The following is a 128,182-nucleotide window of genomic DNA, read 5'->3' on the forward strand; positions in this document are numbered from 1 at the left end:
AGACTATTATATTTAATTAGACAGGCTTGCCAGTTGGGTAGAATATTTCTATATAGAATTGGACACCACTATTTAATGATATCAAGTGATTATTTGCTGGATCTGAGTCCACTGAAGGCTCCCTCCAAACACACCCCCAAAAGACTTTTATTTATTTGTTTATAATAAATAGTTAGTAATATCTGATTTGTTCAGGTAGAGAATATCAGACTGCATTGTACTAGAATAACTGCAAAATGATTGCATGCTGCTTGTGTTCTTTCCTGTGTATTTAATGGGTGTACTTGGGAAAGAGTAACTGTGTATCTTGCAGGTGTGGACTAATAGGTGTTGGGACATAACTAGATGACATGGCATGATCACGCAAACAGCAACCATGCAAATTTACATTTGTGCTCATTTGTCTTGTGTACAGAAAAGGAAAAAGCAGAGAGCAGATTTGCACCATGAAGTCGGTGTGCATTGACTTGTGCTTTTCACGATTTTGTACACACACACACACACACTCTGTATGTGAAGCATGAAGTCTGAGAGTCGAGAGAGCGTGGGAGAAATGAACATGAGGTGAATTGATGAATGAGAGAGAGAGAGTGTGTGTGTATGCGCGTGCTTAAATCCGGTTCACGTTTTCTCCTGCGCCTGGAGGGCGGGATCGGACGCATTCAGGCTGTTAATACTGCTAACTCAGAATCAGAGTTTAACGGAGACTTGATGCTGATCCCAGCTCAAAAAAATGCCACTTTAACCGGAACGCATTCACAGAGTCTGGGCTGGAGTCTGTTTTCAACGCTGGCTGCTCTCCAGAGATCCTGATCTGAGACGCCTGAGAGAGAGACAGGTGCGTTAGTACACACTCATTAACTCCACTTGCTTTAACACACCTGCCCCATACGGTAGCCTATATAGGAGACATGACTAGGTGTGATTAGTAGAAGACTAGTTTTAGTAAATATTACGCGCACATAGTGAGGTGGCATGGAGTGCGCGAGGACAGGGTGTGGATGTCATTCAGGAGTTGCAGTGAGTTGTCTTGGATAAGTTTATCCAGGTCCTGACGACAACTTCAAAGGTTGTGAAGAGGTACTTATAACTAGATTTCGTAAGTGGAATAAAACAGTTTACTTAAGGTTGTTTACTTAAGTTTGCCTCAACAACTATTTAGGCAGTTGTACTGCGCATGCGTGCTGACATTTGGCAAGTTCCCCTTTACCTGTGGTAAAGCCACCTGTGGCGTTTAAACCTTTCACTCGACTGGTCTCTCTAACATTGTTGAGGAAATGATCTCTGATTACTTCTGTCAGATCTGTTGTGTTAATTGAATTCCTTCTTATTAAAATATTTTATTAGGTCATTTAAGCATTTAAAACTTGTCTTTGCTGAACTTTGTACAGACTGTGTAAGTGCTCCTGTCTGTTTTGATGATGGTGTTGGATTATCATGGACATTTTGAAAGCCAGTATCTGATCACAAACTGAATTTATTAGGCTCATGTCCCTTTCAGGATTAGGGACTTGATCAAATTAAGAGAAAAGTATTTTTGAGCATTTGTTTAGACAGGCTGACAGCATTTAACCACTGAGTTTATTAACCTGACTCTTTACCCTACACGATCTTTTCAGGAAGTCTGCAAAACAAAGTTACAAAAGTAGCCTAAAAGATTTTCTTAAAGTTTAGGCATCAAAAAGTGGCCAAAAAATTACATGTTGGCCAAAACCCATTTCTTGATCAATATTTTAAAATAATTTTTTTTATTGAATTGAATAGATTCAATAAATAAATAAATAAATAAATAAATAAATAAATAAATTGAATAGAATGTCCCATATAAATGGAAAAAAAATGAGAATTTACCAATAAAGATCTTTCATCTTCTACTCATCATCAATCATTTACCAAAACTTAAAGTTTTACAGAACTACCACTTATCTACTGAATTGTGCCATACAAATATTGGTAAGCAGATAAGATTAATTTGTCTACATAGTGTTTATGAACTTTTAAACTGTTTTGAACAAGGAGTAATGTCTGTTCAAAATGTCATATTCAGTGTGTATATAAAACCTTAAATATACTTTTCACATTCACATCATTACACTGGCTGCAGTCCGTCTCTTCATTTGTCTTCCAGGTATACTCTGTCTTCTTTATTTTATTTTATTTTATTTTATTTTATTTTATTTTATTTTATTTTATTTTATTTTATTTTATTTTATTTTATTTTATTTTATTTGTTTATTTTACTTTGGCTTTCTTTCTTTTACCAGAATCCAATACCTCTGATATCCCTGCATTCTCTGCATGACAGCAATCAATTTAGATGTTTGTCCTGTCATGTTTTATTGGTTAAGATAGAGGTAAGGAATTGCACATAAGTGTCTGAATGTGTCCTATATTCAGCATATACTTGCTTGTATATTTACATGAATACACTCCCTTCAATTAACCTTACTATAGCCTTCATTCCACTTGAGTCTGTAGACTGTGGTTTGGGGATTGAAGAATTATTAAAGTTGACTGGTGATGTTGTTTATGTTCCTGATGCAGTGTTTGCTGGGAAGTTATGGAGGAGGAAGCTCTCTTGGATTTGGGTCATTTGACTGAAGCGGAACAAACCATCATTTTAAATGTTTTGTTGCGAGATAATGAATTGCGCAACCAAGATGAGAGCCGGATCAGGTGTGTTAGTGAGTCAAAATATTATGATATTTTGTAAAACTTGGAGAGTAAAGGGGAAGTAATGCTGTTTATGGTGTATGTAGTTTATCATGCCTCCATGTAATCTTTGTGTGTGTGTGTGTGTGTTTGTGTGTGTGTGCTCAGCAAACTCAAACAAGTGGAGTCAGACCCTGCTCGCCTTCAATTCCTCACAGGCACGTGGTTCAATGAGCAACGAGTTAAACGCTATCGGAGTAGAGGGAGCGACGTTGTCCAAAACTCTATACGCCGCAAAAGGAGGGACACAGGTCATTTAATCGACTCGCTGCCCATTTAAATCAGAGAATGTCTCAAAATATACTCTCGCTGTATGCTAAATTTAAGTCATGCATAAAGTTTACAGTGGTTTTCATTGTGCAGATTTGCCTGTGATGTCAGTGTTTGAAGAACAGAAAGAACAAAATTCATCACAGAGGCAGGAAGAGACCACAAAAGTGAACATGGCAGACCTGGAAGATGGAGAAATAATAGAAAAAGAAACAAAATTAGAGGAGGAGAAAAGAGAGAGGTTATTGAAAGTCTATTTCAATTTCAAAATCACATGAATTAATGTCATCTCAAATATCCCAGGATCTTGTGTTAATGTAAATAAATCTTCCTCAGTCCCAACCTTAATGTGGCCCCCGAACCACGACCAAGGACCAAACGGAGTGCAAAGGTTAGTTTTGCAGCTTGTGTGTGTGAACACTCTTAATGCCTTATACCTGATACTAACATTCGACTAGTAACAACTAAAAGATAAATATTGACTTGAACACTCTGTAGACACCAGAAGATCTTCAGCGGCCTTTACAAAGCCATTACCTCAACCACACAGAACACATTTTGTGCAAATTTGAACCAGAACTGTGCACAAGGCTTGCCATTCGACTTCATTGCCTGTCTTCACCAAATCTCTTGTGGCTCTGTGTTATTAAAGAATAATCGATCCTTAAAAAACTATTTACAATAAACATATTTGTATATAATTGACATTTTGCTATTGTTCTCTTTAGAATGAAAAGAGAGAAGATCTTTCAGATGTTGTGTCAAGAGATATTACTGAAAGTAAGTTCCTTTCAACCGAATGACTCAACAGGAACCAGCGAACTTTATCCTTTATCTATTTTTCTGTCCATCCTGCTGTTTCAGGAAGTGTTGCAGATTCAGAGGCTTTAGAGGACAGTTCACTGCAGAACACAACCTCGTCACTACAGGTACATGCACAGCATTATGCAGTATTGTGTAATATACAGCATATTACAGATAGTAAGCACTACGATTTCTACTACCAGCTTGTTTTAGTCTTGTATTTTGGTCTTTTTGTCTATAGGCTGATTCTGATGGTGATATTGATTCTGGGAGCACCGAACTGGACTACACCACATTCGGCTCAGTCAACAACTTGTACTCTAATAATACGGTATAAGGCCAACACTCATTCACACAGCTACACATTGTACTGCAGAAATCAAGCCATTTACTCCTATTTCAGGCTTCCCAGTGCTCTAACTGAGACTTTGACTGAAAATCTTCCCCTCTTCGATCCTACATCCTTAAGCAAAGCAAAAAACAACTCGGGTCTGCAATGTTTTGTTACGATGATTATGATGTACAACGAATACAAAAGGTCTAAACCGACGTAATCTACTTAAAGTACATTGTAATGGAAAAATAATGAAAGCATGTTGAATAACTTTTTCTCAGCCTCAATGTGAAATTACTAACACCTCCCATTTTAACAGGGGTGTGTATACTTTATGTATACATTCTATAAAATAGTTCTATAAATAAACAGGACGAGGCATAGTGAGTTGTTTCTTTAAAAGAAGCCTTATTCAGGAAACCGACTTGTTACTCCAGGAACCTTTATTATGTATTTATTTGCACCTTCACCTTGACTTAATCAGAAGATGTTCAGAGAGTACAGACAGCTGGGGACGAGCTGCCTAGTAAAGTCAGAAAAGTATAAACATCTAGCATAAATATTTCAAGACAAGCAAAAAATAAAAGTGTGAAACATATGCACAGATAGCGCTAGAATCATAAAAAAGAGTGACCAAAAATGCTCTCAGACGATAAAGAAATAAAAAGAGCAGGCAACCATATAGCGAGTGCTTCCTATTAAGGTCAAAATGTTTTAAATAAATCAATGCATTAAATTTTAATGTGGTAGTATGTAATCTAAGCCTATGGAATAAACTCTTCACTTTTACAATCATTTCCAAAATAATGATAGAAAATAAAAATTTATTTTATGTTCTGGTGCCTCACAGTTCCAGTGTTTAATCCTGATTTCAGCTTATTGTCTGCATGGAGTTCTGCATGTGCTCCCTGTATTCATAGGCATTTCCACCAGGTACTCTGGTTTCCCCATCATACAAAAACTGGCCCCAAGCGTGAGAGGCAGAAAGTTTTTAAACTAATGTTAATTAGTTTGTAGTTGTACTGTAACAAAGAGGACTAGTCAATGGGTAAAAATATTTAATTTAAAGAACACAGGCCAGAGCGGGTACACATAATATCAGATGCAAAACGGAACAAAGTGATCTAAATCAGGAAAACCAGAAATGTAAGGCAGGTGTCGTATTCAGAAGTAAATCAGAATAACAATAGTGCAGCACTTCCTCAGTGGAAAACTAGCAAGTTCATGTGTCTTTCTTATGATGCAGGCACGAATCGAGCAGAGGAGGAGTACAAAATTCATGACATTGCGCCCTCTGGTGGCTTTTTGGGAGGTTTTCCATGTCTGATATGATGTATACTGTACCTTCTATACGCCGACCAGGCATAACATTATGACCACCTGCCTAGTGTTGTGTTGGTCCCCCCTTTTGCTGCCAAAACAGCCCTGACCCATCATGCACTGTGTATTCTGACACCTTTCTATCAGAACCAGCATTAACAACTTCATCGTCTGTTGGATTGGATCACACGGGCCAGCCTTCACTTCCCACTTTCATCATTGAGCCTTGGCTGCCCATGACCCTGTCGCAGATTCACCACTGTTCCTTCCTTGGACCACTTTTGATAGATACTGACCACTGCAGACCGGGAACACCCCACAAGAGCTGCAGCTGCTCTAGCCATCACAATTTGGCCATTCCTTCCTTGGACCACTTTTGATAGATACTGACCACTGCAGACCGGGAACACCCCACAAGAGCTGCAGCTGCTCTAGCCATCACAATTTGGCCCAATTCCTGTTTCTAACACATCACCTTTGAGGACAAAATGTTCACTTGCTGCCTAATATATCCCACCCACTAACAGGTGCCATGATGAGGAGATAATCAGTGTTATTCACGTCACCTGTCACTGTTCATAATGTTATGGCTGATCAGTGTCTATGCTATGATCTGTGACTGGCAGTACTACTTGGCAACATATCTACCTGAACAAATATTTAAACAAGCATAAATTTGTCAGCAGTGTCATAATCATTCTCTTATTAGCTATTAGCTAATGTTTGTATGTATGTGTTTGTCTCCCATAGATGAGTGGCAGCATGATGAGTCTTTACAGTGTTGGGGATTTTGGAAGTGTTACTGTGACTGGCCAGATCCAGTTCTCTCTTCACTATGACTCTAAGAAAGAGGAGCTTCATGTGCGAGTGTGTCGCTGTCAGGATCTGGCTCCGGCACGTAACAACCGTTCAGACCCGTAAGTTTTGGGATATTTAACCATTAATATCTAGGGGGATATAAGTATCAATATTCATATTTTACATTTTTTCTGCAGGTATGTGAAATTGTACCTTCTTCCAGATAACACATCTCACAGTAAAAGGAAAACTTCAGTAAAGAGGAAAAGTCTAAATCCTGTATACAATGAAACACTTAAGGTAAGAATCTGTTTCTTTTATAGTTGCATAGTAAAGTATAGCTGTAAAGTATAACGCTAAAGTATTATCTAGATCAGAGCTACACTTATTGGCTGTATTATCATGTAAACCTACCACATAGGTCACTTTGTAGGTATACAGTACAATTACATGAACATTTCCAATCCCTTAACACGAATAAATTTAAATGACATTTATATAATAAGTAACTCTTGTTAAATAAATATTAACATATATGCAGCCTTGTGATGAAAGGGTTTATGAACTTTCGTGAACCTCAAGGCTCGGTCACCCTTAATGAGCTTCATGCTCCCAGTAGGGCCACCCTTGGTGAACAGATCTGAAAGGAGAGGTCAGATAAATGGTGAACCTACTAACCAAGAATGAAAAGTATGTGAAATTGTACCCTGCCCTTATTATGTTTTCTGGGACCCAACCCTGATGCCAGGCCTGGGGGTGGTGTCCATGGCCATGTAATGGGGAGAAACAGCCTCCTGGTTATGAAGCTGAGTGGTGAATTGTTACTAGGCTTCCAACTCTTCCAAGTTATTAGACTTAGACTCTGCAAGTCATGGATTTGTCAGTAATGAACATTTTGTTTCTCATAACTGTACTTGTCAGTGATCAATCTTCAGTCTTGTATGATCACACTACTCAGCTTTCCAGGTAAAGTCTATTTCAGGGTTCTGGACAAGAGGCTGGACTGGATGATGGTTGAACTAAAGATTCAGGAGGAATAATGCGAATTCCACCCAGGCCATAGAACAGTGGACTTTTGCACAGCTTTGTTTGGAGCATGCTAATCCAGTCAACATGTGTTTTGTGGATTTGGAGAAAGCCTGTGATTGGGTGACTTAACATTTGTTGTAGGAGGCAAAGCAGGATTACAAGGTCTTGGTGTGGCTACTGTGCAATCTGTTCTCTGTACGAATTCACTGTAAGTGGAAACCGTAAGAGAAGTAGACAGCTTCTCTTGTGAGTTGAGCGCAACCAATTGAGGTGGTTTATCTTACAAACATGCTGCCAGATGGCTTCTGGTAGAGCTGTATCCTACACATCCTATTGGATAACAACATTCGAGGAAGATCTAGGACCCACTAGAGAGATAAGGTTAAGAAATTGTTTTGGGATTGTCAGGGGATACGCTAGATCTGAGGCGAATGAATGAATGAAAAAATAATACACAAAATATTCCAAAAAACATTACAAAATGTAAAATTCATTGTAACCCAATGTTAGAAGGCACCACTCAGCTTCACTTACACATTTTCCCTTTTCACAAATTTTACTTTCAATGGCCATTATGAATTTATGGAATGAACATTAATAGGTTAATTATGTAGAACAATATTCATTAATACAATTATTAATTGCTATGTTTGTTACTTACGGTGTATTTATGTTGATAATCAACTTGTGTCATAAATAAAAGTTATTTAAAGAAACTTACTTGTATATATTTTAGATTTTAACTGGAGTCTTCTTTCATTTGTATTCAGTAAATAACATGAGGAATGAGTGGAACAATATAATTACAATTTTTTTTTTATATATATATATATATTAATAATTTTCTGCAAAATTTGTGAACACAAACTTCTACAACTCATCTTTAACTCTATTTTGATATAAAAGATGCACATTAATGTGAACTACTCTAATCTTTATCCCAGTATAAAGTGCGTAAATCAGACCTGCTGGCTCGCGTCCTCAGTGTGTCAGTGTGGCATATGGAGCGTGTGAGGAGGAACCTGTTCTTAGGGGAAGTGGAAGTGCAGCTCAGCCAATCTGACTGGAGCCAGAGTAAACCAACCTGGTACCCTCTTCAACCCAGGGTGAGTGAAATACAGCCTGATAGCAAAAACAGACACATGCAGAGCTATTTCATTACACCGTGTCGTGTACAAATGATTTATCTGGCTGTGCTGCAATGATTTTATCACTTTCTCTCTCAGGTACAAATGAATCCTGAAGCTGTCATCATCAGGGGAACTATATTACTAACACTTAAATTCATACCTCCTGGCTCTGAAGGTCACTGAACACACAAACACAGTAATAGAAATGTACACAATAATAATAAATCATATATTCTGCAGGTATTTACGCATATGTATATGTGATAACTTCAAATTTTGGCTACAGAAGGAGGATTCCCACTCACTGGTGAGCTTCATATTTGGCTAAAGGAGATTGTTGGACTCCTTCCTCCAAAACGTGGCACTCCAAGTATCTTAGTAAAAAGGTAAATTTACACACATTCACAAACATTTGAAGAAAAATCAATAATTATGTTAGTAAAAGTATTAATCGGATATGGTAGGAATAAATTAGTGTGTATGGTGTGTTGCAGTGTGATTTTGCCGGATGAGAGTGGTGTTAGCGGTCAGCAGACACGGGTAGTCCGTGGCTCAGTCAGTCCTGTGTTCAACCACACTATGGTGTATGATGGTTTGCAGTCTGCTGACCTCACACAGGCCTGTGCTGAAATTACTGTGTGGAACTCTTCCAAGTGTCTCGGAGGTGTGAGACTCAGCACAGGCTCAGGTACGCTGTGTATACAGACTATATAGATTTGACCTCTCTTGTACATCAGACATTTATAAAATACAAATGTATTTTGTGTGTGTTATTTAGGTGTGAGTTATGGTCAGATGGTTCACTGGATGGACTCTACTGAAGAAGAAATCAGTGTGTGGAATACAGTAATCCAGAATTCCAACAACTGGGTGGACGTCACTCTGCCAATCAGAACCAACCTACAGATGAGCTGAGACACACACATGTCCAGCAATTTCCTTTGATTTTTCACAGTGACATTATGGAAGTAACTTAAATTATATAATATTATATGTTGGTCTGTGCCTTCGTGGTTCTCGTATGGAAAAAAATGTATTTTGCTATTAATAAGCTGAAAAACAGCAATATGTAAATTTTCAGAATGTTTAAGAACTCTGGACTTCAAGGCTGACTGCTCAGAAAATAATACTGGTTAGGATTTGGAATTCTTAACTATATTAAACCTCCTTGCATAAGGTCTCTGGTCCCAGGGTTTGTGGTGTGATGACTTGTATCATATGCATGTCGAAATATAAGTTCAAAAACGATGTGCCAAATTAGCTTTTTCAAAAAAAAGCATTGACTCACATATCTACTATTTGTTAAACTCCTACATTTGTTAAATGTTTTTTTTTGTTGTTGTTTAATGTTAATTGCTTGTAAATATTTTTTTGCCAATTGTAATATTAGTGAAATTATTGTGTATATCTTAATGCCATCTATCCATAAATCCCATTTATCCATGGAAGCCCCTGGTGTGAAAGGTGTAGCTTCAGGTTATCAAGGTTGCCCTGTCTCAGGATTTCTGAGCATACACCGATCAGGCATAACATTATGAACAGTGACAGGTGAAGTGAATAACACTGATTATCTCCTCATCATGGCATCTGTTAATGGGTGGGATATATTAGGAAGCAAGTGAACATTTTGTCCTTAAAGTTGATGTGTTAGAAGCAGGAAAAATGGAAAAAGTGGTCAAAGGAAGGAACAGTGGTGAACCGGTGACAGGGTCATGGGTGGCAAAGGCTCATTGATGCACGTAGGGAGTGAAGGCTGGCCCGTGTGATCCGATCCAACAGACGAGCTACTGTTCCTCAAATTGCTGTATGTATATATATATATATATATATATATATATATATATATATATAAAATAATAAAAAACATTTAAGCAGCCTGATGGTACTATGGTATGACAAGGGAATAATATCGTCTTGCTTCTATTGCCAACTGCACTGGCATGTTTGATATTTCCAAAGTCAGAGTATAAAACTAATTTGTTAAAAACAGATAAGGATTAAAAAGACTGGATTGTTTTGTGCTAATCAATCTGCTAATCAAATAAATATAAAAGTGATCATGTGTAATGATTCAGTGTGTGTCCATGGCTGTGTGTGTACCATAAGGTTGATTAGGTGAATTTTTTGGATTTTCAGCTACCACTTAGATTATTTTTATTGATTATCTTTTATTCAAAGTAATTCATAGTGATATAAAAGGGTGTTGTAAACTCCATACTTTTATCTGTATTTCTATGTGGCTTAAAAATTAAATTAAAGCAAAAATGCATATTAATACTCTATTTTAGACACAGAATGGAAAGTACTACTCAAAGTAACTACAGAAATACAGATTAAAGTAGTGTGTCATCTCATACAGTGTTTAGCTTCATGTTTCGCTTCTCATCTTTAGGTTTCATCCAATATTAAGTTACACAACGTGTTTTGGATCCAGTTTCTCTGTGCTTGTCACATTTGGATGTCAGTTCAATATTTTATTCATTTTATGCAACAACAGCAGTATCAGTTTTAACCCTGACCCAAGTGAAACCCGAGTTAACGGCTGAATACTAAATGCCTCCGTGTTTGCTTCACAGTGCACCATGTAAGGGCTGAGATACTACACCAAAACCCTGCATGAAGTGCACTTGCATAGGAAGTAAGCAGCTATTTAAAAATGCACCCCAGCGCGAGCGGAACTGATGTGCGGCAGCTGACTGCGATCATGTGAGCGCGAGATACTCCATGTCATGTGACCTATTGGAGCTACCGCTACGTGTTTTGATTGGCGCGTGCCGCCACCTTGATAAGCGAGAGCTGTTTATAACGCAGGGAAGATTTTACGCAACCCTGTGCAGTTTTTTGCGCTGCCTTAGGTGTTTTATTAAATCATTTGTGTTTTATTAACACGGCGCTTCACCATGTGGACCTTTCTAGCTGTCGCCTTGGTGGTAGCCTGTGCCTCAGGTAAGATTACATTTTACAGAATACGGAATAAAGCACAGCGTCTCGTGCTGAGCTAGGAAGATAATCAACCTCAGATTGATATGAAGCGGATGCTCCAAAGCCAGTAGGGGAGAGCGGGGAAACACTTTTTGTATTTTCTCAGTGACCTTTTTTAGTAGAAAGCCAAAATTTTTAATATATTACACTTAAATCTGTCAGATACTCACCCACATTGTTGTACCTCCGTATGTGTGATTTAATATATGAACAATGTAAACTTTAACAAATTAAACCGTCCCCTGTTAGCGGGTCAGTTGTAACAGTCCACAGGGACATTCATTAAAATGTAATTAAAAAATACATTATATAACATCATACTGCAATTTCTTTATTTTATTTGTGAACAGACAGGGTTAAATTGGTTAAACTGATAAAGACAAAGAGTAATAAAATAAGAGGTTGAAGGGTGAGGTTGTAGGGTCTCAGGTGAGAAGTCGATACGGGAAGGTGTCTCTTGGGCAGTTCCAGCAGGTGCGGGCAGCACAGGTAGCAATGGTTGAGCAACAGCAGATGGAGACAGGATCTGCAGGAGGTGTAGGCAGGGCAGATGGAGCTGCAGTAGATGGAAGAGGATGGTCTGTCACCAAAGATGGTGCAAAGTCAACATCTTGGAAGACCTCCCAATTTAAATGGCCGAATGTCAGTGCACCTAAAACCTGACTGCACATTTCCTGGTGTTGCTGCCAAAGGGAGGGCCAACCTAACAATATCAGGAATGCCATACATTGACACTGTCAGCCCCGAGTGGCTCTTCATCCATGAGTCACAGAAGGAGTTCACAGCTTGTTTAGAGGACCATAAACAGTACGATCCAGTGGCTGTAGTTTGTGTGAGCAGTGAGGTGGAAAGGAAAGCAAGACAATTCCATTGTCTCTACAGAAATTTATTCGTCAGAGACAAATGGGATGTGTGGTTGTCCAGTATAAGCAGGACTTTAGCATCCACTGAGGACTTAATGTGGTGTTGGAAATGCTTCGGAAACACGATAAAGTCTTCTTCCAGCATCCACCCAGATGCATTGGCTGTTCCAATGCTACCAGGTGGGCCATCACAGATAAAATGTTCTTTGAAATGGACACGAGGGAATACAAAGTGAGGTGGGATCATATTCCCCAGTGCATTGACTGCACAAGCAAGGGTCACAAGTGTCCCTCTTTCTGCTGATGTGGATGACCCAAACTGTCTACCGCCACACCTGGCACCAATATTTTCTGGGTTTTGGACAGTTGTAACCCCTGTTTCATCCATGTTCCACACATCTTTTGCATGAAATTTGTTGCAACAGCAAGCTGGGATGGTTTGTCCCTACTCTGACAGCCATAAAACTTGCTATGCTAGCTAGACACAACAGCTTTAACACTTGCTAGCTATGCCTATTAGAAGCTAAGAAAACACTGATTTAAATTATATGAATGGATAACGCTTCACAAAAACAGTTTAGACAGTATGAGATTTATGAGCATTAAAAAAAAAAACACTTACCTTGAATTTTGCTTTTTCTAGAAGGAATGGTCACACATGGCTGATTTCACTGAGCATGTGCAGTATGAGTATTGTCACTCTAGCTCATTCCTGATTGGAGAAATAAGCCTTGTTACAGCTGCCCCATGTTGCAACCGTCCCTGCTCTCCCCTACTTTGTTAGAACTGTTTAGACAGTCTCTTTGGTATGTCTGTTTGTGTGTTACACTTTTTTGTTTTAAGCCTGACACTTGGCATTACAATATAATCTATGCTTACCAACCTGCACTCTTTCAATGATGATGATTTGCCATCAGTTACAGTTCTGACCAATCAGAGTTGAGAATGCATAAAGACAGCAAATGCTCCTGCTGTATTCTTGCGTTAAAATGAGACTCATGACCACTTTGATGTCCATACTTGTACTAACATTTTTTCCTTTATGTCTACAGCTTCACCTCTTGCAGGGAGGACGGTTCCTGATTTTGGACAAATGTACCATATAAAAGGTAGTCTCACAACTTTTTGCCCTTTATCCTTGCAATGGCTGTTAAGACTGGGACTCATGTCACTCTTTTTAAAGGTGTGATCTCATTACCCTATGCTGAAATCAAGGAACCATTTGAAGGCTGGTATGATCTACAGGGGAAGAGAAGTAGAATTGACTATTACCAAGGTGAGTTTAGTTTCACAGAAATGTTTTCCGGTCCCTTGTCTCTCATTGTGCCGACCTGATGTGTAAAGGGTAGTGCCAGTCATGCTATGAGAAGGAAATGCAAGAAGGAACTTTGTAGATTTGTTTTTTGGCATCCTTTAGTTCCTTAAAATCTCAGGGAAACCTGCCATTGTCAAAGTATAATGTAATTCGGTACAGATGTTTAATCTGAATATTAAAATGAATAACATTTTTTGGATTTGTGTGTCCATATTGTGACCACTCAAGCTGTTGCACCTACCACTTATCTCTACACAGGTTGTTTTTATATGTAGGCATAATTGTCTTACTTATGCTTTATGGTGACTCATTGGCAGGACAAGTATCCACTTTTCAGCTCGGAGCAGCAGGAGATCAAGGTGTCAGCTACAAAGTTACACCGGTGACAACTGAGACTGAATTTAATGTCATGAAATGCTTCCAAGTCAATGGCACTAAGAAGGATCCAGTTCTGCCTCAGGCTGCACTGCCTGACCTACAGGGCTTTCAGGTGTCCACTTTATTTTAAGAAACTAACTGTAACCAAAAGTTTTGTTTCTGCCTTCAAATTATACATCATAAAAATCTTTCCAGTAACCTATCATTTAATGCTTTGTGCTTTTATATTATTTCACCCTTGACTTGTCTGTCTTTGTGTACAGTTTGAACAAATGGAATACTTTGCGGGCCTGTGGTGTGAGGTGTGGAAGAATGTCACTGTTGTTGGGCACAAAAAAAACACTTATCGTCTGTGGGTAGCCCGACCAGAGGGTGAGGCATCACTGGCCAAACCTTACCATTATGAAATGATGGGCTACAACACGCTTCTGGGTTCCCACTATGACAAATACCTCATAGACTACACTGACTTCAGCCGTGAAACTGATCCTAAAGACTTCAATCTGCCAGACGGTAAATTACCCATTCTTATACTCGCACTTGCTGGCACAGGCATTTATAATTGTGTACCCCTCTTAATGTAAATGAAGATATCTAATTGATATTTTCTTATTAGGTATGAGCTGTGGACCTTTTCCTGGTCCAGGAGTGGAGCACAGAATACTAGCCAATCCAATTCAAGACCTGATTCATACTTCTCCTGTGGGCCATGTCCATCGCTTATTTGGGCACTTTAAGGAAAAATATGAGCGTGAATATGAAGATGAGGTGGAACATGAAAAGCGAGAACACAACTTTGTACATAATGTTCGGTGAGGAAATAATGTCATATTTCCTCACTTCATATTTCAAAGTTGTAAAGGATTTTTTTTGGATGCCTCTGCCCATTGTTTTGAGTTCTCTCAAATGTATTCCTCTGTTCATTTGAGATTTGCAGAATTTATATGGAATAATTGTAACCTGCAGATGAAGTGATTTTAGAGTTGGGAATTGCTCCAATCAGGGTCAAATGTCTGAAAGGACAAGACTTATTTGCTGTCAGTCTTAACTTGTTAATGTTTGACATTAGGCTTGTGCTGCATGATTTTGATCAACTCTGTGATTATAATGTCTGCTGATGTTTAATCATATCACATGCCAATCCTTAGAGCTGTGCAGTACAATATTGGCGTACACAAGATTGTCACTCGGTTACACCAAGAGAGCAGTCTTTTTCTCCCTGATAAAATGGAATGAGCCAATTGATTTATGAAATAGAAACTGCAGTTTGTGTGAAATAATCATTATATTGAAAAATGTCCTATTTATCACTTTCTGTAGTAATGATTAGTAAACAGAAAAGAATCACCTATAAATGCTTAGTTTTTGCCAACAGTTCCTGACTGCACAGCTGGCAATTCTTTATCTTATTCTTCTTGATCTATTAGAAGTGCTTATTTTCTTGTCCTTTTCCATGACTATTCTGGACAATTAAACTGTTGTATTTATTTCAGTTTATTTAAAATGGTAACACGGTCAGCAAAAGCTCAGTATAAAAGGTAATGAGCCCTATTAGACACTAATATTTTGCACACAATTTTGCTTTTGCAGGTATATTCACTCCATGAACAGAGCCGGACTGTCCTATTCCCTCTCAGTGAATCACCTGGCTGATCGCACAGAGCAAGAACTAGTAATGATGAGAGGTGGGAAACAAAGGAAGACCCCTAACAAAGCTCAACCCTTCCCCACTGAACTTCGCTCTCTTAATCTGCCTGATTCCTTGGACTGGAGGCTATATGGTAGGTTCTGTTCATGGGATTGATCAGGGATTGATCTCACTGATGAGTGCTTTGAGTTCTTACCCTCTGCATTATGTAATAGGTGCTGTGACCCCTGTAAAGGATCAAGCTGTGTGTGGGTCCTGCTGGAGTTTTGCAGCAACAGGGGCACTAGAAGGCGCACTGTTTCTGAAGGTAAATGCATGCAGTGTGTTGGTTCTTTCTTTTTTGCAGTTTGTCCTCAGGGGACGCTGTGGTTGCGAAAGCTGGGTACTTTTAGACAACGGTCATCCTGCCCAAGTGAAATATTTCACATTTGTTGCTCTTCCCTGCAGAGTTTATCAAAAAACAAAACTTCCAAATCCTGAAGAGTGCACTGAATTCTTGAGTTCTTTGTCTTTCTTTCTTTTATCAGACAGGGGAGCGTGTGGTGTTGTCTCAGCAGATGCTAGTGGACTGTACATGGGGCTTTGGGAACAATGGCTGTGATGGAGGAGAGGAGTGGAGAGCATTTGAATGGATCATGAAACATGGTGGCATCTCAACTGCAGAGAGTTATGGTGGATACACTGGAATGGTGTGTATTAATTACACCAAGTGGCATTTTAATACATTCCAGACATGGCTCAGATGTATATGTTATGCCCCTCTGTTAGCTGAAGTTTGCAATTCACCCTCCACTGGATAAAAAAAAAAAAATGTAGAACATCCTATTTTTTCTGTTCAGATGAAATGATATTTACTTAAGGTGTTAAATCCCAAATTTTGGCACCACCCATTAGAATTTATATAGGAAAACAATGTGTAAGCTCCAAGTATAACATTTTGCATAGTCTGTTTTATCACTTTAACAACGTCTAGAGTTTTCATAAATATTTGTGCCCATCTGTACACATCACATTTCAGATTTTCTCTCTTTTTTGCTCTTATAATAAGTGCCACACACTCAAAGGTTTTCCACTATATAGTGGAGTGTGTCTGTGGGGATTTGTGTTCATTCAGCCATAAGGGCATTAGTGAGATCAGGCACTGATGTTTGGTGAGGAGGTCTGGGGTGCAGTCAGTGTTCAGTGAGGTTGAGGTCAGGGCTCTGTGCTGGACACTCGAGTTCTTCGATTCCAGTCTTGACAGTGTCTTCATGGACCTTCCCCAGGGCACATACTCCTGCATGTTTGGTCCCTTGAGTTCCAAAGAATGGAAGTTGTAAAGCTACAGCATGCAAAGACATCCTGTACAATTGTGCTTGTGCTGGTATCAGTGCATAATAACTAGTGTATATATGATGCATGAGATTAGTATATTAATTTATACCATATTTATGAATAGTCCACAGGATGGTGTGACTAGTTTGTAAAGTGGTAGTGCATGAGGGCAAGGTTTTTCAGGGAGATGGTTGTTTAAGATCCAGTTGAAAAGGGAGGATGTAGAAGCGTAGTAGTTTACATTTAAGACCAATTTCTGTGGGATTACTGTTTTGTACACATTTGTAAATTTAGATTTCTAATGAGCAAGGCAGAGACGCCAGGGAAAAACTCACAAATAAAATGAGGCAAGAACGTAGGAAAGAAACCGACTCTAGTCAAAAGGGAATTCGTCGTCTTGGTCATACACGATATTGAGGTTATAAGTTCCAAAACACTTACTCTGACAAAATACCAAAATGTGTAATGCACTATTGTAAAATCTTACATGTGAATACTTGCCCCACTATTGTTCTGCTGTTTTTATGGTCTTTTATGGATGTGACCTCGCTGCCGATTTGTTTCAGAATGGCCTGTGTCACTATAATACATCCTCTCTAACTGCCCATGTGAAAAGCTACACTAATGTCACCAGTGGAGATTTGGAGGCTCTGAAGGCCGCGCTGTATAAATATGGTCCTACTGCAGTCAGCATCGATGCTTCTCACCGCTCTTTTAGCTTCTACAGTAATGGCGTGTATTATGAACCAGAATGCAGTAAGTTATTCTTTTACACAGTTTTAATATGTACTGTATTGACACTGTGAGATGTATGGTATTGGTAATGACCATGTCAGGTATGTGTAATAGCAGATTTTACAGCCTACTCTTGGAACTGGTTTTGGACTAAATGGTTCTTATTTCTATATGTTGTAGTGATTTATTTATTAATCCCCTTATCTTTTGTGATGTAGAGAATGGGCCAGATGACTTGGACCATGCTGTTCTGGCTGTAGGTTATGGGGTACTGGATGGACAGCCTTACTGGTTGGTGAAGAACTCCTGGTCCACTTACTGGGGAAACGATGGTTATGTGCTTATGTCCATGAAGGATAACAACTGTGGCGTGGCAACAGGGGCCACATACGTTACGCTGTCCTAATGAACATTATTAAAGAAAAATTCTCAGATTGGTTATACAAATGTGTTTTCATGTTGAGCTGAAACATCTCTATTTTTTTTAGCTTAAAAAAACTCCCTTTGCTCTTCTCAAAACTGCAGCCAATATTTCATTGTGCATTCTGACCACATGGTGTCACTCAAGTTAAACATGTTTTATTAGAGTGCGCGCACACACATCTGCCAGATTTTTTTTTAACTGCTGTCTTTAAATCAGTTGCACTGAAATTACAATTGCATTTTCACATGGAACAGTTAACAGGTGCACCACGGTGTCATGTTTTGTCATGCAGTGCTCATGGCTTACTCTGGAAACGATTCACTTTTAATCCTTAAGCTGTACCAATGTTCCCTGATGGGTTTTTTTTTTTTTTTTTTTTTTTAAATAAAGTAAATGTTTTTAATCGGTGGACTAATGGTGGCTTATTGGATAAGGCTAAATATCTTTTATGCTTTTTGTATACATATCTATTGGCCAGTGGATATATTTCATTGTCCCAGTCCAGATGGCTGACTTCTGTGATTGCCCAAGCTCCAAGCAACAATGTATGCAAGTGGTAGACTTTAAAACTCAATCTGTGAAATTATTTGGTGGTATTGGCTCAGGGGTAAAAGTCCTGGTATACTTCACAAGGTTGTAGGTTTAAATCACAGCACCTCTATGCTCCTCCCACTTTTGGGCCCTTGAGCAAGGCATCTCCAAGGTGCTGTATCACGGCAGCCACTTACCTTGATCCCAGCTACTAACAAGCTGAACAATGCAAAGAAAATTATTTTCTGTATGCTATGTTTTTTAGTGAATGACAGAATAAAATGGAAACCCTGAGCATAAAGTGACTGACTAAGGTGATAAGCTAACAAAAGATGCAAAAAAAAAATGCTTCAGAGCACCTTGACTGTATCATAAGAATGAACATCGTTCTTCCATAACATGTTTCCTCAGCTGGCATTTGTCGATGGGAAATGCTGTATAAGTCCCAAATCTCCACTTAGGTGTTGAACAAGGTGCAGATGTGCTGACTGTAGCAAATAATCTTCATACTTATTAAGCCAATCGGTTAACTTGTGTGCCTTGAAAATGGGGATAGACTCATCCTGGAAGAGACCACTCTTAACTTAGGATAGAAATGTTGCATTATAGGATAAAGGTGAACAGAAAACAAGTGGACATGTGAACCCAACCATCCTACCAAAACACATTAAAAACCACCGTTTTTTATTTTTTTCCCCTTTAATTTGTCACCGGTCTGTGTATTACAATATTACAAACAATATGAAAACAAGCTCTTCACAAACAATACAACAGCAACTGAATATGTTTTCTGATTGTCTTATATGGGGGAAACATATAAAAGTATATTTGTGTGATATACATTTATACAAAGTATAAAAGTGAAAGGTACTGTGTGTTCTTTTTGCATAGACATCAGATAAAACAGTGTGGTTTCTACAGAGAACCGCTGTTCAACGATCTGTTGTGACACTTGGGTTAAAACCTCTGATGACACAGCTGCTTTCTCAGCATGAAGCATGAAAATTACATCCCAAACAGACCTTGACCAAAGATGAGGCTATTAAAAATATTTAACGGTACAAATATTTGTCACAGTGTTACAGATGTAGTTGCATTTTCTGATCTGACTCGAAAGTTAGAGAGAATGAAGAAATTAAATGCTTATTGTCTGTGTCTGAGCGTGCTTGTGTTTGTACATGCAGGCCCATGCTGGTCTATGGAGACTTATTTGTAAGGCTCTGGAGTTCCTGGGCGTCTGTGGTGTTTTGAGACTGGATACTGTCTACAGGGAGATTTCTGTCATTATGCTCTGGAGAATTAAATCTGCACAAAGAGAAGGATAAAGTTACTAAGGCACATTTATACTGCATATATTTAGGTTACTGCATATTTATATCAACCTCTCAGCATCTTGGATATCTTGAATGGTATCAGGTAGTGGTTTATTGGCTGTCTCTGGCAGGCCCAATGCGAGAGCTGCACCCAGCAGAGGAGAGAAGCCAAATATCACAGTGGATACAGCTGAGTTTGTCTCTCCAAGCAGGTTTATCATCGGTGCTAAAACTCCACCAATTCTTGCAAACATGGAGGCCACACCAATTCCTGTCTGTCTGTGAGGAGAGAAAGTCTAGTCTTAATATAAATGTGCATAAGAGTAATTTAAAGCACATGATGGATGCATTATCCATTAAAATCAGACAACAATTTCACAGAATGATAAAGTTGCCAATGATAAAATCTAGTTCTGATGACAGTTCAATCACAAGTCATTAATAAGTCATCTGTGTCCCTTGGTACACACTTTGATCAGTGAAATTATTTCACACACATGCACTGAATGTAATACTGAATAGTTATTGTTGTTTCCTATAAATCTGTTATAAGTAAATACCTTAGCACTGTTGGAAAGAGCTCAGCTGCATAAACATAGATGACAGCAAAAGAGGCTGTGATCCCAAATTTTCCAGTCATCGCCACAGCAGTTCTTATATTAGGACTGTCTGGGAGGATAACAAGAAAAACAAGGTCAAAGAAAAAAAAGCAAACAAACTACAGATGGTCATGATGGTGGAGTGATATTAAGAAAGGAACTGAACATGAGACCAGGAGAATGAGAGAGACAGACTGAAAGAGTGAAGAAATGCTCAAAGAGCGATTGACAAGAATGAAGATGCTGATCACCTTCTGGTACAATAAGCATGAGGAGGCAGGCGACGCCCCCGATGGCAAGGAACACACTCTGTGAGAGCCGGCGGCTGTAGGGGAGGAAGAGCAAAACCAATGACCTCGCAGGGATCTCCACCAATCCAAACAGAAACTGAGTGAGGTAAAGGTTTGAGCCCAGATCTGATACACCCAGAGACAGACCATAATACACTAAGACGGTAACAAACCTACAAAAGGAAAAAGTGAACATAAGATAAAATTAATGCAAGCTATATTTGGAACAAAGCAAATTTAAATTGTTTGCTACATTTTGGGCAAGAATCGAAAATCTGCACCAAGTCACTGGAAATGGGATAGGATCCCCAGAACTGAACCAGAACCATTGTTCCTTACCAGATGTAGAACAGGATGAACGATCGCTTCCTCATCTCTGGAGTACGGACTAGATCTACAACAGAGTGCTGATTCTTCCCCTGCATCCACTCACACTTGTCTAACTGCAAATACATCACCATGGAAGATGTATAGTATTACACGTCTTTTTAATATCCTTGATACAATAGTTAAAGTGAATGTTTAACCATGATTGTATGCCATAACTAGACATCATAAAATCATAAACAGGCTTTTTTTATGTGGTTTCTGACACTGTATGTCAAACAGTAATCTGTATAAAAAAAATATAGTCAAGGGATGTTGCTCCAGAGCTAAAACAGTAGTAGCTATCTTAAAGCATTTCCAAATTTCCAGAATATCAGTATTTATAGGCTGTCTTATTCTGGATATTTAAATATACTATTTAAAAACTACTATTTAAATATAATATTTGTAAAAAAAAAAATAAAATAATAATAATAATAATAAAAATAATAATAAAATAAAATGTATAGTCTAACTGCAAATATCAGGCTAATATTTACAAGAAACTGATAAAAATAGTAAGATTGTTAACGGAGGATTCCTACCACTTTAGCAAAAATAAAAGACTTTGCTTTATCGAGGCCCCTTTGAGAATCACTACTTTAAATATCCCACCAGTAACCAGCTAGTAAACAACCATGGCAAATCAAGCATATATTCTGTTTGCATAATTTGTTTTTGCATCTCACATTACACCTAAATGCGGACCTCTGGGAGACTCTCCCAGGGCTCAGGTGATGCCAGAGTTGCCTTGGCAATCAGCTAGATTCAGTCTGTCACTTACAGGGTACAATGGCAGCCTGGTTGGCTAGCTGCCTCGAGGGGTTAAGGCCTGTTGTCATAGAGATGTTAAGGGAGCTATTGAGCCATTGGAGTGTTTTTTTATTTTATTTTTATGAGTGCCAAACCTTTATAACCGAAAAAGACAGCAAAATAAAGAATGTGTGTGAGAGATAGTCTGTCGTACCTGTACTGTAGTAGGCAAAGGACGACCATTCATTGTAGCTGCTTTGCGTAGAAGAACTAGAGCTTCCTCTTTTCTGTTATTTACCAACAGCCAACGAGCTGAATTAGGAAGAACCCTGAAGGATAAAAGAGACGGGGTGAGAGAATGGGTGAAAGAGACAAAGGGAGATTTAAGGCACACAAATAAAGACGGAGTGATATACACAAGGGAAAGCAAATGGGAGAATTGAGTACTTCTATTCATGATGTAGCCAACAGGCTAGCCTGACTTCTCAGCCACATTAACTCCTATTAAAGCCACGTTTTGTGGACCACTTGTTGAAAAATCAGAGCATCATCATAGTTTTTGAAAAGCTACCAGTGTTCGAATCATCTACAGTCTCTGGCACAGCTAGCATACTGAATAGCTCAACCTAACCAAGTTTACAAGAGTTCCTGAAAGCACTTCAGAGAAAAAAAAAATGACGGCATAAACACACAGTCATACATCGTGGAACATTTTAGCTAACAAACTATTAAAGACCAAGCTACTACAAACATGTAGCATCAGTGGTAAAATTGTAAAGCTAGCATTAGATCTATAGAGCTGTTAGCCTGCTACTTAAATGATAGCAAAATAGGTCTCTAATAATCAGTAATCAGTATATATGTGTGTGCATGTGTATGAGTGTATGTATTCTCTCACCAGATGTAGAAAATAAAGAGGAAACCTGGTGCTGAGATGGCGAGCTGTAAATTCCTCCAGCTTCGAATAAAATAAGCCACACCAGCCAGCAGCATATAACCGAGCCCAAAGAAATAATCTGTTATGATTCCAGCCAGCATGCGTCTCTTTGTACACGTCCATTCTGTACCTATAGAGCGGTTGGAGTTTGTTGTCAGAAATAAGATTTTTATTTATAAGAATTTTACACCTTACTCACTAGCCATATCTAGCAAATTCAAACATATGGGGATATTAAAGAATGAATCAAATGGAATTATGATATAGTATAGTATAGTTACTCACCCAACACAAAAGCATTAATGATGATGCCTGAGATGGAGGTTCCTATGATGAAGCGAAGACTCACATATACCAGATAGTTTGGAGCAAAGGCAGCAGCTACCCCAAACGCTGTCTGGATGGCAAGAGACAAGAGCAGGGCAAACCTCCTTCCAAACCTGGAGCATGAAGAAGGAACATGCAGCTGTGAGGAACATGTTTCTAATATCCAATCCAGGTATCCAGAAGATTCCTGCACTGTTATACTCATCTACATGTCTTCAGAACTACAAGCCTGCATCAATTTATGAAGGTTTCTAGCACTAGCTGAGAAAAGCTGCTAGCATAGGGAGTGGATTGCAACTTCAAGCTCATATCTGAATTTACACCAGAATACAGTGTGTACAGTATGGTGTGCTCAGTGATGTATTACATTACTGTTAAACATTAGCATAAACGTGTCTTTAATAGAACAGTGTTTGGGGTGTCAAATAAATGGTCCTCCAAGTAATTAATTTATGACTATTGTACATGTGTCTATGTGTCTTTAGAAATCTTATAATGCATATTGTTTGAATAAATTGTTGCTGAAACAAATAAGAATTACTGCATGAATGTGTGTTTGTGTGTGTGTGTGTGTGTGTGTGTGAGTGAGAGAGAGAGAGAGAGAGAGAGAGAGAGAGAGAGAGAGAGAGAGAGAGAGAGAGAGAGAGAGAGAGATTTTACAGGTTTAATCTTGACTAGTTTAAGCCTGTTGGCGGATTGACTGATGTCTAATTGTTTCATATTTCTGAGCCCTGCCTAGCCGATGTTTATCTGCCACATTGGTTATAATAGAATCCGTACATTTTCATCTGTCTGTCAGCTTGCTAACACTTATTAAATTGTGTGAAATTATTTGAAAAGTATGTATGTAATTAAAAATGAATAGAGAATTTGGACTGAGCCTTGATTTCCATGCAGGCTTTGTTCAAACACAGATGTACTTGAGTGTGAGTCTACACTGCAGAACAAATTCAACTTCAAATGTATATAAAATGGGATTCACTCGTACCTGTCAGCCATTGATCCAAACACAATAGCTCCCACAAGCAATCCCAGCATATACAGGGAAGAACCAAGACTGTTTAGAGTCGCTCTGTCACAGACAAGATCCCACTACAGACACACACACACACACACATAAGGGAAAGAAATTACACCCTCCTTTTTTTTTTAAAAAAAAATTTAAAAATTTTTTTAAAATTTTTTTTTATCAAGGTTAATTGACAAATTGGGTGGTCCTCAACAACTTCTATAACCAAATAACCTCAGAAAATCTATACTCTATAATTTCCATTAAAGCAGAAATTAGCTTCTGTTCTATTCAAATCTAGAATTTGATTCAATTTTATTTACATAGCATTTCTAACAATGGTCATTACCATAAAGCTGCTTTATCATGGCTTAGGCCAATCTAACCCATACACAAGTTAAAATTGCCAATGTCAAATGGTATGTCCCGCAAATAAGCACAAATTTATTAATCTAATTTTGTGTTTAGTAAACCTAGCTGTCTGGTAATACCCAATGCAGCTATTTTAATGAAATTATGAGCACTGACAGGTGAAGTGAATAACACTGATTATCTTGTGGGGTGTTCCCGGTCTGCAGTGGTCAGTTTCTATCAAACATGGTCCAAGGAAGGAACAGTGGTGGGGAGCGAAGGCTGGCCCGTGTGGTTCGATTTAACAGACGAGCTACTGTTGCTCAAATTGCTGAAGAAGTTAATGCTGGTTCTGATAGAAAGGTGTCCGAATACACAGTACATAACAGGACAGGGCTGTTAAGGCAGCAAAAGGGGGACCAACACAATATTGGACAGGTGGTCATAAAGTTATTCCTGGTCGGTGTATATTTGTGCCCTGGGGTATTTTGATGTGGTGTAATCTGCCACCTTGGAAAAAGGAAGATTTACACTGCTGTCAAAACCCTAAACTTTTGTCAAAAACCATTTCAATGACACGTACTTTAACACAGATATTTCTCATTAATTTAGGCTTTTCTTTTTATCCTCAATAAATAGACAATAAAGAACAGTTAGTCCATATTTTATAAGATGATGACTCTAATCATCCTGTAATTACATGTCTACTACTTTAAACCAGTAAGACTGGTCATTCAGAGGCATTCTCAATATATCTGAATTTACGACTTCTTCTCTATGGTGTGTGTTGTTTTACCTCAGTGACAGTGCTACTGTGGATTAATTCTCGGCTGTAAACCCATCCGTGTGGACAGAGATCCTCAGTCCGGTTGTGTGAGGATGAGACGCTGCTGCATGAGTCGCTGTAGTTTACAGACACGTTAAAGTACCAGTGTTGAGTATCCGAGCTGCGGCAGTGATGTGGAGGAGTGAAGCCTGTGAAGACGCTCGCTATCATATGAAAGGCAAGGAAGATTTGTGGAAGACAAATCAGTACATACAGAATCTTCTGATATCTCCCAAAGCCGTCGACCTCCGCCAAGACCTGATCGAAATTCATTTCACCGATTTACAGTAACTCGGTTTAAAGCCAGAGCCCTGAGAGGTGAGAGTTTCTCAAGTGCAAACTCCAAAGCTGCATAAAACCGACCAAAGTCGTCATAACGCTCCAAACAAATAAAGAAAATAGATCATTATGCGAGTCCCGACAAATAATATACGACCACCTTAGGCTATTTAACTATTAAAAAAAAACAAAAGGCTATACATAACACATCATCACACTCTCACACTTAAACAAAAAATATGTGGAAAGGTGAGGGGAATAAGCCTCGGGTGTTATCAGCACTTAACTGTTCAGTTAGAAGAAAAAGAGATAGATAGAAAGAAAGAGAGGGGGAGGGAGCAAAGTGAAGGAAGGAGAGAGAGAGAGAGAGAGAGAGAGAGAGAGAGAGAGAGAGAGAGAGAGAGAGGAGGGATCAAGAGAAGGCGTAGGGAGCACGAAAGAAGAAAAAAGGAGATAGTGAAGAGAGAAGTAGAGGGATAGTAAGTGAGTGAGAGAAGGAGTGAAGTGAATGAAGGAGGAAAGAAAAGAGGGATGGGAGTGAAAGAAGGAAAAAGTAAGAGAAGAAAGAAATAAGTGAGAGAGGGAGTAAAGTGAATGATGAAGACAGGAGAGAGTGATAAAAATGAGCTAATATGTAAGAGTATGTCTTAAAGGGTATTCCCACATACTGTCTTCCAGGTTTGGTGTTCTCAAACTCTTTACAGCCAAATCAACACTTTTCATTCGAGATGAACAAGACTCAGTGATTACTGAAATAATAAACTGAATAATATTCCATAGAACATTTTATTCAGAGACTTCTTTATTCACAGAAAACATTCAACTTTTCAAAACATTATTCACATAGTTGGCAGGTTGATACAGCATGTAAAATATGTATTGAACACATCACTGTTTTTCTCAGTAAATATATATTTCTGTATTTACTGAGAAAAATAGTCAATATAGAAATTTTAAAGCACCTTTAGGAAAATATTTACTGAGAAAGATGGTGATGTGTGCAGTACTTATTTTACCCACTGTATATTTTGAACACATCTTGGCACTCTCTGTGCTGATTACATGATATCTTTTTTTATATGACCTTATCGTATGACCACAATATCCTTTGTTTAAATCCAAGGAATTATTTGTTTTTGATCGAATGAACAATGTGTCGGGCACAGACACTCCGTCATCAGCCCACCCGTAGAGATATCTGCCACCACCTCTGATGTCCATCGTTAATGCCTTTCGTTGCCCATGGACAATGCTTTTTGTTGTTAGCTCACCTGAAGTGACTTCTGCAACGATCTCTGTTAAGAAGAAGAACTGTGGGCATGAAGCCTTTATTATTGCCACACATACATTACAACACAGAGGAATTCTTTTCTTTGCATATCCCAGCAGAATGATGGGGTCAGACTGCAGGGGCAGCTATGATAAAGCACCCCTGGAGCAGAGAAAGGCATTGCTCAGTTGCCCAACAGTGGTGCTTGGGGGTGCTGGGGCTTGAACCCTGATCCTCCAATGCAACGACCCAGAACCTTAACCACTTGAGCCACCACTGCCCCGTTGACACTTTTGATGCCCATTGTTGATCTCCTTTTGTTACTCAGGGATATTGCACATACAGTAGATAATTACAAAGAACATGCCTTTGGTTTGTATAAATACTCCCTGTCTGTCTCTATAAACTCTGACGGACATTGCTACTTAAAACCCCAACTCTGTGTGGTTCTTTTGACACTGCCTTTCCCAGTATATTGGCTTGGAGTGGCCGACAGCACAAACCAAACGTCTTCTCAAAACGTGACTCCAAAAGAAAATTCTATCACAGGTTAATAATTATAAGATCTCAATAATAAAATGTTATCATGGACACAACAACACACTGTTTCATGCTACTTTGTAGTTATTGTGTTTTTATTAAGGAACAAACTTGACTAGGCATGGAAAAATATCACACAACCTTTGTTTTATTCTTCATTATACCACACAGTTACTCTTAGAGTAATCTAACAAGCAAGGGCTCATGCTTTGCTACTCTTTAATTGTGGCTTCACTATAGCTACATCTCTGTTTATCCTGGTCAGGGTCACAGTGATTCTGGTGCCTATCCAAGGAACACTGGAAGCGAACTGGGAGTACTCACCGAGGGTGGGATGCCAGTTCGGCCCAGGGTACAACACACACACACACACATATACACACACTTGTTCAGAGCTATGACAAATTTACTATTGTCCATCCTTCTACTGGTGTGTTTTTGCACAGTGGGTGGAAACCAGAAAACCTGGAAGAAACCCATGAGGACACTGGGAAAGAACACTGCAAAACAACTTCTGAATTTAACTAAACATCCACTCATTAGAGCTACTGCCTGAAAATAAATGTGACATTACTTTGACCTGACTTTTTGTAAAGTGTCTTTATTATTAACATCTTTATTAATTTAGGAGAATGAAATTGGTTTACATCCGATCTATAAACTATGTTCTCAAGGCTCAGGCTCCAGTCCTGAAGGAGGCGTTTGAGTTATTATTTCATTCATTATGTCTGAATCAAGTCTGCCAGGTCTTAATCATGTCTTTATTGTACAGCATGTCCAAAAACATGAAGTGAATCTGGACTAATTACTGAAGATAATTTGTAGATCATTTGCACTCCATTTACTGAACAAAAAAAAAGACTTTTCCAGTCTGTAAAATAGAAAAAATAAAAAAACATTTGAATGAAAGTAGATCATGGAAATAAATCTCTAACTCTGAATTATAATTATATAATCTGTGTGTGTGTGTGTGTGTATTACCATATTTATTTACAATACACTTTTACTTGCAAGTAGGGGAAAACAATGTACGTGGTCATTATATTAAGTAGAACAAAAATAAAACGTTTAAAAATGTTTATTGTAAATAAATAAATAAATAAATAAATAAATAAAATAAAATAAAATAAAATACTGCCTCGTTTCACTTGTTATTTGAACCGAAAGCGAAGTTTGGCGTCATTTCCGGCTTTGTTCAAGATGGAGGCGAGTGGACTGAAGTTAAATTTCTGGGAGAATGGACCAAAACCTGGAGAATTTTATTCATTTCCAGGTGCTGGTAAAAGCACGGTTCCAGGATGTGGACCCATACGACACACACTGTAAGCTCTAAAATGTCTATTTTGTGTTTTTCTACGTTTAATAACACACATTGTTCTTAGCTAGCAAGCAAGCTAGCTGTGTATTAGTTTCAGTTTAGCTAACAGTGCTGTATCATCATGGAGGAAAGCGCTTGGGGAGCTAACTAGCTAATTGCTAAGTACTGCGTTATTAAGAAAGGCGGAAAAACAAACCAAAAATATATGGATCTTTTTACATAGACTTGGTCTGTAGACATGAAACAGTCTACATTTGCTGTTAGGTATTATTAATACATTTATTTTCAATAATAAATCATGGTAATGTCGCTTAGCTAGTTGTAATAGCTTGTCATGTAGCTTAGCTAATAGAACTAGACATTTGACGTATCTTTAAAAAAAAGTAAGACTAAAAACCTTAATGAGTTAAATATAAAAAGTTTTTATATACCTTTCCCCCGCCAAAATACTGTATTCTTTACACTAAGCTGTATTTTTTTTTAAATTATATTTTAATACTAATAATATTGATATTCAGGAATGTGACAAGCATTTATTTTGTATTAAATATTTACTTATTATTTTCCAGTAATCCCATGGTGACAGGGACATCCGTGCTTGGGGTGAAGTTTACAGGTGGTGTCATCATTGCCGCAGACATGCTGGGCTCTTATGGCTCACTGGCCCGTTTCCGCAACATCTCCCGTCTCATGAAAGTCAATGACAACACCATCCTCGGAGCTTCAGGGGACTACGCAGACTACCAGTACCTTAAACAAGTCATTGAACAGATGGTGTAAGTCTTCACTTGAAGTTAGATCTGTACGGTCTAAATCCCCTGGGAAAGTCTGTTTAGACACTGGATTATATTTAAACTCTTTTGATGACAACTTTCTCTACACTGGTAACGTACAGCCAGGACGTGCAAAGATATTTAAGTTGATTAGTACAGAACAATTCTAAGCATATTGTTTAGAATTGTTCTGTACTAATCAACTTAAATATTAAATATGTTTGAGGTCAGTCGGCCGGATCACTGCATTTTGTTTATGCTGTTTTTTTTGTTTTTGAGAAGAAAGAATGAAACTGTTGAACCAGTGGCAGGACAAAATGGCACAACATGCTTTAAGTGAAAGCACTTTCTTTTCTGTGTAGGATTGATGAGGAACTCCTTGGAGATGGTCACAGCTATAGTCCCAAAGCCATCCACTCCTGGCTAACTCGTGTCATGTACAACCGCCGCAGTAGAATGAACCCACTCTGGAACACAGTCATTATTGGAGGATTTTACAATGGAGAAAGGTGAGTTTACAAATAAAAAGTGACATGACTACAGTAGATTTCACATTCCCCGTTAAAGCAAACAGCATTACAGTGCTGTAGCTTGGAGTTATACTAACTATAATTGTACTACAGTAAAATTAGTAATTAGTACAACGATCAGCCATAACATTATGAACAGTGAAAGGTGCCGTGAATAACACTGATGATCTCCTCATCATGGCACCTGTTAGTGGGTGGGATATATTAGGCAGCAAGTGAACATTTTGTCCTCAAAGTCGATGTGTTAGAAGCAGGAAAAATGGGCAAGCGTAAGGATTTGAGTGAGTTTGACAAGGTCCAGGTTGCAGGAAAAGGGTCATGGGCGGCCAAGGCTAATTGATGCATGTGGGGAGCGAAGGCTGGTCCGTGAGGTTCGATCCAACAGACGAGCTACTTTTGCTCAGATTGCTGAAGAAGTTAATGCTGGTTCTAATTGAAAGGTGTCAGAATACACTGTTTTGGCAGCAAAAGGGAGACCACCACATTATTAGGCAGGTAGTCATAATGTTATGCCTGATCAGTGTATATTTTAGTATTTTAATTTCTTTTTTTTCCTTTTATTAAATTTAAATTCTTTTAATTTAAATTCTAATTTCAACCTCATATATACACTCACCACCGACAGATTTCCACGTATTTTCTTGTTCCCAGAAAAGAGCAGACATCATGTTTACTCAAAACACTTGTGTTATAAGCCTAAAAGCGGTTGATGGAGCTAGTCAAACTATCCACTCCTGTTTTCCTCAATACAAAGGATGTGTGTGTACACATTTGTCAATGGCAATCACACATGCATTACAGATGTAGTGGGTAGAGTTTAGTTTGAAAATGCAGTGGAGTTTTTATTTATAGTGAGCTACGGCTTTTATCTCGGTGTGGATGTCTAGATCCTGTAGCTTTACTGAAGCATTGGGATTGAGTGAGCGATTGCACATACTCTTCGTGAAGGAATTTTGATTTTGAAACTTTCTAAAGATTTCTAGAATCTTAAGCTACTTCCTAATTAACAAATAATTGATGGATAATTTTCTTCTCTTTGTATTTTGTAGCTTCCTGGGCTATGTAGACAAGCTCGGTGTTGCATATGAAGCTCCAGCAGTAGCCACAGGATTTGGTGCATACTTGGCTCAGGTGAGAATTCATCTATCAGCTTATTATTGAGGACCTTTTTACCCGCTGCATGTTAAACAGCTTTTGTTTTAGAAATCATATGAGTAGCCTCTTAAATCTTACTGTGTATGCCCGTTTCTTTTCAGCCCTTGATGAGAGAGGTACTTGAGAACAAAGTAGAAATTTCCAAGGACGAGGCACGGGCACTGATAGATCGATGTCTCAAAGTGCTGTACTACCGCGATGCTCGTTCTTACAACAGGGTGAGAAGCGTTCCTGATCTTCATTTAATAAATATACAAGAAACATTTTATCTAGTTGCATTAAATCTGTTTCTCTGGTTTTAGCATGAGATCGCCATCGTGACTGAAGAAGGAGTTGAGATTCTCGGACCACTGTCATCAGAAACAAACTGGGACATTGCCCATATGGTCAGGTGGGTCACATGATGTACATTTCTGTAAGAATGTCTTAATGTTTTTCTGGAAGCCTGAAAAACACAAGGCTAATTTGCTAATTAACATGTTTTAGTAGTATATCTACAATAGAGACATTTGTGTTTCAATGTGCTAATATTATAGCATTATTCATGAAACAGCTTCGATATAGTTGGTGCCAGTTCAGAAGTGACTGGTGACCTTTTAAACAACTTGAAGCCCAATTTTTTTTTAAAAAAGAGAGATTTTTCCTGATAAAATAAGTAATTACTTATTTAGTACTATACTATAGTAATTAATACTATTTTCTTCTTCTTGCAGTGGCTTTGAATGAAGTGAATCATTCAAATGCTCATCATTTTGCTCATCTGGATTTCTTTCATCAGTGGATTATTTGTACCACAAGCGAACTGTAATATCAAGACTACACTTAGTATGTTTTACACTTGTATTTGTTACCCAGAAATAAAAACCTAAAAAGTGATCGTGTGCCTGTGTATGTGTTTAACCTTCTGTTCAAGTTTGTATTTATCTTCTGCGTGTGTACATATATGAATTATTTAAATATTGGTTATAAAATGCAATATGACAAGATAAAACCATCTATTGGTCCAGAACACTGTACTGTCATATACAGCTAAGCAAACAAACCACATACACTGATCAGACATAACATTATGACCACCTGTCTAATATTCTGTTTTTGCTGCCAAAACAGCCCTGACTTATCAAGGCACTGGACTCCACTAGATCCCTGAAGGTGTGCTGTGGTATCTGGCACCAAGATGTTAGCAGCTGTTCCTTTAAGTCCTGGAAGTTGAGGATACTTGCAGGTCTTAAAGGAAACTTTTGACAGATACTGACCACTGCAGACCGGGAACACTCCACAAGAGCTGCAGTTTTGGAGATGCTCTGATCCAGTGGTCTAGCCATCACTATTTGGTCCTTGTCAAACTCGCTCAAATCCATATGCTTGCCCATTTTTTCTGTTTCTAACACATCAACTTTGAGGACAAAATGTTCACTTGTTGTCTAATATATCCCACCCACTAACAGGTGCCATGATGAGGAGATAATCAGTGTTATTCACTTCACCCGTCACTGCTCATAATGTTATGCCTGATCGGTGTATGTTCTACAATGCTCAGCTGTTTGTTCTATACCACTGTATTGCAGATGTACCCAATCCATTGAAAAGCTGCCATTAAGAGTATCAAGAAATTTAAAAAGACTCACCAATATAAACAAACATTAACAATGCATTTATTGATTACAAAATAAAATGTCCCTTTTAGAAAAAGTCTAGGAAAAAAAATGTTTTAGTGATAAAATGAGGTTTATGTAATATCAAAGGACAGCCCTTTAATTATGCATAAGCAGCCCTAAATACAGTAGATAATCTTTAACACTTGTACACAGGGAGATTGGTTTTGCTCATTTGCAATGTGCACGCTTCACAGCAGTAATAGTACTCACAAAGAAAAATGTGAACAGTAACACTTTGGCTGGACTATAAAACAGTCCAGCAGTCAAAGCAGACACAATTGTATTCATCTGTACATGGCTACAATAGGAATTTCTACAATGAGAGACACACTTTAAAGGTGAACTTAGGGAAATGATTGAAACAAGTACTGCTAGCAACGTTAGTATCACTAACTTACATTTATCACTGCAGCATGTGTTCCAGTGTTTATGCAGCAGTGTGTGAGGAGACCCTTGCAGCCAACTTTGGGAAATTATTATAAATGGCAGAAATAATGGAAAAATCTCAGACAGAGGACAAACACATGACAAACTCTTAACTCAAAAATTGTTCATCATCATCATCATCAGTGACTGACAGAAACTGAGAGAACGAGGCTAAGATAGTGTATGTAAAATGAAAAGAACAGTCAAGAAACACTAAGACATGATCAATAAGCTACTAAGCCGAAGGTTTTTTTTTTCTTAATCAAAATCAAATGATCAGTCAGAGAACATGGCATTGAAAAAAGTTCGATATTAAAAACAATCTGAAGCACTAACATTTTGTCAGTTTTTAAGATGTTATCACTTTGTCATTTCTGCATCTTCAAATCAATGGAAAGAGTCTGGATCACCATCTTTCTCAAAGATTTTCTTCAGAGCTCGGGACATGGATGGTGAAGACCAGTTCGGAGAAGCAACAGATGACATGTTGCCTTTGTCTTCAGCCTCTGACTCGTTAGATTCTTGTTCTTGAGTTGTGCTCATCATGAGAGCTTCAGTCAGATTCTGCACCATCTCAGGAAATCCTCCGGGGGCTAACTCTAAATTAGAGTTCAACACTGGCTCGAAAGAACGTTGAAGAAATTCTGGCTTTTCTGCTAGGACATCCAGCATTTCAAGGAGCCAGGCTGACAACAAAAGGGCTAGGTCAGCAGGCACAGCACCGATGAGGTCTTGTGGAGCTTCAGTCACATGCTGGCTCCATCGAGCTTGCAGGAACTCTCGTAGCACAAGACCAACACAGGCCTCTAGAGGCTGCACACGACAGGAGCATGCCAGAGGGATGATGCCTGGTAAAGTGTTTGCACGGCTGAGCAATGCTAGGAAACTTTGAGTTAGGTGACCCCGATACTGGTCCATAACCAGCATCCCCTTTCTTCTAGAGTTTGTCTTCACATGCCGACGCCACACTTTGTTAAACCATAGCTTGAGTCTTTCATCATCAGAAAAGCCCTCCGGCTTGGCCTCCAAAATGATGTCTGGCAAGGTCGGTGCATCTGGGCTTAGAGGATCTCCTCTAAGAAACACCATGGTAGGTAAGATCGTGCCGTCAGCTAGGGAGGCGAGTAAAACATCTATTAGCGGATCCTTGTCACCAACCAATTTAAAGGCGGACATCATGGAAGACGAATCGGCTGAGGCAGGGTCAAGCTGCTCCATGTCTACAAAAATAGAAAGCTCATCCATAGCAGCAATGGCTGATAGACCCAAGCTGTACGAGGTGACCTGGTTATTTATAAAAGAGGTAAAATTTTGCAGACGTTCCTGAACTTTATGGGGTAGCAGTCGGCGGGATGTGGCCATTGACTGCAGAGATAAATCATGGTTTATCAGGAAGTCCACAGCCCAGCCATAAGAGATGCCTGGCCCACCATCAGCACTCATGAACTCTGCAGCTTTGGAAAAAAGACTAGCTTCATCGACAGGAAGCTGCTGCTCACGCTGACACAATACCCACTCAGCTAACCGATCACTTGCTCGAGGAATTAACCCTTCTCTGCTCTTCGGCGGCCCAAGCTGAAGCTGACGCTTAAGTAACAAGGACTGGACTTCATCTGGCTGAATATCGAACTGGCTGGCTGCCTGAGGAATGCCAAAGCACATGGCGTAGAGTACAATCTTGAGCTGTGTGACAGTAAGAGATCCTCCGGGTTTAGCCCCGGCTTGAATGGGGGCTTGACTGGAAAGTGCTATTTTCTGTAGTGTTAAATCCTTTGGCTGCGTCCCACAATTGGCATCAGGCACAGTGCTTTCAACCACAGGCTGTACTTCAGAGGGAATAGACGGGGTGTGTGCAGAGCTATCCGGGGGGTTTATGCACCGCTTGGGAAAGGGCACTGGATTAGTGGCTTGTGGAAGGGAATTTTGATCCACTTGAATTTCTTGCTTCTGTAATGCAAACCCACTGTTGAGCTCCTGGTCCTTCCGAATCAGATCACTTGGTATAAAAACAAATCTACAAAAAAAAAAAATCATCATAAGGTTAACAAGAGGCAAAAATCACAGCTCAGACCCTTTAAAATTTACCATGTGACTGATTTCATGTAAAAAGAAAAATTTGGTTAAAAATACATTTCAAAATTAGAATTCTTCTCATTGTAACAGTCATTTTTTGACATTTCACTGAAAATGTTTCTTTAAAAAATCTGATTATTGAGAACTATGCTTCAATGTTGGATCTATTAAAGAAATAATCGATATGCATCTATGAAGATTTTTTATTCTCGGCTGTCAAGCGGTTTTTATTTAATTAATTTTATTTTATTATTTAATTTCACTAATGCTGTTTCTATTGCATCATATTGCTCCATTGACTACAGAATAAAAAAAGACAAAATCACATTACCTTTTATAGCCACTGGAAAATCCCTCTGGAAAAAAAAGGAGAACAACAAAAATTACTGATTTGCCGTCATTTACATGCAAAGATTTATCAACTTGAACGATGCAATCTGAAATCTTAACTGGAGGTAAAGAATACCTGATCAAAATTTCATTCATATTTGCTTCTCCATCTACTCCAGTCTGATTTAGATGTATTCATTTATATTTTTTTTGTTCAATTAAACACACCTACTGGTTGCATTCCTGTTTCCTATTAATTAAAATCTTATCTGAAATATCTAGACCATAAGCCTCACCACTGAATTTGCACTGGCTGAAGGCGTGGCTTGGATTCTTAGCCAGATGCATGGCCATCATGTCTCCAATCTCAGTGGAAAAATCACAGGTACTGCAGCATAGTTTACCCAACCTGCCAGAAAACCATAATCAATAGATCGTCAACCACCACTGCTAAAGTACTACCATTCAACAGCAGAGATGAAAAAAATACTCAGGTCACTTACTTTGGACAGGGTTTGTACAAATTCAGGTATTTAGTGGAAGTTTTGCGAGGAACATGATAACTGCAAACAGAAACATTACAGATTAGTAAAACATCTGCAGCAACGACTAATGATACTTTTATGATATACACCGATCAGGCATAACATTATGAGCAGTGACGTGAATAACACTTATCATTATCTCTTCATCATGGCACCTGTTAGTGGGTGGGATATATTAGTCAGCAAGTCAACATTTTGTCCTCAAAGTTGATGTTAGAAGCAGGAAAAATGGACAAGCGTAAGGATTTGAGCGAGTTTGACAAGGACCAAATTGTGATGGCTAGACGACTGGATCAGAGCATCTCTAAAACTGCAGCTCCTGTGGGGTGTTCCCGGTCTGCAGTGGTCAGTATCTATCAAAAGTGGTACAAGGAAGGAACAGTGGTGAACCGGTGACAGGGTCATGGGCGGCCAAGGCTCATTGATGCATGTGAGGAGTGAAGGCTGGCCCATGTGATCCAATTTAACAGACGAGCTACTGTTGCTCAGATTGCTGAAGTAGTTAATGCCGGTTCTAATAGGTCAGGGCTGTTTTGGCAGTGGGACCAACACAATACTAGACAGGTGGTCATAATGTTATGCCTGTTCAGTGTAACTGCTATCACTTAATTCACACACACACATACCTGATCATGTGGTTAGCATACGCTCTGGAGCAGCAGGTGCTATAACGGCACAGGGAGCAGTGCACAAATGTAGGGAAGTGAGTGGAAAAATCTGGAATCTCAAAGTTACATTCTATACAGAACCAACTTCTTGAAGGCTCACTAGAAACAGAAGAAAGAGGTGGTGTTAAGTTCACTGTGTTTAAGGGCAACTTAAAGTGTATATATTTAACATTTCACAGTTGGCACTTTATCAGGTTCATCGATCATACAGTGTTGCTTGTAGATGAAGGGTAGACAAATGACCAGCAGCTGATTTTTAATTTTATGGCAAATGATTCTTAATTATTCTTAATAAAGTAAGTCTATGTTTAAATGAAACAAATACCAGTTGCTTCATATGAGCCACGGCAGAGCAACACATAGCTCTACTACACACAGCCACAGTAGGTAGGGATAGATAGATAGATAGATAGATAGACAGACAGACAGACAGACAGTTAGATAGATAGACAGACAGACAGACAGACAGACAGACAGATAGGACACCTACACATTACATATGAACTTGTCACAATACATTCAAAAACACATCCAAGAGCGTGAGATGATGGCTGATTTCCTGTGTTTAAAGCATGTATTACTGTAGGAACAAAACTCTTACTATAGTTAGCCCTCTTACACATAGGTAGTCTATACCTATGGCCAGTTGGAAAGCAAATGAAACACCTATGGAGTGTGTAATCTGGATCATTTAGGATATGTGCTTTCTGAATTGGGGCTGAAGTGACACAGTCTGAGAAAAGTAGAAACTATTTCACTAGAATTAATGAACATGTTACAGATTACGACCTTTTTTTTCTTCCTAGCAATATGCACAGACATGGGAACGATAATGATCCTGAACAAAAATATGTAACATTGCAGTGTCAAACGGTCACACAACTAACAGGTCAAAACATGGCAGGCTGCGCCATTAAAGGCATTTTACGGAGAGGATAAAAACTATGACTACACAGGATCTTCCTCTCCCAGGGGTTATCAGCATGTCATATTTTAGGGTTAAATTACAGTAGCCTGTACATCTCGAGGCAACCAAAACATGACACTAGGCAAGCGCTAGAGCTTTAACTTACCTGATGGGTTAAATAAGTTTATGATTAGTTCATCCCTGTAGATACACAATTGCTGCCCATTTGTTGCTATGTGCAATTTGTTGGTCCCCTCTGCTCTGTTTAATCAATTAACTGAGTGAGATGTTATTTGGGTTTTTAAACCATCTTAGAAAGACACTGTCCTGCTACGAGTACACTTTCAATTCAATTTATTTGTATAGTGCTTTTAACAATGGAAATTGTCTCAAAGCAGCTTTACAGAAGTATAGAAAGCAAGCCTGAGGCAAAGGTGGCAAGGAAAAACTGATATGAGGAAGAAACTTTGAGAGGAACCAGGTTCAGAAGGTAACCTCATCCTCATTTGGGTGACACCGGACAGTAAATAGAAGATGCCAGCATCATGTCAGTTTTACTGCTGTGCTAAGAATAAAGTGCTCACTGAATGTCTTCCTTCTATAAACAATCCTTATACTAAAAAAATGTCAAAACTACAAAATGGGCATTCTGCATTTCTACTGTAATAGTGAAGCAAAACACTGGTGTATATGTATGATCATCAAGTAACCCTTGATGGACAAAAGACTCTCACTCACCATTGTCTCTGAAACTTGGTCATGACTTCCAGCATGCTCTCCACAGGCTTTCTCTTCGTAGGTGTGATCCTCTGGACAGCACTCGGAGCTGCAGGAACTGAGACTATAGAGGAGCTTTCACTGCTCGTACTAGGTTTAATGAAATTAGTGTTGTCGTTTACTTTAGTCACTGAATAAGCCCGGATGGTTATCTGAAAGGCAGATAAACATTAATTTATTCATTCATTCATCTTCTATACCCGCTTTATTCCTAATCAGGGTCACAGGGATCTGCTGGAGCCTATCCCAGCACACATTGGGTGAAAGGCAGGGGTACACCCTGGACAGGTCACCAGTCCATCACAGGGCCACATATAGACAGACAACCACAAACACTCACACTTACGGGCAATTTTAGAATTACCAATCAACCGAATGTTTTTGGACTGTGGGAGGAAATCGGAATACCTGGAGTAAACCTATGCAAGCACAGGGAGAACATACAAACCCCTGCCTGGGTCGAACCCAGGACCTTCTTGTTGTGAGGCAACACTGCCAACCAGCTGATAACTGTGAACTATTATCTATCTAAAATGTAATAATACAGTAAAAAAAAAAATCAAGGGATCGAGAGGGAATACAATAAACATGGTACTTACCTTAGTACCAGGTTTAAGCCCCAGCAGCTGCACAGGCTTGAGGTGGGTCTGGTGAAATAAAAGCTTGTGCTCTGCCTTGTCCTTTGAGTAAAGGAATTGAAGCCGGCACTTGTCACAATGCAACACTGATTTTTTCTGGACACAGAAACAAGAGACCAGATTCAGTTCAATACATATGCAATTTACCCTGTGTTTACACGAACATGCCGTGACACAGCAACCCATGACATCTGAAATGCACTGTTTCAGAATAATAACACTGCAAATACAAGTGACCGACTCCACTGAATTCCTCTGACCAAATCTACTGAAAACAACAGGCTTTTGAAGCTTTTGCATGGTATCTAAACCAGAATTTTTTTAAAAACATTTTTACTTTTTTTTTTTTTCAATCCTTAAAACAAACGCTGGGAAAATTGTACTTTAATTTTCCATTTCAAATCCAAAGAACATTTTTTAGAAGCTACTGCCATCTATTTGCACCTAATTAATACGTAATAAATAATATGTAGAAATTAGAAATATGACCATTAAAACAGTTGATCTTTGAAGCATCCTTTTTCCATAGGCTACAGACATGCTGTTTAGAAATCCTGTAGACATTCCAATAACAATATCATTTATTTTATAGAAAAAGAGTAAACACTATTTATAGATAAACTGAAATCATTCTATTTTTCTAATGAACAAGTTTATGAGTAATTAATAACACTGATCCTGGAATTACATGAACTGGTTTTTAAAATTAGCCTGAGCTGGCAGAGCATAACTTGCCTACACTTAGAATTTTACCCTAATGTACATACACTATATTGCCAAAAGTTTTGGGACACCCCTCCAAATCATTGAATTCAGGTGTTGTTTTCAGGGGTTTGGCTTAGCTCCTTAGTTCCAGTGAAAGGAACTCTTAATGCTTCAGTATACCAAGACATTTTGGACAATTTCATGCTCCCAACTTTGTGGGAACAGTTTGGGGATGACTCCTTCCTGTTCCAACATGACTGTACACCAGTGCTCAAAGCAAGGTCCATAAAGACATGGATGAGAGAGTTTGGTGTGGAGGAACTTCACAGAGTCCTGACCTCAACCTGATAGAACACCTTTGGGATGAATTAGAGCGGAGACTGCAAGCCAGACCTTCTCATCCAACATCTGTGCCTGACCTCACAAATGTGCTTCAAGAGGAATGGTCAAAAATTCCCATAAACACATTCCTAAACCTTGTGGAAATCCTTCCCAGAAGAGTTGAAGCTGTTATAGCTGCAAAGTGCGACTGCAAACTCCATATTACATTCATGTGCATGTAAAGGCAGATGTCCTAAAACTTTTGGCAATATAGTATATTATAATTAAAGGAAATGATAAATCACTTTAACCATAAGAATCCCACATCAGTCTCTCCAGTTTTTTCCACATGCCTCAAAAATTATTTGCAGCTAAACTTCATAGTGCAAAACCAACACAGATCCAGAATAAAGAACCATGTAGTGATAGTTATTTATGGCTTGCTAGGCTGAAATGGACTGTACCCCATTATGTCAAGGTATTATAGCTTCTCTAGTTCAAGCTGGTATTCCTTACCTGGTGTTTGTTGTAGTGGAGCTGATAGCTGTTGCTGGACTTGAACACTTTGAGGCAGTATGGGCACAGAAGATTAGCGGTGTCCTTGTGGAGCTCACGGAAGTGAATTATAACGTCATAATAAAAAGAAGAGCGGAAATTGCAAACCTAAATAATAAAAATACCCCATGTTCAATTTTTAGAGAATAGGATTCATTATGGTCACAAAGTCTTTAGAAAGATAAGAGTTTACCTGACACACGTAGGGCATTTCCCCAGGCTTGTGAAAGTTTTTCATATGATGCAAAAAGAGGGGAGTGTTCTCAAAATGCAACTCACAGATCTTGCAGAGTGCTGTAAAAAAGGAATAATAACTTTTTAGTACTCTTTGTACAAAAAGCGTCATGCTTAATGTTCTCTGCATCACATGACTCACATGCGGACTCTACTTGGCTGTGGGCGGTCTCGAGGTGGCACTGCAGGGAGAAGGCTGTGCTAAAGTTGCGGAAGCAGTGCTGGCACATCGTGTGGGATTTCTCATCACCCCTCTGATACTCCATTTCCATATGGTGCTTCATGTGGTTCATCAGCCTGCAGGGAAACCAAACCTTAACCTTACTATTACACATTATACCAGCTGATTTCTTCAATCTCACTGATCAGAAGGTTTTAATTACATTTAACATCACAACACTGATCAAATTTAAACCACAGGGTTGTATTAATGTGTTCATTCTACGTATCTTACTGCAAACATCTGTGGTACAAGTGGAAAAAAATACTTCCAGATGTGATGAAAATAAACAACGGTGTGGTGGTGGTACTTCCATACAGAAGTAAATTTCCTACAGAAATTCCTTATATGTTTTATTCATTACATACACCAATCAGGCATAACATTATGACCACCTGCCGAATCTTGTTTTGGTCCCCCTTTTGCTGCCAAAACAGCCCTGACCTGTGCATGCACTGTGTATTCACACATCTTTCTATCAGAACCAGCATTAACTTCTTCAGCAATTTGAGAAATGTTGGATCGGATCACATAGGCCAGCCTTCACTCCCCATGTGCATCCATGACCCTGTTGCTGGTTCACCACTGTTCCTTCCTTGGAGCACTTTTGATAGATACTGACCACTGCAGACCGGGAACACCCCACAAGAGCTGCAGTTTTGGAGATGCTCTGATCCAGTCGTCTAGACATCACAATTTGGCCCTTATCAGACTCACTCAAATCCTTACACTTGCCCATTTTTCCTGTTTCTAACACATCAACTTTGAGGACATAATGTTCACTTGTTGCCTAATATATCCCACCCACTAACAGGTGCCATGATGAGGAGATAATCAGTGTTATTCACTTCACCTCTCACTGCTCAGAGTGTTATACCTGATCGGTGTATTCCCTACAGACCTAATGCAGAAATACATTTTTTCCCCTCCCCAAATCCCAACATTGCATCTTACTTGATGTTGTTCTTCAGCTTCTTGTCGCAGAGATGGCATTTCATCATAACAGGCACCTGATTATTCTCTATCAGGACAGGACGTCCCGGGTCCATCCCATAGTAGAAGTCTTCCACTAGCATGATAAGCTTGCCATGCGCGTCATAGTCACCGGTGCCAGGGCTGTGTACTCCTTCTGGTATCTCAGATGTAGTGATGTGTTTCAGACAAGGAGAAGGAGGAGGAGGAGGAGAGGTTGAAGAAGAAGAGGGGGAAATAGTGCTCTTATGCGTATTGGGTATGAATTGCATCGGGTCACTGCTACGCTTGGTCCTTCTGACCCTTTGTCTGGGTTTGGTGGTCAATGCATGGACGCTGTTTATGAGCTCTGGATTACAGTGCTGAAACAAAAGACGGTGATGAAATCAATCACTTGAGTTTTTTTTGGTTTATACATCATCATTTCCACTGATTACATGTCAGTCGGTGAAAGGCTAAAGTTTTATACATTCTGCTGCTTAGGAGCAAGTACATTAAATAAGAGGAGAACAATAAAACAGAGCACTAATCATCAAATAAGAGCTTCCACAGTGTGTAGAGTGACCGATCTGACATGCTCATGCTATTCATAAATACAAATTTTGTCTCAGTTTGAGGTACCTGAACATTACTAAAATTGTATTAAATTTCTTTTTGCCCCTGAGCTTAATGTTTGACCACTTTCACGAGAGTAAATATGATAATAAAATAGACCAAAATGTGTCTTTTGTTATTCAGATATTCTCACTTGACTTCATGAGGAAATAAAGTTTAAAGTGTAAACAAAAAGTTAATTCAGGGTGACACTCAGAAGTAGGTTAATAAAAAAGAAATGAGTGTAGACACTGTGTGACTGTGTTTTTGTTTGCGAGAGGAAACTTACACACATGTAGCCACGAAGCTCATGAACAACTTTGTAGGCCACTTTACAGCGAGAGCAGAACTGAGGCGCCTTGAAAACATTCTGAAATACTGCAAAATAAAACCATTCAAATGACATCTGCATTAATAAATACTTAAGGCAGATCAGTAAAACACCTAAAAACTGTACGTCAATTACTATAGTAAAACATTTAGGCCATTGAAAGCTCATTTCTCATAAGTAAGTTATAAACATGCATAAGACAGAGAAAAGAATTAGTGTCTCTGTTACGTGCTCCACACACATGAACTAATTAACAGCTGACCTTTGGGGGAAATAATAGGAGAAAAAGCTGTTTTCTTGGCTCGGGCACGGGTCTTTATAGAGGAGACCTGAGAGGACGGCTGCGTCAGTAGGTTCTGCATTTGATCAGCACCAGCAGGAGGAGGTTGTGGTGCTGAAGATGATGTTGATGGCAGTTCTGAAGATAAAGGTGTGGTAATAATACAGTAAACCACTGAGGACAATATAAAAAAAAACACAATCTGTCATGCCAACCAGATGGAAAAACAGAACATTATTGGGTGTAAAAACCAGGGTAACAATTGTCTGTAAACTGCTGACCACAATAGCAGCAATACAAGAGTCATAATATTATGAGCATCATAATAAAGTGTCAGAAAACTTGATGTAAAACCAGTTTAGCTAGCAAATGTCATTATACACCAAATAGGCATAACATTATGACCACCTGCCTAATATTGTGTTGGTCCCCCTTTTACTGCCAAAGCAGCCCTGACCCATCATACACTGTGTATTCTGACACCTTTCTATCAGAACCAGCATTAACTTCTTCAGCAATTTGACCAAAAGTAGCTTGTCTGTTGGATCAGATCACACGGGCCAGCCTTCGGTCCCCACGTGCATCAGTGAGCCTTTGCCATCCATGACCCTGTCACCGGTTCACCACTGTTCCTTCCTTGGACCACTTTTGATAGATACTGACCACTGCAGACCGGGAACACCCCACAAGAGCTGCTGTTTTGGAGATGCTCTGATCCAGTCATCTAGCCATCACAATTTGGCCCTTGTCAAACTCGATCAAATCCTTACACTTGTCCATTTTTCCTGTTTCTAACACAACTTTTTTGTGGATAAAATGTTGACTTGCTGCCTAATGTATCCCACCCACTAACAGGTGCCATGATGAGGAGATCATCAGCGTTATTCACTTCACCTTTCAGTGCTCATAATGTTATGCCTGATCAGTGTATGTAATGTATTATACACTAACTGTGGAAAGGTTCATTGCTTCATGGATGAATATAAAGGTTGTGAGAGCAATGCAATCCAGCAACAATGCAAAACCTAACAGTATATACCCTCAGTATTACAGAGGTTTTATGAGAATAAGAACATTATACAAATCCAATATGATTGTTACAGTTACTGATCACCAGCAAAACCCTGTCTCCTTTAGCTAAAAGACAAGCTCTTGTTTTCACGCTGAAGTTAGCTGTTAGCTCACTAGCATCCCATGCTTGTAACTTGTTGACCCTCAATCAATATAAAACAGATTTCTGTGGGGTTTTTTTTGTGTGTCTTCGAAGCTGATTATCTCAAGCAATACATTTCAAAAACTGCTGAAGGGCAGCTCAGTATTAAGCCATAATGGGAATTTGAAAATGTTTGCCAATTGAAACCCTACAGCTTTACCGGTGATTTACAGGATCCCCAAAATGACTCTCAGCAGCTCAAATCACATCATGTTTTAAAGGATATTTATCCCTTGACTCAATAAATAATATTTTATATTACACACCAAGTGCCCCTATTTAACCCTACACCATGTGCCAAATAAACCCTTGTGGAAATTTGTGTAGATAAATAAATACGATAAAAAACTTGCTACGACATTCTGAGTGTGTTAGATGATACCTGAGGCAGTTGGGGAGGTGTGAGGAAGACTGTTGCAGGGTGAGCTGCCCACAGCAGGCATCCCACTGGAGGTTACTGTGGTGACGGTTTGTAAAGCAGATGGGCTGTGGATGATAGTGACTGGGATCTTAACAGCTGCTGGTTGAGGCGTGCTTGATGGAGACACAAGCTGAGGGGAGATTAACGGGCCTGTCTGACCTGGGAAGGAGAATTTATTCATTGAGGCATGTCACATCAGAGGAAATAAAGGGAATATAAAAAAATTAACATGTAATGACTTAAAAAACATTCTGACAAAGCAGTGCAGTCAAACACCATGGAAAAATGTCTAGAGAGAGTAATGACGTATATATTAGCGGACAGCATGGCAATATTCAGTCCCATTGCATGGTTTTGAATAGAAAGTCACCAAGTTTGGGGCAGGTCAATACCAGAGGTGGAGCATGCGCAGTCGACTCTATCGTTTGGACTGTGGTTCTGCCTCATAAAGAGCTCGACAACTGACTGAGCCATTATTTTTTAGCTGACGTGGCGAATCCATGAGTTCAATCAATGAATGTGAATATAATTAACTAACATAACGTGCCAGCTGAAATTATACTGATCAAAACTTACACTCAACACAAGCTACACTATATTGCCAAAAGTATTCACTCACCCATCCAAATAATCAGAATCAGGTGTTCCAATCACTTCCATGGCCACAGGTGTATAAAATCAAGCACCTAGGCATGCAGACTGTTTTTACAAACATTTGTGAAAGAATGGGTCGCTCTCAGGAGCTCAGTGAATTCCAGCGTGGAACTGTGATAGGATGCCACCTGTGCAACAAATCCAGTCGTGAAATTTCCTCGCTCCTAAATATTCCACAGTCAACTGTCAGCTGTATTATAAGAACGTGGAAGTGTTTGGGAACGACAGCAACTCAGCCACGAAGTGGTAGGCCACGTAAACTGACGGAGCGGGGTCAGCGGATGCTGAGGCGCATAGTGCGAAGAGGTCGCCAACTTGACTCGAAGAGTCAATCGCTACAGACCTCCAAACTTCATGTGGCCTTCAGATTAGCTCAAGAACAGTGCGCAGAGAGCTTCATGGAATGGGTTTCCATGGCCGAGCAGCTGCATCCAAGCCATACATCACCAAGTGCAATGCAAAGCGTCGGATGCAGTGGTGTAAAGCACGCCGCCACTGGACTCTAGAGCAGTGGAGACGCGTTCTCTGGAGTGACGAATCGCGCTTCTCCATCTGGCAATCTGATGGACGAGTCTGGGTTTGGCGGTTGCCAGGAGAACGGTACTTGTCTGACTGCATTGTGCCAAGTGTAAAGTTTGGTGGAGGGGGGATTATGGTGTGGGGTTGTTTTTCAGGAGCTGGGCTTGGCCCCTTAGTTCCAGTGAAAGGAACTCTGAATGCTTCAGCATACCAAGACATTTTGGACAATTCCATGCTCCCAACTTTGTGGGAACAGTTTGGAGCTGGCCCCTTCCTCTTCCAACATGACTGTGCACCAGTGCTCAAAGCAAGGTCCATAAAGACATGGATGACAGAGTCTGGTGTGGATGAACTTGACTGGCCTGCACAGAGTCCTGACCTCAACCCGATAGAACACCTTTGGGATGAATTAGAGCGGAGACTGAGAGCCAGGCCTTCTCGTCCAACATCAGTGTGTGACCTCACAAATGCGCTTCTGGAAGAATGGTCAAAAATTCCCATAAACACACTCCTAAACCTTGTGAACAGTCTTCCCAGAAGATTGGAAGCTGTTATAGCTGCAAAGGGTGGACCGATGTCATACTGAACCCTATGGATTAGGAATGGGATGTCACTTAAGTTCATATGCGAGTCAAGGCAGGTGAGCGAATACTTTTGGCAATATAGTGTATTTTGGGGGGGTGGGTGGGGGTTTATCCTCAAGCTCTGAGATTTCCCCGTCTGAATACAGGTGTACTCTGTTCATTTTCTTAGTGAAGTTTAAAAGCAGTGCTTGCCTCACCATACCAAAGTACTTTCAATGTTCGTACAGTAATTAAACTGTTGAGATTTAGCTAGTTTTATCTGCCTTAGTTTATGCTGCAACTTTGTGCATGTTGTTTGCTAGTTATACAATATCAATATACATCAATACAGCAAGTTTGCTTAGACATTAGTAATACAGTGGAAAATAACTCTCCACTGAGTGTCTGTTCCACCAGTTTACAGCAGAATAAGATGTTTCTTTGCAATAGTACTGTCAAGAGCTTCAGGTGAGTGTTCAGGTCCATGTTCCTGTTATGTCTAAAACTACACCTCATCAGCAATCGAGCCCTTTTATTTAAATCCCAGAATAGCTCCTACAAAACTAATTTATCATAAGAAAGACTTTTTGGGGGGAGATATGAAGGTCAGTGTAACTTGTAAAAACAACAGAACACTGTTAACAAAAATTATTTGTACAAATGTAACTGTGTAATTGAACTTCGGTCTGCTTCACTTGCGTAAGCAGGATTAAAAAAAAAAAGGTCCTGCGGCCACTAGAGGCCTCAGAGACAGTTTTGCTTCACATTTTCAGCTCTCTAATGTTATTTTCAGCTCTCTAATGACATGCAACCATATACTATACAATCAGTAGAGATAAAATGAAAATTTAAGCCTTACTAGGAGTCAGAAAAGTGACAGCTTGGCCTGTAGGCAGGATGTAACCAACTGGGGTTGCAATGTTCTGTTGGTTGCCTGAAGATGGCTAGAAATAAACATGGCAAAGAATAAAATACAAACCTAAATAACAAATACCATTATTATTCATATTAACCTGAACTGAGCAAATTCTTACAAACAAACTGCATTAAAAAATTATGTTATGACAAATGAATAGGACTGTGTAGTAACTGCAGACCATCAGAAGAGCTTATTTAATACAAATAAAAAGCAATTAGCAGCACAAATCTAAATTTCATTAACAGATCTATTTACAATGATGATATGGCAAATAAAAGAGGCTAATAAGCACCAATGAGGCAAAAGCAACATCAAGTAAAAAAGATGCAGCAAACCTTTGGAGCGATGAAGATGGGTTGCCCCTTGCCACCTGCAGCAATCTGAATAGACTGAAGAACACCAGCCAGTAAAGGCTGTGGTACAACAGAACCTAAAGAAAACAACACCGTTTATACTTTAAACAAACAATATAGACTTTTTGACATTTGCATGCATCCCAGATTCCACTTGCATTGCTCCTAAAAGCATGATAAAAAACAGGCTCTCCTGATCAGTCCCATGGAAGAGAGGCAAGTGTCTTAACTGTGTTGGAAGTAGAGCAGTGAAGCTGAGCAGAGGGCATGGGTGAAATGATGGAGCTGTTCGAGGCAGAGCATAATGCCCTTTGCTCTTACTGCAAATTTGCTATTTCATGCTAGCATTCGTTCTACCACATCCCAAACGTGCTCTACACGATTCAGAGCTGGAGACTTGACAGACCACTGAAGTTCTGCACTGTCAAACTCATGGCATATTATCATGCAAAAAGTAGCCATTATAAGATGGATAAAATGAGGCCATAAAGTCTACAGTCAATATCAATACTCAGACAGGGTGTGGCCTTCAAATGATGCTCAACTGATATAAAGGAACCAAATGTGTGCCAAAAAGACATTCCCAAAACAATTTTTTTAATGCCATGTTAGCTTCTTCACTTCAGGAAGAGTTTATATAGGTTTTTTGAGGTTTATACTTGTTAAGAAGTTCAGAATCTTGTACGGTGGTCTTGAAGATATTTTCTAGATAATTTTCTTGAAGATATTTCAAGATAAGTGTCTTCTGAATAAAATTTCTGCCTTATAGTGCTCAGGGCAGGGCAGTGGAGTAGAATGTGTTTTACTGATGTAGGTATTTTGCAGGCTTGACATAGTGGTGGTTCTTCCCCTTTTAGCAGGTGGCCATGGGCGAGTCTTGTGTGGCCAGTGCAGCACCTTGTGTACACTGTTTGGTCAAGTCTACTTGAAAAGTGGGGCCCAACACGATTAAACCACCACCAACAGATCATGGATTCATGCTGTTGACACCAAATTCTGACCGTACCATCTGAAACAATAAAACATGAAAAGTTTTCGTCCAGTTTCAGTGGCCTCAGATTCTTATTCTTGGCTGACAGGAGTGGAACCTGATGTGGTCTGCTGTTGTAGTCCTTACACCCCAAGATTCAAACGAGATACAGTGGAACCTCCGTATACGAATTTAATTTGTACTGGAGACGAGCTCTTAAGGCAAATATTTGTATTGGGAAACAAATTTTCCCACAGGAAATTATGTAAATGCAGATAATCCGTTCCAGCCACCCAAAAATATTACCAATACAAAGTGTAAAAAAAAAATAGAACTTGCCACCCACAACACTAATGTGTCAACAACAAAAAACGCTTGAATAATCACCTAGCTATAGAACGCATGCAGAAGGCAGTGTTGGTATTGTGGCTTGACTCTTTCAAAACAGCTTTCGCTGACTGAATTTTTATTTATTTTTTTTTAAATTCACTTGACTTGGCTTTCAGATGTACGTGCAACTTGGCCGGCGTTCGGTTCATATGCTGAAAATTTATTGCAAAATTAAGGCAAAAATTCGCAAGGATTTTCGTATGCTGAGGTTCCACTGTATTTTCCTGTTTGCCATGGAATCAAATGATTACCACAACCTTCCTGTCAGCTCAACCCAGTCTGGCCATTTTCTTCTGAGCGAGGCATTTCCACCAGCATTACTGCTAATCAGTGGAGGTTTTTGTTTTGCACAATTCTTTACTAAGGTTAGAAAGTTTTGTGTGTGAGATTCTGAAATAATTACCCCATCCTGTCTGGCACCAAAAACCAGGCCAAAGACACTACAATCTAAATTTTCACCCATTCTGATATTTGATGTGAACATGAAGTGAACTCATGCCTGGCACTGCAGCCACATTACTGGCTGATTGGATAATTGCATGCATGAGCTGATGCACCGGTGAGTGGAAACTTAAATACAACACATTTTTACTACATATATATAACTGCTTACTTTATATTTATTTTTATAGAAACTTACCAGGAACAACTGGCACGAGTGTTGTCTTGATGGCAGAAGGCTGCACAGTGAGAGCAGGAGACACTGAGGGCACCGATGAAGCTGCTGCATGTCCATTAATCACTGGAAAGATTTTACCATTAAACATCATGAAGGCAGATGGAGATGATTTATTGAAAAGTCGACGGATTGCTGGTTTTGACATTTTCATAAAAGATTTGACTCCACACGTTAAATCAGTTCTCCACACAGCAATAAAATACGGCGTATTAATGTTGCTTACCGCGATTTACGTTCTCCGTTTGATTCGTCTCATCTGTGTTGCTTTGACATGGCGCGAGTTCATCCTCCTCACACTGCATGTAAAACTCGGACTCCGACATGTTCCATAAAAACTATAAAACATTTTAAGATATTTCTAAGAGAATAAATGCAATCACTCTTCAACAAAACAAAACATAAAAACTGAATTTAGCCATAAAATAATCATGGAAAAATACTACTGTCACCATTCAGTGATTGTAGTTGCTTACTGGGAACTTTGTAAGAAGGGTCTTTTATGCAACTGTGTCTTTACTGAGACCACTACACTAGTCAGAAGTCTCACTTGCTGACATACAGTATATTGCCAAATATAAGTGGACACCTGACCACCAATCCAACATGTACTTTCTGATCATCTTATTCCAAAGTGAGCTTCTCTGTTGTTTAAATAAAATCCACTCTTCTAGGAAGACTTTCTACTAGATTTTAGAGTGTGGCTGTGGAGACGTGTGTTCATTCAGCCATAAGAGCATTAGTGAGGTCAGGCACTGATGTTAGGTGAGGAGGTCTGGTTCCAGTTCATCATAAAGGTTTTCAATGGGGTAAAAGTCAGGCCTCTGTGCAAGACACTTGAGTTCTTCTGCCCCAAACCATGTCCTCATGGACCTCGATTTGTGCACAGGTGGAACAGGTAATTCCAGTGAAGGGAAAATGTAAAGCTACAGCATACAAAGGCATTACAGACCATTCCAGCTGTGAGTCCCAACGTTTTATGGCAACAGATTGGAGAAGAACCACATACAGGTGTGACGGTCAGCTGTCCATAAACTTTTCCCCATATAGTGTATTATAAATAAATTATATATATATAAATATAAATTCTAAACATCTGCCTTAACGGTAGTGATTTAAGTTAAGTTAAAAACTGTTAAACATTAGACTAGTTCAAATAAATAACGTGTGATAGTGTTTGAGGTTTTTTTTATTTATTCTAATTTGTTCATAATTAACATTAAAAAAAAAAAAAAAAAATATATATATATATATATATATATATATATATATATATATTTATATATTTAAAATGTATTAAAAAATAAGAACACTATATATTATTTTAAATTTTTTAATGTTATTATAATAATGTCTATGATGTTATTTTTTTAAAATATAAAAATGATTTATATTTATTTATTTGTTATTTATTAAAAATAAAAAAATATATATTTTAAAATAAAAAACACATATCATATACACTGCCCAATCTCCAGATTTGATCCCTATTGAAAACCTCTGGAATGTCATCAAGAGGAAGATGGATGGTCACAAACCATCAAGCAAAGCTGTTTGCTTTTTTGCAAGAAGAGTGGTATAAAGTTCCCCAACAGCAATGTGAATAACTGGTGGAGATCATGGAGCCAAAACGCATGCAAATCGGGGTTATTCCACCAAATACTGATTTCTTAATGTTATTCAGCCAAAGCATTAACACAATTTGTTTACAAATTATTTGCATTTTGTTTTATTTGAGTTATTAAAGCTCTGCAAATACTGCATGATCTTGGGTTATTTTGATGTGTTGTCATGTCCTTTAAATATACACTCTAAATAACAATAGTTATATTTGGAATTTAGGAGAAATATTGTCAGCAGTTCACAAAAAATGAAACAAAACTGTTCATCTCACCAATACATGAACCTGGAAGAAATAAACATAAGAAACTGATTATTTTGCAGTGGTCTCTTATTTATTTTTCCAGAGCTGTGTATATATATAGCGTTATTTATTTATTTTTACATTTTCTAAACATAGTTATACAATTATTTATTAAAAAATTAAAAACCATTATATATAAGACTAATACACACACAATATGTTTGTGTGTGTGTATATATATATATATATATATATATACACACACATGTGTGTATATGTACATATATGTGATATAATGGCTAGTTATAAACAAAATTAGAAACAAAATTAGATATTATATATATATATATATATATATATATATAAACTCTGACTTCGGGCGCAGGTGCACTCGCATAAATCATATAAAGTCAGTTAGATCGTTCTGTTGAGTTATAAATCTCTGTATCTCAGACTAGATCCTAGTTTCTCCGCCTGCTGTGACCCTCACAGGCTCCCGATCAGCGCTTCCTCACTTCCCCCCCCCACTGTCCAGGGCTAACATTAGCCACAGAGGCTAAGTGCATGTGGATTCCTCCTGCACGGATCCTCCTCCAGCTGTGTTAGCCGCACTGTTTAGCATTAGCCTGCTGCTGCTGCCTTGGCTACACGAGTTCAACAACTTGCAAACACACGCACGCGACTCATCGCAGTGAATGAAACAAGCGGCTCATATCTTACCTCGTAGACTTTTTATCGAGCTTGCAAACCGATAAAAGACTTCAGTTTTCCCCGGACAGTTTGTTAGTTCGCGGGCTTTGCCATCAGAAGGGGAAAAAAAAAACAATGATCTGAGGTGTGCGGACGTTTTGACTCCCCCAGCTCGCGCGCACTGGTAGGTTGAAGGCGGCGTGACGTCACTTCCCCAACCTCTCAGCGGCACGCTCATTGGCTGCGATCTTTGGGCTTGGGGCGGGATAATCGTTCGCAGTACAATTCATGAAAGTCAAAAATGATCAAAAGATCAGAGTATGTGTGAATATTCGTGTAAGTCGTGTAACAGGGTACGCTGTGCCTAAGAACAACAACAAAAAAAAATCAAGAGTTGTCCAAAGCAGAGCAGATGAATAATTGTTCATCATTATAAAATATGAATACGTTCACTAAAGTACATTTGACACTTCAGGCTAACCATACAAAGAGCTAAATAATGTCAAAAACATCAATACAATTACAATCATTCTAATATCCGTGTCAGATCGGACTGCGTGTGTGTATTTAACTGTACTTAATAAATGTTACCGTTACCACTGCCACTGGTTAAGTGTTGTAGACTTTGCTGCTACTAGCTGTAGCATGCTAAGCAGGAACTAGCTAGTAGAGTGATTAGCTTGGGCGGCTAACAGCAGATATGTTTTTACATTGTACACAATGTTGTAATCATTTAACAAACATTTTACTAGAATCAACACGCTGTCTTAATAAAACAGCTTTTTTTTGCTGTTAGTTACAGATGCTGTGCTTGGATCAACGCACAACATATTTATATTTAGAGTTATTTAAAAGACTCTCGTGCCCTTCCTGTTTAACTAGGTAACTATGGTGACGTACCATCGCTAATCCAGTTCAGCTAACAGATACACGAATAGCCTATTATTATTATTATTATTATTATTATTATTATTATTATTATTCTTTCAAAATGGCAGCCCACAACAACATTGTCTTGCCTTTATTTTGATTAGTGACTAATATTCCAGAGTAATTCGGTGTCCATCATCGAAAAAAGGGACATATTTTGCTACTGCGATGCAGGGTGTTGTTTACACTTCCTCTCATGTCGATTTAGCTAACCCTGTTTATTTCACTTATCCTGAACTCTCCTACACGAATGTCCAAGCTAAATAACTAGATATTTAACATCCATCATCCCATAATTAAGGTGTTTATTTGTTTCTTCGACCCCCAAATAAATTTGCACAGCGTCTAGATTTCCAAAAGAGTCCAGTATTTATTGGTTAAACAGGTTTTTTTAGTGATCTGAACTGTATAACTATGTGTTGGTTAACTGGTCCATTTTCTGGAATAATCAGATATTTCCAGTCTGCTTGTTAACAAAAACGGTGATTACAGAAAAATCTGAAACTGTGTGTAAGCTAGATCTAACCACTTGTTTACACTGATGATTCGGTTCAGTCGATCGAATATGTAACTAGTTAGGCAGCGAGCTAACTAACTAGATAATGATTACACATACTATAACATCAACAGCGTGACATTACCAAATATTAGTAATATGGTGTGAACGCCAAACTTTGTTCTAGAATTGACAACAACAAACATTTTGGCATTTTAAACCATTTTGTACTCAATAACCCGAAACACTGCATAGCCTGTTCTGCTAGAAGGGGCTAGGTTAACACTGTATGTTCTTAACACAAACCTATAGCTGGAATTAACTACAGTAATGCAGTTTGATCTTCATTGGTCTCCTGTTTTCCTTCTTTGGGTGAATGTTAAGCTAGTATGCATTATAGGGATGTATCTATAGGTATGTAGTGAATATTGAGGCTGATACAGGTCTGAAAAACTAGATTAGTATCAGGATTTGTCATACATTTCCTTCTGATCCAATAATGAAGTCCATATCATGAATGGGTGTTATATTGATTGGTACAAACATTATACATTACACATGTTATATTAAAGCAAGCACGAAGATTAAGCAAAGAATGAAAAAAACTTTACCTCTATTCTGTAAAACTAAGCACCCATAAACTCTACACTGTCTCGAATACGCATGTGACATAGATTATAAACAGAGACATGAGAGTGATTTCTATTAGTAATATTACTAATGATATTTGATGACATTGCACAGACTATATCATTAGCTCTGCACAGCTACCTTGTCATTGTACATTCAATAAAATAATTCAATAACAATAAAATATGTTGGCAGAGCAGGTTGTTTTGTCACCTCACAACTGAACAGGTACCCTGTTCAATTATGAGCTCAGGTTACTGTCAAAGTGCAGCTTTTCATGTTCTTCCTTCCCTGTTGATGTGGGTTTTCTTCTGGGTCTTTGGATTCCTCCCACTATCCAAAACAAGCCAGCGGGCCTACTGGTTACAGCAACTTGTGTGAATGGGCATTAATGTGTGTAATGCATGGTGGCCTGCAATGGACTGACATCCCATTAGAGTGAACTTACCTATCTTGTGTCCAGTGTTGCTGAGATGACAGGCTCTTGATCCAACACAACACTAACTAGGATAAAGCAGTTAGTGAAGATGAATGAATAGTCCACATAACAGAATAACACTCAGGTGTGGTTGTTGGTGCCAGACAGGCTGGTGTAAAACTCCTGGGATTTTTATGTGGAATAATCTACTGGCGTGGAAAAAATACAATAACATGAAGTGTGTAGCAGTTCTGTGGGTAGAACATGCAGATGATAGAAACCAAAGGACATTTGAAGATATTGTATGATTCTATGCATGGCACTGATACCACATGATCTGCTGATTGGATCATTACAGTCTGGATGCAAAGTAGGTATAACTAATAAAGTGTATTTTGATAGAATGTATGTATGTATGCAGGACCTGGACCATTATCTTAAGCAGTATTTTTGCTTTTCACCACTATTTTCTCTTGCATGGCCATGAGCCATGCTGCCTAACATGTTCTTGGAATAATCCGCTTATAAAACCTTAACCCTGCCCACATGGGAGGTGCTTAGATGTATTTACACTCTGTGCAAGGTTGAAATAATACCGTTTTCAAGGCACATTTAATGAGTAGGCAAGAGTTGGGAAATTAACTCTGTTGGATGGCAATACTGAGATCTCTTCTTTACATACAACATGAATCTATACATCTCTGTTTCTCAGCTGTGGGAGGACATGAAGTTGAGCCATCTGGCTAAATACGGGGCAATAACTGCAGCTACAGTTATTAGTAAGTTAGATACTTATTCTCATGTCACCTTATTGCTTGTTGTTGTGTTGAAGGTACAGAACACAGAAAGAGATATATAAAGGATCGATGTAAACAATTTAAGCTTTGTTAAACTATTTAAATACTGTTGACCATAAGGGTTTATTTAATACTCAAGGTGAATCTTCCATTTTCAGGAGATTATTAGAGTTAATCTGGTGAGGCAGCTCCAGAAAAATAGCTCCATATGGACCTTGTGACACACTGTGTGCAAGGAATTACACAGCAAACTTGTACTGTAATTAATCTGAACAAGTAATGGCACTGTGTCCAAGATGTATTGTATGCAAGCAGTAACTATCAAGTCAGACCTGAGGTAATGTGTAATCATGTTATATGAAATACAGGTCTGGCTGTGTTGAGAAAGTGGATTGCAGGCGGAGCTTGCCACAGTTGTGTACGATTAGATGGCAGGACTGTTGTCATCACTGGTGCCAACACTGGCATTGGAAAAGAGACAGCACAGGATATGGCTAAGAGAGGTAAAATCTATTAACCACTATAACAACATACAATCATTGAGATAAGGTTGTATTAAGTTAGGGATCACTTGCATATTTCAGCTTGATTTCAGCTACAGAGGAAGACTCCATCAGCCAATCCATCTTGTGGGAGATGCTCCAGGAAGCATGGGGTGAAATCTCATCAGATTATCTTGAAAAACTGACAGCTAGAATGCCCAGGCTGTAATTGCTGCAAAAGATGTTTTTTTGATGAAGGCAAAGTTTGAAGAAAACATTCACCATTTACATCAATATCATTATTTCTAACTCTGACACGTCAGCATGTCCTGTTCTTTTGCTATATTTTCTATTCAGACTAATTTTGTGTGTGTTTCCTTGGAAAACAATAAAAAATATTTGAGTGATCCCAAACTTTTGAGCGGTAGTATACATATATACACTACCTATGTATACATAATAGATATATATAATAGTAATTATATATATATAAAAATAGTAGCTCAGGTCTCTAGTTCCATTTAGGAGCACGTGTCATAATGGCTTGTCGAGACCTCTCAAGAGCAGAGAAGGCTGCAGAAGAAATACGCTGCTCCACAGGAAATGGGAATGTTGTGGTACGGCATTTGGACTTGGCCTCCTTCTTCTCAGTACGACAGTTTGCACAGGAATATATCTCCACAGAAGACCGATTGGACATACTAATCAACAATGCCGGTGAGACCAATTTATACTAAATTGTGAGATATGTTTCTATCATCATGATCCATAGAAAGGTAATTTTTGTGCAATAAAAGTGTGCAAGAAAGAGTGTGCATTATATTAGAGCATTTCAGAAGGCATTTCATTAACACCTTAAACCCAAACACTGGCAAGTGCATGTTTGTATTCCATACTCTTTTAATTTGACTATAACTATTGAATAATCATTGGTTGTTGCTGAATAATAAAGTGAGACTTTGATGGGCCTAAACAATTACTGTCAGTTTCTTATTCAAATTAATTTTTAACCTTCAACATGGATTTTGAAAGAATTATTATTATGCTCTCTCATATTATTATACTCTCTCAAGAATTATTATTATTATTATACTCTCTATACTCGCTCATCCATGTCTTTATGGTCCTTGCTTTGTGCACTGGTGTACAGTCATGTTGAAACAGGAAGGGGTCATCCCCAAAGCATGAAATTGTCCAAATTGTCTTGGTATGCTGAAGCAATAAGAATTTAAGCCATGCCCAACCACTGAAAACAACACCTGAATTCAACAATTCCTGAAAACAACATTGGCAATATAATGTAAATATATATATTATTATATATTGTATGTATATGGTATATATTCCTGTTCTCTATTAGGAGTGATGATGTGTCCCCACAGTCTAACAGTGGATGGGTATGAAACTCAGTTTGCTGTCAATCATTTGGGCCATTTCATATTGACTGTATTACTCCTGGATATGCTGAAGACATCTGCCCCTAGCCGGATAATCAACGTGTCCAGCATTGCTCATAAAGGGGGTAAGCCTTTTTTCCTTATAGGTTTTACAATACACCTATGTAGTTGTGAAAGTTTATTTTGCCTGTCATCAAAATGTAACAATCCTCTATGTCTAAAAATTCTGCAATTTATTTATTCACTTCACTTTGTTCTCTAGGAAAGATCCATTTTAATGATCTCAACTTCACCAAAACACCATATGACTCTTTGGTTAGCTACAGGCAGAGCAAACTTGCTAACATGCTCTTCACCAGAGAACTAGCACGCCGGACCAAAGGTTTACACACTGACCCCTGAATCTGCTACAATGCATTTTAAATGTGTTCATATATCAGCCTAATATTGAGTCAGTTATTCTATATTTGAATATCATTTGCTTGGCTTCTTTTTGTCCTAATCAGGTTCTGGAGTAACAGTGTACGCACTGCATCCTGGAGTGATCCAAACTGAATTGGGCCGGTATGTACAGAGGCGCCACCCTGTGCTCAGCACCCTTTTATTTATTCCTGCCTTCCTCCTGATGAAGACCCCTAAGCAGGGAGCTCAGACCTCTATCTACTGCGCTGTTACTGAGGGTCTGGAAAAGTACAGTGGTTGCTATTTTAGGTGAGTTTATGATTATGTCCTGCATATGGTAATGTAATATTTAAAATGTATATAAAGCACAGTGAATGGACTTTTTAATGACACTATTTATTGAGAGAGCTGTATGACAAAATCTCTTTATATTCCATTTATGTAATGCCTTGATAAAATGGGAGGGTTGCATCAGGAAGGGCATCCGGCGTAAAACCTGTGCCAAGTTGTTGTGTAGACTATTTGGTCCGCTGTGACGACCCCTCACACAGAGGGAGCAGCCGAAAGATCAACATCATATCATATTGGTGTAAATGCATCAAGAAATTTTGTTTCAGGCTTTCTTTTGCGTTATTTTACTATAGTACACAATTTGATATCTACATATTGAAAAACGCTATGAGAATTCATAATAAGAGCATGTGTGAACATGTGTGAAATGGTAAGAGCATGTGTTAGCATGTGTGAAATGATAAGAGCATGTGTGAAATGATAAGAGCATATGGTGTAAATATGAAACTAAAACATATTCGACACAATTATAATATGATTATTGTTTATGTCAGTGATTGTCAGCTGACGGAGCCAGCATCGGAGGCTAAAGATGACCTCGCTGCAGTCAGACTTTGGGATGTGAGTTGTCAAATGGTAGGCTACAAAGAAGAGAACTGACACCAGACAACTTATCACCATCATATGACACAGGACATCTTCCATCACCATCATATGCCTGCAGTGCTGTGTTGCTGTGTTCTTAACATCAGTTTGTTTTGCCTTCCAGTGTTCCTTATAACAAGTTTCCTATGTCTTGTCTGTTCCTATGGTTTAATATTAGTTTAATGTTTACTGTACTACTCATAAAACCTCATAAAACTTTGTTAAATTAAACTCCCAGAACTTGTCATCTAGTTCAGACTGACCTCTTTAGACCACACACTTTTCCTATTATTTTCTCTATAGCTTCTGAATGAATATTACCTGGTAATAAATTATATGCTTTCTAATAAACATCTGTAAATTGTATAATATGACAAAATGTCACCATAATATATGTATGAACCACTGTGTAATAAATTGTGTTAATAATGTGTCAATGACGCACATAGAATGAATGAATGAATGAATGAATGAATGACACGATATGGATTTTATGTGCTGATTCAGTTGTTTTTTTGTGTGCATTTATCTGAAAAGCTATCTGAATTCGTGAAAGCGTGCGGACCTGATGATGTGGTGACCCCGGACAGGGAGCAGCCGAAAAAAACAACCACAACAACGTTACACTGACCAGGCATAACATTATGACCACTTGCCTAACATTGTGTTGGTCCCCGTTTTGCTGCCAAAACAGCCCTGACCCGTCATGCACTGTGTATTTTGACACCTTTCTATAAGAACCAGCATTAACTTCAGCAATTTGAGCAACAGTAGCTCGTCTGTTGGATCAGATCACAGGGGTCAGCCTTCAGTCCCCACCTGCATCAATGAGCCTTGGCCGCCCATGACCCTGTCACCGTTTCACCCCGGTCCTTCCTCGGACCACTTTTGATAGATACTGACCACTGCAGACCGGGAACACCCCACAAGAGCTGCAGTTTTGGAGATGCCCTGATCCAGTCGTCTAGCCATCACAATTTGGTCCTTGTCAAACTCGCTCAAATCCTTACGCTTGTCCATTTTTCCTGCTTCTAACACATCAGCTTTAAGTTCACTTGCTGTCTAATATATCCCACCCACTAACAGGTGCCATGATGAAGACATAATGAGTGTTATTCACTTCACCTGTCACTGCTCATAATGTTATGCCTGATTAATGTATACTCACTGAAAACGGATTAGTAAGTTAAAATGCTTGGACCCCTAGTAATCGCTCCGCTACCTTACCAATATGGCGCTATATTTACTCTGCGCTACGGTGGCGCGTTGCATTATGGGATAGCCTTTCGCTTGCCTGTGAGGTGAATCAAGATCAGTTGTGACGCTGAGGTTCTCTGCAAAACCCTTTACTTTGATCGCTCGGTGAACTGATCTCAGATCAGCATTACAGTTCATTTAGTAAACCGGAAGTTATCCGCGTTCATGGGCGATACATTGAGTTTTTCCTCCATTGTCAACAAAATCATTAGATACGCGGTATATATTAACTAGACACAATTTACAGACTGAAGACTGAAGATTTTGCAGGGATTTTGATTATATAGACACAGTAAAGGATATTGTTGACAAAATGAACGTGACTTTAGCTGTTAAGCAGTATGTCACCAAAATGATAGAAAGCAGCGGACCGGGAATGAAGGTTTTGCTCATGGATAAAGAAACGGTAAGAATATGATCTACTTTAATGCCACCATGAAATTGTTTCTTGCCTACAAATGTTAAAATTTCTAATGGCAGTTCATCTGTTATTGTCTTGAATGATATAAATGTTTCATCTGTTCAGATGAGCTCAAGTATACACTGTATTGCCAAATGTTTTGACACCCCTCCAAATCATTGAATTCAGGGGTTGTTTTTCAGGGGTTGTACATGGCCCCTTAGTTCCAGTGAAAGGAACTCTTAATGCTTCAGCATACCAAGACATTTTGGACAATTTCATGCTCCCAACTTTGTGGGAACAGTTTGGGGATGACCCCTTCCTGTTCCAACATGACTGTACACCAGTGCTCAAAGCAAGGTCCATAAAGACATGGATGAGTGAGTTTGGTGTGGAGGAACTTCACAGAGTCCTGACCTCAACCTGATAGAACACCTTTGGGAGGAGACTGTGAGCCAGACCTTCTCGTCCAACATCAGTGCCTGACCTCACAATGCTCTTCTAGAGGAATAGTCAAATATTCCCATAAACACACTCCTAAACCTTGTGGAAAACCTTCCCAGAAGATTTGAAGCTGTTATAGCTGCAAAGAGTGGGCCAACTCCATATTAAATTCATGTGCATGTAAAGGCAGACGTCCCAGTTTTGTCCTGGCTCTCAGTCTCCACTCTAATTCATCCCAAAGGTGTTCTATCAGGTTGAGGTCAGGACTCTGTGCAGGCCAGTCAAGTTCCTCCACACCAAACTCTCTCATCCATGTCTTTATGGACCTTACTTTGTGCACTGGTGTACAGTCATGTTGGAACAGGAAGCGGTCATCCCCAAACTGTTCCCACAAAGTTGGGTGCATGAAATTGTCCAAAATGTCTTGGTATGCTGAAGCATTAAGAGTTCCTTTCACTGGAACTAAGGGGCCATGTACAACCCCTGAATTCAATGATTTGGAGGGGTGTCCCAAATCTTTTGGCAATATAGTGTACTTAGATATTCAGCTAGTAATGATCAATTCTTACTTTACTACCACTTTGTTTTCTTCTCATCACAGACCAGCATCGTGAGTATGGTTTACACACAGTCTGAGATCCTGCAAAAGGAAGTCTACCTGTTTGAGCGGATTGACTCACAGAACCGTGACAACATGAAACATCTGAAGGCCATCTGCTTCCTGAGACCAACCAAGGTACCTGTGCTTAGTGGCGGAGAATGATTTAAGCTGGGTAGAGTATAAACCTGTTGTATGAGACTGGATTTTTGGAGTGCCCTGCATAGATTAGTGATCTCTCTGCTCTGTAAAAACTGTAGCTGCAGTCTTTTCTGAAGTGATCTTGTCTGTATGCTCTGCTCCTTCTTAAGGCTTCAGTTCAGTAAGAGCTCTGAAGGGTCCCCATCTGGCTTCAGTGTTGAAGCCAATGTACTCTCACACTATTATTATTATTATTATTATTATTATTACATATTCTAATTTATATATTTAAACTACACTACATACTCTTATGTTAATAATAACACATTGAAGTGTAGTAATAAATAGATAGAAGTAAGCAGCTCATTTAGTAGACTGCATGGTGTCATAGCATTTCAACCTCACAGCTCCAGGGTCAATTCAGAGCTGGGGTTTTGTCATTCAGAAGTTTCACATGTTACACTATATTGCCAAAAGTTTTGGGACACCTCTCTAAATAATTGAATTCAGGGGTTGGGCCCGGCCCCTTAGTTCCAGTGAAAGAACCTTAATGCTTCAGCATACCAAGATGTTTTGGTCAATTTCATGCTCCCAATTTTTTGGGAACAGTTTGGGGATGACCCCTTCCTGTTCCAACATGACTGCACACCAGTGCACAAAGCAAGCCCCATAAAGACATGGATTAAAGAGTTTGGTGTGGAGGAACTTGACTGTCCTGACCTCAACCTGATAGATCACCTTTGGGATGAATTAGAGTGGAGACTGCAAGCCAGACCTTCTCGTCCAACATCAATGCTGACCTCACAAATATGCTTCTAGAGGAATGGTCAAAAATTGAAGAGTTGAAGCTGTTATAGCTGCAAAGGGCGGGCCAACTCAATATTACATTCATGTGCATGTAAAGTTCCAAAACTTTTGGCACTATAGTGTATCTTTGTCTCTGTGGGTTTATCAGTTCTTTGATTTCCTTCCACCTTGTGCTTAGTGTTTCTGCGACAGGCTCTGGATTCATTGTAACTTTTGTTGGCACACTGTCCAGAGTGTCCTTGCCTTGTGCTCTGAGTGCCCTAGCAATAGAATGTAGCATGTAAGGATACACACAAGGCTTAATCACACATTTGTTAATTGCTTTTAACACAGTTTTCTGATAATGTCTAGGATAATGTAGAAAATCTGATTCAGGAGCTGCGACGTCCCAAATACAGCGTCTACTTTATCTGTGAGTCATAGCACTGCCTTATTTCCATATACAGAGCCTGTTATTCCAGCACCCTCACTCCACTCTCACAATGTTGTTATTTTCTTCATGCAGTCTTCAGTAATGTCATCAGTAAGAGTGAAGTGAAAGCCTTGGCAGAAGCTGATGAGCAGGAAGTTGTTGCAGAGGTGCAGGTCAGTAAGTTTGTGTCTGTCTGACTGAACATATGGTCATACTCATTAACCTTGTTATCTTTTCACCTCACTTATGAGTTGGGATTAACAGATGAACTGAAACTGTTTTAGGAGTTCTATGGAGACTTCATTGCTGTGAATCCTCATCTGTTCTCCCTCAATCTACAAGGAGTATCCAGGGTAGGAGACACAGGCAATGGCCACACTGACTTTTGTATATTTTTGTAAAAAGTACATGCATGACCTCAAACCAGCTGAGTTTCACTTTATTTTCAACATCATTAAGAAAAAGTGCTCATTAATATTACAGGTACATATGGGTGTAAACATTTTAAGGCTAATTTAGTGAAACTTTTTCTCTGTAATTCTCAGTTCTGCACTGTTCTTGATCCATGTGGTGTATCTGTGTGTTTTTTTTCTTAGGGTCGAAGCTGGGATCCCAGTGTTCTTCCACGTGTCACTCAAGGTTTGACCTCTGTGCTGTTGGCCTTAAAGAAGTGTCCCATGATTCGTTACCAGCTCTCCTCTGACATGGCCAAGAGACTGGCTGAAAGTGTTAAGGTATGATGTGTGTTTTATCAGACAAAATACTTTAGTTAGGTTTAACTTTTCCAAATTTTGGCTTATTGATTAACTTTAGAGGGCTCTATTTTCAGGGAGGCATAAATGTAACTCAGTATTATGCCTGTGTATGGGAGGAAAGGAGGAAATGAGGAGGGAGGAAATGAGGAAGGAAAGGAGGAAAGAAGGAAGGAAAGGAGGAAAAAAGGAAAGAAAGGAGGAAAGAATGAACCAGGAGCCCAAAGTGTAGAATTGTGCAAATGTAAAAAATGGCGATAAATATGTAAATATATGTACTAATAGGCTATGGCAGAGAGTATGTACAGAAGCTGTTGGGCTTATATATAAATGTAAATATATATTTTATATTTATTATAGGTGATATAAATGATATGTCTTAATATACACACAAAACGTCCTGAGAAGACAGAAAATACATTGCTTTTAGATGCTTGACCATTTTTACCACTGAAGTGTTAACATAAAATCTGTATAATGTAATAATGTATTAATTCAAACTGCTCAGCTCCAGTTTTATATCATGTATAATTTACATTGATATGTTGTGCTTTCTTTTATAACTGGCCTGCAGTCTACCTTATTTCCTGTTTATGTCACTCCACTCATGATTTATAAAAAACAGGATGTTTCATAATTAGATAAAATGTAAATAGCATGCAGAAATGTATCCATATTTACCCTCTATATTTATGACACACCTGATTACTGCATAGATCACATCTTTTACATTTGTCTTCCATCCTGAAGCAAATCATCAGCAAGGAGTATGAACTGTTTGACTTCAGGAAGACCGAAGTTCCCCCTCTTCTGCTGATTCTGGACCGAAGTGATGATGCAATCACTCCCCTCCTTAACCAGGTAAAAGTCTGTCTCGTCATTTGTCCCACCTTTGATTTTGACCTGTTGATCATTTAGCTTAGTTTGGGTTTAGTGGCTATGGTCACTGGAGGGCAGTAGAGACCAATGTTCAGATGATGCTATGCTCAATGTTTAATACAGTTATTAGCAGGATTGCCTTCTTTATTGTACAGGCAGCATTCATTATACTTGATTTCTTGTTTGTTTAAACAAATGAATGTGTGTCATTATTTTTCATATTTGGTTGAGCAATTAAATACAGTAATTGATCCTGGAATGCTTTGCCTGTACTTTTCCTCTTGTAGTGGACATATCAGGCAATGGTTCATGAGATGCTTGGTCTCAACAATAACCGAATAGATCTGTCCCGAGTGCCTGGCATTAATAAAGACCTGAAAGAGGTGGTGCTGTCAGCAGAGAATGATGAATTCTATGCCAATGTAAGTCCCACAGGAATTAATACTCAGAACTCTGTGTCTCAAAATATTTCATGTTTTAATTCATTTATTAAAATCAGTTAGGTTTAATGGAGATTTTCAAACTTTATGAACTATCCCTCCTTGTCACTCTTGCCCTAAAACAGAACATGTACCTGAACTTTGGTGAAATCGGAACAAACATTAAAAACTTGATGGAGGACTTTCAGAAGAAAAAGCCAAAGGGCCAGCAGAAACTAGAGTCTATTTCTGACATGAAGGTGAGGACATTCAGTGAAGTCTGGTTTATTTAGTTCTGAATGCAGCTGTGATTTTCCACAGTCTGTGAACCTTTACTCCTCTGAACTATTCCTGAACTATCTCTACCCTATTTGAACACGTGGGTCTGTGGGTTTTTTTCTTTTTTGTCATCTCATTACAGTAACAGGAATTGTTCTCCGCAGGTTAACCGTAAACACACAAGACAGTGGACGCACAGTAAACACACAAACAAAGCAGCCAAACAAACAGTTTTCACAGCTTGTCATTGTACGCAGTGGGAATGTATCATTATTATTACAGATTGTTGTGCTGTACTGCTTAAAAAGGCAGGTGATTTGGGTTTGCTAGTGTTTTCTTCTCAGCATGTTCATGGTTTGAATAGATTGATGTCTAGTGACAATTCTCTGTGACCAGTCAATGATCTTCACATATTCTTTCTAGTTCTAGCTCCATGCACTTGCCAATGTCTAATAGTCAGCTAAAATTTTACTTATATTCCTATACCCCCTTCTCTGCAGGCATTTGTGGATAACTACCCACAATTTAAGAAGATGTCGGGCACAGTGTCCAAGCATGTGACGGTGGTGGGCGAGTTGTCTCGACTAGTCAGTGAGAGGCAGTTAATGGAGGTATCTGAGGTGGAGCAGGAGCTTGCATGCCAGAATGATCACTCTAATGCCCAGCAGGTACCTCGTACACCTTACACTCATTAACACGTACCTCACAGTTTGAAGCCGAAGTGAAAACACACAGCTTTATTTAGACTGTTTCCTCCAAAGTGGAGCAAAGGTGAAGGAAAGAGCACAAAGAAAGGAATAAAGACATTTTTGGCTTTGATTTTGAGTTTTAAGACTTGCTGCTGAGGTGTTTCCCTGTTCCTGCAGAATGTTCGGCGTGCGCTGCAGAACCCACGTTTGTCGGAGCTCGATGCGGTGCGTCTGGTGATGCTCTATGCTCTGCGCTATGAGAGACACAGCAGCAGCATCCTGCCTAATCTTATGGACGACCTAAGCAGGAGAGGGGTGTCTGAAAAATACCGCAAGGTGAGACTTTTGCTGTGTTTATTACAGCACAACAACAATCATGCTAGTAAATAAGGCCAGGGTATGCTAAACTGAGTCATGTTGACATTTTTTCGGCGTAATCTAGTTCTACTTTTCCTCCCACACAACAGATGGTACAAGCCGTAATCGAGTATGGAGGCAAACGGGTCAGAGGAAGTGATCTCATTACTCCTACAGATGCTGTGGCCATCACCAAACAGTTTTTCAAAGGACTCAAGGTGCATCATTATTCACTGCATGTCAACAAGCGTTCTTCCAAACTCAGTTATAGTTATAGATGGATTACTGAGAGTCTGTGTGAACCAGTTACAGAGTAAATTTGAGATTTACAGACATTTGTCTATGGTATATATTTATCTCATTCTTTATGCTCCTACTGACAGAAATGTACATTTGTGTGTGTGTGTGTGTGTGTAGGGTGTTGAGAATGTCTATACCCAGCACCAGCCTTTGCTGCATGACACACTGGATCAGCTAATTAAAGGCCGTTTGAAGGACAGTCAGTTCCCCTACCTCGGGCCGAGTTCTCTGCGGGACAGGTTCATATACAGCACATATTCAGATACATCAGTTCATAGTGATAAAACATGCCTAATCATCTCTTTTTCATAGCTGTGATTCGTTCTAATCGGTCACACATCTCTAATCTGCTTCATTTGACTGTAGCTGTAGCACTGTACCATCTCTACTGAGTATACATCTAAAGCTGAGTTTCTGCTAGATGTTTTAAATAATTCACGTTATAGCCACAACATTGCTGCTATCACAGAGTTCTGATGGTTAATGAATTAGCCTTGTAATGTATAATTTATCACTAGTAAAGATGATAGTATTTTTTAACTGTGGTAAGTATGAGTATGGTTCTGGGTTGTTATCATGTTGCTGAGTGAGAAAAGAGAGCACTGGACACTGCTCGGTTTTACATCCTGAAGCACTTTCCTTTGGAAAATAATGCCTGCATTCTGTTTATTATAATTAATAATAATTATAATAATTACAATAATACATTTTTAATCATTTATTATATTTTTTTACTTTAGTGTTATTAATGCTTCCCATAGGATTACATATAAATCTTGCCTTGGTGGTCAAGGAATAATATTTGAAAGTAACACAGCTTTACTCAGTACAGTACAGTACAGCACAGCTGCATGTAATGAACAGGATGTCCATGACTGAATCACAGCATCAAGTCCAAGTTCACGTTTGAACAAATTCCAATTCATATCCTCAAAACATCCTCAAAGCCAGGAGATGACATCAGCCGACCCGCACCAGATGATTTGTTTTTTTGGGCTTTGTTAGATGTAGCCCTCTGAGTTGAAGTATGTCATTGAAGAAAAAGTGATTATGGATCAGCTTTACTAAAAAAGAAACAAGATGGGATCTAAACAACTTTATTAACATTACTGCAACATCAGTGGTTCTGTTTGTTAGATATGTAACATGCTGAAAATGTCTCAGTAGCACAAACGAGATTTAATAGTTAAACACTAAAGGTTAGCATTACACATTTATAGCAAAAACATTGTACATTTTACTTGAGAAAGATACTACCGCCTCTTGACTTCCCATCACTTTCTGTAAACGATCCAGATTGAACCTGGAGATTTGTCAGGTTTGTCAGCTGTGTAGTGATTTATTAAAGACTGTACATTTTCTGAAGGGATGGTGAACTGCAGTATTTATCTAGCTTTCAGTTATTTATGAATACATGCAGTATGTGTAAAATAAAATAAATTTCAAAGGACCTTAATACGTTCACAGGTGTATACTTATAAAATACACAGTATTTATTCATCTCATGTGCAGATTGATGTAGTTATTGTACTTCTCATACTTTGGGTCTCTCTGATTTAGGCCGCAGGACATCATCGTGTTCATTATTGGTGGAGCCACATATGAAGAAGCACTGACCGTGTACAACCTGAACCGCACCATGCCAGGCGTTCGCATTGTGCTCGGAGGAACAACCATTCACAACACCAAGAGGTCAGGAGCTTTTCATTTCATTTTTTCACCTCTTTTTTACAACTAATATCCCTTAATGTTTTGTTTTCATCAGCTTTGTGTTTTGATGGTTTTATCTGCCTACATTTATATATTTATATATTTTGATTATGACTTTTTTTGTATTTTAGATTTTTATTATCTTATATATTGTTACTACTCTGTAAAGATATCTCGGAGATACGAGATTGCCTATGGAAGCAAGCAGTCAAGTGTTGGCCAGGATTACGATTAACTACTTTTGCAAAAAATGATTGATACACTGACCAGGCATAACATTATGACCACCTGCCTAATATTGTGTTGGTCCCCCCTTTTGCTGCCAAAGCAGCCCTGACCCGTCCTGCACTGTGTATTCTGACACCTTTCTATCAGAACCAGCATTAACTTCTTCAGCAATTTGAGCAACAGTCGCTTGTCTGTTGGATCGGATCAAACGGGTCAGCCTTCACTCGCCGTGTGCAATCAGTGAGCCTTGGCCGCCCATGACCCTGTCACCGGTTCACCACTGTTCCTTCCTTGGACCACTTTTGATAGATACTGACCACTGCAGACCGGGAACACCCCACAAGAGCTGCAGTTGTGGAGATGCTCTGATCCAGTGGTCTAGCCATCACAATTTGGCCCTTGTCAAACTCGATCAAATCCTTACGCTTGTCCATTTTTCCTGCTTCTAACACATCAACATTGTTCACTTGCTGTCTAATATATCCCACCCACTAACAGGTGCCATGATAAGGAGATAATCAGTGTTATTCACTTCACCTCTCACTGTTCATAATGTTATGCCTGATCGGTGTATACCGTATAATACATCTCAGACCACACTGATTAATATGCATGTTGCTGCTGATTTGACTTTTAAACATAGTAATGTTTCTTCACAGCTTCCTGGAGGAGGTGACATCAGCAGTTGGCTTGAGTCATGGGGGAGACAGGGGGTCACACGGAGCCGGGCATTCATCAACCAGGCGCTGAACACTCATCAGTAGTTCTCTTATTAATATAAAACAGTGCTGTGTGTGTGTGTGTGCGCTCTCAGAGCCGAAAGCTACTTTCATGTTTCCATCCCACTCATCACAGACATTCCTCTCTCCAGTGTCCAGAATATACCTAATTGTGAGTCAGAAATGATTCTTGTGTCCAAAACAAAAATGTTTATTACTATGACAACACTACAAGAAGTTCACAGTCAGCTCCTCCCAAGACGTAACTGTACAGCCTGTATATTGTCTGATCTGAATGTAAATAAGGTAGATACACATGCTCTTCCATTGAAAACTAAAATTAGAGGCATCTATGGTCATCTATGTTTTAATATTTTAACTGCAAATATATTTAACATTAATGTTTCTAATGCCCATGTGTACAGAGATACATGTTCTCTCTTCTGAGGCAAAACTGGACCTTAACTGCAAAGATATGTGTGCACATATACTGATGGTTTAATTAATTAAGCAGCTTTAATGAATTAAACCAGCACTGGTTTAATTTATGTAATAGTTCTGTACACTCACTGTCCATTTTAATAGGAATACCTGCTTATTTATGCAGTTATCTAATCATTTGCTCAGGTGGCAGCAGCGTAATGCATAAATCACACAGATACATGTCCAGAGCATTAGTTCATATTCACATCAGGATGAGGATAGGTGATCTCTGTGACTTTAACTGTGACATGGTTGTTGGTACCAGATGGGCTGGTCTGAGTATTTAACAAACTGCTGAGCACCTGATATTTCCACACACACACACCATTCTTTAGAGGTTACAAAAACAAAAAAGTGATCGTTCTGTCGGTGGAAATGACTTGTTGATAAGAAAGGTCAGACAAAATGACCAGAATGGTTCAACCTGCTAGGAAGTATATAGTATAAATTAAATTGAATAAATACTTTATAATGCTTACCCATCATTATGGGATGAAATCTATTCATTTAAATGGATTTAATTTAATTAGTATGTGGCGTACATGGTCAATCAGTGATGACTGAATGGACACATGGGCATTTGCATTTAATGTGATACTTAAAGTTATGAACACGGACTGTTTTTGCCTGTTTTGAATCACATATGGGTTTTATGTAACGGTGTGTGTCTTGTGTGGCATCTTTTCTTCATGATTTCTCTTTGCAGTTGTACAGTGTGACATACTTTAAGATATTCCGAAGAATGAATATTTTTAAATTAAGTTTAATAAATGAAAATTGCAGTATTGGTAATCACTGAACTTGTGTACGATTGGTCCTATGATTTTTAATAAGCTTTCAAATGTTTATATCAGACCTGTCCAGGGTGTGCTGGGATAGGCTCCAGCAGATCCCAGTGACCCTAATTAGGAATAGGTATAGACAATGGATGGATGGATGTTTATATCATTAGTAGAAGTGTAGCCTTTCTTTAGAAGGACAGTCACCACTATGTCTAGACAAAAAAAACTGATGTGCCATTGCTAACAAGTTAATTTCTATAAAATCACTGATTGTAATAAAAAATAAAGTATATTTATATACATGAAGGGAAAATGGGAGCAGTGGTGCAGCAGATGGTGTTACTGGCTTGCAGCTTGAGAGTCCCCAATTTGCTCCTTAATATATGTATGTCTTTCGAAGTTTAATATGTTCTTCCTTTATACATAAGTGTTTTCTCTTTGTTCTCTACTTACTAAAAATTTTGTTAGACACTTCGGTGATTCTAATTGCCCCTAGTTGCAAAGCAAACGATTTACAGAAGATTAAAGAATTAATGTATCAGTGAAAATGTCATTTTGCAATGAGAATAATTATTCATGTTGTTGCCTTTCACTGTATTGATTTCTGTAGAGAAAATTATACCCAAATAAGGTTTCTGAATTGACAAGCAACATTATTTAACAGTAAGTAGAGATACCTTCTAGACCTGATTATTAAATTCTGATCAAGCATCCCATTTAAAGAGACATGTAAAGTGGTGCTCACACTCCTGTTCCTGGAGATCTGCCTTGCTGCAGAATTCACCCCAAATCTAACACCCCTAATCTAACTAATGTATTGGATTTCTGATATGTACAGTTCTGCTCCACCCTGTACATCTTCTCTGCATAATACACCAATCAGACATAACATTATGACCTAATATTGCGTTGGTTCCCCTTTTGCTGCCAAAACAGCCCTGACTCATCATGCACTGTGTATTCTGACACCTTTCTATTAGAACCAGCATTAACTTCTTCAGCAATCTGAGTAACAGTAGCTCGTCTGTTGGATCGGATCACACGGTCCAGCCTTCACTCCCCACGTGCATCAACGAGCCTTGGCCGCCCATGACCCTGTCACCGGTTCACCACTGTTCCTTCCTTGGACCACTTTTGATAGATACTGACCACTGCAGACCGGGAACACCCCACAAGAGCTGCAGTTTTGGAGATGCTCTGATCCAGTGGTCTAGCCATCACAATCTGCTCCTTGTCAAACTCGCTCAAATCCTTACACTTGCCCATTTTTCCTGCTTCTAATACATCAACTTTAAGGACAAACTGTTCACTTGCTGTCTAATATATCCCACCCACTAACAGGTAGAAAAGATATAGCCTTTATTTGTCACACATACATTACAGCACAGTGAAATTATTTCTTCACATAATCCCATCCTTGGAGGTTGGGGTCAGAGTGCAGGTTCAGCCATGATACAGCACCTCTGGAGCAGAGAGGGTTAAGGGCCCAACAGTAGCAACTTGGCATTGCTGGGGCTTGAACCCCCAATCTTCCAGTCAATGGCCCAGAGCCTTAAACACTTGAGCCACCACCACCCCATGATGAGGAGATAATTAGTGTTATTCACTTCACTATTTACATATTTATCTGCACTTGTTCATTTGCACAATTTCTACTATTTGCACTTCTGATTCATAGCAACTTCGAGTAAGACTACAGATCTGTTTCCCCCTCAGTCTCCAGCTCCAGCACTAGCCCGATGTGGCCAGTAGGGGGCGCGGTTTGGTTCGTTTATAAACCCGGACTAGAGCTGATTATGTTCTTCACTGCAACTCGCAGCATCTCTCAGGGAGCCACCCAAAAGCCAATGGAGAGAGTGTGTGTGCCCGCGATTTGTAAACCTTCAATATACGAGCCGACCAGACAGTCTGGAGACGGAGCGGCTCACGACGGCGAGTAGAGGCGTTATAACGCTCCTAATCTTCGAGTGCACACAAAGAAACACAGCCTTGTTCAGATTTCTATCAGCTAAACGGGATCAGATCAGGAAATAAAGTCTCACACTTCGCGTTCACTATGAAGAAGAGCCATCTGGTCAAAAGGGTAAGATTTTAAACAAACCTTCTCTATTATTTTAGCTGCAACCTCAGGCATTTCAGGCATTGTATATATATATATATATATATATATATATATATGTGTTCTATCCTACAATATACTGAGATGCTGTTTATACTGTTTCTAGATTGATGCTCTCAATCAGAGTAGATGATATCACTGGGATTGACCCCTTTGTCTTGCTTTATCTAACGTGTAGCACGAAACCATTTCATATATGCCTTAGCCACTTTTCAGAGAATTTTTTCGTAATCCACATTTGAGTATATAAGTTAATTGACCACGCCCTTTAAAGTCAATTTAAAGCAGCGATGTGTCTTTTAGTGCGTTTCCAGCACCACAGCATCTGCTATAAACTGCTGTGTATGTGCATTTACTGAAGAGTCTTTGTGTCAGAGAGTTTTCCCCAGCACTTTTAATTCCTCTTTTATGTAATATAAGCTCAGATTGACTCTCTCCCTCTCTCCTCTATCTAACAGGGGGTTCAGGATGCCACGCCGCCTTCCACACAGCCAGACAAAGTGGGCTGGATCCGCAAGTTCTGTGGCAAAGGCATTTTCAGAGAAATCTGGAGAAATCGATTTGTGATGCTCAAGGGTGACCATCTGTATATTTTTGAAAAGGATGTGAGTGAGATTTTCTGAATTTCGGGTATCATGATATGTAATGATGCAAATACAGAAGCAAATCCCTGTGCTCTCGCTTTCTCATCTTTTTCTCAGTCCAGATCAGTTTTCAGCCGCCTACACCAAGGCCCTAGGTAGTTAGTTTCACTGTTCTTTCTGCTGTGATTGAAATTGTATCTGCCCCTAGACCTGGCCATCTACCAGAATTTGGTAGATGCAGTGAAACTAGAAAAACCTAGCATTCTTTATTAAATAAACAGAGGCATGTTTTTACTGTACATTTCATAGTCTATGGCTTGAAAATGCCATTTACATTTTTGGACAGCTGTATGATAATTAGGATTTTGACACGGTGGTGCAGCGAGTAGTGTTGCTGCTCAAAGCTCCAAAGTCCCAGGTTCAGTCTTGAGCTCAGGTTACTGTCTGTGTGGATTTCCTGTACTTGCTCTCCAAGTGAGTTTCCTCTTTGTTTTCCTCCCACCCCCCAACAAATGCCAGTAAGTAGATCTGCTATTCTAAATTTCCCCAAAGTGTGAATGAGTGTGAGTGTGTGTGTGTGTGTGCATTATCTTCTGTGATGGACTGGCATCCCATTCAGAGTCTATTCCTGCCTTGTGCCCACTGTTTCTGTGACACATATAGCGATAGAGAAATAAACAGTGACTAATAGATTGTTCAAAATGAAATTAGCAGTACTTGCATTATAAGATACTAATACTAATACTGATACTAATGTATTATAAGTAGTGTTTGTAACATGTTTATCAAGTGAAATACATGTAGATGTGAATGCATTATAACAAATGTATAGTACATTATATACATGTCCTAAATAGAAAGATGATGATCTGTGCAAATGATGGTGATTTGCACAGATATATATCATAGCCTGAAGCGTGTCTAATTTTGCAGCTCTGGGAGACAGCACAAGGGTTTGTTCCAGTATAAGAAGACCCTGTACAGCTGTCCTCTCCTCGTTTCAGTGTAGACCATGCCTTTATTCTTATGATGGCTCTGCAGTTGCATTTTAAAATGGTTCTGCATGGCCTAGTCCTTACAAGTTCAGCTGCAGCCTTTTGGATTAGGTACAATCGGGAATGCTCACTTTCGGAGATCAAAGGCGCAGCTGCACCCCTTTTTGTGCCGAAGGATCCCCGAAGCTCTGAATGCAAGGCCATGCCATACACACATGGACATGTTAGACATTTGCAACACTGAGCTCTTATCTAACTGCACATGCTCTCTTCATTCCAGTGCGTCAGTGAAAGGATGGTTAACAGCACACTGATGATCCTATAATTAAAATTCTGCAGTTAGTCATTTTTCTGCTGTAAGTGGCAGAGGAAATGGTTTACTCCCTTTGAGTCACATCTACAGTGTTATCAATGCTCATCTCATTAATAAGCAAATTGAGAAAATGAGACAGAATAAAGAGAGGACATGCCATTGAGGTTATTATGCTGTGATAGTTTGCAACTGTTTTCACTCTCAGAGCAAGTGCACAGGATGTGTTCTGTGATGAGAGGCTGATTTGTGCAAACCTAATTATCTTTGTTTCTTTTTTTTCTTTCGATTACGCCTGGTAAAAATGAACTTGGCAAGCACAAACTACATGCGCATTCAAGGCTAAGGAAAAGCAATATGTACTGCTCTTCTTATTTAAATCCAGAAATTTCCTCCGTCGGTTTCTGTGGTACATTTAAATTACGGTTCATATTAGCGGCATATTAGTGAGGTATATTAGTATATTAGTTGTTAATTGTTATCTCTTTCCTCTCCTTTAACCCAATGATAACCATCTTAAAAGTGAAATTACTGTAATTTACCTGCCTTATTACAGTGGCATAAATTGTGTATAAGCTTTATATTACCTTCCATTAGTACCATCTCAGCACTCGTTGCACCCAGAGCTAATTTTTTGTTCGGCAGCGGAGTGTGTCAGTGGGTTGCATCATGCTGCTGGTGCTGGCTGTCTCAGGTGTCTGCGAGTGAAATGTACAGGTTTCTGGAACTCCTGTCTGAGTGGCAGAATACACTACATGTTACTATATTTGTTACAGGGCAGTGCTTGCTAGCATGATGTCAGTGCAAGTAACTATATGATGTATAATTTGATTACTAGACACAGGGAACATCTATGTCTGGGTAAAGGGGTGTACTATTCTAGTTTACATTATGTGACATATAAGATTTGTACTATAAAGTACTGCAGATCCCCAATATTTATATCAGTTATTTAAGAAATGTTCACTCGAAAACCATACATATTAAACTTGGCTGAAATTGACTGACCATCAGTTTAAAAAATGTCATTTGTCATATGTTGATATCCCACTGGATTGCTCTTCTCCCTAGATGTCATAGGGCAGCCTACTCACTGTCCTGATTATCTGAATGTAGTTTTCTTTGCATGGTGTGGTCAAAAATAGGGAACAAGTATTACCAGAGGCCCACTGAGGCATGGATCACGCTGCCCCTTGCTTTGTGGAAAAGTAGCAGTTGGCCCAGTTAACGACAGAGCTTCCAGGTTGGGCTAGATTTAATAATACTCAAAGACCTGTCTTGTTTTATATCAAATAATCTGAATTAAATCTAACACTTCTCCGCAAACAACCCTAAAAAATTAAGGTGTATGTGCATACATCATTTACAGAGCCACTTCTATTATAAGATGTAGTGCAAAGATGGAGGGAGATGGGAGAGGGAAAGGGCAATTATGATGTGGATAATGTTCGTTCCCACTGATAAACAGTGTACAGGATGACTGTATGTTGTGTGTTCTGTTAAATGTGCTACAAAAATGAAAAAGTAATGCTTGATATCATGCTAGAAGATGCTGGATGTAGTTTAAATGTTTGCTACATGAGTGTCAGGATGATAGGTTATGCCAAAAGCTTTTTGTGTGTAAATGTATTACACAACCTGCACCACACTGCAGTAGGAGTGTGTCGGTTTCGCATGAGACATATTATTTGTGGTATAAAATGTTATCTAATGTAGTCATTGCAGTAGCAGTGTAATTACTCATACAGTGAATCATGACCTTTCAGTTTGAGCTACTCGCATTTATTTCATTTATTTAGAGTAGCAGATGCTTGGGATTTGATATGTGTTATCCGGAAGCTTGTTACATCAGTGCTAATACAACATAATATTAACCAGATTTAAAACATTTCCCAAATCAATTCAAGAGTTTTTAAATTCTTAAAATACATTTTCCACCTTTGGTTCCCACAGGCTCATGCAAAAATAAATAAATAAATAAATCTCTGGACATGACTAACTCGGGTATGTTGACTACAGCTAATAGTAAAAACTAATAGGAGTGTGTTTTATTGCTCCCCTGTGAAGGCTTTCAGCACAGGCTGTGTGTACATAATCCCACTGCTCTGGTCTGTAAGAGTTTTAAATAAATAGTTAAAGAGGAGCCACACTTGAGACCCCGTGCCTTTGTTTCCACGGCTGTGCTCCAAAAATCATTAAAGCTCTCCACTGCTGTAATAAATAATTAAAAGTGTCATCAAATTAACTTTAAAAGGTTTATTTTTAATTGCAGCAACACTGTTCTGCCGGGAGTTAGGAAACCTATATACACTGATATCACAATACATGTCCTCGAAATATCATCTTCATTTCCTCAGAGATGTGTGTTGATTGGCATCGCTAAATTGGCCGATGTGTGTAAGTGGGAGAGTGTGTGATTGTGCCATGTGATGAGTTGTTACCCCGTCCAGGGTCCCCCTGACCTTGTGTACGATACGCAGTACAGAATATGGATGGGTGGATAGATGGAAAATCTCCAGAAAATAACAATGGGATTTAAAACAGGAGACTGTCTAAGCCGGACCTTCTTTAGTTATATTATCTATATGTTTGGGGTTGTTGTCTCCAGGATCTTGGCCAATGTGATTAAATTCTCCTTTAACATCTCCAAGTACATCACACCATTCATTTTTTTCTTTAAATGATGTATAATGTCCCAGTACACTTTGTAGAAGTGGTATGGATTTCTTCGGACAAAAATGATTTGTTGAAATGTTTTTTTCTCCAAGCATGCCTTTTGATTTGTCTAAATGCTTTTCGAAGTGTTTCATTTAAACATATAATATATATTTTTGTGCTCATGAATACATTGTTTTTTTAATCCATATGCACTGGTTGTGCTCTAGAAGTATACTAAATAACAGAATCAAACGTGTCTGGATATATTTTCCTTCAATGAATTGTGCAAATGCCTTGAAATAGTTCAATAGAATTTTTCCCATATCACTCAACCCTAAATTAAAAATAATATTAATACATTATAAATGATAATGGAATTGTAGTGAATGCTGTAACAGAGACTATTAAATCAGGAAACATTATACATTACACATAGTCCCTTAAAATGCTTTCTAACAATGAACCAGACATGTTTGAAGACCAACACAAACAAAGCCTCTAACAGGACAGTATTGAATGTGTCTGCTTTTCTACTAATGCCTTTTGTTCTTAATTGCAGTTCCCATTGTCTGTACGAGGTTGGTTGGTTAGCAAGTTATTTTTAGACGTGGTTAATCCTGGGATCAAGATGGCCCTCTCTCTGAAACATACTGGCCTAACAGCATGAGAGTAAAATATTGATGTGATAGAGAGAACCCTGGCGACCCCCTACAGGGAACTTTTACCCCATAAAATCATTACCCCTACATTCTCTGTTACTGTGAGTGCACTGTGAGCTTTAACTGTACTATGTGTAAGAAAAATAAAACGATGAGGGTGTTGAAGATCTTAATGTAGAAGTTTATTCCAGCGTCGCAGTGACAAAATACATAAAGTACTTTGGGTTCATCGGAGTCAAAAAGAACGCAGGACAAATCCCGCTCAAACCTTTTATACAGTGTTTCCTGTGTGTAATTTAAATGAGTTTCACTTTAAATGTAAATTACAGTAAGAATTGTGTATTCCCAAAGGGCTGGATGATACTGTCATCTAGCCAGAGGTCCTTCAATGGTAATCACGGTCACATACACCTTGGCTAGGTATTGTTCTAGGTGTTATCACCCAAATGGTCAGGCGCCACTAAATGCTAATCACGGTCACGTATACCCTTTGTTCTGGGACGGTTCTTGATGTCCTGCTGCCGCTCCCAGACTAATAATTAATTGGATTAAGTGTTCTAAATGTTTGGTAAGGCTGCTTTTAAGCCAAGGTAAAAATACCCAAAAATAGATAAACTGGTTTGAATTAAAGATATTTCTACATGATATGTAAGCCTTTTTTGGGAATGAGCTCTTTCAGATGTGTACTGTGGAGTGGAATCTGGGTTGAGGCAGTCTGTAGTTTCTTACATATGAGAGCCTAGTTCAGTAGAGCTTATGCTCATAATATTAGGCATATGCAGATTTTCTAGAAAAAAATATGTCTCCGTTTTTGATAAACGTGTATCCCCACTGTGTATATTTTATGATGCGTAAGATATGGTTCTTTATACAGATGGTGCATTTAGTCTGCATGCTGTCTGATACGATGGTCCATCAACTCCAAGCACTTTGATCTTTGGACCAAAGCTACTTACTGATTCCTTTGTTGCTCCTTTCTGTTGCTATGGTGAATGCTTAGTAACCATACAGAATTCAGAGTCTGTATGCTGTAGCTGCCAGGTTACCATCTTTCTGGGGTCACTGCAATAACACTGACATATAGAGGTGATTTTGATATCTCTTATTTCAGATGCTTTGTGCTTGGGTCTCAGAGTGAACCCATGTGGTCTTCACCATAGTCCTCTGGGAATTGTTGTTTCCCAGTGGAGACACTGTGTTTGGGCCCCTTTCTCAGACTCAATAAATATATCCATTTTTTTCACTCAGTCAGCTTTAATGAGGATTGACCTGTGTATAAATGAGGCATTTTCAAAGCCATCTCACAGGCAGAATAATAGGAAGAGCGAAACCAACTGGGAACAGCACTCGCCTTTGTCTGAAATACAATGTTCACTCTAAAGCGTCTGTGTTTTACACTGAACTCAAAACTGATTTTGAATAAATATGTAGAATAAAGAAAGTTAAGGGTAGCATACAGAAAACAGTTTAGAACTGTTTATAATGCAATTTACTACAATTAAAATGTTAAGATGTTATTACTCTTGTAATAACAATAAATTGTTAATAATAATAAAAAAATTAGTTTAAAAATTTGCATCTGTCTCTCTGTGTGCTGAAAAGATTCTCGCATGCCCTCTCTTTGTCTTTATGACTGCATCTTTGGTATTGTTTTGAATCCTCTCGGTCATAATCTTTATCTGATCAACATCATTCTTGTTGTAAAGTTGAGGTTCCATGATCATTTTTAATCGTTGGAACACTGTTTATTTGTAGATAAATTGTAAAATAGAGGTTTATTTCCATTTTGTCTGTACAATTTACAGTTTGTGATTGTGAGGAGTGAGGAGTGAGCTTCGAGTCCTCACTGTCACAGCGTGTGCTTAATGATAACAGAGATCAGTAATTATCCCTGTCCCTCAGGCTGCAGTCAATGTGGCCTGCTGTGGCCCACTGTCAGCGGCACAGTCACCATGTGAAAAGGACACAGATGGCTGTCAATTATTCGACACATGAGAAACAACTTGTACCCTTCCATGTGGTTGAGTGGGCTATTTGTGCTCACAGCATGTGCTTCCCCCTCACACTTCTTTTGCAGATGAAGAATGATGGTAAGACACATGAAGTGTTTGACCTGGCTGAATACGAGCGATCGGAGGAGGTCCGCAAAGCCAAGAGCCGCAGCAAGAAGAACCACAGCAAGTTCACTCTGTTGCGCTGCCGGCAACCTGGGGCCCGAGTGAGTCCTCACTGCACACACACACACACACACACACACACACACACATACACGTACACACACATACTGTTTTCGAGTAAATCATGGGTTAGCTGGAAAAACCTTCCGGGTATCCCATTTGTAAGGTTTCAACCTGTACCATCAATATCATTTAGAGTTACAGACTGATGTTTTGCATATCTCTCTGTTTAGAAAACTGTTTGCCAATCTATTTCTGATCCAACTAAAAATAAATTATGGTAATTACAATTGACCGAGACAGACAAGGGTATACCATGGAATTAAAAGCGGTCCACCTGCAGGCAGCACTTAAAATTCAGTTGATTTTTCAATACCTTCTGTTGACTGAAACATACATATCTTAATGCCTCAAGAGCTTTTTCTTCTCTAGAAGACAGAATACATAATGAGCTATAGTCCAGCTCTTGTTTTTGACTACACTGTATTTCTGTCACAACAACAAACCCTTAACCTGAAGTCTGTCAGCATCTGTCAGTGTGTATTGTCGTTTCCTTGGCTCTGAGTCAGGTTATTGTCAAGCTTCAGTGTGTTTAATTAGATCTCACAAAATCACAAAATGCATACTGCTTTTCTAGAAATGTATACTTGATCACTTTTACAAGTAAAGTATATTGTATTTTTCCTGCTTTTCCCTCCTATACTAAAGTTCTTGGATGTAAAATGTGCAGTAGTTTATTATGCTGTATCTGATTTATTGTAAAACTCACAGCTGCCTGTATCTAACAATGAAGGGGCGTGTGTGTGTGTGTGTTGCTTGAAGAGGGAGTGTTTCAGGTCAAAGAATTGACTCTTTTCTAACTGCATTAATTTTCATGATCTTAGATAGAACACATGGATATGTTGTGCACCTGAACTTTTCCAGATTTTAGGCTTCACACAAAGTATCTCTCTTGGCAGTGCTGATATTTGTCTTCCCACATAATAATTCCTTCAGCACTGCTATAAAAGCTACTGAATAAACATGATTTTTGTTGATGGCAGTTTCTATTATGAAATACATATTTTTTACAGTAAAATTCAATTTCACCAGAACCACACAGTCTTGCAAAGGTTCTGTTTTTTTGTCTCTTTTTTAGACTCCCAATCTTGTGTTCTTGGCTGTTAGTCCAGAGGAAAAGGAGTCTTGGATCAATGTTCTGAACACAGCCATTAAAAGAGCCAAGAACCGCATTCTGGATGACGTAAGCTATTAAACCTTAAAATCCCTCTGCTGCTCTTTGTTTCTGGCTATTTTATTTTTATATATTTGTTCCCATAATTGTTCTTCGGTCACATGCTCCCACTTCCACCCATTCACTCCATTGTCTGCTTTTCTATTCTATTTTTTTCCCTTACAGGATTCGTCCTATTAATTGCTTCTCCCAGCCCCAAGATGTATTTATTTATTTATTTGTTTGTTTGTTTGTTTGTTTATTTATTACATTATTGCTGAATTGGATAGGTACGTTTGTGTGTGTAATAATTTTAGAAGAATGTGCAAAGCACTAAAGCTGATGAAAAAACTGTCATCTCTGTGGTGGATGTATTCTTGAAACTCATTTTAGCTAAGCCTCATTACCATAATCATAGACTACATAAAACATAGCTGCTTTGATAGGCAGAAATCAGATGAGCTCCGTTTATTAAAGTGGTAAGCAAAAAAAGATGTCATCCATTACATCATGGTTTGTATTATATCCTTTACAAGTTTAGATTTAGTTTTCAATTTAGAAGAGAAGCTAAGAAAAATCTGCTGCGATGACACTCGGATGTTAGCTGTGAACTGTGCAATCCCAGTGATGGTAACGCTTCACTTTCTGTGAAAGTGTGAAATGTGAAAGAACCTCATATGTGAATTTATACGCTCTGTGTGTTAATCAGCTCCGCTGTAGAACACGTAGTGTATAAGGAACTGTGAGTTTGTTATGTTGTCTACAGAATAAACTTGTGCAATTAATTAGCACTTAGAACCAGATTTAGCCACTGCATCATTTATTTTTTGTCAATAATTAACCAAAAGGGGCCTGATAAATGAAGAACATCTGGCTGATAATAACTAATGTTTTTATCTAGACCCTTACTTTTTATGTCTTTGCAGGTTACAATTGAAGAGGACAGCCTGTTGTCTCACCCAACACGTGACCGCGTCAAGATCCCCCTTGGACGCCGCTTGCCCACCCGGGGTCATCTTATGGCTGTGGTGGGTGGCTTTTCAGTATTGATTTGCCCGCAGTCAGAGGTCATTTAATAAGAGAGATCAGCACTGGTCCCTTTGCTTAAGACTTTCTGTTATAAGCTGGTGGAGATTTATATATTAGCCCATAAAATCAATATATAGGAAATATGATATTAAAAAAATACTTCTTCCTGTTTTTATGATACTTCATTGATCGTGAGGTTGATGTTGATGATTCATCCACAGGCCTCAACCTCTTCAGATGGGATGCTGACTCTGGACCTTGTGCACGAGGAGGATGCTGCCATGCTTGAACATGATCATGCTGTGTGGGTAAAGGACCATCGGGGAAATCTTGACTTGTTGGCCCCTGCACGAAGGCGTGCTGGCACTGATGTCTCCAGACCCCGAGAGACTCCAGTAGAGGGCAGGGTGAAGACCAGCAGTCTGCCCCGTGAGAGTGAACTCTCCCGGAGCCACGAGAGTCCGACTCATACTCCTCAGCAAAAGAAGAAATCTGTAGCCCTGGGAAGAATTCACTGCGGCTCACTGGACAACACTACGAGTCTCACGAGAGATCTTCAAGACATAATCACCCAGCGTCTACAGAGGACCCAGGAACTATTAGCGGAGATCCAGGGGCAGGAGCCCCAAAGAGGACGAATGGGTTACTATCCCCATCTGAGGGGCATAGACTCCCCATGGCTGTGCCATTTAAAGGGCTCAGATTCCCCCCAGTCTAAGAGTTCCAGCTCCCACAGTTCATCTCATGGGAAAAGCGCAGACTCTCCATCCCGAATTAAGGCCAAGGATTCTCCCAGCTCTAAAACAAAGGAATCTCCTTGTGTGAAAGGGAAGGATTCCCCTCATTCAAAATCCTCAAAGACATCTCACTACAAGGACCAATTCCGTTCAAAGAGTGTTGATTCACCTGATTCGAAGGCTTCATTCTCACCCAGTATGAAATGCATTGATCTGACCCATATCAAGGGTTCACAGTCACCCATTTCCACCGGCAATAATTCACCCTATTCAAAGACCGTTGACTCACCTAGTTTGTGGCTTTTGAGTTCGCCCCATTTTAAAGGGATGAAGGACACAGACACTTTTACCGATTTGCTGGACTGGGAAAGCAGGAGGGCGGCGACTGAACGCTTGCTCCAGGAAGCAATTTCCTCGTGGGAGGAAGCACGGGAGGTTCTGGCAGAGGTGAAGGAGCTCCAGGCTAGACAGAAGCAAGCAGAGCAGAACCAAACTCCTGCTACTTCAACACACTCAGAGAACAGCAAGAAGGAAAACACCTGACACTTCCACACCTAGTCACACTGATGTAAACTAGTAGAACTATTCTAAATAAATAATACAAGAGAGCACAATAAATACGTGTATTGCACTGGGAATGTTTTGCTTCTATTTTCCTGCACTAAATTCTTTCAAACAACATTGTCTATAATTCATTCTTAATATTCCCTTCAACACCTCAGGCCCTTGTCTTTGCACTGGAACAATTTTTACTGTAAATTTTATTGTAAGTTGTACCCTTCTTTTTAAAATAATGTAAAGGTTCATTTCTATCTTAAACTATTATCAGTGTACTTCATGCATTTCTGTTATATTGTTTACAGCTGGAGTCGATGTTAAATCTGTTTACAGCAGTTATAGATACCATGTGACTTTGATGCAGATACACCAGATGGAGATAAAGACTTGTAGTCATGTTGTCATACATGACCTCTCACAGAACATCTGACCAAAATGTACATCTTTGTTTTATTATAAGCTTTCTATCAAACGACAGAACTTCAGCACATGCTTCAAAAATAAAATGCCAATTTATCTCAAAGAATCATTGCATTGTAATCAATGTGTTTGATCTCATGTTAACTCAAAGCTTATCAAAAACCAGCACATCAGCTGACCTGGTTACTCACACTTACTATTTTGTCAGTTTCGGCTTCTGACTTTCGGCTACTCACTATTCAGGGTCACCACAGTGGATCATTTGGTCCGCATGCTTCAATTTGGCTCAGGTTTTATGCCGGATGCCCTTCCTGCTGCAACCCTCCTATTTTATCCAGGCTTTGGACCGGCACTGAGAATTAACTCTTCAGTGGCTGGGTTAGCTCTCTACCCAGGATTCAAACCCGGAGCGCGGCAATGAGATCCTGCCTCTGGACCACCAGGAGGTCTTTTACTGTGTTTTTTGTCAGTATTAACATTATATTGGAAGTTCAGTAGCACATTTCCACCTCCATGTTCAGAGACATTGTAATGTCTTGAGTAATGATAGTGATTTGCTCCGTGCAAGCATGCTGATCAATGGCATCTTTGTGAGCTGCAGAAGCTACTTATTAATTTCATTCGATCCTTCTGAGGGAGTGTAATTGTATGTTGGATGTAAAGGTTTATAGTAGGGTCAGCTGGATGTAAAGCAGTACACTTAATATACCGTTTGTTTGCTCTTTTGTGCTGTTCCTCTTTCAAGGCAGAAATGTGAAAAATATATTTTGAACATTAGTAGCTGGTCTTGAGTGTATTATGAAGAACAGGCTGTCTTTGATGAGAATCTGTTTACAGCTAAATTCCCTATGCCAGAGTCGGCGTGAGTCACAGGCCACTGAATTAATAATTGAGTTGATATTTATGCAGTATGGCTTTGGTTGCAGAACGCTTACCTAATCACATAGTGTGTATAAACATCACCAATCGAGATGAGTGTACTTAAAGTCAAGGGTGAGCCACCATGCTGAAGCAGGTGTGAAGTATATATTGTTAAACCGTAATAGCTTCATTTGCTCTCTCTACAATGACAAGCTATGAAAATTCCAATTATGTTTAGAGACGGTCACAGATTGTCTAATATCTGGTTGAAACTGGGTGCAGTTATGATTATAGATCTGTTTCATTTGGAACATTTTAGAAGGTCTAGAGTAATAGTTATTCCTGGTGTTAAGATAATTTATGTATGAGCTTTGGGCTTAATCAGCACCTCTATATGGAGAAGGGTGTTCTTGAACACAAACACACTTTATTATCAAATTCATTTTCTTGTCACTGAGCAATTGGTACATGACTGAAAGTCTCTAATCCCCAGTCCAGACCTGTCTTTGGTACTTCAAAGGATTCAAATATTCAGCAAAGGTGTGTTTTTCCACAGCTAAAATAAATGATTCAGAAGCTAATCCTTTAGACTGTCAACTCAATTCTCTTTTAACTAGCTCATGAATCACTGGGGCAAGGGTTTTCTTTTTCATCATGTTCATTTATAACCATTTGGAGTTACTACCACAGCACAACCATGTATAGCAATTGATTGATTTTTTAGCCATTTTCTAGCAGTAAGTAGGTAATCTATTAGCGAGTATCATCTGTGGTTCCTCCATGACATAGTGATGGGAATTTCAGCTATTGTCAGTGAAAGAGAATCAGGTCACCTCTCATCTATTACATACTGTAGCTCACTAAAATAATGATGTCTTTATATGAACTAAATAACTGTACAATTAACATTGCATTTGTTATAGATTAATTTAAATAAATGTGAAACTGGCAAGATTCTTCATACAGATAAGTGAAAAGCTAAGGGAAGAACTGGTGGCTCTGTTATGCACTGGGGACATTTTACTGTGATGGTTTGTGTCCACTTGTCCCCTTAGAGAGAAGTGTAACTGCAAATCAATACAAAGTGATAAAACAGTTGCATCCTGATGGAAGTGGTCTCTTCCATGTTCCAGTGTTGTTCCACATCCAGCGCCAGCATCAGAACACCAACTGAGGGAATATTTTTGGAAGAATGGTGTTCTACCTGCCAGTACAGTTCAAGAGACCTGTAGAACCTGTGTCAAATATCACTGAAGCTAATATGGTGGTATGTGGTGGTCCAACACCTAAGTTGTTTTTGCCTTAAATTTGTCAACTGTGTGTATTTGCATTGGTTGTAAGATTTCAGCCTTGGTATTAGGCGCCTATCTCACTGTATTCATATCATGAATAATGATCATTCTTTCAAATAAAGCCACAAATGATTTATTACTGCTATACAGATGTGGTGCTCACAGCAAAGAGTCAGCTCACACTGATTCGTTCAAGAAGGATGCATCACTAATGTCCAGGGGCTGGTGATAGAAAGGGAAGGGGATGTGCAAATTGGGGGTCGAGTTGCTCCAGTGTTGCTTATATATAGAAATGTTCATATAGAGGTGCTATAACACCATTAGCAGTGTGTGTGTGTGTGAGTGAGTGAGTGAGTGAGAGAGAGAGAGAGAGAGAGAGAGAGAGAGAGAGAAGGAAAAGTTTAGCAGTATCTGACAGATTTGACCTTGAGGGGACATTTTGCTATAGTGATCAGAATGGAATAAAAGCTGCAGTTTAAATTTAAACACTAAAAAGCTACAAGGGATTTTGGTTATTAGGCTTAAGGCTAGGTTTTGATTTGGTGTATCATTAATTAGCTGCATTTAAATGTCTTGAAGGTCCTCATTAAGATAATACGACGAATAAGTGTGTGTTTGTGTGTGACGATGGATGGAACACAGCTTTGTGACTTGCAGGAAAACCTTTAGTGCATCTTCACTGAATCAAACATATTAATATGGACATTACAGTGACGACATTATAGACCTGGGGCCCCAGAGCCATATGCTAAAGCCCTGCTCTTTCAGTCAAAGTAGTATTTTCTATATAGAGAGAGTGGCAAAATAGAATAGCTGCTAAAAATGACCCATATTCACAAATCAGTCTCACAGCAGTAGAGAGAGAAAGGGCCATATGGCTTCTCCACTTGGGAGATGCTTTGCCTGCATGTTATTGGTCAGTCATCCCTATGTGAATTCAAAATTTTCAGTCATTTTTACCTCATGCACATCATGCACCAATGGAAGTAAATCACTGCTACCATTTGCATGAAATATATAACCTTCATGTGATTCTGAAAGACACATTCTGACAACTGAAATACACAGAAATATGTAAAAACACATTCTAGACTAAGGAAAGACAATATAATACAATTGAAACCAATGAAATAAATGCTACGTGTTCAAGATTCATTTAACAATTAATGTGTATTTATTAAATATGTATGTTTGTAAGAAGGTCTTACATTAGATATACACCTCAGTATCCCAGCTTAGTTATTCAGCAGTTCATCATTAATCATATTTGTGAGTAACTACAATGAAAAGTAGAGGAAAAGAAAAAGACTGCATTTGCAAGAAAGTATGAAACCAGTGTGTCATAAGAATTTAATGAGTTAAAGAGAGACCGATTTATTTTTCTAAAATTTTATCTCAACTTTAAAACTAATTTCTAGTGACAATGCTAAAATCATATCTGACGTTATTAAAACTAAAACAAAAAGACGAACAGCCATGTTACAGTGTTATACCTGCTATAAGAGCAGGGGACAGTAGACAGGTTTCCAAGCAGTTTCCAAGCAGAACATTACCCAAAGCATGACACTGCCTCTGCCGGCTTGCCAACTTTCTTCCCATAGTGCATCCTGGTGCCATGTGTTCCCCAGGTAAGCAATGCACACGCACCTGGCCATCCACGTGATGTAAAAGAAAACGTGATTCATCAGACCAGGCCACCTTCTTCCATTGCTTCATGGTCCAGTTCTAATGCTCACATGCCCATTGTTGGCGCTTTCGGTGGGGCACAGGGGTCAGCATGGGCGGCTATGCAGCCCCATATACAACAAACTGTGATGCACTGTGTATTCTGACACCTTTCTATCAGAACCAGCAATTTGAGCAACAGTAGCTCGTCTGTTGGATTGGACCACACGGGCCAGCCTTCAGTCCCCACCTCCATCAATGAGCCTTGGTCGCCCATGACCCTGTCACCGGTTCAGTCATCAATTCATCACAGACAGTACGATTTTTCTCTCCATAAACCTGAATGAAAATTTTGGTCAGGTCATATTTTTCCCGTTATTCCCGAAAAGATGTATATTTCCATAGTGAGTTTACGAAACTAGAATAAATAATTCAGAGGCTAATCTTCTTGTCTCTCCTCATCTCCAGGGTCACTGGAGCAGAGACTTTTTTTTAAAACATATTAACCCTGTGTATGGATTACTATAGCCCAACCATACATTATGTTATGACTTGAAAAACAACAGGTTGTTGCACTGTGTTTAGACTAAAATCTATTAAAATGAATGCAAAACCAGCAGGGTGAAAATTTGCATGAACAAATGCAGAAAGCATACACAGACACCATGTATTGCTGCTCTAGCAGTATGTAAGTCGGCTCACATGTTTCACCTCCAGGAGCCAGTTCTTGAAGTCGACCCTTGGTGACACAGTGATGGTTTTATGAGCGCATTAACAGAATAACAAGTCAGGAAACACCAGGGGTCCTGTACTAATGTCTGTGTTCGGTAAGATTGCAAAAGAGCAGTCCAATTAATATTCATTGTTGTTAGAATTAATCAAAATACCAAAAAGATTTCTATCCACATTCATTCACAGTATTTCTTTCTGCTGGGTGAGATATATGGTCCTGTTTGTCCTTACATTAGAATTGTACATTTCACAATGACTGTACCTGGAACATGAGTGTCCAGGACTGTGAAAAAGCAGTGCCAAGCATTAATTATGGATACATTCATGATAACACAGGTTGTGTATGGAGGCCACTGGGGAAAACATGTTTAATTCATCACTCTCTCTGTGTGGATAATTATAGCTTCAAATAATTTAGACCGCATAATAGTATATTGTGCTAGGATGAGATGTTTCCTGGTTCAGTGGTGCTTGAAACATTCCAAATTTATCTCCTAAATATGTGTCCATAAATACTGTGTCAATGTTCACAATGAATAGTGCTGCCGATAAACTCATATAAACTCAATTTGATGATATAATAATACATTTAAATTCATTTAAAGGCCAAGCTCTTTAATTATTTCCACCTTTCAGATTCTACACATTAACACAATCACACAAATATGATCTATTAATCAAAATAAATTTCAGGGTTATGTAATAAAGTATCATGTCCAACGTTATTCTTTTTTTTTTTTCCTGAGACCAGCTGCATGATCACCAAATTCGTGCTAAAAGCACAGCTGCATCCTGGATTTATCATTATCACTTCTCATCTGTTTGTCTTGGATATATGTAATGTGAATATATAATAATGATTTAGATCTAGGTTTTAGTGCAGCCTGGGATTGTTTGCTTACAAGGACTAGCTTGTGTGTTTTATTATGCTCTCTACTAAAGAAATTGAGAGTCATCTGTAAATCTGGATTTTATATTGCACAAGAAATCCTGGTAAGTATCCACAAAAGGCTATTTAACTGCTGATGATTCAATTAAATGTAATTTGTATAGCTTTTGTTAATATATAATATAGTTAATCTGTCATATTGTCTGTTATTGTGTATTTTAGCAGCTGTGTACGTGTACAATGCTTACATTTTGCCCTAGTTAGCCTGGGGGTTTGTGATTGTGTTTCTATATATAATGTATATAAAAAGACCCATATGAGCTTGGGTTATATATGTTTTCCCTTGGGATTAGTGTAGACGCTGTGTCACGCGACAAAAGCCAAACAGTGTTCATCAGCTGCTGAACAGTCCTATCCCCCCCCTTTACGCCATACCCTCCATATAAGGCTTCCACAGGATCAGCCGTTCTGATTGGACAGCTTCTGCTCTTCAGGCAAGGCAGTGGGGGTCGGAGCAACGTGTTCATGCATGAGCTTCAGGCTGTGTGACATGTATGTGTATATGTGAGAGCAGAGATTCACTCTACATCAGATTCCTGAAATCTACCAAAATAAAAATACATTATTTAATATTTTCAACATGGCATCAGCGATAAGCCCTGAAACACTGATGTACACCTGACCTGCTTACGATTCATCACATGCACATGTGCTTCCCATCATCACAAAGCCCAGTGTGTTTGCATTGGCAGACACGGACATGCAGGTGGATAGGATGTTGAGTAATAGTACACTAGGCAAACCAGTATGCAAAGATCATTCGTTATACTGGAAATCAAAGGCACATTTCACTACAAGCTTTGCAGGTTGGTATGGAAAACTAGTTTCAAACAGGAAGCTATGACCTACCTTTCAGACCTATGCCAACATACTGTATTTATAAATTGCATTGTGCAGTGGAATTAATTCTGATTCATAAATTCTAACTGAGTGTCACTTGGTCTGGAATTGAGAGTATCTGATGTGAAGCGTGTGTTACTGTTCCCTCTAGAACAGATGCACACTCTGCTCTCAAATACAAGGAGTTGCTTGAAGGTACACCATCATATCATGAGCTGAGCACTGGGATGTTTTTTTAATAAAATATTCTCCAGTTTCCTCAGTGATGGTTGGTGGGAGAGCTCCTCCAAGTGGTCATCAGTATCAGCTACAATCATACAAAATGTAATGGATTATGTGCCCTTATAACATTAATAAGCACTGCATGGATCTTTTATAAAGTAATGCTGGGTGATTTACATAAAAGCCTTGTTCATGTGAATTTTTCACTCACAGCAGTACAATAAAGTTCACACTAGTTCACGGTAATACATATGTTGCATTTACATTTTTTAAGCAAAAAAGTTTAAAGATCCTAGTAATGCATAAGTTACATTTACATTTACAACAGAAGAATTAAGGACTGTAAACAATAGTTTACATAGTTTTGTACATAGTCAATTCCCCCTGTTAGTTTTGGTTAAATACTAAGTGCTGTGAAGAAACTCAGACACAAAGTGTTAAGATGGAGGTTGGGTGTTAATGGGGAAGAAACAGATCTATTGGCATAAAGTCAAACGACACCAGAGGGGATAGCGCTATCATACAGGAGTGCATCGAGCTCTGATTAGCTTCAGGATGAAGAGTGTCATGATTTAGAAATCCACACTGATACAGTGTCATGACATAGAACATGCTTTTCCAGGGTAATGATTTACAGCAGAACTCTGTTACAGTGTATTTACATTTTATTATAGTCTAATGATTTAAAACTGAACTGAAACTGAATTGAATTCCAAATAGAGTTTTGGTGCAAGGAGTCCGAGTTGAATATTTTTGGGAAAGTTGTTACCAGTGGTTTGGATTTCTATGTGGCTCTATGTTAAATAGAACAGATTTCAATGGAAACCACTAAAGGGCCACTAAACCATGAAGTTCAGTTGAGCTGATTAGCAGGTGAATTTTACCCAGCTGATGTATTGTATCATTAGGGGGTGAACATATGCAAATAAATGCTAAGTTACTTTCCCAACAAAATCTGACTGAAGCAGTGTTTAGCTTGGTCTTGTGCCTGGCAAAACTAATTCTTATTCACCAACACTGTTGAACAGCGGTCAGGAATTGATTAGTTATCCACAATAAATGAATAAATGGACATTTGGATTTGGAAAGTGTTTTATTTTCAGTTCAGGATTCATGAGGTCATGTCCATATAAGTAAAACAACAAATCTTACTTCAGCCATGTGTAAAAAGACTGCATGTACTAAACTGACATGTAAATGGTTAGGTGCTATTTACTAACGTATAAAGTAGTTTCTGTTAAAAAACAAAAAACAAAAAAACAATCACTGGACCGGATAGATGGTTTTAGAAGAAATACACAATGAAACGCTTGTCTTTAACAGGACAGAACAACTCCTCTTGATATGGCTTGGCTTCCTATAGTAGTGACAGATTTTTATCCCTAACTAAAAAGGGACCCCTGTGGTGCTTACTGTCTAGCAAAGGTTTAGCCAAGGCTTCATCAAAATTATCTTTAAGCTCACCCTATGTGTGCTTAAAGATTAGGCTTACTAACCTTTACAGCTTTCATGTTCAGTCCACTTTTTAAGACTGATGCAGGAATTATGTTTTATCCCTAAGCATAGTCACTGTGGCAAAGTAGGTAGCATTGCCTCCTCAAAGCTCCAGGGTCATCAATTCAATCCTGAAAATGGTTTACTGTCTTTGTGGAGTTTTGCAATACATCACTCTGCATATGTGGGTTTTCTTCTGCTTTCTATCACCTACCATAAACATGGAAGTGTGTAGACTGGCCATCACAAATGGCACCTGCGATGGACTGAGATCCCTTCCATAGTGTATTCATGCCTTACACCCAGTGTTCCTGGGACAGGCTCTGGATCAACTTCCACCTTGACCAGGATAAAGCACTTGGCGAAGATGAATGAATGAATAGTTTACATTAATATAATATAATCCATAGTCATTTTAAAATGCAGTGAAAGAATGACCTATTTTGTTAGAGAAAACAGAATTATTAGCATAGCTCCAGTGATCTCATCCTTTCATTAGACATAGTACAAAACACATCAACGTAATAAATTACTAATGAGAAATATCATGACTCCACCCTTACCCTGCACTACGAAACTGCTTATTGGCTTAAAGGACATTCCTCCAATCATGAGTTATTAATGGCCCTCTGTAACCCGGTCTGTTTTGCTCTTGTATGCTTGAAACAGTCCACACCCCTTTCCACTAACCCAATGCTGAAAGCATATGTATTGATAAATAACTAATAGGCTGTGTACAGGCAGTTTGCAGATGGCATCTCTGTATAGTAATAAACACAGCAGACTCCTTACAGAGGAGGTTAAGATATCATTGGTAGGGTTACTTACACAACTTTTAGGAGCTCTAAAATAAAGCGGAAGTAAAAGGGAATTAGTTTGTGTTTTAAGGACTATTTTTGGTCACTCAAAAAAAGCTTATGTCGTTATAAGAAAATATACATTTCTATATTCACAAAATTAAATTGTAATTTTTCAATGGAAAATCTTATATATATATATATATAAAATAAAAAATGTTATTACTTTACAATAGTAAAAGTTTTTTTTTTTTTTTAACTAATTCAAGATTATTTTTCCACATCTGTCCTACAAGTAACATTTGGGTCCAAATATGTAAATATTCAAAATTCATTTGCCTGTCAGTTTTTTAGACCAGACTTTTGCAGCAAAGGACTGCACTATTATTACATGGTAATAAACTACTTACAGCAATTCATGTTTATCAGCCTCACTCCCAAAAAGCCACCATGTGAACATCGGCACCTGTGGAGAATCTGTCAGCCTCAAGAACTGCTAATACAACACATCACTGGATAAAATAATTTATACTTTCATCAAATTATTTATCTGAAATCATGTAATTTTTTGTGTTTATTTTTTGTTTTCTAAAAAATGGGGGGGGGATCAAACATTAACAAACAAACAAAACTAAATCCCTCCGGAGAGGTTTAACTCACAAACGCAGAAACACAGCCTAGTACTGAAAAACAAAAAATATTAACAAAGGAGACCCGCATCGAGGGACTTTAGTCTTGGACATATGGTTTGTATTAAAACAATGAACCAAACAGCTTCAATTAAAAAAAAAAATCAAAACAAAACAACCCCAAAAACAATCAAATAAAACACACACACACACTCTCCTCACACACTCGTACTAACATTGACCAGTTGCAACATACACTATATACTGTACATATTGCCATACGAACATTAGTTTAAAGGTACTATTCTGTAAAATATCCCCCACAAAATGTATAAACTAACCCATTTCCACACCAAAACATAAGGATAAAACTTCATAAGGGTATTAATTAATCCAACAAAGCCATTAAACCTGATCAATACGTGCAATGTCTCTCTTAAAAGAGAACAAAACCTTGCTACAGACAAAATAATTCAAAAATAACTGAATTCTGCACGATGTAGGAGAAATGCTTATTAAATGGTTTAAGTTCATTTCAACGTGGTGTCCTGTCTTTTTTTTTTGTAAGCACAAAGTCCAACTCCAATTAAAATAGATTCGAATCTTTTCAAGATGTTTATACTACACTGCACTCCAACCCCCTCTCCCTTGCTTTCAGGTAATTTACATCACATTTACATACATCACACTCTGGGCTGTCTGTCTATTTGAACAAGCCTTAAGGTGGCTTAAAATAAATGGAGAGGAGGAATCCCTTACAAAGTTAGTGCCTGATGATGATGAATTCTTCTGAATGGATTGGTCGATCCAGGACCGCGAGTGCTGCTAGATGGAGATCAGTGGCTCGATGCTCCGTAGTGGGCTGAGACTGAGGCTGCCCGGAGAGGTAGATGAGGAGCAGGCCGACTCTTGGAGAAGATCTCGGGGAAAGTCACTGGTAGGTTGAGCATGACCTAACTTGTCGAGTTTGCGCATTTCAGAACAATGTTGCTGTGACAACTCCCCTATCAGCTCTTTGGCCCAGTGTCCACTGGAAAAGTTGTGGAGACACACCAAAACTGCCCACAGACCACTCCCCTCCCACCACCACTCAGCCACAATGTCTCATGCTGGGACAAAAACTTGGAATGGCTATAAATGAATTATCAATAAACCCCTTTTATATAGTATATTATGTATTTATCAAAAGAAAACATTTAGCCTCTACAGTGATATCTATGGTATACAAGAGAAAAACAATCTGCAAGATCACACATTTTTCAAAAGTTGCTCAACAGACACAAGGGGTTAGTCATCATCTTCGTCGTCTTCGCCCTCATCTTCTTCGTCTCTCTTCCGTTTCTCTCCCCGAACCGCTGCCTCCTCTTCTAAAGTACAAAAGCCGCAAGAGTCATGTATGAGAGCACATATATCAGAACCAATAAATATTGTAAGAAATCTCTGTGAGAGCTTTACACTTACCCTCACCTTCCTCCTCCTCCTGTTCTTCTTCTACATAGTCATCATCATCTTCCTCATCCTGATACAGGAAGACATAACCAGTAATATTTAACACTATGGCATATGTACCATGTTAAAAATGAGTGCATTCAGCAATATTCAACATTTACATTACCTGAATATCATCTTTCATCAGGTAGGACAGCCCAACCTCTCCACTCTCTGATTCTTCTTCATCGTCATCCTCCTCCTCTTCCTCATCCTCCTCATAATCAACAGGTCCAGCTCCTTCCTCACCATCCTCGTCATCTTCTGAGCCACCACAAACTAAAACGCATTAGTCGCACGAAATTATCTCTACTTTTACTGTAATCATAAAAGCCTGTTCTGTAACAGGACCTCAATATTTTCTTAAGAGAATACAAGTTAAAAGATTTTAAGTTAAAACATTTTCTATGTGGTCCGCTCACCATCTCCATCATCCTCCGAGTCAGGAGCCTCGTTGTCCTCTGCATCAAAGCCATCCAGGTATGTGACCTGAGGCAGTAGTTCAAAAATGCTCTCCCTGTACTCCTCCAGTGTTGTTATCTCACAGTTAAATAGGTCCAGGCTTTTCAGATTCTTCAGGTTTTGCTAAGGGTTACAGTGGAAAGGCCAAAAAAGGTCAACCATGAATGTTCTAAGAATGACTGAGGTAGCTAGTGGCATCACACACATTTAATTTTGGAGTGGGTATGCAGTGTGGGCACCTGTATATATCCTACAGATCAAATTGTGAAATATGACAAGGTTTCGCTTGCACACTAAGTCTGGCTTTAGAACAGCATTTAGATCAATAACTATCACTATTAGAAAACCACCAACTTGGTTTAGCCTGTAGATGTATTACTTAATAAAAATGCTACAAGACCCAAGTCTCTTACCAGAGCTTCCACTGTGCTGAGTTCTTTAATCTTGTTACCACTCAGGTTCAGGTACGTCAGATTGGGACATTTCTCTGCAAGTATCTCCAAAGAGCCTGAGATGTTATTGTCACTCAGTTCCAACTGGTTATGGAAAAACAACAACAACAAAAAGAATTAAATAAAAAAACAAGACTTTCCTGTACATTCATGTTTATGGGTATGTATATGGACATGTAATTACTGTAATTCATGCACAATGTAGCATCTAACTGACTTAATAAAATATATTTTTTTTGCACTGTTTATTCCAAACAGGTGTCAACTTTTTTTTTTTTTTTTTTTTTACATTGTTTGTATCAGTGCAATCGTTCCAGCACTTAAGTATTTGGGTTTCTTTGGAAAAATAATCTAAAATGTTGGCACACTTAAGTTTTTCATTTGCCTGAACCTCACACATCAACATAAGCTCTACTAATTCCACTTTTGATCATCACTAAGGTTAAGCAGACAAAACAAACTCCTGATGACTTTTGTGAGTTATGATCATACAGATGTTGTACTGGTGTAATGACTGACCTTCCTTAGTTTGGGCAGTGATGGCAGCATGGCCAGTGATGTGAGACCAACATTAACCATGCTGAGGAACTCCAGCTCCTTGAACTCATCTGTGAGACCCTCGATCTCTCCATCACTCGAGCGGCAATTGTCCACAACCAGCTGTGCCACCTGCAGGGAGAGATGAAGAGTGCTTTAATCCAGTGAACTTTAACATTTACATCCCTAACATCTGGTTTCAGAACAGATGGAATGAAATTGACAAGCAGGGGTGGATTAGATGGCAAAAATAGAGTACCAATAGATCTAAAAGTCATTTTCAAGAAACAATATTTAGGTTTGGGAACAAAATGTCACATGTCCTTCCATTAATGTTAAAAAAGAAATATCAGCGACACTTTCGGAAACGTTTGGCTTAATAAAATTTATTGCAAGATCACACTTGCTATAGTGGCAAGGCACGATGTTTACTTTTAATTGCATGTGAATGATAGCGGTCACTCTGTATTTTTAGATCATCATTACATGATCCCTGCATGAATCTTCAAATGCATCTCAAAAGCAGTCATCTAAGGCAGGTACTAGTTAACTCGCACACAAATAAGTGTTTAGGAAGATTTCTTTACCGAATCCAACAATAGCTTTAGCCATATGCACCACCTACAGGTGAACGAGCTGAACTAACTACCTGCCAATGTTTCACCAGAAGGCGCTCCAGATAAGACGTTCACAGATGGGCGTTCACAAACTACTTTTACTGGCCAAACAGATGATCCTCACACTGGATTTACTTCAATAAACCATCTCCATATATAATTATTCATGAATGTTTATTTGAAAACATGTCAAAGTCAAACCAAATGCTAATCCACCATTGCAGTTTAGACTGGACTATAATACCACTGAACCTGGTAGGGAGGGGTGTGTGTGTGTGTGTGTGTGTGTCCACCTCACCATCTGCCACATTCCTTCAAGTACCAAAAAAGACAGTCGAAAAACGAACAATTTCTTTCAAAATAGCCAGACATGTCGAATATATACATATAAAAACCATAGCACCGTGAAGGACCTGAATATGGGTTATATAATCACGCCATCGTTATTTGAACATGGAGGAAGAAATGGCACCTTGTTTTTGAGGACTTCGTGAAAAGTCTCGGGTCTCATAAACTGCTTTCAATTCGGCTTTATTTAACCTTCACTGGATGTGCTTGGGTGTACTAAAAAGACCCTGTTGTTGTTGATTTTAGGGTACGCAACTAAAAAAAGTCAGTCACCAAACGTCGCCATTCGTGAACTGAGGCGACAAAATGCCGTTCTCCTTTTCGCACGCGCCCTCGCTCGCGCTCCTTCTTCTTCTACACACTATCTTTCTCTCGCGCGCTCTCCACACTCACAGAGAGGCGCCACACACACACACACACACACACACAGCCTCGGATTTAACCGATTATACAAGACGAGAAAATACGCTCGATACACCACTGAACCGAAACACGAGTGAACTCTGAACGGTGCCGGTTACAGTGGCTTGATGAGGAACAGCGGCAGCATGTGAATGTTTAGTGTTGAAGAGTTGGAGACCAAGATGTCCGCCTCGGGAGACCAAGCCGCTCTCTTCATGACTAGGTTGGAGGAGCCATACTGAATTCAGCAGCCGCCAAGATAGACTAGAATGAACTTATTTCGAGCTAGTGACCGAATACATCCGGGGTGAATGTGCTATAAGTGTAATAACGTACCTCGAATCCGTATAAAACACACAGTCCAATAACGGATTTAGTTCTGTATTTACATCATCGCTCGCTTTCAAAATTACAACCGGATGGTGGTCCATGTCAACACAGTGCGCTATTAAGTCGTAATCGAAGAAGACGACGTTTGCGAAGGTAATTTCGATAATAATCTGATCAGTGCATAAACTAGGTTGTTATATTCAATTTATGGCGCAAGTGCCACTTTAGACGTCGGCGCGAGTACATTAAACTACAGCGCAATGGCGAACAGGAGAGTAACGGGGCTCACAAAAGACTCCACGGAGTTACTCTGGATCAACACCGACCGTGTTTAAGAAGAATAAAAAAAGCAGTCTGGTGTCATAATAAATGTTAAACAGCGTCTAATCTATTACGATATAACCTCGTGCGTCTAACTCGCATCCTCCTAAGCGCCCATGTGGTGTGTAACTGCAGAGCACCGCTGAGTGGAGTCCACTCAACTCCCCGACTCCGCAGGAGAGACAGACAGGTTGCGATCGAACATCATTTCGGGGAAAAATAAATAATTAAAAGTCCAGGATCTCACCTCCGCCGGAGTTCTGTTCCTCAGCTCTAAACTGATCCTCTTCTTCATCTCCATGGTGTGAGAAGATCGCGCACTCAGACGAGCCCGTTCAACAAATATATGCTTGTTAGAAACTCCGAAGCACGGACCCACAGCTCAGCTTCCTTCAACGGCTACTGTTCTCTAACTGATCCTCCATGATACCTCGCAGCCAACCCCCTTTTCGAGACCCCGCCCACTCAGCCGCGCCATTGGACGATTTGGTTTTGGAGCGCGTGAGCGGTGCACGAGCGTGCCACTCAAAAGGCTCAGCCTGCTCAACATAATCGAGCTTTCGCGAGCGAGGCGATTGGCTGGAATTGCGCGCGCAGTAAAATTAGACCGGTTGGTGCGGATGTCAGTAGAAAAGCGCTCAACCTGCCAAGCCCCGCCCTCTCTTTGTTCTCATTGGCGCGTGGTCGTGTCACCCAACACACTCCCAATAAATTCATCGATTAACATCACAGTGATATTTCATTAAACTTCTACTATTCTCATAGATGGTCAAAAATTGGTGCACAACAGTTCTATCTATCTATCTATCTATCTATCTATCTATCTATCTATCTATCTATCTATCTATCTATCTATCTATCTATCTATCTATCTATCTATCGCTACATAATGCAGTACATGTAACCTCATGGTACACTTTGCTATAGGACATTTTTTCTGTCTATAAAGCACATATACATATTGCCTTAAATGAAGGGATTTTTTTAAGTGAGTAAAATATGTTTTTATAAGAAAGTGAGCAACCCACAAATTCACAATTCAGAATAGACTAAACTGAATAGAGTAACAGTTAAAAGTCCTTATCAACTAACACTACTTATCTCCTTCTCCACTCTTGAATAAAATGGCTGACAATAAAACACACCAGTCATGGAGGCTTTAAGGCTCCAAACGATCATGCCATGCCATCTGTCCCTGCAGTCTTTGCACTCAGCTGTAAGGCATATCAGCTCGCTTAGGTAAGGCAAATACTTCATAATGTATAAAAAGGGTTTCTGGGGGAAAGGTTTTACAAGTGAATAAGGACCCACTAAATAAAACAAAGAAAATTCCCAAAGAAAACCTAGTAGGATTTAATGGGACTAGAATAATTTGTCTGCTAAAAGCCTTTTTAAAAAAACATAATTCACGTTGCTGTGTAATACCCAAGGTGACCACTAGGTAAATGGACCTTCTAGTGCAATGGATACCATTACAGATATCCTAAGCTGATTTATCTCGGTTGTGAGAGGAAGTAAACAATCTTCCCCATTAATTCAGTTCATAAAACTGCTCTGTTGAATGAGAGAAGAAGGACTCCTAATCTTGTAACACTACTGTAGAGTAAAGACTAGGCCAAATGCTTAGTGTACAAGTATTAAGCTGGTGAAGAAGCCTGGGCAGACATGACGAATACAACACACATCACTATTATAAAACAGAAATAAATATGGTAACCTGACTCACAACCAAAAAAAGATGTGTAGAATTAAACCTGGGGGGTATTTCTGAAAGAGAGAAGCAACACTATGAAGAAGTTTTTTAACAAAATAGGCTTTCCCAGAGACAATATTTCTCAATATCTAAGTATTTTTTAGATATCTTTAACCAAAAAACAATGTTATACTTTAGAATTTCTGGGCCAGAAATTGAATTTGACACCCTTGATTTAGCGCATACTGTTACATTTGACTGGACAGATGGGTTGCAGCCTGTTTGTAATATGAGGGATCAAGAGCTAAAGACATATAACAGACAGGAAACAGGAAATAACTGCAGCAGACTGGTGGAAAATGGATCATTGTTTTGGATGTAGTTATCCATTTAATATTAACAATGCAACACTAATAAGTAAAGCAACATTGGTAATACTTTTTTTTATTTTGGTGAATGCATGTATTTTAGTAGTAGTAGTAGTAGCAGAAGATTGAATAGGCTTGGTGATGCTTAATAATGATTTATGTGTTTGTGTATGAAGTAATGTTACAATATGCCAAGTCAATAAGATACCAATAGTAACACTGTCCCGCTGACGGTTATAAAGACACTCAATAAGCATTTGCTTATAGTAACGTGTAATGTTTCCTTGGGCAATCCAAAAATACAAAGGTAAGCTTTAAATGCATGTGACAGGTGGTGATATGGACACTAGGAAGAAGCCCACAATGTTAGAACATTAATACCCACTAGATGGCAGAGAGCACAAGGACATGTCCTAACCAGTTATAACTGGATTTACTTACACATCTTTGGCTACCAAACTATGAAGCTGTCACTAGATGGAGCAAATTGCTTGTTGGATAGATACCAAGTGTGTCACTTGGGAACAGTAGTCTTTGTATTTGTCTTAATTGAATAAAAGTCAGTAGAAAAATTAACCCTTTGAAACCAAGTAAATTTCTTTGAAAATACAGAATGTCAAGAAAGTTGGAGGGACAACTACACTCAACAGTTGTGTACTGAATCGTAAAAGCATGCACTTTCATTGTTGTGGACTTCACACACTTTTAAGGCTTCTTAATTATACTTTATTTTTTAAACCATTTCATATTTTACTAGATCTGCATGTTCTAGACAAAGTCTTTTTAAAAATGTAATCCCTGGTGCATTTTAGTGAACAGGTTTAAAAAAACCCCACAAGTCTATTGATCCTCACAACAATAAATAGTTGTAATGGTCTATTGTGCTGGAACCCCGGTGCTTCCCCTTGACCTTCGTGGACAGCTGTTGTCACATCTCCTCAGTGTGAACTTACACGTCTTTTGTCCTTTTAGCAGTGTCCTGGTCCACTACTAGGCAAATCAAGGGGAGTGGTGGGGGTTATATGTTCCGGCCAAAACAAAGGCCAATGCACACTGGTGTATTTGAATGCAGGAAGACAATAGAGAACATCAGGCTGCATTGGGGAATCTGTAAAGGTTCATAATGGGGAATGCATTGGTTTTAGTAGACACAAAGGACCAAACCAGAGTGACAGTATGAAGAATAGACTAGAGGGTGATTACATCTGTGAACACATCGAAGTCTAGAACAAAGGATTTCAATTAGACTTTGATATTGTAATGCTGCAAATGAACAATCAAGCTATAAAATATCCCAGTCAGAAAAATCCCATTAATGATTCAAGCTAATCACATACTTCCTATGACAGGAAAACAAACAAAATCAGTTCAAGACAATGATTATAGGAAACTATATTATCTTTAAAAAACACTTGAATTGAACTTGAATTAAGGAAGATCTTTAAAACTTTAAGAAAGCTTCCTGTTTATCTGATGGAAGTGAATAGATCCTAGTAAAACTGATCCAAACTCTGACAAAGTTTCTTCAATATTAAAACACAAAAGTTGGGAAATTCCCTGAGCACTTAGACCTCTTTGTGTAATTCATGCCAGTGATGTTATAGCCATTCATGTGCAGATGGATAAACCACTATGAGGCCACCAAAGTAAAGCTTGTTAGGAAAACACTACACATTTTAAATACATACCAAAGTGAGTTCACAAACCTATGGTGTTACATACACGATAATTTCACTCCTTGCATAGCTGTATTTGATAATACATGTGTATATGTTTCTAACCCTAGGTTGGAATGCACATCTATAATTTTCATTAAAAATATTTCAGATTTTTTTTGCAACATTCCAGCCACATAGGGGATCAGAACAATGTTTATGTATGTTTGCTCTGTTTTTCTTCACTGCTTGCTGGTCTGGTGTTCCACATGTTGTTTTAGATTTTGTTTTGAGATAGGCCTTGTCTGGCTTGCCACACATTTTTTGGGGTTTTCTGAGATGCCTTTGGATTCAGTGCGACGACATATTCTCAGCCATTCTTTTAGGTTGTTTTCCGACAAATACAAATCAGATGAGAATCAAATGTTGGTTACTTTGACTAGGTTTCCTATTCAGTTTTTCCATTGGTTTCTTTATTCTAAAGGCCATTGTGTAAACCTGATGCAGCTGTCCACTAAGGTGATGTATTTTAAAAAAAGCCACTTCCTGATCTTTTAGGTGGATTCAGATGTTAAACACATATTTGGATCTGTAACTCAGCTACAGTTAAGGACATGGGTAAACCCAATGACCAGCCATGATCTTGTCTAATAAAATCCTATTGTGTTATTATGTTTAAAGTATGTACATTGTACTCAAAGCACAATTGGTTTTATTCTCTTCTTTCTTGAATGTGCTATATAAAAACAGCTATCTGTCTCCCAATAATTCCTCACTGGTTCTCATCCTTTTTGATCTCTCAGCAGCCTTCAATATATTCATTGACAAGACTACTGTCCACTTTAACAAGCTTTGTAATTAATGGCTAAGCCAAGCAAGTGGTCAGGTGACAAGTCAGGAAAGGGTTCCATTGGTGTCCCACAAGGCTAATTGCTTGGTCCTCTTATTTTTTCTGTCTATTCCCAATCTCTCAGTGAGGTAACAATGTCCTCACCCGTTTTTTTCATATCACTGCTAGGCTAATGACATTCAACATATCCTGCATTCTCCATCAGACATTCATTTTTCAGCCTATATCTCAGAATGTATAGATGGCATCTCATTAACTGAAATTTCAGAAGACTGATCTGGTGTATAACCCTGAAATTAATTCTGTCAGGATCTAGTGATATCCTTGGAAAATCTTGGGTCACACCTTCTGACAGACCACAAGCCTGGATAACCAAGCATGATTCTCCCCTTATGTTGCTAACCTGATACAGTGCTATAGGTTTCTTCTTTCAGCATGCGCTTGTGTTTTACCCCCATGGAGGCCACTCAAATACATTTTCAGTTCTTTTCATCTCAACCTCGGACTGCAACACTCTACTGCCAGGTCTTCCTCAGTGTGCTATCAGATCTATGCAACGGCACTCCAGAATACTGTAATCATTTCAACTTCTACCCCATTTAAAAAAAAAAAGAAAAACAAAAACAGCCCCTACCTACCTGAAGGCACTTATCAAACCCTACTCATCTGCATCAGGTTACCTTTAAGCCTTTTGCATGGCTTGACTTGACCAACCATCCCTCAAGATACAAGGAAGGCATGCATCAAGAGCCTTCTGTCTGGGCCCCCGGGTGGTGCAGTAAACTCCACCTGGCTGCCTGAATGAATCACTGTCGCTTTTTAAACAAAGAGTAAGGGCCTACCTCTTCACTGAACACTAAACTAAGTACTAAACCTATTAAAGCCACACACACACACACACACACACACACACATGTTCTCTATTTTGATATTGTTCCAACTTGTTGAACTTTTTCCACTTTAACAGGTTTTTAGCTTACTGGTATTCCTAGACCCTGAGGAAATTTTTCTGATGGGGGATTTGATGCCTTTCCAACAACTTCTGTAACTCTGAGAATTAGTAAAAGAGAGAACTCCCCCGCAGAATTAGTTAAAGCTGAGTCATTAGAGATGATACAGCAGTGTGATGTCTTAAATCCTTGCAGATGTTCAGCAGGAAAAAAAGGGAGAAAGAAAAACAAAAGTAAATGAGATGAGAAGGGAAATGAGAAATAAACAATCAATTTATCCCTCCTAAATTTTCCCTTTTTGAAAGTCCATGGTAGGCTTTTTACTAATATTAAATAGTATGGATGTGATTATCTCTTAAAAGTTTCTTATAATAACACTCATCACTGAAAGCTGTGGTGATGTGTGATACACCTTCCATATCTGATTTTCTTGGAATCCTTTAATATTCCTAGTGTTTTAACTCAGTGGCACTGGACTCAAGGCATGGCTCCAGCACTGTTCATTCATCCTCCCACAGATGGCATCACCAAAAAGGAAGACTTCTTCCTGTGGTGGAAATAGCCCAGGGATGCTTTTGTTTTCCACAGGCTTGCAGTGTGAATGAAAACATTATGAACACAGGCTATACCACTAGGCTGAAATCATCCAAGAATACAGTTTATAGACAGGCAAATCTTTCAAACTCTGTTTGCTGATATGTGTACATATTTGAGATTACAGCAGTTTATCTTTACTGTCTGTGTGTATATATGTAAGTAAATTCTTTTTTCAAAGGGGGCCTTAGCAATGATATCCATGACATGATATTTAATTAGGCTAAGCAACATTTATTGTGTTTATATCAGGCTGGCAACACATACTGCATCTTAGCTCAGAGCTCAGCTAAAAGCAGTACATTAAAGGGACTTTTTTCAGTGTTGAATAACTAAAGTCAAACATAAAGCACTGGATCATTTATCAAGGCTTACATGGGCATGACGGTTATGGAAGATCAGAATCTTTCCATTTAGGGAGGGAATAAACCCACACATCCTCTGCTTAATCCAGGCTTATATTACATCCTCATGGAAATGCTTCAGAAACTGTAAATGCAATCTCTAACCAGAGATGTGGGTGAGTTTCCCAGATAAAATCAGAGCCCGGGTCTTTTAATGGACAAGGTGCCAAAATAATTATGTGACATAGCATGTACCTTAGTGGTGAGTACAAATATGTGGAGATATTATGCACACATTTTTTAGAAAAAAATAAAAGAAAAAAATCCTGTAACCAAAATATCTGCGTGTAGTGTTTCAAAAGCTAGTTACAGAATGTTTCCGGTGTCTTACAGCCGGACCATATAATATAGAAAATTAAAATGTGCTTTTACTTCTTCTTTTACTTCTTCTTCTGCAAAGATTAAAAATCTTTGCACACAGACCTGTTTGTTTCCCTGCTCTTTCTCCACAGGAAATACATAGTCTATTGACTCAGACATGTCTATTGTATATGTACAAAATGTTGATTCAAAAGATCTTGTGTTGCTCAAAGGCTATCAATGCCCTCAAGATAATCAAATAAATCAAATCTAATGAATCATCTTTCAAATACGTTTCATTCATCTGCTGAAGCCTCATCACAGAAAGTCTGAAACTGGACAACACTGAGCAAAAGAGGAGCATTATGCTGGACATTTCCAGTTGGATCAAGATGAAACAAAGTTTTAGACTGAAATATTTTGGGGCTTGAACAGCCTACAGTTACCAAGCCCAATTTCTGTACTTAGCACTACTCAGACAGTTGGTTAGATATGATTAACATGTGTTTATATTTACAAAATATCATTTTATAATAATCGAAATATTAGTATATAAAGTTAATATGATAATAATGTTACATATTTTTACATACACTACTGTACATTCTATGTAGATTTCTACATACATCATTCTCAATCTATTACACTACTGCTAGCTTTTCATACCAAAAAAAAGGCGAATGTACTTTACATTTCCCTTGTATAGACTCCATGCTCTGGGAGTATGGAAACAGGGTCATGCATAAAGCAGTCTCAGAAGACACCGTCCTTAGTTTTTTAGGATTCTTGGGATTTTTATTCTCACAGCGTCCATGATTTACAAATAGCAGGGGACCATGAGTTGGATCACAGCCATTTAAGCACATGGACAGGACTCTGTAATACCTCCTATAGGGGGAAAAAAAGAATGTGAGCTTCTACAAAGCCTCCTATCCTATTTATACAGGAGTAAAATTTATGATAGTGTATTATTAGGTTAAAGTAAATGGAAACATTTGTAAGACCCACAGGATTTCCAAAGTTAAAGCCTTCTTCTCTGTAGTCCCCCCATTATATCCTATTAGCTAGAAGGGTATTCAAAGCATTTTAATAGTGTTTCCGTCTGAACCAGCAGGAGCAGCTCAGGTTTTCTCCATTCAAACAACCTTTCAGAGAGAATTTCACTCTGATCAACAGTACAATGGGCACAGGAAGTAATAGTGCTCATGTTCTCTTTGTGTAACTTAATTATCTTAATAATATTTTCTAGAAACAGACATAAAACTAGACCTTACAGATGATTACAGATTAACAACAGGCACAATTGATTTTAGCCTTTCCACAATGTGACTTTTAAGTTTAAAAACAGCATCAACAACAATGAATGGCCAAACATACGTGCTTTTCTACTTCCCCGTTAATGGACAGTTATCTTAGTGAGCTCATTTCCTGAGAGAGCTTGTGAGAACCAGAGATCATTCAGGTAGAGGAACATGGGCCTCTGCATATGGGGCCTCTTACACTATAACTCCCTGTAGACTGAATAAACTGACATAAGATAAAGACACCACTGCTTTGTTCTGCTTTTAAAGAACTCTTTAATTATACAGAATAAGTAAAATTATTTACTTTCAAAGGCCAACCAGATACCTGATATTGGACTATAGGAGGAAATAATCTGAAGCTGATTAAGTAAAATTGGTGTTCTTCTTCACGATGTGGTCTGTGCAATCACATATGTTTAGCAGATTCAAATGAGGAGCAACATTTCTGAAACCTCTACAGCTTTTTAAAGAACTTACTGATTTTCCCTGGCTGTGGTCGGCATAGGCATTAAAATGAGATGCAATAAAAAGCCTATTCTTATTACTTGTAAAGTTTTCCCAATAACAGTATCAGATGTGGTATATGCAGATGCTGACATAAACACAGTCTTTATGATTTAATTAATGCTTTCACTGAATAATGTTTTAATTAATAGCAGGTTTGAGATATGCTGCTTACCATTTTGCTCTTATTTCACATAAAATAAATTTATAATTGAAATGTATTGAAAACATATGTTCTGTGAAACATCTGTTACTGAAACAATGTTCTGACCATCAAAAGGCACGGACTGAAAACATGTGGAAAAGTAATTCTGCTCTGTGTTCATGATTTGGAAAACTGTAATAGCAGTGAACATGTCAGTGTACTTGGAATAAAAAGCAGCTTATGGATGTAAGCCAAGATTCCCTGCAAACTCTATACGGTGAACATTCACAAACACGCTTCCACTGGTCTGTGTATTTTAGGAACCTCATAGTCAGTGTGGCAGATTCATCCTCCTTTACCCTGAGTGCATCCCACTGGCCTCATGGGACCTCCAGGGCTCATCCTGTCCCTGTTCTCACGTCCAAACACCCAGCTGAATCTGCTCGTTTGCTTGAGCAGAGGCAGTGGGAGAGTTGCTCGCATCCCACTCACATGCACCTCCAGAGAGACGGGGTTATACTATCTTCTCACTGCAAGCTCCACTATATTTTTTATAGTTATATCATTTTATATCATTTATTATATATGTACTTCTTATGGTCCTTATGTTTTATTTTTAGATATTAAACTCAAATTTTACATTAATGTGCACTTTTATACATCCAGACTTTGATGATGGATATTATTTTAGCAATTTGAACGTTCATTTTTTTATTATTCATATTTTTTCAGAACATATAATGTTTTTGGTTTCCTTCATTGTCCTTACAAGTGATTGTCCTTACAAATATTACTTTTGTATCTTATTTGAAGCTCACGTGTGGGTTACACAGATGAATTATGACTAAGTACACAGGAAACCCTCAAAGGAACAAAAAGATCCTCAGTGGAAATCAATGAAAAATATAAATCTCTGACAGAAATGTGTCAAAATCTTACTGCGTGACTATAATTTGCATATTCCAGGACCAGCTTCTTTGATAGGACCTCAAAGTTAGAGAGCTTAAAATAGAAAGTAATACTTGCACAAGAGATTCACTGGTATAAAAATCAGGAATTGTTAAAAAAAAACCCTGCTTGGAAGCTTTAAAACACTCCAGTGACTGTAATGCCTACTTCATGTGAATACAGGCTGGGAGAAAGATTACATAATGGCTGCAGATTAGTACACTTATGACTCAGAAATGTTGAGTGAAAAATGCTTTAATTGAGTGCCCATAATATGCGTGCAGGCTTACATCTCCAATTCACTCACTTTCTAAACCTGTGGCCCGTGTGCACTGATGATAAAACTGCCTACCAGGTGGGTAGCAGACATGCCCATTCCACTTCATGCTTTTTAAGACTGTCAAGGGGACGACGGTTATAAGTGTTAAATGCCTACAAAGCACTATACAATATACAAATGATAAATTATGTGACACACCATCAATGCCATAATCTTTTGATCCTCGAAACAAGCACAGAAGCTGTTCCCAGCAAAAGGGGTTGGGCAGCAATAGTATGCTTTTAAGAAGATAATGCTTTCTTAAATAATGTTTGGGAATTGAGTCCCTAAACTTTAAAAACAAGCTTTGTGATCAACTTTGCCAAACTTTACACTACATCAAGACAAACCACAGTGAATCTAATCTAATCCCTGGGGCTAAGGTGTATACTGCACACAGACAATACAGCCTAAGAGTGGGTTGTGATGAATGATGTCATCGGAGAGGTCTCCTTCTCAAACAAACCTCAGCCTTCTTAACTAAAAACCAATCGTATACACAGATTTGTTTGATTTGGCAGTGTCATGAAGGATGCTGGTAGTATGCTCATTTACCCTACATGACCTTTGTGGGCAACAGCCACCCTCTGTGGCTTTTCTGATGATTTGCTCTTGTTTATTCTGGAAAGGTTTCTGATTTCACTCCGAGTTTAGGGAGTAGTGAGAGGCTATGGATAGTAAGGCAGGAAATATGGCGCTACAAGGCATATGCTCTGGCTAACGTGTGCACTGTCGTTGCCAGTCACCCACACACTCCCACGGTCCAGTTCACACAGCTGGGGGCTATGGAGGAGGGGAACTTGCCCAAGTCCCTCTAACACAGAGCAGGCAGAGGGGAATAAGCCTGGTCAGTGCTGCAAAGATAACTGAGAAAGGCTGAGTCAGGGGGGAGGAATATTCATTCATTTCATTCATTTCCACTCTCCCACACCCCCAGCTCCATGTCCTGTCCTGCTGCTGAAATACATCTTAATACCTTTCACTTCTTCTCCAGCCCCATGTGGAGTAGAAAGGATAGGAAGTTCAATGATCCCGCCTCTACTTTCCAATCCTGACAAACATCTGGTTCTTGGTATATTAAAAAAAAAGTCTTTGGGACCAAAAAAGCTTTAAGTATATTGAGTTGCTTGAATGTTTATAACTTTTATACTATCCTACAAAACCTGAAAATGATGTTTCCTGAAGTAACTTATTTCATCAATCACCAGGATTTATAGTCAAACTTGATGTGCATTATTTTTGTTTATTTTTCATGCCAGTGCCTCATGTCTCCTCAACATCTACTCTGTTTGACCAACATATTTAAATCACTTTCCCACACTCTGCTCAAAAACAGGCATATCAAGATCTGTCAAACAAAATCTTCAATATATCTAGGTTGTCTCCAAGACATTTTAATACACTGATCTGAGAAAAGCCTCAATGACCTCTCTGTGGGATCTCAGATCTTCAGTCCTGAGCCACGGTCAGCTCATTGGATCTACCTCCCATTCCCCCCCTCCACCCCCAAATCTGTGCACCTTAAACAGACAATCTTACTCGCAAAAAAGTTTGCCTAAATGCATGAGATGGGGCAGAACTTAGATTATCTGGTTTTACTCCAGCCATGTAATTTTCTTAGCAGTCAATGTGAGTGCATATTAAAAAAAAAAAAGACACCATTATTTTGGCCATAACTATGGCATCTAGGCAATGCTGGATGAGTTCCCTCCCCCTTTCTCCTTCTCCCACCCCCTTCACTTGGCTGTTTCCTCCCCACTTACATACTCTCAGGGAGCAGTAATTCAGAGGCATAGTGTGGAGGCTGCTACACGCATACAGATTCCAGGAAGAGCAACATGCTCAGGTTACTTCATCACTGCTTGATAGCTGTGTGCTTGGCTGGGTCCTTGATGCTCCTGCCACTCTTCTGTGGTGAGTGTTAAGACAGAGTGTCTGTGAGTGTGCATCTGTGTTGTGTGTGTCGACATATACTTGTACACATGAGAGAGAGTGAAAAAGACAAAGAGTGAGTAATAGAGAGAGTACTTGCATGTCAGAACATACTGCATGTTCTTGTTAGGTCTTGTTTGGTGCTGTAAAAGAATACATGCACGGTTTAACCCACATGTGCATGCTGAAGGTACTTGCTTGGGGACAAGTGCATGTTTGGGAAGTGGACATTGTGATCCGGGGTGAGGATTAGAGCAAACAGTTGCACATGTTTCTGTTTAAGACAGAGCTGTCTAACAAGTAGGAGTATTAAATGAGACAGATCTCTTGTGTCCAAGGTGAGATCATTTGCTTTCAGAGGTTTTTGACTTCTAAATGATCAAGACCAGATGGACTACCGGTTTATCTTGTCTTGAATTTTGAAACAATACAGATCTCATCTTACAATCTCAGCACACAAAAGGGAAGAATATTTTGAAGAGCAGTCGCCTGGGGAAGTTTACAGCCAGGAAAGTGTAGAAAAATGAAGGGAAGCAATATGATTAAATCACTTCCTTTTAATCATGTGTTTTTTCCCCCAAAATAGATCTTAATTGAGAAAAAACAACAAGACAATAAAGGAAAAATGTGGTGCATATGGATAACAATCAAACAGATGATGATGAGTAATTGCTTTTATTGTAAACATATTAAGCACTTGATTGAAATTTCAGAAGGCTCTTTAGATGTGGAAATACCCGGGGAAATAGACACAAACTCCAGAGCATCCAAACAGATTGTATGAAAGCGTGTTGTCTGTCTGAGCAATGCGGTTTCTCAAGAATAAGGGATGGCCCAAGGGTTAAAACAATCATGGGGGGGCAGCATAATCCTGACACACAGCTGCTTTTTGTAGAACGCCCCTTTCATGCACAGCTCTGGCAGGTCTCACTATTCTTAGTCACAGGACCCCACAAAAAGTAGAGCTAGAGCTTGAGTTCATCATCTGCCCCGCAGTGCCCTCGTGGATGTCTAAACAGGCGATGGGAAACAAGGTTTAAGCAACATATGGGATGTGAATCATTAATTGGCTCTTGAACATATGTGACTGTCACACTATGTAACCCAGAATGGGATGAGGAGAGAAAGCTGGAATGCTTCCTTGGTTTCATCTTTATAGAAACCAAGTAATATGTTCATGATTATTAGTTTTTGGTTTTGAGGTTTATAATTCAGGTTAATAATTTAAACCAGAATTTAAGTAGAACCGAACAGAAGGTGTTTAAAACTGTAAATCTATACTGAAAAGATCAGGAAATCTATGCGTAGTGTCCTTTCTGACATTCCATGTATAAGTAAGTTATTCTCCATATTGAAAGTTTTTATGCCACTTATTTTGAAATAAACCAAATTCGCAGTAATGATATACCATTTATAAAACGTCCTTAAATACAACATGTTAAAAGCCTGAGCTTTGGAGTCTTTTGGAGGCAGGTTTTAACCTGTGTGAGTTTTTGCTGTTGTCTAGCCACACTGATGACTTTACATTTTCTCATGCTGACGTGTCTTGGCAAGTGTTAGCTCACCAGTAGGTAGCTAACGATAGCCTCAGTCTAACAAACACCCATGATTCACACTAATGAAGCTGCATGCTCCCATATGTGACATGACATCATGTTTTCAAAACAAATAGAGTTGCCCTGTTTAACTGCAGAACAATTCACATTTAAGATAATATAATACTTAGTTAATGTCTGTAATTAGTAATATGTAATTTTATTTTCAAAGTAAACCTGAGGCAAGGATAATGGTTTGCATGAAGAAATAAAGCAAGATTCCTGTCAAAAATCCTTATCTGGGAGATGTTCTCACCTGATGATCATGCTCATAACCTCTCACTAGTTTTGACATGTTTTGAAGATATCCTGATAAAGACTGGGAAACTTTACTGGATTCGAGTTACATCCGTTTAACCATTGACCATGGCTTTATTTTTAATTACCATGTGAAGGGAAAAGACCCTGTAGCTTTACAAACTTATTCTGAAGCTGTATTTGTGTTTTTTCCTCTAAGTTCAAACATGTTTTCACAGTGCATTGGCTTCCTTTTTCCTTTTCTTCTTCTTCTTCAGGTTTTCACCATGTTCCAGCTGTTTGCTTGTTAATTGTGACTGTCGTTCGTTTTGATTTATACACCCAGCATGTGGTTTCACATCCAGAGGCTAAACAATATGTGGAACTGGTAGACCTTGGAATTTTGCTCAAACTCTTACAACTCCTGGTTGGCCCTAATGATGCACAGAGAAGAAGGGAAAGGGAAACATGCCCATGGGGTAGAATAATTGCTTGTGAATGGATATCACTGTGACAGAGTACTGCTCATTTTAATTGTCCTAGTTAGGCAAGATCTTTAAGTTCATTGTCCCTAAAACAGTTAACCCAGCAGAAACTAAAGCATTGTTTAAATTGGAACATTTTCAGAGCTTTGTGAAATTAATCAATTTGTTGACAGCGGTCATGAAAGCTGGAATGTGAGACCAATGTTTCCAATGTTGTCTCATACACTGACACTATAATTAATAGCAGGTGGCTATCTTACCATGGTACGTTTAAATAAACACCACATTTTCACACATTGGCTAGACACTTGGCTCACATCTTATAGCATTTAGCTTCATGCTGTTTATTATCCTAATTGTATATTGGTGTAGATCCAAGTAATAGCTCTCAGACCTGTTTTACCCTTGGCTCTCGTGTTATTAGAGAGTATAATGGCTAGGTCATGGCATGGGGTAGCACGTAAGATTACCCTATCTTGGAGCTCATATCTTGTAGCAGGTCTTATCAGATGTCACACCCAAAACCGCTCTGGCTTTTGCTAAACAGATATTTAATTAGCGCAAGAATGAGAATTCTTAGAGAGCTCCCCATTCATCCCTTGTTCCTCAAGGGTTGTAGTATAATGAGAAAGTAAAGTCAGAATGAAGAGAATCTAATGGTCTTGGCAACCTGCCATCCACCCAAACATGTGGGCCGTTTCTTAACTTCAAGACAGGACCGAACAATGTCTTTGAGATTTGAAATGCAAAGTCCATCTGTTGTAAGGTCAGATCTGGTAAATGACACATTCCAGGGTCTGTACCTCAGCTTGCTTTGCAGGATATATGACCTGCTTTAACTGCAAAAGGTCTCGTGGTTTACAACGTCATAGAAAATTCAAGCCAGAACATGAATTGAACTGAGATTCCAGTGGAGAGCATGCATGGGAGTGAATACGAATAAAGTGATGAAAGAGAATGTTTTAAACACTGATCATCACCAATATCTTCAAAACATCACTGCATACACTGAGCTCCATAGACAGAGGAATCCAGATATGGCTTAGAAATATGAAGTGCACTCCCTGGGGTTTTGTTCTATTGTGTGAATATTTACCATATCCCCTCGAATTTCATTGCTTTGGACCAACCATGCAGCTGTGTAAATGAATTAGATCTAAAAGGCAAGCCTGAAAGATTATTTATTCAACTCCTTACTTGTATGAGGAAGTGGTTTCTCAGGGTCACTTCTCATCTTCTTTACTTTTGAACCCAATCTAAGGAAAGGGTTCAGCACTGACTACACAAACACTATACATCTCAAGGCTACAAGCTAACCATGGCCGTTTTGGGTTCGGTAGAATGCTAAAGTCATCAGGAGGCACTTCTTTTTCTTTTTATAGCCATGTATTCATTATTCTGCCCTACTCTGTTTGTGAATCAACTTGCTTTGGTCTGAGGTGACCCATTAGTGTCATATAATGCAGTATCCCATGAGAACTTTCATCCCAAAACGTATTTAACTTGAGAACATCTGGCCCTGGGGGCTGGGTCATGTTAAAACACTTTCCAAAAAGAACTTCTGACACAGGATACCTTCTGAGTTGAATATTTCAGTGACCCGTGATGATCCACCACTGCCTATTGAATAGTGTTTCATATAGTGTGCTGTCACAGTGCACACTGCTACATGAACTCAATCTACATAAAGGTGTCATGCTGGAGACTGAGGGCTTTGCTTTATGAGATAACTGTGCTAACATGAGGCCTGACAGAAACACTCTTGACAGCTGCCATTGTTTTCTCTTTATTCATTCTTCAGCAGAAAGGTAATTCCACACCTACAAAAATATCATGTCAGGATATATTAGACTCACATATCTGACAAACAGCAGTAATAAAGATGCTGATACAGAGAACTTGAGTTACCAATTATAGTCTTCTACTGCAACATTCTCCATAGTTGGGAGACACTGAAACGTGTGAAAAATAATGAGACGCTGTTCAGCTGCATCTGGTGAACTGAAGATTATCTTACAATAAAAGGCATTTAAAGGCGTTTGGTCCAGATTTCCCTAACTATATATCTTTATTTTTACTGCAGTTACTGAAAATATACTTAAAAATGAATTACTGAATAACAAGATGACACTGGAAAATTTAGGCTGTTAGGAAAAGGAAATCAACACGATGTTGCTTTGAAATTCTGATAAATAAATTATACACATTTCAAAAATCCCCCTAAATCTTTCCTTTTATCTTCACAGCTGGAATTGAGTTCATACAGCTGGATCGTGACTATGATTCTACTCCTTCACCAGATTACGACTACAATGCCACATTTGACTACACTTTCTTCAGTATGTATTTATCACTGTTCCATCATTCTATGACTATAAGCTTATTTCTTCTACACCTGAACGTTTTGATAGTCTTTATGTCTTGTATACTCTGTACGACAATGCACAGAATTTTCCACTTTTTATACTGTACTTGTCTGACTAGGCAACAGCAGCACTGACGAGTTGGAGATGTTTTTAAAGGAAAGGGAATCTGAGGATGAAGATGGGATCTTGGATATAACAGATCCAATGTCCACTGTGTCCAGTGTCTCCGAGGTACAAAAACCTTCCAGTGATTTATACTATCTTTGTCCATTCTGAGTTGGAAAGCTGTGTGATGAAGACGCCGTCTTCTCGCCTGAGCTGTGAAAAGTATGTGAAAGGTTAAACGGCTGCCTGTTTCTGAGACGCAAAATAGCTTCCCATGAAAAGGAAAGTAGGAGTTTCTTTGATTTGTGAGAACTAACCTTTTCAGATAAAACTTGCCAAATACTGGTCTGACACTGAATAGAGTTGGTCAGCATCTGAACTGCACACTGAGTCATGAATTAAGGTGATTAAGCCACAGAATAACAAAAGTTGTGAAATATTCTGACAGTGCCTGGACAAACTCATGCATATTCTTCTAATATGTATGTCTATAGAGAGCAATAAAATGTAACTACAGTAATAAACATAGTAATAAATCCCATAAAAATCTATAAAAATCTTTGTAATATTTGTTGTTATCTTGCAGTTTTTTCAGATTGTGGAGGAGGGACAGAACAGATACTACTGACTCGTACTGAAAGGGACCTAATTATAAACACATGGCTCTCATTAGCCTAGCACTATAGTATCTTAATTCCCAACTTGCTTTATAGCCTGGGAAACTAAACAATGATTCTAAATTATGACAGTGGGTTGATTAGTTCTCAGAGATCCACACAATTAATTCCCCTTAGCCTCCACTGCATATTTTTAGTCTGAGAATCTAAAATGTCTCTCAACTAAGGTCGGAAAAAAAAGTCCCCTAAAGGTAAAGCCATGCTCAAGTTCCACCGGGGAAATTCCTAGCATGTTGCAATCACAGTAAAGGTCAGAATAGCTCATGGTGAGGGTCACAATCCTGTTACATTATATGATCATGATGATAATCATGATGATAGATATTGTTAGTCTACCCTATACAGTTATGGTTGGATCAACAATCTTGACCCAAAACTATTCAGTCAGTTATAACCTTCCCCATGTGCTGAGAGGAGCCTGTAGAGGAATACAGGGGAATGCTCCATAACCAGAATGGCTCTGCTGATCTCTTTTGGACAAAGTAAACTCCTCTGTGTACTTTCAGACACCAATTGCTTTCAGGTCTCTGCTTTAAGCCATACAGATTTAATGATTTGCATGCTGTGTGCCTGCTATGTAGAGCATATCATCAGTAGCATTTTTTGACAGTCCTTCATTCCTGCTATAGATGGATTCAAGATGTCTCACATAGTGAATTTTCTTTTAAAACAGCAAAAATACATTTATAAGTAGTTCTATTTGCAAAAAGTGCATTTTGATTTAAATACAGTGTATAAAGAGTTCAGCACTGATCACAAGGATATGCAGCATTATGTTGAAGATTGATGATTATAACATTAAATTAGCTCAGGTATCTGTAAGTACCATGTAAATGATGCCTTTTCTCCTTATAAAGGAAAAAAGTCTGTGATTAGTAAATTTGCATTCTGTTTGTTTAACCTAAAAGGCAGGACCATTTCGTTTTAAAATCATTGTGTTCATTAGTTGTTTATCAAGGCAGTAGATTTAAGTAGTATATATAAGATGATGAGATGATTTACCAACTAACCTGCACCACCCTTATAACTGTGTTAAAGCTTTTATACTGAGGCCAACAACATATACAGAATATAGGTGTACTAAACCTTAAAGGTTTTCTGTCTTGCATTTTAACATCCCACAGTATTTTTTCAGAGGAAAATTTGACGACAGGATGATTTCTTTTAAGATCTTATAGTTAACTATTAATGTTAAAAAAAACAGCGGAGAAGTCAACATCTAGTCAGGACACAAATACGTGTATAACAAATCTAGAACAAACACGAAATAATGTTTCCCACATACACAGTACATGTTCATCACTCACTGATTTATGTTTTGCTGGTAATGGGGCTACTGACACAGCTGATCTTCTTTGACCCTTCCAGGCCTTTAGGACAGTATATTCAAGCTTACTGCTCATGCTGATCTTGGCTGCTCATCAGCTGCTCAGACTCCTATAGGACACGCACTGAACATCACAGGACATCATCACACACAAATACATGAGGTGAGTGCGATGAATATTCACGACATGCAAAACCAAACCACACTCTCCACTTCCTATTTGGTCTTAATGCCATGTCAATCATATGATTATTTGCCTTGGTAGTGATATACACTGTATGCGTTTAAATGTTCATGTAATTCTATTTACTGTCAACAGAGGGCGACCAAAACCTAGGCTATTTTAAAAATATTTGACTGCATGGAAGGTTAAGAAAAAGCATCAATGTTCTGTAACAACAGTGGATTAAGCTCTTATAATTATTGCCCTGTTTGACTGGTCACTTGGGTCCTAGTAAATACATCCATAGCTGGGTCAGTAAAGGCCAAAACCTGTCCCAACATGACAATGCACAAATTGAGGTCCATTAAGAGTTTGTGAAGGTTGGAGAAGGTTGAAGAACTCTATTGTACTTTACAGAGCCCTGACCTCAACCCCACTGAACACCTTTGGAATGAACTGGAACAATGACTGAACCCCAGACCTCCGTTACCTAACATCAGTCTGATCTCACTAATTCTCTTATGGCTGAATGAACGCAAATCCCCCAAGACTAGTGGAAAGCTTTCCCAGGAGAGTGAAGCACAAGGGGCTAAATGTGTTACTCAACAAAGATGTCACTCGTGTGTCTGTGTTTGACTGTATTCCTTCTTTTCCCAGGACACAGAGGAAGGACAGAGATGGACAAACAACCTCAATGGAGGACCAGAGACATGACAAAATTAAGATCAAGGAAGAAAGGCACACAGACTTACTCAAACCTCTTACATCAGAGAAGCAGCAAGAACTCGTTCTAGAATTTCACTGCTGTAAAAATGCAAACAGGAGATCCCACAAGACCCCATCTCCACCACAAATCCTTGGATGTGTGAGCCAAACAGCTTAATTGAACAATATGAACAGAAAAATTGACCTTAATCAAGATATTAAGCTTTTTGTAACTATCAAAACTGTGCCTTAGAAATGTAGAAAAGAGGGACAAAAAGCTTTGGCTAAACAGCCATAGAAAAATAAAGACAATGTGGATTTATGAATGTAAAAATATTAATGCTAGATATGAATGAATTTTCAGTGCAATTCTAAGGGACATTTATAATAATGGTATATAATATGATCTATTTTAATAACCAGAATGCTGCAAAGAATGAAATGCTCCAGTGTATGTGTGTCTGTGTGTGCACGTGTGTTGCCTTCACATTTTACATTACTTTACATCAGATCATTATACACACCGCAACAAGTCCTCAGAATCCAGTCTGTTTTTCCCACAATAGGAATTCCTAAATTATTTTGCTTCACTGCATCACTACACCACGTCATATACGACTCCTTTGTACCATCTCATTAAACTGACTCCGATCTTATTACATTAGGGACACGGACACACTGTGAATGTCGGAGCAGAAAGTACAAATCCTATTGAGTCTCAACAATGCATGGTGTACACACAGGCACTTTCCTAAGCAAATGCACTTCTTTCATTAGCTCCACTTTCTCAGAGCTCCCAGGTGGATATACCCTTACAGAAAATCACATACAGTTCACACACGAGCATCTAGCATTTTTCCTTTGTGAGTAATATGTGATCAAATCTAAAAAAAAACAATGTGAAGATGCTTTTAATGTATGCCTTGAAATTGCACGAGAGCTCAAGTAGATGTTACCTTATGTGAATAATATGTTCAAAAAAAATACGCAAATTGTATTCGTACAGCAGCAAATAAAACACCTTCACATTTCAAAACAAATCAATTTTGGTGAAAACGAAACAAACAACAAAAGCAAAATTCAAACAACATTCTATATTGTAATTATTCATACGTAAAGTTTGTGTGATTTCTGTAAGGGTAATGCTTTAAGTATTATGCTTTAAATACTAAAATTTGCATTCATGTTTTATAAACTTGGCACAAAAAATTTCACTCAAAAATGAATTGACATTTAGTTTTTGTGAGCTAAAATTCATGTTGTTAATAATTCTGAATAAATATTTGTACTTAAACCAATAAAGAAATGTTTTTTTCTAACAAGGTAAAGAATATTGTAAATATTTAAAACTATGCTGATTTTTTGTTTTATGAACAATGTTAACAATTCATCTCTGACGATAATGAATTGTAAGAGAGATGCTCATGAATTACTTGACTTTCTTTTAAACTACTGAAAGCTGCTTTATGGGTAGCATGTTGTATCAAGGTCAGGTATTTGTGCTTGGGCAATTAGTGCATATTTCAGTATAATTCACAAGCTATTACCAAGGTGGAAGATTTGACACAGCCAGGTTATGGCAAAAAGATAACTCTGTACTAATAAATCTTAAAGCCAGCAAGAAAATTGACAGGGAATAAGAAAAACAAAGGATGTTGTTTTACGAGGAGTCACAATAATATTAGAGAAACAGCTATTTGTATTCTGTGTTTCTGCGTGAACCTTGATGAGCAACAAAACACTGAGACAACATACTGAATACATTATTACAATTTTCTGCCTTTGAGCACTGCACAACACAACAAATGACTGAAATTTCCATAGAACACACATGTACATTATAAATCGTGTGCATGCAAGGGATAAATACAAATGATCATGAACAATAAGCTTAAGGGAATCTCATGTCTTGAATATTACTGACATCAGTCTGTATGTATAGAAGAAAACGGAAAAGGACTAATATTTGTAACTTAACCCTGTGCTATGATTCCTCTGTGGTCACATAATTCATCATCTCTGCACCAATCAGCGCTACAGCTTCAGCTCTCTATGGCATTTCTGTACAGTTTATTTATACTAAAGGCATTATTCATCTTTTTTCATATTTAGGGTGTACTAGCAGTGTGTGATATTAAGATATTTGTCCGTAAGTGCTTAACATAAAATAACATTTCTACAACATTTAATGTTTTTTAAATGAAAGGAAAGCGTAACTCAAGTTCTTACTTTCTGATTGTGTAAGCAGCAGTCTGAAGAAACAGTGTTTCACTCCAGCTGAGATGTTATTGCAGGTTTCATCTTAAACTCTTTTATTTAACAGTGCTAACAATACAGCTTCACTCCATATATTAGTCTATAGAGCTACGTTCTTTGGTTTGGTTTGGTTTTAGGTGAAAGGGATGCATTGTGCATTATTAAGGCTTCATACGTGGAGTAATGTTTTGAAATATATATTTAGAAATTTAAAAATTACATTATGTCTTAACAAGCTTAAACAAAGACATTTTGAGATAATCAGTCTAATTTAGGATGTTATTCACTCCAACCTACCCAACACTGCAATAACATTTGAGATTTGTTTTTGGAATGTTATTATTTTACTGTGATTTTCTTTTTATCAAACATCTAAAGAATGATTCATAATTTGATGGAAACTGGGATTTAATTACAGGCTGGGAAACTGTGACCTTAAAATGATGGAAGGTTACCTGTGAATGTAAATTTAGCTTGCGAGCCACTCTGTTTTGCTCAGGCTATAAGTTGCAAGGCTAAGTTGCAAGAGGCTTGGCCCCTTAGTTCCAGTGAAAGGGATCTCTCTTAATGCTTCAGCATACCAAGACATTTTGGACAATTTCATGCTCCCAACTTTGTGAGAACAGTTTGGGGATGACCACAAAACTGGGACATCTGCCTGTCCATGCACATGAATGTAATATGGACTTGACTTGCCCTTTGCAGCTTCAACTCTTCTGGGAAGACTTTCCACAAGGTTTAAGAGTGTGTTTATGGGAATTTTTTGACCATTCCTCTAGAAGCGCAATTGTGTGGTCTGGCACTGATTTTGGTACGAGAAGGCCTGGCTCGCAGTCTCCGCTGTAATTCATCCCAAAGGTGTTCTGTTGGGTTGAGGTCAGGACAGTCAAGTTCCTACACACCAAACTCGCTCATCCATGTCCAGGGGCGGACTGGCCATCGGGAGAACCAGGACATTTCCTGGTGGCCTGATGGTTGTTAAGGTCGATCACCTTGACATGCAATAGGCTGGTATGCAGCTAGGAATTAAGTGATGGACCTCTCAATCTACAAATCAGGAAATCACAGAGTGAAAATGACATCACCACATGGCCCAGTGTCAGTGACGCACTGCCTAATTGGCTATTTCCAGAGGCAGGTAATAGGTGTGTTCAACTTGAAGCGGCGCTGCACAGACCGAGCTGGTATAAAACTGAGAGTGACTTAAGAGTGTACGCTTGAATATGGGGAGCAGGCTGGTCAGAATTACAGTAATATGACATTTACATCATCACTTGACAGACGGACATTTCATCCAAAGCAACTTACAATAGGTAAATGCAGCAGATGTAGCATGTTTTATAATAATAAATAAAAAGAATAAAAAGTAGACAGAATAGAGAGTGCTAGTGTTAGTGGGTCAAAATCTTTATATAATAAATATAAGAAATCAGGTAGATAGCATAGAAGTAGAATAGAGAGTGTAAGTGTTAGGGGGTCAGGATTTTTTTGAATAAATAAAAATTAATTACCTACACATGCACATTTACAGCATGGCTAACTATCGCATAAGAAAGTCCACTTTGTGCAAGCTAATGGGGTTCAAAAAATATATTTAAAGAAATATATAACTCTATATATTTTAAAAGAGCATGTTGCTCTTCAGAAATTTCTTTTTTTGGTCTACTAGTGCTACTTACTTTTTACTCTTACTGGTCTATTCTTATGCCATTGAGTAAACATCGCTATCTGATGGCCTGGTATGGAGTAAAATTCCCGGCCTGAAATATTGTCCCAGTCCGCCACTGTCCATGTCTTTATGGACCTTGCTTTGTGCGCTGGTGTACAGTCATGTTGGAACAGGAAGGGGTCAGTCTCAAACTGTTCCCACAAAGTTGGGAGCATGAAATTGTCCAAAATGTCTTGGTATACTGAAGCATTAAGAGTTCCTTTCACTGGAACTAAGGGGACAAGCCCAACACCTGAATTCAATGATTTGGAGGGGTGTCCCAGAACTTTTGGCAATATAGTGTAGTTAATACCTTAATGGCAGGAAATTGGAAATTAGCAATCTAACTAGCTCAGTAGCTAATCATTAACCAGATTCCTCTGGCAGTGTTTGTTCTGCCTGAATCATACTTGAATCACACTGGCTTTTGTTTAGCCAAACTTTAGCTAATTATAGCATCTCCCTTTGGCGTAGGGATGGAGCTTTCTGCATTGGCAACCAAGATTAATTGTGATGCCTCCTCATCTTATTTGCTTAGATGTTGGTGGTCCAGATCATTTGTTTGGAGCTGGGACTCCATATCTGTTCAAACATAAACATTATATTTAATTGTATTTTATTTCACTTATATTATAAGATCAATATGGTGACTAAAGTCTTGTAAAGTGATGTGTTATAAATGTAGAGGAGTCTTACATGCAGTGGGTGTTTTTGGCAGAATTCCTGCTGGATTTTGGCTGAATGTTTGTGGATGACTTGAAACAAAAGACCCAGACCATTAATAACAAACATCGGTGTGAGTACTGATCCCTGACATTCTCACCACCCCAACCTGTCTCATTACTACTCTTACATCTCCTCAACTGAGGACTTAATTAAAGCACAGTTCATCTCTGTCTGCAGGCTATCTGACATTAGCTGTCTCCTAAATGTGTCAAAACAGAGGAAGGACATGCAGATAATGGATAGACCTGCTGTAGGTGACTCAGATCATCCTTAGAATTCAGTAAGTGGCACCAAGAATCACCTAGAGATCTTTATGATCAGTTCTTCAAATAAAGATATACATAATCATAATCTCACATGATCTCGTTTACTGCAAAATAGCATCATTTTTTTTATCCTGTTTTGCTTTTAAATCTCAGCATCTTTGAAAATTTCCTGGACTAAATGGAGACCTTCTCCACTTCTAAGACAGAACTGGCCAAATAAAGTAGTATAAACCTTCCAAAAATCACTGTAGTGTAACTTAACAACAGTTTATCTCTATCCTTTGGTACTAGTCATACTAAAACATATTACTCTTTAAAATATCTTTGGGTGAATCAGTCAGTAATCAGAGTTATACCAGAGAGAACTGTTCATTTAATTTTATTTTCCAACACTGAAGAAATAAAATAGAAAAAGTTATCAAATTATATAGCAAAATATTTGCTCGACATATTTCCATTAGTTCCTGTCTTTTTGGACTCTTTGTAGTCATACAGTATGTTTTTTTGACTTTATTACGTTCTCTTTCTTGTTGGACAATTAACAAGAAATTACTTGAGGCTAAAGAGTTGATTTAATTAATTAATTAATAATTCAATTTAGTAGTAAATACACTTTTATTCAAAAGTGGCAATTTTTAAACTTGAATTTAGTCTTTTTGTTTAATTTAACTGGTTTAAAATACTCTACATTTTCATCTATCCAAGGAATATGTATAACATTATGAACAGTGAGAGGTGAAGTGAATAACACTGATGATCTCCTCATCATGGCACCTGTTAGTGGGTGGGATATATTAGACAGCAAGTGAACATTTTGTCCTCAAAGTTGATGTGTTAGAAGCAGGAAAAATGGACAAGCATAAGGATTTCAGCAAGTTTGACAACTCAGCTCTCCACAACTGCAGCTCTTGTGGGGTGTTCCCGGTCTGCAGAGTGGTCAGTATCTATCAAAAGTGGTCCAAGGAAGGAACAGTGGTGAACCGGCGACAGGGTCATGGGCGGTCAAGGCTCATTGATGTACATGGGAAGCGAAGGCTGGCCCGTGTGATCCGATCCAACAGATGAGCTACATGTTGTGGAAATTGCTGAAAAAGTTAATGCTGGTTCTGATAGAAAGGTATCAGAATACACAGTGCATGATGGGTCAGGGATGGAGAGCAATTCCTTTTACTCTTTTCTAAATTTAGATTATTGATTATTGGTGTCAGGTCCACCAACCTCACTTTCCCTCAAACAGAGCAGTCTAAAACATGGCCACACTGTACTCCACTTATATTCACATTTATGGCATTTGACAGACGCCCTGACTTACATTTATCTCATAAAACGGAGCATTTGAGGATTAAGGGCCTTGCTCAGGAGCCCAGCATTGGCAGTTTGGTAGATCTGGTCAATCTCACAACCTTTCAATCAGTAGTCTAACACTTTAACCATTGAGTTACCACTTCTCACAACACACCTGCACTTCCACATTCACAGTCACATTACACTCACCTGTTCACACTCATAGTGCACTTTTATAAACCACATTTCCTGTTTGTTAATCACCAGAAAGGGGCTGTTACCATTTTGAGATTTTTAAGCCTTATGCTTTGGATTTGTCTGATACTTTAAATAAATATCATGCTAACCTGCACCTGCACCTTCCTTAGAGTTTCTGTTCATACAACTGGCATTTGTTTTTTTTGACAGATTTCTTCAAATTTGATTACCTTAAATTGATTTCAGAGTATCTGTTACAAGACCACAACAAAATCATATAATGATCAGATTATTAGTGAGCTGCAGGGTGTCTCATGTCTTATATATTGCACACAAGTTCACATAATGTGCAAGGTAGCCTGCAGTCAGTTTTAGCATCTGTATCAAACCTCTTCTTTCCATCATAAACACTTTTCAGGAAATCCCCCACTTACATGTTTTTATATAATGCAATACTGGACAAATAGTCCTCCATCCAGGTGTATCTGTAACATGTGGATGTGTATTTATGTTGTTTATTTGTGTGGATCTTGCATTATTCAGTGCTTCAGGGTCTCCCATGTCTCTACATCACCACACTATCAGGCCATTATTCAACTATTCAACTGGGTACCACATTAACCTTGTAGAACACACAGGATCAAGCTAAGCATTATAAAAAATGTATGACACAATGCGTCATGGTAAAGTCAAATTTAGTTTTTCAGAAAAGGCCAAGGTTCTCTATAAAAGTCAAGAAAGTTTACAAAGGTCCCTACAAAACAAACTTCATCCATTTATTTACTGACTTTTAAGGCACAACTCGAAATACAGAAATCAAACACAACCTCTAAGATAAAAGAGATTAACAATTTTGTTTCCATGTGTTTAGTGACATTTTATCTGAGAATTGAAATATACATGTAATTATTTGTATATGTTTTAATGCAAAACTGTAGACGATTCCTCTCAGTCTCAAACACTTACATTTGTATCTAGCTCAAATTAGAAGACAATATTAAATGTTCCTGAACTGTTTGGTCGTGCATTTAATAATAATAATAATAATAATAATAATAATAATAATAATAATAATAATAATAATAATAATAATAAGTGCTACGGTGTTGACAAAACAAATCCTAAGTGGTGTGTGAAAATATCTAGGGTTCATATCGTCAGGTCATTATTCCACCTGTTAATCTTGGATATCTGTGCTTGATGTCATGGACCTTTGAATGTTCTCTTATTAAGAATATCACGCCTTGTCAGAATCATACTATGATTCACACTTTACAAGATCCACACCTTTTCTGATGGAGAAGAAATTGGATGGTCTTCTTTTGAAGCATAAAAAGGACAGAATTGAAACCAGAGGAGCATTTTAGGCTTAAAAATATTATAAAATGTCAAGGATTTGCACAATTTTAACTTTTACACTTATATGTTTTAGACTGTTTCAACATTTGAAATCACTGTTCAGAACATAGATGAACATAGACTTGTCTTGTATATTAACTGATTTACAATTCTATGTTTTTAACCAACATTATTTATTCACACAGCCTTATCAGACATGTCAGTCGTCCCCTGTAGTTTCATGTGAACTCAAGCCCAGGACACCTTCCCTGAGTAGCAGAGTGGAACCCAGCAATATGCTATATACCCATCATACACCGATCAGGCATAACATTATGAGCAGTGAGAGGTGAAGTGAATAACACACACTATTTCCTCATCATGGCACCTGGTAGTGGGTGGGATATATTAGCCAGCAAGTGAACATTTTGTCCTCAAAGCTGATGTGTTAGAAGCAGGAAAAATGGACAAGCGTAAGGATTTGAGCGAGTTTAACAAGGACCAAATTGTGATGGCTAGACCACTGGATCAGAGCATCTCCAAAACTGCAGCTCTTGTGGGGTGTTCCCGGTCTGCAGTGGTCAGTATCTATCAAAGTTGTTCCAAGTGAGGAACAGTGGTGGACCGGTGACAGGTTCATGGGTGGCCAAGGCTCACTGATGCATGTGCAGTCCATGCTTCATTGGTTCAGGGCTGTTTTGGCAGCAAAAGGAGGAAAGCATTAAACTTTTAAAACAGGAATAACGTACTAATGTTTCTTTATCATGGTTTATGATAATTGCTAAACTTAATTGTCCTCAACCTGACTTGGTAGTCATGCATGGTTTCTACTTTACAACACCAAGTAGTTTTAGCCTTATTTTCCAAAGAGAAACACATTGGGTTTGGCAGCAGCAGGTACTAATTGTACACAATACAGGAACTGATTCACATTGTTACATAGTGGGTTACTGTAGTTAATGCAAGAAGAATTTATTTTTTATTCCCCTCATTTAATTGGTTGAACTAAAAGCCATCATGTTTTTGATGTATTCAAGACAATTAAGACAGACATTTAACAGAGACATAAATGTCAGAGACATTTAACAGCAGCTGTCACTGGGTTTAGGGGACATGTATAACTGTGTCAGCTGTACAACAAACAAAGGGAACTTTATTATGCTGACAGATAATTGCTCTAACAGGATGCTATGAGTCCTAAGGCCAAACTATTATACACGCACTTAAAGACAGCAGGCAGCTGCATTCATGTTTTTACATTATTAAGTACTTAAATTTCATAATGCCCTTGGGGTCTGAATACTATTTATGGTAAACGGCAAAGATGTCATTTTTTTTGATTCAAACCAAAAATTCTAAACTTATTCTATTATCTGTCTATCATTTTGTATGGTTTGTACTTGAACTGGACAATGTATGCTTAGGCTATATACATTTACTCCTTCAAAATTATATGGAGGAAAAAGTTATTAAGGAAAAATAAATTCAACCTCACCCGGATTTGTTCAACCAGTGACTGTATTTTTTGGTGATGTGTTACACACGTCTCAGAGAAACAAGCTAAATAAAAATCTAACACTTTATTAAACATGACTGTCAGTGACAATCTGCATGAATATACAGAATGTAAATTAATTGTGTGTAACATCATGCCATTATCTGTGTCTGTATCTGATTATTGCTCAAACATTTTGCTGAAACCTGGCAACCCTCTCCTGAGCTTTCATGTACAAAAGTCCGAAATAATCTATTTGAAGACATTTACTAAAAGCAAAAGGAAAATCCTTGCAAACTGGTATCCATTACCAAATCCCTATATGCAATATAGGCTTCCTCATATTATTCAGTCAGGGATGGATCTCTCTCTCTCTCTCTCTCTCTATCTCTCTCTCAGTTTGTCTCTCTCTCTCTCTCTCTCTCTCTCTCTCTCTCAGTCTCTCTCTCTCTCTCTCAGTTTGTCTGTCTGTCTGTCTCTGTCTCTCTCTCTCAGTTTGTCTGTCTCTCTCTCTCTCTCTCTCTCTCTCTCTCTCAGTTTGTCTGTCTGTCTGTC

The 128,182-nt window shown here is 38.7% G+C and overlaps 10 protein-coding genes across 12 annotated transcripts; 7 read left to right on the forward strand and 3 right to left on the reverse strand.

The window, feature by feature from the left end:
* The first annotated feature begins 420 nt into the window (after positions 1-420).
* Positions 421-10,214, forward strand: sytl1 (synaptotagmin-like 1). Of its 2 annotated transcripts, XM_058377298.1 has the most exons (16): positions 421-838; positions 2,265-2,354; positions 2,545-2,676; positions 2,821-2,963; positions 3,076-3,223; positions 3,319-3,373; positions 3,711-3,762; positions 3,847-3,911; positions 4,028-4,117; positions 6,191-6,357; positions 6,436-6,538; positions 8,212-8,373; positions 8,494-8,572; positions 8,684-8,783; positions 8,892-9,085; positions 9,176-10,214. In XM_058377298.1, exons 3-16 carry the CDS (start codon positions 2,561-2,563, stop codon positions 9,310-9,312), a joined length of 1,611 nt encoding a protein of 536 aa, XP_058233281.1. In that variant the 5' UTR covers positions 421-838; positions 2,265-2,354; positions 2,545-2,560; the 3' UTR covers positions 9,313-10,214. The 2 variants fall into 2 exon arrangements, with proteins under 2 accessions (XP_058233281.1, XP_058233282.1); XM_058377299.1 differs by lacking the exon at positions 2,265-2,354 and having other exon boundaries at positions 422-838.
* A 945-nt stretch (positions 10,215-11,159) lies between these two features.
* On the forward strand, positions 11,160-18,429 carry LOC131345384 (digestive cysteine proteinase 2-like). The gene is made up of 11 exons (XM_058378236.1): positions 11,160-11,343; positions 13,295-13,351; positions 13,426-13,518; positions 13,875-14,047; positions 14,199-14,448; positions 14,552-14,747; positions 15,526-15,716; positions 15,799-15,890; positions 16,111-16,272; positions 17,464-17,653; positions 17,851-18,429. Exons 1-11 carry the CDS (start codon positions 11,298-11,300, stop codon positions 18,036-18,038), a joined length of 1,638 nt encoding a protein of 545 aa, XP_058234219.1. The 5' UTR covers positions 11,160-11,297; the 3' UTR covers positions 18,039-18,429.
* An 856-nt stretch (positions 18,430-19,285) lies between these two features.
* Positions 19,286-25,967, reverse strand: si:dkey-166k12.1 (solute carrier family 22 member 13). The gene is made up of 10 exons (XM_058378237.1): positions 25,329-25,967; positions 24,161-24,264; positions 23,131-23,285; positions 22,807-22,975; positions 22,123-22,237; positions 21,129-21,232; positions 20,751-20,962; positions 20,461-20,569; positions 19,970-20,179; positions 19,286-19,892 (listed from the first exon to the last, which is right to left on the reverse strand). The coding sequence occupies exons 1-10, from the start codon at positions 25,629-25,631 to the stop codon at positions 19,784-19,786; spliced, it is 1,590 nt and encodes a 529-aa protein (XP_058234220.1). The 5' UTR covers positions 25,632-25,967; the 3' UTR covers positions 19,286-19,783.
* A 2,653-nt stretch (positions 25,968-28,620) lies between these two features.
* Positions 28,621-32,099, forward strand: psmb4 (proteasome 20S subunit beta 4). The gene is made up of 7 exons (XM_058378032.1): positions 28,621-28,769; positions 29,335-29,541; positions 29,901-30,047; positions 31,118-31,199; positions 31,325-31,441; positions 31,526-31,614; positions 31,937-32,099. Exons 1-7 carry the CDS (start codon positions 28,648-28,650, stop codon positions 31,947-31,949), a joined length of 777 nt encoding a protein of 258 aa, XP_058234015.1. The 5' UTR covers positions 28,621-28,647; the 3' UTR covers positions 31,950-32,099.
* A 755-nt stretch (positions 32,100-32,854) lies between these two features.
* On the reverse strand, positions 32,855-52,877 carry pogza (pogo transposable element derived with ZNF domain a). Its single transcript, XM_058378030.1, has 19 exons — positions 52,720-52,877; positions 50,362-50,473; positions 50,100-50,201; positions 48,082-48,176; positions 47,687-47,771; positions 45,053-45,250; positions 43,440-43,595; positions 43,136-43,224; positions 42,235-42,614; positions 41,203-41,357; positions 41,020-41,120; positions 40,788-40,934; positions 39,207-39,341; positions 38,569-38,759; positions 36,882-37,022; positions 36,214-36,273; positions 36,007-36,119; positions 35,712-35,736; positions 32,855-35,321 (listed from the first exon to the last, which is right to left on the reverse strand). Exons 2-19 carry the CDS (start codon positions 50,459-50,461, stop codon positions 33,695-33,697), a joined length of 3,900 nt encoding a protein of 1,299 aa, XP_058234013.1. The 5' UTR covers positions 50,462-50,473; positions 52,720-52,877; the 3' UTR covers positions 32,855-33,694.
* Positions 52,878-55,753: 2,876 nt separating this feature from the next.
* Positions 55,754-59,581, forward strand: zgc:153441 (retinol-DH_like_SDR_c domain-containing protein). Its single transcript, XM_058377968.1, has 7 exons — positions 55,754-55,942; positions 56,329-56,463; positions 56,968-57,159; positions 57,803-57,964; positions 58,102-58,221; positions 58,346-58,550; positions 59,087-59,581. Exons 1-7 carry the CDS (start codon positions 55,849-55,851, stop codon positions 59,190-59,192), a joined length of 1,014 nt encoding a protein of 337 aa, XP_058233951.1. The 5' UTR covers positions 55,754-55,848; the 3' UTR covers positions 59,193-59,581.
* A 991-nt stretch (positions 59,582-60,572) lies between these two features.
* vps45 (vacuolar protein sorting 45 homolog) lies at positions 60,573-70,851 on the forward strand. Its single transcript, XM_058378321.1, has 15 exons — positions 60,573-60,840; positions 61,880-62,014; positions 63,176-63,236; positions 63,330-63,409; positions 63,521-63,589; positions 63,833-63,970; positions 64,739-64,849; positions 65,155-65,289; positions 65,433-65,546; positions 66,066-66,233; positions 66,432-66,590; positions 66,722-66,829; positions 67,029-67,150; positions 68,472-68,603; positions 69,509-70,851. Exons 1-15 carry the CDS (start codon positions 60,748-60,750, stop codon positions 69,597-69,599), a joined length of 1,716 nt encoding a protein of 571 aa, XP_058234304.1. The 5' UTR covers positions 60,573-60,747; the 3' UTR covers positions 69,600-70,851.
* Positions 70,852-72,638: 1,787 nt separating this feature from the next.
* On the forward strand, positions 72,639-84,379 carry plekho1a (pleckstrin homology domain containing, family O member 1a). Its single transcript, XM_058378443.1, has 6 exons — positions 72,639-72,916; positions 73,411-73,557; positions 80,236-80,376; positions 81,474-81,578; positions 82,475-82,576; positions 82,799-84,379. The coding sequence occupies exons 1-6, from the start codon at positions 72,890-72,892 to the stop codon at positions 83,855-83,857; spliced, it is 1,581 nt and encodes a 526-aa protein (XP_058234426.1). The 5' UTR covers positions 72,639-72,889; the 3' UTR covers positions 83,858-84,379.
* A 9,326-nt stretch (positions 84,380-93,705) lies between these two features.
* anp32e (acidic (leucine-rich) nuclear phosphoprotein 32 family, member E) lies at positions 93,706-99,165 on the reverse strand. 2 transcript variants are annotated; one of them, XM_058378107.1, is made up of 7 exons: positions 98,978-99,165; positions 96,695-96,844; positions 96,137-96,259; positions 95,684-95,846; positions 95,389-95,525; positions 95,235-95,292; positions 93,706-95,140 (listed from the first exon to the last, which is right to left on the reverse strand). In XM_058378107.1, exons 1-7 carry the CDS (start codon positions 99,029-99,031, stop codon positions 95,061-95,063), a joined length of 765 nt encoding a protein of 254 aa, XP_058234090.1. In that variant the 5' UTR covers positions 99,032-99,165; the 3' UTR covers positions 93,706-95,060. The 2 variants fall into 2 exon arrangements, with proteins under 2 accessions (XP_058234090.1, XP_058234088.1); XM_058378105.1 differs by having other exon boundaries at positions 95,389-95,540; positions 98,978-99,164.
* An 11,353-nt stretch (positions 99,166-110,518) lies between these two features.
* si:ch211-191i18.2 (uncharacterized protein LOC564095 homolog) lies at positions 110,519-119,056 on the forward strand. Its single transcript, XM_058378219.1, has 5 exons — positions 110,519-110,678; positions 115,260-115,352; positions 115,498-115,610; positions 117,530-117,651; positions 118,309-119,056. Exons 1-4 carry the CDS (start codon positions 110,603-110,605, stop codon positions 117,602-117,604), a joined length of 357 nt encoding a protein of 118 aa, XP_058234202.1. The 5' UTR covers positions 110,519-110,602; the 3' UTR covers positions 117,605-117,651; positions 118,309-119,056.
* The last annotated feature ends 9,126 nt before the right edge of the window (positions 119,057-128,182 follow it).

Source organism: Hemibagrus wyckioides, linkage group LG24 (genome assembly GCF_019097595.1).
Source record: "Hemibagrus wyckioides isolate EC202008001 linkage group LG24, SWU_Hwy_1.0, whole genome shotgun sequence".
NCBI classification, from domain to species: domain Eukaryota; kingdom Metazoa; phylum Chordata; class Actinopteri; order Siluriformes; family Bagridae; genus Hemibagrus; species Hemibagrus wyckioides.

Bases quoted from the DNA above. Each gene is read 5' to 3' on its own strand.
- zgc:153441 (XM_058377968.1), top strand. From the start codon at position 55,849: ATGAATCTATACATCTCTGTTTCTCAGCTGTGGGAGGACATGAAGTTG. The intron at 57,965-58,101 runs GTAAGCCTTTTT...TTTGTTCTCTAG, and splicing joins CAGCATTGCTCATAAAGGGG to GAAAGATCCATTTTAATGAT. The intron at 58,222-58,345 runs GTTTACACACTG...TGTCCTAATCAG, and splicing joins ACTAGCACGCCGGACCAAAG to GTTCTGGAGTAACAGTGTAC.
- si:ch211-191i18.2 (XM_058378219.1), top strand. From the start codon at position 110,603: ATGCTCAGGTTACTTCATCACTGCTTGATAGCTGTGTGCTTGGCTGGG. The intron at 110,679-115,259 runs GTGAGTGTTAAG...TTATCTTCACAG, and splicing joins GCTCCTGCCACTCTTCTGTG to CTGGAATTGAGTTCATACAG. The intron at 115,353-115,497 runs GTATGTATTTAT...TTGTCTGACTAG, and splicing joins ATTTGACTACACTTTCTTCA to GCAACAGCAGCACTGACGAG.
- anp32e (XM_058378105.1), bottom strand. From the start codon at position 99,031: ATGGAGATGAAGAAGAGGATCAGTTTAGAGCTGAGGAACAGAACTCCG. The intron at 96,845-98,977 runs GTGAGATCCTGG...CTCTCCCTGCAG, and splicing joins GGAACAGAACTCCGGCGGAG to GTGGCACAGCTGGTTGTGGA. The intron at 95,847-96,136 runs GTAAGAGACTTG...TGTAACCCTTAG, and splicing joins TCAGCACAGTGGAAGCTCTG to CAAAACCTGAAGAATCTGAA.
- psmb4 (XM_058378032.1), top strand. From the start codon at position 28,648: ATGGAGGCGAGTGGACTGAAGTTAAATTTCTGGGAGAATGGACCAAAA. The intron at 28,770-29,334 runs GTAAGCTCTAAA...ATTATTTTCCAG, and splicing joins GGACCCATACGACACACACT to TAATCCCATGGTGACAGGGA. The intron at 31,200-31,324 runs GTGAGAATTCAT...GTTTCTTTTCAG, and splicing joins TTGGTGCATACTTGGCTCAG to CCCTTGATGAGAGAGGTACT.
- LOC131345384 (XM_058378236.1), top strand. From the start codon at position 11,298: ATGTGGACCTTTCTAGCTGTCGCCTTGGTGGTAGCCTGTGCCTCAG. The intron at 14,048-14,198 runs GTGTCCACTTTA...CTTTGTGTACAG, and splicing joins CTGACCTACAGGGCTTTCAG to TTTGAACAAATGGAATACTT. The intron at 14,449-14,551 runs GTAAATTACCCA...TTTTCTTATTAG, and splicing joins AGACTTCAATCTGCCAGACG to GTATGAGCTGTGGACCTTTT.
- plekho1a (XM_058378443.1), top strand. From the start codon at position 72,890: ATGAAGAAGAGCCATCTGGTCAAAAGG. The intron at 72,917-73,410 runs GTAAGATTTTAA...TCTATCTAACAG, and splicing joins AGAGCCATCTGGTCAAAAGG to GGGGTTCAGGATGCCACGCC. The intron at 73,558-80,235 runs GTGAGTGAGATT...CTTCTTTTGCAG, and splicing joins TGTATATTTTTGAAAAGGAT to ATGAAGAATGATGGTAAGAC.
- vps45 (XM_058378321.1), top strand. From the start codon at position 60,748: ATGAACGTGACTTTAGCTGTTAAGCAGTATGTCACCAAAATGATAGAA. The intron at 63,971-64,738 runs GTATGATGTGTG...TCCATCCTGAAG, and splicing joins GACTGGCTGAAAGTGTTAAG to CAAATCATCAGCAAGGAGTA. The intron at 67,151-68,471 runs GTTCATATACAG...TCTCTGATTTAG, and splicing joins CCGAGTTCTCTGCGGGACAG to GCCGCAGGACATCATCGTGT.
- pogza (XM_058378030.1), bottom strand. From the start codon at position 50,461: ATGTCGGAGTCCGAGTTTTACATGCAGTGTGAGGAGGATGAACTCGCG. The intron at 41,121-41,202 runs GTGAGTCATGTG...CCTTTTTTACAG, and splicing joins CAGCCAAGTAGAGTCCGCAT to CACTCTGCAAGATCTGTGAG. The intron at 39,342-40,787 runs GTAAGGAATACC...TTCTGTGTCCAG, and splicing joins TCCACTACAACAAACACCAG to AAAAAATCAGTGTTGCATTG.
- si:dkey-166k12.1 (XM_058378237.1), bottom strand. From the start codon at position 25,631: ATGAATTTCGATCAGGTCTTGGCGGAGGTCGACGGCTTTGGGAGATAT. The intron at 23,286-24,160 runs GTACGAGTGAAT...TTCATGCTCCAG, and splicing joins TTTGGATCAATGGCTGACAG to GTTTGGAAGGAGGTTTGCCC. The intron at 20,963-21,128 runs GTAAGGAACAAT...TTCCTTTTGTAG, and splicing joins TTCATCCTGTTCTACATCTG to GTTTGTTACCGTCTTAGTGT.
- sytl1 (XM_058377298.1), top strand. From the start codon at position 2,561: ATGGAGGAGGAAGCTCTCTTGGATTTGGGTCATTTGACTGAAGCGGAA. The intron at 2,964-3,075 runs GTCATTTAATCG...TTCATTGTGCAG, and splicing joins CCGCAAAAGGAGGGACACAG to ATTTGCCTGTGATGTCAGTG. The intron at 8,374-8,493 runs GTGAGTGAAATA...TTTCTCTCTCAG, and splicing joins GGTACCCTCTTCAACCCAGG to GTACAAATGAATCCTGAAGC.